Genomic DNA, 124,434 nt, shown 5'->3' on the forward strand with positions numbered 1-124,434 from the left:
TCTGAATTTCAACATCAAAATAACATCAATTATGTTGTTAATAATATCTAAAAAAAACAAATCTTGATAACACTTTACAATAAGGTCCCATTCATCAACATTATTTAATGCATTAGTTAACATGAACTAACAATGAGCAATATATTTTTACTGCATTTATTAATCTTTGTTAATGATAGTTAATGAACAAACAATAATTATTTTATTGTTTATGTAAGATCACAGTGCATTAAATAATGTTAACAGAAACAACTTTTGATTTTAAAAATGTATCAGTGAATGTTAAAATTAACGTGAGGTAGAAGTATTGTTCACTATTCGTTCATGTTTACTAGTGTAGTTAACAAATGGAACCTTATTAAGTTACCAAAATCAACACTCACCATCATCTTCTCTATGATGGTGTTTGTCCCAAGAATGTTGTATTTTCCAGGGTTGGCTTCTGTATGCTTTGTCACCCATTCAGTTTTTCCAGATCCAGGCAGTCCGACCATGACAATGACCTGTGAAGATTTACAGCAGATTTCCATGATGAATTTTAATGATGTTATAGAAGGAAAATGTAATGGCTAAGAAACCAACCTCACAGTCTTCTTTGGTCTCGGGCCCCTTTGGTCCTCTGATGCGATCGCAAACAGGGATCTGCTGCAGGAGAGTAAAGCCGTCAGGTAGAGGGAAGTACGGGGTTTCACGCTGGCCGAAGTTGAACTCAACCGCACAGTTGTGGCAGAGGATGTGAGGGAAGAGCGGCTTCCCCTCAAACTCATCCTTACTGACTTTGAAAGCTGTTCCCAGATCCTGTCCATTCTTGGAGAAGGACATTTCCACTTCTTCTCCATCAAAATTCTGCCAAATAAATACAAGCAATCACTATATATTATGGCCAAAACTAAACAGACACAACACACCCACACTTGCTGAACATTTTATTTCAAAATCTTGAGAACTATTTTTTTTAAAAATTGGAATATATATATATAAATATATTCAGAAATCATTCTATTATGCTATTATTAATTTTCAGCATCATTACTCCAGTCTTCAGTGTCACATGATCCTTCAGAAATAATTATAATATGCTGATTTGCTGCTCAAGAAACATTTATTATTATTATCAATGTTGAAAACAGTTGTGCTTCTTAATTTTTTTGTGTGTGGAAACTGTGATGAATGTTTTTCAGAATTCTTTGATCAATAGAAAGTTAAAAAGAACAGCATTTATTTAAAATAGAAACCTTTACTGTTACTTTTAATTATTTTTAATGCATCCTTGCTGAAAAAAAAAGTATTCATTTAAAAAAAAAATAATCTAACTGATCCCAAACTCTTAAAGTCCTCATGAAATCAAAATTGACTTTTACTTTGTTAGTGCACATTACTAGTCTTGTGGTGAACAATTAATCCATGCAAATTAATATGCAGGAAAAAAAACCCCATCAAAATCTGAAAATTCGCTTCCGTATTGGAATGGCATTCCTTCTCCAATGATATCAGTTTGATGGCTTGGGTAGGATATCCTTAACCACTCCCCTCCAACCGTCAGTCTGCTATAAGTGAGGGATGGAGAGGGGGTGTGCTACAGTAAAACTCTGCCCTCTATTCACTTTTTTTAATTTCACTTGGAAATACGTCACAACACTGAAGAAAAATCAGTTGCTACTTTCGGTTAACAGGGACTTTAAAGGTAGTACTGTATGAACACATGGTGCCACTTAGTGGTCAAGAGTAGTAATTGCACAGTGGTTAAACACTCATTCTAGATAAGCACACGGATACTTACAATAAAGCATCCGACAACATCATTCTCATCAAATGCCTCCCCAAAGTCCTCTGTCACACCGTTGCTGGTTTTCTTGGCCTTAGTTGAAAAGGCGTATGACTGTGCTTCCTCCCCTGTGAATATGTAAGGTAAAGGGACACTCAAACTACATCATGAATTTAATAGTTCAACTATAATATATTCAATGTAAGAAGTCAACACAAAGACCCTCACCTAGCAGAAGAGAGCTGTTTGCCAGTGACCAACCCACCAGGACATCATGAATCTCAGTTCCTTTACTGGAAATGTGTTTTACAGGTATCTTCTCGATAATCTGGTGCAAAGACATGCAAAAGTAAGGCTAAGGTCATGAAAGGACACCTATAAATAGTAAACATGAGGTTAAGACAGTGTTCTCACCTTCATTTCAAAGCAAGCCTTGCCCTTTGCCACACCATAAGACGCTCGCCCCCCTGCCCAAAGGTAGGCAAAGCTCTCCATGGTGAGAGAGGAGGCGCTATACCGATCCCGAGACACCTTGAAGTGCAGGTCACAGTTGTCTGAGGAAAATAAGAGGTGGACAACTGACTTTGTATCACTAAACATTTACACTTTACAGAAATATATTCTGCATGTTGCTCGATGAAATATTAAGTATTCTTTAATTAAATTCATTAAATTCAGTATGTATTTGAGCAGTTTTCGTGAGCTCTTTATACTTACAGGTGTCCAAACATACAGTCGTGTCATCAAACTCTTCATCCTCTTCCTCCAGAGGGGGCTGGGGAGACTTCGCCCTGAGGGAAATTCAATAAAATTCGATAAAAGTCAGAGCCATTATAAGATCCCATTGAACTTCCTTTGGATTTTAAATATGTTCCAACTGAGATAATTTGCAAGTATAAAACATGTGTTAATGCTGTTAAATTAATAAATTGTTAAATTTAACACATAAATGCTGTTAGAATATTTTGAAAATAAACAATTCAATCTAACATTAGTAGTTTTTTAGAAAATGGGATCACAAATATGGTGGGTTTGCACATACATAAAGAAATAAATAAATCTGCTCGGACTATATTTAACAGGTAAAACACTTTAACTTTGAACTTATATTTTGAAAATAAAAATTATTTTTTGTGTGTTTAATGAATATATAAGTGATGTCAAAAATCGATTCATCGCAATTAATCGCATCTAACATAAACGTTTTTGTTTATATAATATATATTTGTTATATATACAGTATATAGATAGATACAGACATATATTATGTAAACAAAAACTTTTATGTTAGATTTGATTATCGCAATTAATCGATTTGACAGCACTAATATATATATATAATTGATAATATACAGTGGTTGCATACAGTTCCTTGGAAAAGACAATACCATCACATTGTATAAATTCAATTAAATGGCATAAACATGAACACATAAGAAATTATACACATGATAAGGAAGAAAACACAATATACATCCGATCACTATAGTAATAATGTCTAAAGATAACATCCGATACGGAATACAAAAATATGAATAGATAGATATGAATAGTTTATTTCCTGGACATGCATCAATACCCCATAGAATATTTTCATTTCTTTTAACAGCCCAAGCTCTGACCTACACAAAAACAAGATTCCTAAGGAGAAAAAAAAAATACCACTTGAGGTGACAGAGATGCCCTTATTATAGGCTGAAAATAATTTCAAAATGGTCAGTAAAAATGTGTGTTTCTTTGCACTGATGAGGAACAGCATGTCAGATTTGGCTCTTTACTGCCAAAACTGCTCATAAATTTTTAAGGTGCAGCGGTACCTCAGGAGTACCAGAGGCCGACTGCACATTTCTTACCGGCTGTATTTGCTTTCTTCAATAAATTCAAAGTAGCCCCTTCCATGTTCATCTCGGCGTCTCTTTACACCCTTCTTATTCTTCTGTTCATCATTCTTGTCTTTGTCCGCATCCCCTTTGGAAATAAAACAATAAAATGTAAGGAGGCGTACCTCCCTGCTGGACCCATCATGAAGTAACATGATGGTCCAAATAATTACTGAAGGATTTATAGTTACTTCGGTTATGCATGAGTTGCAATGACCAGTATTTTAAAAGAAAGGTGTATTTAATTATAAGTTCACATGTTTAAAAGTCAAGGAGCGATAGCGGTACACCGCAGTACTTGAATGGGTAAAGACAGGAGGTTGTTGCCAAAACAACTGCAGTCTGTGCAATTTTGAGCTAAGTAACACACATTTTCATTCACATTGCATGCATCTTGAAGAAAAGTGTTACAGTGTGTGCAAAATTTGAAGGCATATTTGCTGATACTAATGGGCAAATCGCACAAGCACTTCTTTCCCAATGTGTGCAACTTGTGCTTGACAAAACAAAAATTAAACAGAAAATGAAAAACAGGAATGGGCAAACAACCATAGATCATTCAGAAATCCATTGTTTTTGATGCAAAGGACAACTAGTATTTTATAAAATTCCACTGACAAAAGAACGACTCTCATAGATGCCCTTTTTTTGGTAACCCAAAAGTTATTAATGCTGCCTTCACATGCTATCGGAAATTTCCTTCCCACTTCATAAGTTGTGATTACGAGCTCGTCGCATTCACGTGCTTTGTTGTCGGAAAGAACAGGAATCATGTTTACCAGGTTTATTCTTGCCTATTTATTGGGAAAATCTTATTAAAGCCAAAATTATATTCATTCACCACCAAATAAACATTCACAGCACTATCTAGATAGTCAGCTTGCTGACGATTCTGGAATTTCAATCAAATAAAGGCTTTTGCTGTGTATAAAACACACAATATGCTTAAAATGTTTATTCATATATATGTAAATATGCAGTACTTTAACAACAAGACCAGGCAATGTTGCTGTTGTGGATAAAAACTGATAAAGAATATCAGTCATAGCAGCAATCGTTCTCCCCTCCGCCATGTTTAAAGTTTATGGAAACTTGGGTATCAAAATTATCTCAGAGAATCCCAGTGGTAAATACGACTTGAATATTCATATATATGTTCATGTCCAATTTGTTAACTAGAAAACTGGTATTTATGATAATTCCGATAGCATGTGAATGCAGCATAAGTACAAACCCCTAAGCCAGGGGTGTAAAATCAGTTCCTGGAACGCCACAGCCCTGCAGAGTTTAGGAGCCATTTACACGACACCGTTTTCAACTGAAAAATAAATTAAAAAAAGGAAATAATTGTATGCGTTTTGGCCGTTCATTTACACTACAACAGCGTTTTGGGGGCCTGAAAACGCAAACTTTTGAAAACGGGTTTCAAAGTCCAAGTTTTTGAAAACAATACCGTTAGTGTCTCTGCGTAAACTACAAAAACGCAAATTTGTGAAACGTGTGTGCATGCATAATACGTGTTTAGTCTATAGGCATGGGAGTTTGGCGCGAGTGCCCTGTAAAAGAATGCTTACAATATGTGCCAAAACACATAAGTCTTTTCTTTACAAAGTGACATCGCCATCTACTGGCCTGGCATGCATAACACAGCGTTTTTAGTCGTTTTCGTGGATCCGTGTGAAAGGGGTTCATTTTGATAATGTTTTCATCTGTACAAAGAAAAAACTTTTCAGTTTTTAGTATATCGTTGTCGTGTAAACATACCCTTAGTTCCAAACCTGCTTTAACACACATACCTGTAGTTTTCAAATAAGCCTGAAGGACTTCATTAGCCGGATAAGGTGCGTTTAATTAGTGTTGAAGCCAAAGTCTGCAGTTTTGCACCCCTGCCATAACCCCACAGTACCCCTGATTTGCTAAATCAGTGGTTCACAACCCTGTCCCGGAGTAAGACAAGTAAGACATGTTCCTGGATGAACATATTTTATAGACCCTGGAATAATATTCCTGTCTGAAAATTTTGTCCTAACCCTATCCCTACCCCTAAACCTAACCCTACCCATAAGTTATCCCTAAAATCAGAGGCAAATGATAGGTGAATAACACTGATGTAGAAGCACCGAACTTTGGTTGTAAGCCTAAACTTGACATAAACTGTAAGCTTGTTCCTCAAATCTGATTGGTTGATTGAAACGTTGTTGATCTTTATAGATCCAGGAACATGTTTTACTTGGTGAAATCAAGTTCAACGTCCTGGGCTGTGTCCGAAATCGCCTCCATACCCTTAAATAGGGCACTATTTAAGGGAACAGCCATTTGTAGTGGTGTCCGAAACCATAGTGGACGTTATTGAGTGCACTCATTCAATCCCATGATGCACCGTAATAACGAGTACACATTATCTAGGGAATAGTGAATGAGAGTTTAGGGGGCAATTTCGGACACAGAGTACCTCCAACTCTGCACATTTTTCATGTCTCCCTAATCGAACACACCTGATTCAACTCATCAGCTCATTAACAAGATGTGAAATAGCTGTGTAAGATAAGAGAGACATCCAAAATGTGAACTGTTGGGTCTGGGGGGACTCCAGTCCAGGACCAGGGTTGGGAAGCAATGTGCGAAATGAAGACAAAGAATAACAGTGTCCTAAATTAATGAGGTCCTCCTCCTCACTACTCCAGGGCAGGCAGAGTAAAACAAATGAACCGAGATCATTAAGCACAGACTCCATCTGGAGCTTTTGTCCTTCAATATCTCCACTTCAGCATCCTGTTACAGCTCACCGATCCCGAGAGCTACTGCTCAACCAATAAAAACCAACGGATGGACACTATTAAAGGTCATTCTTAGGAAACGGTCCTGTTTATGCCTAAAAATTTCATTTGATTTGATTTGAATCAGTTACTGCTGAACTGAAAAAAGTCAGCAGATTCTATTGTTTAATTTGATATACTAACATCTGACAAGCTTTTCATCTATATGATTAAAAACTAGAAACATTATAGCTGACCATAAATATAAGTCGAGTGTATTTAAATAAATTATTAGTGTATTTAAATAAAAAATACATTACTTAGTAAAACAAAAATTAATAATAATAAATATATATATAAAATAAATGTACAAAATATATTAGTATTCAGTGTCAGTAGTAAGTCAAAGGGACACAAATGGGACACCAGTGGCAGCATCTCATAAAATCCTGTATGCGCTCTGCTGTCAGAATGAATTATCCTGGCATCACACAACACAAATATGCATATAAAAATATGAATTGCACAAGCTTCATCGTGTAATCTCACCCTCGCCAGGACCCATGTCGAGAGCCACATCATCCTCATCAAATTTCTCAATTTCTTCATCATCTTCTTTGAGTAGGACATCTTCATCTTCATCTGATTTATCCATCTCTACCCCGGCATCCTCCTCCTCCTCCTCCATGTCATCATCCTGCTGTTCCTCAGCCTCCGCGTTCTCTCCATCTTCATCCTCATCCTCCTCATCAGCATCCATGCTCTCTCCAGCCAGATCTTCGTCAAGGTCTTGATCGCCCATGAAGCTGAGTCCTTCAGAGCCGTTGGTGTCGGTGGACAGCGCCTCCTGATCCAGAGCGGCCTGCAGCCGGGACATCAGCTCAGCCTTTAGCCCTTTATCTGACAGACTCCTCTTCTTCAGCTCGTCCTTCAGCTCGTTCACTTTCAGCTTCTTCACGTCCATTGCGCTCATCTTGCCGCCTCGATCCTTTATTTTCAGACGTTATACCTCAAATGAGTGAAATATGACGGGGAAGAGCCGGTTATGTGCGGACTGTCCAGAGACGCTTGATGCAGCCGATCGCTCGGTCACTGATGGCAGGAGCAGTCGGAGCAGAACGGGGCCAGTTCAGCTTTATATAATCTACCGTAATGCACACAATAGAGGAGTAGGATACCGTAAATATCACTATATAGGGCTATTGTGAATGATAGTATAAACTGCAAATTATTAGAATATTATTCTAATATTATTAGAAAAGTAGTAAATATTAGTATATAATATCAGTATTCAGTTAATTGCAGTCACTTTTCACATAAATAAATAAATTGCATTTTGTTGTTAAAAATAAAGTAATTAATTAATTAATTAATTAATTAATCTGAATATTGTACCGATAAGAAAAATAATAAATAGACCGTTTTATATAGGGTTTATAGTGACATAATATTAAATATTACTAATTCATTATTGTAGTATCATTTTATTATTCAACGTCACACGAGCTATTAAAAGATTTATACTTAGCCTATAGTATATCAACATTAATATCAGCAATTACTTTTTGTTATTGTTGGTTTTATTTAGTTTTTCCTTGATACTTTTTTTTATTTTATTTTTTGTAAAAAGAGTAATTGCCTCTGCCAAACGGAAATTATTTAAATGGAAATTATTGATTATTTTTAGTTTTCTATGTCTGATTGGTTTGGTGTTGTGACTAATATGGCATTATTCTATTTATTTTTTATTCTAAGTTTAATACTGACTAATAAGAATCAGATCCCAGGTATTTCTGATGTATCAAGCATTTTTTTTAACTGTCACAGACTAGTTTATTATTGTAGTATCATTGTATTATTCAATGCCACAAAAGCACATAAAAGATAATATATCAGTATTTATATCGATATTGGTAGAGAACACCATCTGCAATTACGTTGTTTTCCCGTTCCTAAAGGATATGTATTTTTATTTTTATTTTTTAAACACCAAATGAGTAATGACGTCTCGGGTAATTAAGTTAGTTTTCACGTTACCTAGCAACCAGTGTTTGGGACATGGCCATAGACTGTACAAAAATATGGCGGACAAGTACAACGCAGGTAACAATGTTATAGATTCAAAATGCAAAACTTTTTTTCTCTTTCGGGCTTACGATTTAGTAGCATTTGTACTCTTGTGTGTTGTTTGTAGCTCACTTGGCATTACTACAATTGTCGTCCCCTAAATGGTTAGTGCAAAGTTTCGAATATATAACGTTAGCTAACGCTGAGTAGCAAAGTAAAAGACCCAGTTGTTAACAGACCGCACAATCTTATCCAGTTGCTAAGGAAAAAAATGACAGTAAACGAATACTACATAAGCAAGTTAGGTAGGATGTCTACTCCATTGTTTCGTCATATTTGCTGAAACATAATTTCCTTTTGTCAGAAACTATTATAACAGAAACTCAAAAGAGGATATGTAATGCCTTTGACGTGTTTGACCATGAATCCAACAAGACTGTTGATGTCAGGTAACATTTTAAGGTTTTAAAATTTCTGTTTCCTTGCTTCCTATCGCATTCTAGAGCTTTACTAATTTCAAATTCAAATGATCAAATGACTTGTTTAACACTGATATTTTTAACTTTAAAAAAGAGAAATAGGCACTATTATCCGCTCACTGGGCTGTTTTCCATCAGAAGCTGAATTGCATGATGTCATTGCTGAGGTCAGTGGCTTGTTTTTACAAGACACAAGTGTTAGACATAGGTTAATTTAGATATTGAATCTTGCAAGCTGAATAGATTCGTAATTATGATTTGTGACTTCTTCCACAGCTAGAAGATGAAGAGCCCACTGGGTTTGTACGCTATGAGAAGTTTCTTCCAACTATGACTAAGATCCTGCTGGAGCGCAAGTAAGACTGGCACTGAGAGTGAACGATCAGTTATTATCATCTTGAGCTTTCTGCAGAATTACAAATAAATTAGTTAAAATAAACTTTTTACTGCTACTTTTTAATATTGATATGGTAATATACCAAAATAATTATCAGGTCTAGCAATATGTCCCTGCCAAAAATGTTAATGCAACTGACAGATTGTTTTCTATGTCTGATTGGTTTGATGTTGTGTCTAATATGTTAACGTTACAGTTATACTAAAATGTTTTAAGTTGTACTTATGCTTATATGTTGTTACAGACAGTGTAGTTCCCTTTCAAGGCAGTAATTCAACATTACGTCAGCTGTGATGTATATGGGAACTCCTCCCTTCTCCACTTTCACTGAAATCTTATGGGCTAACGCCAGTTGAGGACAGCTGGCCAATTGACGTGAAGTCTTCGTGGAAGTTGCAATAGAGGAGTACTCACCCCCTGTTTTTTCCTCTCCACATCCGATGGCTGCTACATGCCAGATATGTGCGGGTCCCATTGACCTGCCCGACCTTCACCAATTCTGTCACCTTCTGTGTCACCTGCCTGGGCCTCACCCACGCCGAGGCGGTGTGGTCTTCCTTAACAGGCACCTATGGCTAACCCTAGCTGACCTGAAGGACGCGGACCGCAAGGCACTCCTAAACGCTCCAGTCACTCCCTCTGGCCTCTTTGGTGATGCTGTGGAGTCGGTAACGGAGTGTTTTTCCAAGACACAAAAGCGCGCCAAGGTGATGAGTCACGTGATGCCCCGTCGCTCACTCCAGTCATCTGCGAGGTCCCGCTCTTCTTCGGCACCTCGCCAGGCTCAAGGACCGGCTAGACAGCCCGCCGTGGCGCCCCGCTCCGAACCGGACGCTCGTTTCGGCCAAAACAAGCAGTGGTCGGGGCCTGGGAGGACACGTCAGGGTCAGAGAAGGAGCCCGCGCCACGAGAGAGTCAGCGCACCATCCTCGGCTACCAAGCCATCTTCCTGACGGAGCGATCAAGAGGAAGAGCTGGAGGCCCTGCCCCCAAGTGCCATGTTCTAATGCATCATGTCCCCCATGTTCCTACGGGCGACATTTGCTATGTGTTTTTAAATGCTGTTTGTGTGAGTTCCACAATAAAAACATGTATCCATTCACAAAAAGAGCTTTTTGCACCCAACACTGTGTCATTCGCCCTGCCTCAGAGCAGCGCAGAGCCACAACCCTTGATTATAATGGCCTCTCGATGAGTGCGAGAGTGCCAACACCACACAATGCCCGCCGAGAGCCGCCCTCCCGCCAGTGCTTCTAGCCTCGTGGGGGCGGGGCTCCAGTCAAAACACGCCATCAGTGGCTACGGTGACCGTAGAGCTAACGCGTCCGCTGTGTCACTTCCTGGACGCGTGGAGGGCTATCCCGGTTTCACCGTGGCTACTGGGAATAATTCAGCACGGATATTCTCTCCAGTTCAAACGCAGACCTCCCCGCTTCAATGGCGTGGTCCCGTCACTGACTTTGCACCAAAACGTTCCCGTTCTAAGACAGGAAGTTCTCAGTCTGCTTGAGAAAGGAGCTATAGAGCGTGTCCCTCTGAGCGAGCAGGAGCGCGGATTCTACAGCCGCTACTTCGTGGTGCCAAAGAAGGATGGAGGACTCCGTCCAATTCTGGACCTGAGACCCATCAACCAAGCACTTCACAAGTGCGCGTTCAGAATGACAACACTGAAACAGATCCTGGCCTCAGGCCTGTGGTCGGAGTCACAGAGAGGGTGGCACATAAACCGTTTGGAATTCGAAGCAGTGTCCTTAGCCCTGGAAGCCTTTCAGTCAAAATTGGAGCCGCAACATGTACTGATTCAAACTGACAACACGTCTGTGGTCTCGTACATAAATCGCCAGGGTGGCATGCGCTCCAGAGCTCTGTTCAAACAGGCAGCGAGTCTCCTGTTGTGGGCGGACCGACACTTTCTCTCCATAAGAGCGGCGCACATCCCCGGTATCCTGAACCATGGAGCGGACATGCTTACGAGGAACAGGATTCCTCAAGGAGAGTGGAGGCTTCACCCTGGATCGGTTCAAATGATTTGGGATCGATTCGGGAGGGCGGAAGTGGATCTGTTTGCCACAAGCGAGAACACGCACTGTCAGACATTCTTCTCGCTATCTCACTTCCTGCTGACGGGAGATGCTCTGACGTCTTGTAGGCCGGAAGCCAGGCTTTATGCGTTCCCTCCGGTGAAGATTCTGCCTATGGTGTTGTGCAAAATCAGGGAGGAGAGAGCGTCAGCGATCCTCGTGGCCCCGAACTGGCCGAATCAGCCCTGGTTCGCGGACTTGAGAGAGTTAATGGTGGCTCCCCCATGGCAAATCCCCCTCAGGAAGGACCTGCTGTCTGCAGGCGAACGGTACGATATGGCACCCCAGCCCGAGCTGTGGAACCTTCATGTGTGGCCGCTGCAGGGACCCTAAATGAGCGGGACGCTCTGCATTCACGAGTGCTGAGCACACTCACGGATGCGCGCACGCGCGCCTTCTACCAGGTGCCTCTACGCTCTGAAGTGGGGAGTTTTCACAAAATGGTGCCAGGACATCGATATTGACCCGGGGACTTGTTCTGTGACAGATGTTTTGCACTTTCTACAGCACAGAATGGATTGCGGGAGTTTGCCATCCACGCTGAAGGTATGTGGCCGCTATTGCTGCTTTTCATTCCCCGGTTGACGGGCAATCGATCGGTAAGCACGCTCTGGTAATCAGATTTCTCAGGGGAGCGAGAAGATTGTGTCCTTCATGGCCGCCCTCCGTGCCGCCGTGGGATCTGGCTCCAGTTTTGAGGGCTCTATCTACCACCGTTCGAGCCCCTAGCTTCGATTGCGGTTAAGGAGCTTTCCCTGAAGATGGCCTTGCTTCTTGCTCTCGCCTCGGCGAAGCGCATTGGAGACTTACACGCGTTCTCGGTGAACGATGATGCATCTGTTTCGGACCTTGGTGACTGCAATGTCACTCTTCGGCCGAGACCAGGCTACGTTCCGAAGTCACTCAATACACCGTTTAGAGCACAAGTTGTTTCCCTGCCCGCCTTATCTGCTGAGCCGTCAGCCTCACGTGACGCTGACGCTCAGAGCGCTGTTTGCCCTGTCAGGGCTTTGCAGATGTATGTGGATCGCTCGGCCGCCTTTCGTCAGTCGGACCAGCTGTTCATGTGCTTTGGTGGATGTAATAAGGGACGTGCTGTTTCAAAACAGAGACTTTCTCACTGGATTGTGGACGCTATTGCATTGGCTTACGAATGCCAGGGGGAAGTTTGTCCCCTTAACATCAGAGCTCATTCTACGATGGCGATTGCTTCCTCATGGGCCTGGTCTAGATGTATGTCTATCCAGGATTTATGTCTTGCTGCTGGCTGGTCTTCTCAGAACACATTCACCAAGTTTTACAAGCTGGATGTACCCTCTGTAGCGTCACAAGTACGTTTGGTGAGTTGAGTTTTACTCATGTGTTGTGAACTGTTATAACCAGCTATGCAGTAGTTACCATAGCTGCTAACTCTGTGTTATGGTTAATAAGGTTGATGCAGTTGCCACCTCAAATGCCGTCGACTCTGTTTAACTCTCATGCTTGAATGCTTATTATGTTGTGTCTGCCCTGTTCAGTGCAGCCTTCGCTTTCATTGCGTTAAGATATGCAAATTTTGTTAGGGTCGGAGCAGATGTCTCATTAGTCTAGTTCCGCCTATCAGATGCGAGTACTCTTAGCAACGCGGCTATTGGCTAGAACTGTCTTGCTTACGTGTGGGTGTGGTTGACCCCCTTTCAGGGCTTATCTTCACTGCTCTCACGGCGGGATTTAATACAGTTCCCATATATGTCACAGCTGACGTAATGTTGAGTTTCCACCTTGAAAGCGAACGTCTCCAGTTACTATCGTAACCTCGGTTCCCTGAGAGGCGGGAACGAGACATTACGTTAGCCGCCGTGGTTGCTGTTTGATCAGCTGTGCTAGCATTCAGTCGTGATTCTGACGTAATTGTCGCGCCCATGCAATTTATACTGCCCGTGAACCTGTCAGTATTTGCATGCTTCGTGTCAATTGGCCAGCTGTCCCCGGCTGGCGTTAGCCCATAAGATTTCAGCAAAAGTGGAGAAGGGAGGAGTTCCCATATACATCACAGCTGACATAATGTCTCGTTCCCGCCTCTCAGGGAACCGAGGTTACGATAGTAACCGGAGACGTTTTCTTTACAGTAAAGAATAACAGTGACTGACCATTTGCTCATCAACCTTGTTTACAGAAGTACTTTTCCTATTCACTTTACCCCATAGGGATTTAACAAAAAACTTAAATCAAGTGTTTTAAGCTGTGAAGCAAAGATGAACCAATGCATCGAAAATTCTTGATTAAAAAGCTAAGTATTTAGGGCTTGCACAGACTAGTTGAGTAGTCTGTAAGAGGCCGTTCACATATCGTGTGGAACAAGTGCTTGCGCTCCTATGGCGTACTGTTGTTGCTATGCTACCATAAACTGCGCTCTCCATGATGACGAAGTATCAGCAAAGGATTAATTGATTTCTAGCTCTTGCATTAGCTTTACTACTAGATATATTTATGGAGATGAGAAATAAAAACCCGCCTGTACAGCGATGATCCGCTGTTTGGCCGAGCTTTTGATGTTGTTACGGAAAGGCCGAAACTGATCGGTTGGTTTTTGTCACATGAGCTGTGGTTCGCTTGCAGAATTCTGAAAAGTTGAGATGTTTTCATCTCGTCGTTGTCGCGGCATAGGCGCTTGAAAAAAAAAGCACCACATGCGTGTCGCGACCGCGTCGCTTCCATTATGAGTGTGCTTGCCGCGCAAAAAACGTGATATGTAAACCCCTAAAAGCGGACATTGCGTCTGAAATGACAGACAAGAACGGCTATTAATTTGGCTTTAGTCTGTTACATGAAAATTAAAATAGGTAATGTCATAATTATAATGTTTTTTTGTAATTGTTGCATTAGGCTATGAATTTATATAATTTATTGATAAGAACTATTTCATGTCTTTTCATTTACAGTAGCATGAACCACGAGTAGTCGAGTAACTCGAGTATTGTTGAGAAATCGACTAGCAGAAGTCAGTTGTCGTGCAACCCCATTTTAGCTCTGCTTCCTCTTTATAGAGGGTTTGCACCTACGTCACGGTTTGGTCAGTTACCTGGATGCGCTGCATGGATTGCACTGTTTATGTACTACTGTACAGATTGTTACACTCATTTATGATGTCTAAACCACGGAAAAAATATGTGGAAGCTGCTAAATCATATAGAGAAGGACTTAGTAAGCAGGAAAGAGCGTGCAATTTTGACAAAATAAAGTGGTAAAGATCCGAACAAGCTAGCTTCTTAGTCGTGGACTGTCGACCCGACAATTCTTCCTTATATTTCTTATCCCGACATAGGCTACGTTCAGATTGTCAGTCCAAATCCGATTTTTGTTCATATCCGATTGAAATCTGATCAGAATTAGCTAACATGAACAGTAAAAAAATCACATGAAATCCGTTTCAAGCTACATCCATATGTGGTTTGAAATCCTATTCAAGTCACATAGCAGGAAATCCGCTTCAGTCTGAACGCTCTGATCGGATTTTATGTGGTTTATGTGACCTTCTCACACCATGTAAAATGTAAACGTCAGACGTTGTTATAGGAAACATGCTGAAAGTTGCAAAGTGCCAGACGAGCAGAAAAGTATTATTTTTTAAACATATTTTGAAACCGGCGGAGACGAGCGCGGAAAAAAAGCTGTGCATACCAGCCTCCTACAGTTCTGCAGCAGGCTCAAGACGCAGTAGTCCAGTGCGGCGGCTACACATTTCCATGTTGTAAAATTTAAATAAGACAACATCTCTATTGCAAATGCAAACCCCTCCATCAACGCAACGTCATTGCCATAGAAACCAATGCAGATATTCCAGAAAACGAAAGAGCTTCATGGAGACACAAATTGGATCTGAACAGTTGCGATACACAGCGTGGACATCATTTTAGATCAGATTCCAATCGGATACAAAAATAATCGGTTTTGGACTGACAGTGTGAACATAGCCATAGTGAACTACTTTACGTCAACATTTTAGCCATAGTCAACGCTTCATTTACACATGTGGTTGATGAGCTGATGCTATGCCTCTCTCAACCACAAACGCCTTCTTTCATCAGTTTTTTGCACTCTTCTCTTTAACTTTTGGCAGTCTATAGAAATCCAAATGTTTTTTCCTGGTGCGACCGATTAATACAGACCAAAACACGACCTTTTTTCAGCAGCAATAATCAGCCAAATTTGCGAATCCGTTCAGTTCAGTGGCATTGTTTACGTTCAGTGCCGCCAATATGGCCGACTTCCGGATTGATGACGTGTTGTGAAAACCCTCTATTGCAGGTTCCGTCCTATTCCAGAAGACCTGCTCCTCCAGGCTTTTGAGGTATCTCATTCTCTGACACTTTAACATTTTGTTATTGTTGTTTTGTTGTTTGAATTCACCTTGGTTACACTGCAGAAAAAAAACCTACAGTGCAATTCTCAGCAATTCTATGGAAGCTTGTTTCCACCACTTAATAAAAAATAAAAAAGGTAATTGCGAGTTTATCTTACAATTTTCGAGTTTAAGTCACGCAATTACGAAAAAAGTGAGAATTGAATGATATAAACTCGTAATTATTACTTTTCTATCAGAATTGCGTGAAATTAAGTCGCAATTGCGTGTTATAATATCAGAATTGTGAGATATGAAGTCAGTCTTTTTTTCCCTCCAAGTTTAGAAGTGAGAAGTATAGAGAAGTCAGAAGTGTGAGATATAAACTCAAATTTGCAAGAAAAAAAGTCAGAATTGTAAGATAAAAAGTTGCAATTGTGAGGGAAACAAAAGTAGCAATTATCTTTTTACTTTTTTTTACTTTTTTATTCTGTGGTGGAAACAAGCTTCTATAAATTTCAAAATACATTTCGAATTGTATACATAAAGATGGAGACCTTCGACTAATGGGTTTATTTAAAGGGACGGTGCTGTTGTCTTTTTTTAAAGGTTTTAGATCAACAGAAAAAAGGACACTTGGAACCAGTGGAACTGACCAAATATTTAACACAAGAAGGTATAGTATTTCCAATGAGACTATTCAAAATAGTGGTTTGGGATTTTAGGATGGGCTTCTGATATTTTGAAATCAATGTGCAATGTCACAATTGAACAATTTTAAGCTGTGTCCCAATTCAAAGGCTGCATACTGCTTTCGAAACAGAAGGAGGATCCTTCGTGGCACAGTCTATCCCAAGATACATTGCGCGCCAGTGATGACTGGATTTTTTTTTGAGAGAGAGAGAGAGAGAGAGAGAAAATGCTGAATTACACTTTTAAAGATAAGTATTGGGTTTAAATTTGCTTGAATATCTAATGATATAAATTTAAAACAAACAAACTATAAAGCAGTTCAAATGTTGACATATTGTATCTTACTAAGATGCGATTTTATAGATCGTTTGTACCCTTTACTATCTACATAAATGGACCAAGTTGATTTAGACAGGTTCTGAACCCTGTTTTGTTTTTAGACAGTTAAATATACTATTTATTTTTTGTATAAATCCAGTATAAATGTTACTGCTGCTCATCAATGGCAGCTGTAACAGTTGCTAGGCCTTCTGTCGGAGCCGTAGCCTTGTGGACAACAGCGCTTCGGGTGACCCGAGTTCTAGTCCCGGTTCCTGGTCCTTTCTCCTCCCCTATCGCTTCCTGTCTCTCCTATATCCTGTCCAATAAAGGTAAAAATGGCCAAAAATATAACTTAATGAACCAGTTGGTAGGCCTTCGAATGATGCAGCCTCTGAATTGGGACACAACTAAGGAATCCACAACACAAGGAAGTTTTCAGTTAACAAAATTAATTATTTCTGTTTTGAAGGAGAGCCGTTCACACAAGAAGAGATGGATGAAATGCTGTCTGCGGCTGTTGATCCTGATAAAAATGTAATTCTCTACAAGGACTTTGTGAGCATGATGACCTTTGATGACTCTCGATGATGACTGACTGTATAATTCAAATAAATGAGAATTGTCAAGTCAACATTTTTTTATAAGATTCCATAAAGAACCATGCTTTGAAAGTGCTACATAGGACCTTAATGATGGTGTAATGAATAACCTTTTTAATAATAGTTTATTTTCATTGATATTAGTATTATTAATAATATTTTTAAATCTTTTTATTTATGTAATGAAGACCAAGTTCCAGTAAAATATCTTCACAATCCTCTATTATGTCTTTACGTCCATCATTATGTGTGTGTATTGAGTGGCAGTTTCTCTCTGCAGACGATGGGGACAGCATTTGAAATACACAAAGTTTAGAGTTACATTGTGTCTCTTCCAGTTGTTTATGTGAAAACAATTATATTTATGAAGGCCAAAATTTGTTTATTAGTTTTTTTGTGACTGGGTATATGTTTATGCATAAAGTAATAATAAAAAAAAAAAAAAAATTCAATATCTCTGTTACTTAGTGGAGAAGAGGAGATAAGTATTCTTAGTAGAACAGAGCTGGTCACACTTACATGTTCTGTTAAACTAAAAAGAGAAAAAGACATGATTGGTCGGAAACAAGTTACAAATTGAAAGTTAAAATGTATAGACATTTAAAGAAAGAAATAATTTACCTGTTGACAGTCTAAGCAATTGAATGGCTGAGCTCCAGAAAATCAGTAGTGAGGTGGCTCTGACAGTTACAGATTTGAAAAACAAAAAGCCGGGAATAAAGAACCCCAAACTCTAACAAAAAAGAACCACTTATGCATATAAAGGGTTCTTCTGAATCTGGACAATACGGTTCTATCGTCCATATATATATATATATATATATATATATCAATTAGAGATAAGCTACTATTCTTCTTTTAAGTGTGGTCTTCGGGGTCTTTTTGAATTTTTAAAAATGTTTCTCTTATAGGCTATATATATATATATATATATATATATATATATATATATATATATATATATATATATATATAACCGTATATATATATGTGTACAGTATATATCAAACAGAGATAAGCTACTATTCTTCTTTTAAGTGTAGTCTTCGGGGTCTTTTTGAATTTTTAAAAATGTTTCTCTTTTTCAGGTTTGATTCTAATCATAATGTAACATTATTGAAAAAAAGATTTTCTTTCTGTACAAAAAATGCTAAACCATGACAAAAAGTAAATTTTATTGTTATAATTGTGATTTCATAATATTTAGATATGAATCCAACTGGGAAAACTTGTGAAAAGATATCTTTTAGTTAGTCAAATAGCATATATTTGAGCTCTATAGCCATCTAGTGGCTAAAATTATATATTTTTTTACTTTTAAAAGTGCATTTTCCAAAAGATGGGCAAAAATGTTACACTAAACCATGTCAAATTATCCATGTTATCCCCATAAATGAAATGTAGAATTTTTTTTCTTTTATAAAGTGAATTTTACAGCTGTTTTTGTATAAAAACCTATTTAAAATGTTCTTTTTAATTTATTTATATAAATTTAAAATATAAATCGTCCAAAAACTGCACAAATGTGGAGTAAAAACATTAATAAACAAGTAAAATTACATTTGTTTAAATAAAAACTACAAATGACATTTGTTGCCTGGGGTCTGGAGACCCCAAGATCATGAGTGTATACCACTACAAAGACCGCACAAGGGTTAAATGGCTTACTCTAAGACTCGATTTAGAAGGCGACAAAGCAGCAGACCCAAATGGACAACCATGGCAAAAGAAGCAGGTGACTGACTACATGTAAGCAAAATTTAAGATAAATTATGACACTATTGTCTTTTAGTGCTGCTGAATCTCCATAGTTGAGTTTCCATAATTGATTCTTGCTATTGTTCATCACTGTGAAGCTGCTTTTACACAATTTTATATAAAACGCTATAGAAATAAAAGTGACTTGATATAAGGCAGTTGAAGACCCAAAAAAAGAAAGAAAAATAATCAGATGGCTCCCAAACTCATTGGAGGGTCTCACTGTCAGATTCAGCAGTGACATGTGAATAATTTCATAATGGCTCAGAAAGCACTGATAAAGGAGTAAGTAACTTCAAAAGGACCTTAGATGACCTGTTTAATTTATTTCATTTTTTAACTTCAGTTACAAGTGAAAATGTCACAAAAATTCAGCCATTTTTTCCTGCTAAAGCGTTGTCATGCGTTTAGCAGTCTTTAGATGTTATGGAGTTTACATTTTAAAGAGACATGACAACTAACTTAAAACAGGCTTCAGTCACATGAATCATTGTAAATAATTAATTCATGGAATTTACCGTATCCTAACTGTGTGGATTTAATCAGATTTGTCTTTGTTATCTTTAATAAAATTAAAATATCTTGGCCTTATCTGGGTCCAGGGGGTCCTGGAAAAGCAGAATGTTTCATGAATTTCAAGCTATGCAACAGATTTCATTTAATATGTGCTAGAGATTTGTATTGCAACCAACTACTGTTTTTTTTTTAATCTGTTAATACAAGTTTGATTACAATTTTTAATCTGTCATATATAGTATTTTCATTACTGTACAAAAAAATAAAATAAACTTGACAACTGATTTTGTTTTTAAACAATACCCTGATGTAGAATTGAACCAATTTTCTAGTACACTTACTTAAAAATTAAGTTATAGCAAGTGCACTTTTAATGTGTGATATCCCTGTTTCTTTTTTTACTAAAAAGTATTTTTTATAAACTCATTTTTAATAATTTGTTCAAATATTAAGAATGCATAACTTTTGTCTCTTGCTTTTTTTGTTTGTTTCAAAGACAAAAGAAAATGAAAAAGACCTCATTCAAACATAAACTTGTCTTATGCTTTATTTATTGTGTCCAATTGTGTGACGCAATTTCCTTTGGTATGACAAACAGAAAAGAAATAAGTTACAATAGTACATAGATTACTGAGAAAAATGTTTAGTAACACAATATTATAAAAGTAAAATTTTATAAATAACCTCATGTTTTGTTAAAATGTCTCTACATTTCACATCAGTAAGAGAAATTATACTGTGTTTTTAAACCTTTTGCTGTTTTTGACATAATCAGGACAAATCAATAATGATTCATAATATTTTACATCTTTGTCTTAAAGATTTTACATTATAAATAGATTTAAAGGAATAAAACCTGTTATTTGATATCATGTTCTCTCCATTACTTGATGATATGTGAGCGAGCAGCATCTGGTGGTTCCATCACAATGAGGTACAAATTCAAAAGGCACTCTTACTGTTCCTCACTTTTGCATAAGTTGCATAAGTTGCTTTGGGTTAAAGAGTCTCCAAAATGATGAAATATAAAAATTAATTTCAGATTTGCTTTTACTGGCTGGGTGGACACCTAGAAAAAACTAAATGGAGCTCTGACACCAGGGTGGATGAAATGGGGAGCTCTGATATCTGGACAGATGTGGCAGGAACACCTGGAGCAGTCATGACATGAACCCCTGCCACTGGGGCAGACGAGATCTGGCATTTGAACAGCGTCTGATGCAGCCGTGACAAAAACTTCTAGGACCAGGCAGTCATGACAGGAATCATAACAGGAAACTTGGAGACAAGGATATCTGAGATTGAGGTGACCTTGAGACAACAACAGGAGCCTTTGGAGTGCCAGTGGCAGGAATCACTGGGGCAGCCAAAACTGGGAGTACTGGCGTCGGGGCGGTAGAGACGGAGAGCTCTGAAGCAGCCATGGCAAGAAACCAGGGCTGGCAGTGGCAGGAACCTCTGAGTGACTGGATTGAGCAGACATGAGGTTGCCATCGCAGAAACTTTTCAAGTGGCCATAGCAGGAATCTCTGAGGTTGGACCAACGCAGCAGGGAGCTCTGGGACCGAGGTGACATTGCAGAGAGCTTGGAGATGGGGGCCAGTGAAGGCACCTTCTGTGACAGCCGTAACAGGAACCTTTGGCACTTAGACAGACGAGTTCTTGCTTTCGAATGGCCACGGTACCTCTGAAGTGGCATTAACAGGCACATCTGGCCATGACAGATGTCTGGGAGCTTGTATACGGGAGATTCTGAACTAAAACAGCTTAGGCTGATGACTGAAGGAATTACTGGAAACTCTGAGGCAGTAATGACTCAAACCTCTGGGCCTGGACGGAGATGACTGGGAGCTTTAAAACCAGAGTGGCTGAGATGCCTTTTGGTGCTTGCTTGCTGTTAAAGATTTTACATTATACATAGATTTAAAAGTTATTTGATATCATTTTCTCTCCATTACTTGATGATACGTGAGTGAGCAGCATCTGGTGGTTCCATCACAATGAGGTACAAATTCAAAAGGCACTTACTCTAAATCACTCTTACTATTTCTCGCTTTTACTTACCTGCATAAGTTGCTTTGGGTTATAGAGTCTCTAAAATGATGAAATGTAAACATTAATTTCAGATCTTTTTACTTCAGATATGCTTAGACAGACGGCTCTGGCTTGGGCCTTTGCAGGAACATCTGTGAAGGCAAAGACACCGTTGAGATGCCTGTGGCAGGACTGGCATTGAGGAGGCAGAGACTGACAGGACTGGAGCATCCATAGTGGAAACCTCCAGCTCTAGCATCAAGGTGGTCGAGAAGGAAGCTCTGACATTGTGGAGGTGGAGACAGACAACTCTGGCATCTGGACAGTTGTGGCAGGAACCTCAGGAATGGAGTGGCCATGATGGGAAAAACAAAAAGGTGCAACCAAAAGAAGGTACATATACAGTATGTACATATCCCTCCGGGAGCAGTACCGCCAGACGCAAATACTGCTCCCTCAAACCAAGGTGCAAGACGCTACGCTACACAAGGCTTGCTCTCCCCGCAAGACGCAAAGGTGAGAGGAGGGATGGAAGCGCCTCCCATTGCAGCCCGCAAGACGCTAAGCTACACAAGAGACGCCAACTGGAGTGGCCTTATGCAGTGACCTGAAAAAGAGAACAGATCTGACTAGGCAAATTCTTCCTATGGGAAAATAAACTTTTTTTTTTAGCCGATATTAGGTTCACTACCTTAAACCAGTTGTAGGACAGGATTAGCCCCAGACTAAGTCGCCGACTTGGTTTTTCCCGCAAGAGAGCCCAGAGCAGACGACAGCATTCTTTGCAGGAAGACGGGAGGGATGTCTGATTATTACCTTAAACTTTACATCTACTCTATTTGATCATGTTAAGATGTTTTCTATGATTGTGAATGATTAATTCTAGATCTCACCTTAACAGGCCGGGTTTGCATTAGTGCATAACTCATCACTGGAGTAAAAGTGCCAAACTGCAGCTTTGCGTGACAATACATACCAGAGTATGACCTGTACGCCGAACTCCTCAGCATGTCCCCACATCCGAAGTCAATCAGCTTGACTTCGGATGTCTCGCTGTTAATAAGTAGGTTATCCAGTTTAATGTCACGGTGGAGAACTCCGCGAAGGCAGCACACGTTCGCAGCGTGAACCGCCTGCCTCATGATATGCCGTGCCTTCTCTTCATCGAGTCTTCCACCGTGACGCCTCATGAACTGTGCCAGACTCTCACAGGGAGAGGGACATTCGAGGACCATAACAAAGTGGGCAGGGTGGTCCTGCCAGTCCAGCAGCCTAATGATCTCTGGCACGCTGGGACCTTCATTCACCAGGAGGGTGAGGGCGATCTCTTTTGGAAGGGGGTTTGGATGATCAGGCTAGAATACAAACGTTTTAAGGTGGTTTCCCAAGAAGGGATTTGTCATTAAATGTGTCTGTGATTGAAGTAAATGTGAAATGTTTTATATTGTTTATGTAGTGTAATGTACTTACAATTAATAAACATTTTGTGTCCTTGGTCTTCGTGACATATTTCAAAGCCACCTAATGAAAAAAAATTGAAAAGATACTCTAAGAGGACTTTGAGTAAAAGATGGCGCTAAGACAGGGCAAACATTTGCTGGCTTGATAATGTATTTTGACTTACTTTAAGATCATCATCCAAGCGTCTTCCTTCGTACACCACACCAAAACCACCTTTCCCCAGCTGATCACCAATACTGTAGCGGCTGAAGATGTAGTCTGAGATAAATTCTCATAAAATGTCACAGAAGTGGGAGGACTGTCTTGTGACGTTTGAAATTTCATATGATTATTCATTTGAATTAATTGATAGAGACTATATTGAATATTTAGAGTTTATGCTAAAGATCTCATCATGGCATCGATGTGGATTTTGGTATAATATGTACTGATGTGTATTTGATATTGTGTGTGATAGTGTTGATTGTATGAGTTTTTGCATGGTCAAAGTAGAGATCTAGCCATTTATATTATTAGATAGTCGTGTCATTTACCATCACTACTTCTTCCTGCCCATGCTACCTTCCTCTTCTCTCCCTCATCCTGCAGATGCTTCACCTCTCCCTGACCTGAGCTGCTCTCTGGAGGCTGTTTTTTGGCAGCTCTGAAGAAAGAGGGCAGCCTCCTCCACCACTTCTTCCTCTTTCTTCTCTCCTGCACTCTCCCTGACTCCTTCCTCTCCTCCTCCTCTGCCTTCTTCTCCTTCTCTCTCCATCAACCTCATCAACTCCTCCTCAACTTCCTCCTCCTCACCCCCCCTCCATCACCCTCCTCTCTTGGCTTCCCTCACCAGCATCAACAGGGGTCTCGCGAGGATTATTGATTCCCTTACAGCCCCATCAATAAAATTTAGTATTGAAAATGTATATTTTAAAAATAAAACATGGATAGAATACAAAACATATTTTACAGAATAGATATAGAATTTTTTTTATAAAAAATATTTTTCTAATCATAGTCAAGATTTTTTTTTTTTTGGCTGAATGGAACATTTTATTATTAATAGAAGTTGCTGCTGTTAATATTTTTGTCTGTTTTAAAATGAAAACAATAAATATATATAATTCAAAAGACTAATGAAGGCATATGACTCGTTTTGGTAACTTGTTATCTAACGCAGTGACATTCCTACATGTGGCCAAACTTCTGTAGCCGTCAGTGTATTTGGCACGTTGTTAGTTTCTCCAGTAGAGGGCGTCTATTTAACATGTAGCCTAATATGTTCAGATTTGTATTTTATCGTATATTTGGTTTTACTGTGAAATGTTTATTGGTGTAAATCTCTTCTTTATCATATTAAAATGATTTTACTGTGTGAGTGAAATCGTGGCAGTGCCCTTTACAGTCAACTCTTTGCAAACTGTTCATTCAAACCCACATGCAAATGCAATCACTCTCATTATAAAAATGATAATATATGTATTTATAACTATATACTATTTAAAACAGGCTTGCATAAAAACTGGCCTTTGTGTTGATCAGGAATAAAGAATATATATTACAAAGAGATAAGCTACTATTCTTGCAGACAAAGCAGGAGACCCAAAAAGACAACCATGGCAAAAGAAGCAGGTGACCGACTAAGCAAAATTTCAGAAAAATTATGACACTATTGTCTTCTAGAGCTGCTGAATCTCCATAGTTGAGTTTCCATAATTGATTCCGCTATTTGTCTGGTCATCACTGTGAAGCTGCTTTGACACAATCTGTATTATACAAAGCGCTATAGAAGTAAAGATTACTTGATTTGACTTGATATAAGGCAATTGAAGACCCACAAAAAGCACATGACTTCAAAATACATTGAAATGTCTCAGCAAAAAAAAACAAAACAAATTACCTGTTTAATTTATTTCATTGTTTATCTTCAGTTACAAGTGAAAATGTCACAAATCATCATTAGCCTACTGAGCAATGGTGCTAACTGCAAAAAAACTGGTTTTGCAAATGAGTTTCAAATGCTTAAAATAATTTCATGTATTTTGGCTTATTTTCCACATTTCTGGTCACAACATAAAGGTTTGATGCCATGAGTCAGTTTTAATGACTTTGTAAAAATTATAATTAAATTAAAATCAAATTTAAAATTTTATTAAAAATGAATGGTCATTTACTTATTTCTTACTGTTAGTTAGAGTCTCTTACGAAGCAGTGTGTTGTAGGAGTGGAGGTTCAGAAGGTTTTTAGATGTGAGCAGTAGGTGGCGCTACTTACCCATGCTTACAAAATGTCTCTTCAAATTCAGAAAACAACTAACTCAATACTGGCCATTTCTTTTTCATGCCAATGCAAAACAACATTTGATCAATTAAGAAACACAAATACTGAAAAAATTACTTGCAAATGTTTGTTCTTAGTTTCATAATAAACTTCAGTAGTTCAAATGACATGTTTGCAGTATAAGTAATTGAAGATTTTACAATTATTGACCCGGCACACTTTTCATCACAATATTTTCATTTAGCCTACTACACTGTAAAAAATAAATAAAATAAAAATAAATAATTAAATAAATAAATAAAATTGTACAATCAACTTGGGTGTGTTAAGTCTTAAAAAATTAGTTGATTCTTGTATTACATAAAAAAGTTGAACATTGCTTAACTTATAAGTTAAAGCAATGTAAAAAGATATGATTAACTTATTGATCATATAATTTTTACAATGTAATTATTATATATAATAAATAAACAATTTGTACTGATGTATGAACTATTTTTAAATATATATATATATATATATTACGTTAATAGTGTGCTATATAGCAGTTTTTCTGTTTTTTTTGTTTTTTGTCATTCTTTGTATTGATTGCATCTGCATTTTAAACATTTTTTTAAAAGTCTTGAACCACCATTACAGTGTATGTTTTTTATTATTAATTTTGCACATAAGTTTACATACGTTTCAACAGCGTTTTCAAACAGCGTTTTTAAATAACCACAGAAGTTAGATTAGGCTACAAGTCATGATGCGGTAAATATGTCCACGAGCAATGCGCGTTCACCTGATGAAGTAACCATGACAACTGTTCGCTGCTTGGGCACTTTCGGTTAAGATCGGTGTTGGACATGCATCAACAAAAAGACGTTGTCAAGTGTTGTCATTATTTATTTATGTCTAAAATACATTTTCACGTATGAACCACAAAAATATAGTTCGTGTTTAGTTTAATAAAAAAAATAAAAAAATGTTGCTCGAGCAGAACAGCTCTGCTTAGAATTTCCTTTAAATAAAATAAAAAACCGAACCCCTAAAAGTCATTCAGTAATTAAACTAAAATTGACTCAATAAATTGAATTAATATTTTCCTTAAATCGTTCGCTTTAGTTGTAGTTTAGTTTCTCGTGTGGAAAACAATACACACCCACATGTCAGTCATAAGATCTCGGACACGCTATTCGCTGAGGGGCGCGGAGGGGGCGTGGCCAGTCTACCCAGAGACAGATGTGTGCGCTCCTCTGGAGTGAGAGCAGTGCAGAGATCAGTCCTCAAACAGAGCCTGATCTACTGATCTACAGCCTGCGCCTCACACAAGTCCATGTGCATGGGAAAATGCGCCTGTGCTGGGATGCTGTGAAACCTAACGCACTCCACATGGATTCAGAATATCAGAAAGCATAAAAGAAAGAACTGGATTTATCCACTGTTGGACGTTTCAGATTGGACCATCTGTTATTCATATTCCACTGTGGAAGATGGATAGATGTCTGCATGGTACTAGTCGCTGAGACTGGACTTCAGAAGGACTGCTGAACTGACCAGAGATTGATTTACGGATCTTTTGGTTGTGGATGTAACAGGGAGCACAGTTTGGCTATTTCATCAGTCCCTCTGCAGGCTTAATCATGACCTCTCTAACAGGGAATAAAGACCGATCTGGGACCAGGAGTAGAAAACATGGGGTAAGATGTAGTATTATCATTATCATCATCATTATAATTTATTATTAGACTTGTTTTCTGTATTATGAGCACATTCTTGGCAATAAATTATTTTCAAGTGTGGAAAAGCAGCAACAACAAACTAATTGTAATGTCAAAGTCAATATACAAATTATTTAACCACTTTTTACATTTATCATGTATGTAATCCAGACACATTAATGTTTCAATCACTGTTTTTCATTCTACTATAATTTCTTGCAGATGACCGATTCATCCCCTACGAAGTCAGCATCATTCTCTCCTGAAACCTGGTACCGAAAGGCTTATGAGGAGTCCCGGAGCGCCAGCCGCCCGGTCCCTGAAGGTGCCGGCTCCATGCCTGGGTCCTCTGGAACCCCTTCCCCCGGATCAGGAATATCATCCCCGGGCTCTTTCTCCGGTTCACCTGTTACTGTATCTCCTGGAATCAGTACCGGTTCGCCCGGTTCCTTAGGCGGATCTCCAGGGTTCGGCACTGGTTCTCCAGCCTCGGGGAGCGGGAGCTCACCTGGTTCTGAACGGGGGATCTGGTGCGAGAACTGCAACGCTCGGCTGGTGGAGCTGAAGAGGCAGGCATTAAAACTACTAATTCCCGGACCCTACTCTAGCAAGGTAGGCTGACAGATACCAAATCATGTAAGAATATTCCGAAATCAGTTTTTGACTTAATACATCATGCAGATACAAATTAAATCAGATAGTCTATCCATGCTGACGTGTGATAGTCCTAGATAACTCATTTGTTGCAGTGCGTAATTTTGGACACAGTACTCACAAATCTTGGATATGGCTAGGTATGCACAGAAACCAATACTTAATATTTAAAGCGTGCTTCTATTAGAATAAAATTTGTGTCTTGCATTACAATTAATCGATTTGTTACCTTGTCATATGTTATAAAATATATAAAGAGAAAGAAAACCAGTAGCTTTGCATTAAACTGTGTTTAAGTGTTGCACATGAGGGGTGGAGTGAGACACTGCAGCATGTTGCAGATCCTCTATATTGCAGCGCGAGTCTGAGATCATGATCAGCTTGGCCAAAGGGGTGCATTTATTGCTGACTAACAGTCTTTTTGAATTACGAAGACTGTAAAGTGAAACAGATTGTGTAAAGAAACACGTCATACCATGATGTGGCTTTAGTGGAGAGCGTGAGCGCGGAAAGAAGCGCATTTATGATTAACTATCCATAGCTTTGGACACCTGAGTTAGTACTGCTGCAGTACTAGGTGTGGATTCCACAATAGTTTAAACCATAAGAATAGAGTAGCCTATACGTAAATATGCAGTGCGTAATTGGATGCATGTGTGCGTAATATCAAGTTTTTACCGTGTGCTCAGGCAGCACGGTTCATTTTCAGCAACTAATACCGGGATCTGTGTATAAACAGACCAGATGTATGATTTACACAAATAAATAAATAGTGTACAGACAAACCATACTTTTTTATGTTATTGATCAGTGGTTTTGTTTGCGTCCCATGGAAACCAAAGCAGAGTTGGTCCAATAATGATCCATTAAGAACAGGGGGCGCTGTGCTGTCACAAACAATGTGATATAGAGATTCAGTAACAGCATATTATACCATGTTATCACTTTTGCGTTGTGCGCATTAATATAAATAAATAAATAAATTAATAAATAAATAAATATGTAAAGAGATAGATAGATAGATAGATAGATAGATAGATAGATAGATAGATAGATGCCCCATCTCAAATATTTGGTAATGTTAAGAACTGCATGATCACAGTTGCAATGCTTTCAGTTTAAGCTACAAACATATGGTATCCATTATGTTCATCATTTCGATAATTGCACCGATTATCCTTTCGAGAAAAAAAACTGTCCCTCACAAGTCCAAAACATCACATCTGCATTTACATCTCCTCATCATGCACTTTATAAGTTGATGTCAGACCTAATATAATTGCCATAATCTAAAAGTAGCATTTTGCTGTTTTTAAAGAGCACCATTGATCTGGTGTGGCCGTGGCTCGTGTTTCAGACCTGCTGTTGGTCTCCAGATTTTATGGCCAGTTCTGCCAGCTGCAAGTGACCTGGAGATGCCCATTAAAATAAGCGGGAGGAGGAGGGGGCTGATGGGAAGGATTGGGGATCACGGGAGAGCAGGGTGGTCATGAACACGCTCTTTAAGCCAGAGGCGATTTTTAAGGAGACATGACTGAGTGTTTGGGATTTTCTCTGTAGGATCTTCACCCACATGCTGATTAGTGAGTGTTGAGACATGAACTGAAGGGTAGAGCCTCATTGTGATATATGATCCTTCTGGACAACTTACAATACGCTGCGTTCCATTGCATTATGGAAGTAATAATGTCAAATTTTTTCCTTCAAAGAAAGTGCAATAGCACAGAGGGAGGTGATAAAAATGGACTTTTCAGCAGTCTCACTTAGCCAGACCTTCAGACTAACGGCAGAAGGTCTGGACTAAATAGCAGCTTTCATTTAATCTAAAGCAACCGATCACAGTTCGTTTTGTTCATCGTCATGTTTAGGGTTGGTGTAAAGTTGATGTCCTTACGATAACAGAACGGCGTGCAAATCATTCAAGAATAAAGTGCAGGTTTACTGCAACACTGGTGCTGTGAACTTCACATTGAAAATCCAGCGTTTAGTTGATCCTGATAAGCGCTCATTGTCACAGTTGTAAACACGACAGCTTTCTTCTTCCATGAGGGGGTTTGGCTTTGTTTCCATGTGGACCGTTAAAGAATGCGACACACAAGTCTCCCGGAAATCTTGGAGAATTCAACCAATCAGATGACGGCTTTGAAACATCTAAAGTGTTTCCCATTTTGTGTGCCATATGCATCAGACGTCTAGCCAACGGTCTGTTCCCGTGACAATTGAGGCTGAGACTAAAGCAAACAAAACTCAAAAGTTTGATAGTTAAACTGTTTAACAGTCGGTAAACTCAAGTGTGTAAAACATGGTAAATGATCCTCTGTTGGTAATCTTATACATGCAGAATAAATGTTAGCATAACATAGCATCATCTATCATTTTGGTTGCTAAAAGATTATTTGTTGACATTTGAACACAAAGCTGAAGTGTGAATATCCCGCATCCAACTGTGAGTAGAACACAGCAGTGGTATAGCTCACAGAACTTGTGCTGGGGTTCGTCCCCTGGGGTTCGTCTTTAGATTAAACCTGCTGGACTGAAGCATGTTCACACACAACTCCCGTTTCCAACAGAGCAGTGTTGCCACGGTAGCAACATGTTATGAGTGTGAGCTGCTTCATACATATTTCACATTTAATACTCGTTTTATGCCTCTCAGGTGAGCAAGGCATTATCATATAAAGAGGTCGCTTTTTTCACTTCGGACTAATAGGAATAGGAAAGGGTTGCTGACGTTGGCTCAATTCAGCAGCCGTTGTTACTGGTGGCTGGCTTTGTCTCGGGTGTAATGGTGTCACTAGGGCAAATATGAATACAGCTCAGTGATGAGAGAACAGAATATGCATGGCCCTGCTGGATTTGGTGTGCTCATCACAGGTTACTTCTTGTTGGACGTGAATGTGAATAATATTTTGTGGCTTTGCAGATTGTGACCTGATAGCTGCTTAGAACAATGGAGGACTGTTGACAGTCAATCCAAGTAAAAGCTGTTTATAGGTTGAGATTGCTTGGATTCTCAACAACATAGTCCGTTAATTTCTATTTTTTACACCTGAATGTCTCACAGCAGGTAATGGTTAGCCTTAAAAACCTGCTCTTTTTGTAGGTATGAAATGTTGAAAGGTTTTATTTTCACACAGAGATGTATTACAGCTTGAAGCAGGGCCGCGGGAAGAGGTTTTAGGTTGGGGGTGCTGATTTTTTTTTTTTTTTTTGGGGGGGGGGGGGGCGTCACTACTTTTGAATAAGAAACAATATCAAGACTATAAAACTCTCAAAAAACGCGCACTCAAACCACCTGACTGCACATCACATTTTTGACTTTATTGATTCTGCTTTTATTCGTAATGCAATGGACCGGTCAACGGGACATAAATTAATCCTTAAAGAATGGGACTTTATGGGACATTTGCACAAAAATAATAACTTACTGTAGCCTATTTTATAAGTCGCTCCGGAGTCGCATATCAGTCAAAAAATGCGCCACGAGGAAGAAAAAAACATATACACTGGACTAAGTCGCATTTTTTTTGAAATTTATTTCACACAAAAAAAAATAACGTTACAGACAGTTCTCCGCTACGGACGTGAGCGCTCTAAAGCGGCACTAAAATAATGTTTTAAAACTTTCACAGACACCTCAAACTGAAAGCACAAAGCCTGTCTTTAAATTTAATTTCGTTTTGTATTAATTGTATCTTAATTTTAATCGATTCAAATTGTCTGGATTTAATAAATAAGAAGTAAATATAGGCTATTAGAAAATAGATAATCAGGACACGGAGGCGCTGGCGAACCTGGAGCTCGTCTCATAAATTAACCGAAACTCAGCGTAGGCCTATAAGGTAGCCTATTGCCTCACAGACCTGAGACATAGCTTGAAATGTCTACTTTTAAGCAGAACAATTCAAAACGAAAGAAAACAGACTGCGCTGCTTATGTAATTCGTATGAAATGTGCATTTCTCTCTGATGGCGCTGCGAAGATCGCGAGTCGTCAACTTCATCTTATAGCCGACAGACACTGACATAAAAAATAACTGTTTTATTAGTAAACAATTAAAATGTATCCTGCTATATTTTACATATTTGCCTGTTCCAAACACTGACAGTGGGGTTTTTGACTGGGTTTTTTTTTGTTTTTTTGAGCAGGTGCGGACAAATTCTTTCGACACACACACACACACACACACACACGCGCGCGCACACACACACACACACACGCACACAATATTACATAACACTCTGCGCTTATGTTTTAAAAAGATAATTTAACATATAAATAACAATTTTTAAATAGCCCACTTAAAGTGTTTATTACAAATAAATGACTAAATGCTAAAAATTAATAAATTTTAATGAACAAACATATGCGTTGCATTTACAATTCTGTGAAAACAGGGGGTGCTGCAGCACCCCCAGCACCCCCACTTCCCGCGGCCCTGGCTTGAAGCTTTTGCAAGGCTTTGAATTCAGTGGTTTTTGCCTCTTTTGAACAAGTATTGGACTTTAGGCTTTAAAGTCGTATACCCAGAGGAAACATGTCTCGGTAATACTTTAGTACAGGGTCCAATTCTCACTATTAACTAGTTGCTTATTAGCATGCTTAATGATATTGACTTTTAAAGCACATATTAATGCATTATTCTGCATGACCATATTCTACATCTATAAATCATGCCCAATACCTAAATTTAACAACTACTTTACTAACTATTAATAAGCAGTAATTAGGGGTTTATTGAAGCAAAAGTCCTAGATAACAGTTAGTTAATAGTGAGAATGGGACCCTAATCTAAAGTGTGATCGATGTTTCTTATAAAATGATTCAATTAAAAATCTCAAAACATGAGACATTTATTCACATACAATGAGAGTATAGAGCTATAAAATTAATATGGATAGAATATCTGAGATTATTTGGTCTTGGATTTATTTGGTCTGTTTATATTTTGATAGCAGAAAGCACAGTTTGAGATATTATTGAGCTTTCTTCTTAACTCGTTTTTTTCTCAGGAGAAGCAAAAATAGTTTCTCTATCTATTCTTATTGAATGTGAGAGACACAACCGAAATATTAAAGAGAACTCAATCGGTTACGCCTGCTGCTGAATGCCAACTTGAAGATGCTGTCGAATATTACAGTGATTTTTGTCTGTGCGTAATTCAACACTTTCTCAGATCAGTATGATGTCGAACAGCATCAATGACCCATAAACACTAGTTTTACAGTGCCAAATGCAGCAGATGTTTAAACTGTATTTTTGCAGAGTGGGTGGTTTGTTTTTTAGTGAAACCCAAAACTGTATTTCAAGAGCAACTGTCAACTGTCAACAACTGTCAGGTTGTTGCTGTGCCCCATAATAACTGCCAGCACTTCCTCCAAAGCATGAAGGCCTGTAATCCGACCCAGAACCAAGTCAGAGAAAACATTGTGAACATGGGCAATCGATCTCATAGTGATAAGCTGAACCAAGCCAGATCGAAGTTCTCCATGATCAAAGCAGAACTGCTTTGAAGGAGGATATACCGGCTGGTTCTGCAGATCTGTGGTGCTAGTTCACATTAGTCACTCGTGGCTTTATCACTGTGTGAAAATAGTTTAAGAGATTTCGACAGAATTGTGTAATGTACCTCTGGAGACCGGATGGTTTGATGTGTTGAATGTGTAGGGTTCAGTCCGCAGCTGCAGTTCTGAGGATTGTGTGCTCACCAGGAAAGTATTGCAAGCATGTACACAGTTATCTTAACCGTTATCCAGTAAATCTCACTAGATACCTTTGAAGACTAATTTGCATTGCCAGGGTTAAAATGCATATTGTTTTTTCATGGTGTCCAAATGAATGCATTTTGTGTTTGTTTAGTGGCCTTTTAAAAATTGAATTTCCATTTATTTTTCAAAGCTTTTTGCATACAGTTATTTACTATGACATTTCTGACTAAATGCCATGTAATGTCCTTTGTGCTCTGCTGACTGAAAGGATGATGAAAACTTAATATGAGAAGAAAAGTTCCTTAAGACTCCTAAAGATAAAATTAGAACACCAAACAATTTATGGGATTTGTGTTTCCCAAACTGGGGTTCGAATCATATCATGTTACCATTAAACGAGATCAGAGAACTGTGAATATGTGTTAAAATATTAAAACTGCAGGGTACAAATCTCAAGTAAATAATTTATTCCAAAGGGGTTTGGATGACAAAAAAGTTTGGGAATCCATGTAAGTGTTGTATCAACCTGAAGGGTTAAATCTTACCAGATACTGAATAGCTTAAACTCTATTCGCGTTCTGAGAGTTGTCATGACTGAATGTAAATAAATGGGCATGAAATACTGATTTTATTTCAATTATTTTATTGTGTATTGCATAAAGAAAGCATGACGTGAAGCCTAGTGTTTATTAACACATGTGCCCAAGCTCATTTATAAACAGTTGCAGTAAACCATATGTAAACTATCTCTCATTAGCAGTGCTAGTCAGCATGAACTCCACTTTACCCTTGTTGTCTTACACCGCTGTGATCTCTCATGCGGTCACTGGTTTTACACACATGTGGAGAGGGCCATTCGTTCTGCTTTTAACCTGAGAAGAGGCCTCTGCCCCCCTACCGACTAACTCATTTTTTTTAATTGCCCAACCACAACAGGACTGTTTCCTCCTCGGAGGTAGTAGATGTTGCTTGAGACCTCTTGCTTTGATGCTTTGAAGCCCTCCATCCTGGACTGAAAATTACACTAGAATACTAGATGAAAATGAATATATTTGCACAAAAAAAAAATCTATACAGTAAATGTTCAGGTCAGATTATTTTAGCTAGGCAAGTGTTTTGAAATTACTCAAACCACTTAACAGACTCCATTAAAATGTATTTATTTAATATAAATTTAGGTTATATTTTTATATTTTATATAATACATTATTTATATGTTCAAAATTAAGTTTGAAAATCTTCCATTGACAGCGTTACACTTTGAATTGTAATTGGTCTTCTTTCTTACATTTATTTGCATAATGAATTATGATTGGTCTTTCCTTTCTTCCATCTATTTATTTAACCCCTTAAGTGTCACCGTATATATATACACCGCCCATATATATTTAGAACAATAATATCTTAGTAAAAACCTAAAGTAATATTGACAAACTATATATCATTTGAAAGCTTCCAATGTCTAGTTTTCGTGGCTGTTTTTTAAAATAAATTACAGAGGAGCAGTAATTTTATCAATTTGCAATAAGAATATTTCATATTCATTAGGCGTGTTTAGGCCTTTATTTTGAAATAGAAAAAAACATGAAAAATCATGAAAGATTGGTAGAAACCTCAGTTTGTTTTCATGCCAAGAGTTCAAAAGATAACACCAATTGAATTTTATGAGGAAAAAAAGGTCTGAAAATGTTTTGAATATAAAAAAAAATATTATGGATTCTCAATTTGTGATGCGGCAGCGAGCTATAACGCACATATGTGCTCTTTTTATGTTTATTAGAGGTTGAAATCAAATCAAATACTGCCAAAACACCCATACTATTTCTGAATAGGATGTATACTTCATAAATTGTATGAAATTATGGAAATACATGGTTCAGATCACTCAAAACATATATGAAAATGGAGGCGCCCTTATATGGTCAGTAAGGAAGCTGGCTGTCCATCTAGTGAAAAAGTTTGGTACTGCGCCCAAATAAAATCATACTGAAAGCTCATTTTTTGAGATATCAACCTAAAATTTGGAACACAACTTGTTTAGATTTTTGGCTTTAATTTTCTAGCAGTTTTAGAGTAAAATATATTTTGTAATATATATATTTTATATAAAATATAAATAATTATATTTTTACATTGTACATTTTCATAAACTCAAACTTATATAACTTTTGTTTCACTGTCATAATTTATTTCACTTCTACAATAATCTGGCAAATGTCTTCTTTAAAACAAGACAAACCATATGTCTATATTCCAAAGCATTCTTGAATTACAACCATTTAAGTTTGTATAGTGATTTTTTTGTCTATGCGAAAAAAGGCAGTCAAAAGGTTAACACTATTATTTTGTTGTCGCGTAAGCATTGTTTTTCATTCAGGAAATCTTGTTTTGTCTTTTTGCCTTGTCCATTTGTCTATGTTTAATAAAAAATGACATGGTCTCCTCCATGGCAATAAATAGAGAAGCTTTTCTTTTAATTATTAATGCATGATCTCTATGTTGTTGACGGAAAAAGGCTTAAACCCCATATTTTAAAAGAAAACCTGAGGCACTTTACTTACTAGTGTTTTTGGCATGGCATGTAATCAGCTCAAGGAATTCAGAGAGATGATCAGATAGAGAATTTAGACGGAGGGGCTCCGTCGTTTGGTTGAGTTCAAGGGGAACGCACACCTTCTTGACACAAAGAGATGGGGGAAAAGAAAACAGATGGAGTCATTCATTCTAAAATGCCATGTTTTACAAGAGGTTTAAGTGCATTCCTCTGTAAAATCAACAAGGTTAAGAGGATGAGTGAGACCAGTATAGTGCAGACTGAGAGAAAAGCTGAGTTAATTATGCCGTGAATGACGAGAGAATCGTAAAGGTCAGGAGGACAGGAAGAAACAACCCAAGATGGTGTTAGATCAGCAGAGATGAATTTTACTGGAGCTTTCTTTTGTTTTCTGACATTCCAGCTGATCTAATGGTGGCCAGCTAGGCTGGGGGTGGGGGGGGGGGGTGTCTTGAAAAAGTAAACTGATAAAAACATCCTTTCCAATAAAATACTAAACATTTTTTCAGATAGTAGAGTTTAAAATATGTAAAAATTTGCCACAATAAAATGCATATTAGTTTTCATATTCACAACAGTGAATCACATTTATATTCATTTATCCGTCTCTCTGAGTTTTATCCCATTACTTTTATTTAACTCGAATTGTGCTCTGTCATTTTAAATAGTTTATCAGAGCATCAGAATCAGAATCATCAGAGCAGCCATGTTTAGAAGGTAATAAGTTCATTTAATAGTCAAAATTTGTTGGTTGCATCCGAAATCTCATATTCTCTTGTGTAGGTATTTGTATATAGTATGGATGTGTGTAGTATGAATGTAATCTGAACGTACTACATCCACAATGAAATCATTATCATGTGACCTACCAGCGTCAGTTGCGCTGCTTCACTTCCATTCACAAACCCTCTCCCGTGACCTCATGAGATAGTAGTCAAAGTGTCCATCATATGCACTCTTCAGAATCTTGTTGGGAGTAGTAGGTCATTTTGCCCACTTTTTTATGAGTACTGTAAATTCGGACATACTTCTTTTGTTTGTCACATAGTTTTTTTCGTCTACTATATAAGTATGCAATTTCGGATGCAGCAATTGTTTCTTGAAAAGATTTAAGCATACAATGTCCACACCATCACATAAAATAAAAGTGTTTATAGAAAAGCCATATTGTTGACTCTTAAATGATAATGTTAGGTGGCCATAACCTTGATAACCGGGAGAGTGGCAGCCATTTTGGTTTAAAATGTTACACCCCATTACATACATTACACCCATGACTTGAGGCCGATTAAAGTTGGGCTGCCTGTGCATATGGGTCAGAACACACACACGCACGCACGCACACACACACTGTTTTATGAGTCTTCATGTGTATACAACTGCTTTGTGTATGTGAGATACACTGCCTTTGGTTCTGTGAAATCCAAAATTACACAGCAAATGATCTGATCATCCATGGTTGTCTAAAAAAGATTTGCAAGAGGAAGGGTTAAATGCACACTGTTTTTATTTGCCCTTGATGGGTTTTGACATGTAGACAGGCTTGTGAAAGTTGAAAGTGGTATCATGATTTGCTGGAGGTCATACAGAAGAACAGAGTAGCTCGTTATTATGAATAAAGAACTGAATTAACCTCCAGATGAGCTCTATCACGTGTCCAAATTATGATGTAGCACAGCGCTTTGTGGGATGTCAGGACAATGTCACCTTGCCTATTTCATCTCTATTGCATGCACCAGTGGACCAGTACCTAGCAACACACAGTCAGGTTCATCACACACATATTCACAGGGAAAAAAGACTACCTTCATATCAATAGACTTAGTTATTTCACAACCATGAGGTATTATTTTTCTACTTGCTAATGCTAATCAGAGACAGGTACTGTAGTATAGGCGCAATGACATCTTGGATCTTATTGGATAGATGTTGAACTCAACAATAGATTTGTTGAGTTCAGATTTTTATATTTTGGGTCTGTTTTCCTGGGAAAAAAAACAACAACATTATATATCGTACATACTTTTTTCCCCCCAGAGGTTTGGATTAGACTAGCATGAAGATGAACTTAATGCTAATAGACATAGACTAAAAGCCACTAAACTCCAATTTGGTTTTATTCCAATTATTTGTCAGTCATTTTTTGCATTAAGCTATAACTTGGCAGATTGCTTTTAAGACCTGTTCTTTCGCTCTCTTTTCTCTGTAAATCAAGTTTTCCTCTCCTTTACTCGCTCTCTGTGTTTCCCTGTCCTATCTTTTTACCTCTCAGGTTGAAGTAATTAGTCGCAGGTTTTCTGAACAGCACTGCAGAGCACAGTAACCTTGAGCTGAGGGGAATGTGAGGGAAACGAGAAGCGAGAGCAGAGGCAGAGAACACTCTCAGACCTGAAGATTTGGGTCTGGGGTCTCAGAAGATGGATTACCTGCACAGCACAGAACAATTTATCAATGTCAGAGAGCGAAAAAGAGAGGGAGAGAGAGGGAAATGGGGGTGAGGAAAGAGTGAGTGGAAGCAGAAAACTGGCTCATGGGAGGTCTGGCTCGATTCAAATCTAGATTCTTGAAAATTTACTGCACATACTCTACAGACACGAAAACGTCATTTAGTCACAGCACTACTAGGCTGCACTATTACTCAATGACAGTTTTCTATTGCATTTTAGAAGTCTGCTACCATACTTTGCTGAACATATTGCCCCAGTTTCAAACTCTGAATGTCCAAATCTGTAATTAATAATGGATTTCTGTGTGCAAGCTTGGGTAAATTCAATTTAGTTTGTTAGGAACATCCAAATAGACAACTATTTCCTATGACGTAAATTGAAATTGGATTTCAGTTTCCCAAATTACCAGAAATTAAATTCTCAGCCTATCTATCTATCTATCTATCTATCTATCTATCTATCTATCTATCTATCTATCTATCTATCTATCTATCTATCTATCTATCTATCTATCTATCTATCTATCTATCTATCATCTATCTATCTATCTATCTATCTATCTATCTATCTATCTATCTATCTATCTATCTATCTATCTATCTATCCGTCTGTCTGTCTGTCTGTCTGTTTATTTATGTGATAACTGATGTCAGATGTTTACAACTGTAATACAACTAATGGCATGAGGCAAAGCTTTTTACATGAATATCTGACTAAAACATGTGCCAAAGGTTTATATATCTGTCTATAATCCTTAAAGAAACAGTTCACCAGAAATAAATAAAAAATTGTCAATATTATACTCACCATTTCCTAACTTACCATGTTCCAAACCTGTATTCTGTTATCTTTCCATATTTCTTTAACACATTTATTATGAAATTAAGTAAAGAATGACAATGATAATTTTGGATGAACTACCACTTTAAATAAGAATTGGAATGCAGATTAAAGGAATGACAAGGCAATGTAATGGTTAACTGAAACTGTGTTCTGGTTTATTTTTGTTTCATAGCTGAGCGATCAAAGAATGACCTAATGGCAGCTTTCAGCTTCTGTCCTCTACTCCTGAAATACTTGCCTCTGTTGTGTTTCTCCACATTGTTGTGTTATTTTAAGGGATAGCGCAGCCTCTGACTTCCCAAGTCAGCACTGACAGCCGTAGGCTGAGGAGAAGGGCCACATATTTGTGTGTGGGTTTGTTTTTAGGAAACAGCTCATGTGCGAGCGCTTCACATGCCAATTTGTAATTTTAAACAGAATATGAAAAAAAAAAACAATGCCCACAGGCATAAAAATAGCATAAGCCTTTGATGACAACACAAAGACTCTGTGATTGAGTATGTTGTTCGTTGTGTTCATTTAGCAAATGTGCATGTAAATACACACTGCTGAGAGAGTCAAATTATATATATATTTAATATAAAATAATTAAATTATATAAATATATTTAATCTGTCCAATAATGTCATATCCAGCTTTTCACAATCCAGTCAAATCTTGTTAGGTTTTCTCTGAATATTGTGTTTCATTGTAACGTGTCGGTGTAGGCAACACGAATAGGACTATTCAAAATTGACTTAAATAATGAACACAGGAGATAATCGCATTACAAAAAGACAATAACCGAGGACTGAACTGAACAGAGAATAATATATATGTAGATAACAATGAACTAAGATAATAAGACAGAGCTGATGATTAAAAGTAGTTTAACAGAAACTAGCAGGGACATGATCAGAAACCAAGAAAACTGAAACTAAACAGGCAGGAAAACATGAACTAAAGTAAACAGAACAGAATAAGAGTCCAAGACTGTGACATTCATATTATGGAAGTTAATATGCATTTATAATATTGCAGAAGTCATGAAGTCTCTCCTGGTTGCTCTGTATGGGTTGGCTATTTACCAGCCGGTTTACTAAACTATATAAACTCTTCTCCAGCAGAGTATATTGCAGTTGTGCCGTCAGGGTCAGAATCCGACAGTGGATGAGGCGGTTTGTGGTAAAGAAGCATCAATTTGAGCGGTTGAGTCTCAGTGTGGGTTGTGTATTAAGTAGTGTGTTATCAATAACACTGCAGCTTGTCAGGTATAGAGTCACAGAGAGAGAAAGACACAGAGGAAAATCTCTCGGACAGTGTTATCCTGCCTGTTTACACAGGAAGGGCCATGCAGACCTTGGATCATTTGAAATACTCGTAATAAAATGCAGGGTTAATTGAAATTCACTGATCGGTGAAGGCAATGGAAAAGGAAATTAAAAAACCTACTCTGTCGAGTGATGTTTGACGTGCATCCTTTCCTCAAGCTTTAAATGTGTGGTTGGTAGAACATCAGACCATTTAAAGTCTGATAGAAATAACCCACAGAGCTCTATTGATGTAATATGTGCATGTCAGCTGTGGTTATAATATTGGAAACATGAGACTGTATGCATACTAACACTGTTGGACGTATCAGGCCGCAACCCCCAGGGGTTCATTTGCAGGGTCCGTCTATCATAAATAGCCGGTTTATTCTTCAGTGAATGTGATTGTATTGAGAAATGAACAACAGCTCTTCCCTACTGATCTCACAGTAGGCGTGTGTTTAGAGTCCTAATGAAACCCCACAATCTGCCCAATCAATCAGGGACGTGACAGGAAGACAAGACAAGCCCCCTCTCGCAGTCCCTTTTCTCTGTCTTCCATCTCGCTCTGTCAAAGTCACTTACAAAAACCAGAAAAAAAAAGACATGTCCTCTAGTATTAGGTTGCTGCCCAGGTTTACCTGTTGTATAGAATTTAATGAAATTACTGCATCTACTGTAGTATTGCCAGTACCGGTATATGTAACCATAAAGTAACCAATATGAACTTTGAGTAATGAATTACATTTACATTTAATCATTTAGCAGACGCTTTTATCCAAAGCGACTTACAAATGAAAAGTGCAATAATAGCAATTATTAGCTTGGCAAGCCAGACCTACATCAAGATGTTAGGTCTGGCAACTCACCATAGACACGGCTCAATCCGAGGGGTGGGATAAACGGCTGTCTTTTAAATTCCCTCTGCACGCAATAGGACAGCGCTTCAACCAACCAGAGCGTTTTCCCAACAGCGGAGCTAACGTTAGAGTTGATAGATTCAACTTTTGCCATATCTGGCCGGCAAAACTACGAACACATCTTCCTTATTTTAAGAATGACTTAAGTGCCGTTCTTTGCTCTTTTCTCAAATAAAAACTTAACTCCAAGTCCTCCAGAGTCGCGGCCAAAGCCGATTCGAAAGACTGTTCACCAGCAGCAGCAGCAATTCTTTGTTTTCAAGTAGCAGGAACCGTCACAACTCTGACGTCATTATGTTAAGCCCGCCCCGCCTACTCTATACACGACGTGATTGGCCTGACCTAATTTAGGTTTTTACAGCTCCGAAAGTCAACGGAGAGTTGCTAGACTACCCTGGCAAAATAAATTTTGCTGCCGCTAGGGTGCGTCTAGATTTCTAGGCTAAGCAATTATACTAACAATAGGACAACAATATGCAAGTGCTGTGACCCTTCCCAGTTTAGTCTAATGCAGTATATGTTTACATTTCCAGCATTCAGTTACAATAGCCTCATTAGGTTACAGTGTAATGAAGCAGCATTTTTGAGGTTGGCACCATAAATAGTGTGTAACATCCCCACAATTCCTTATTACTTGTTTACTGAAGGAGACTACGTGGAATTGCATGTCCAAATTCATTCTGGCTGAGGTGAGAGGGAGAAATGAGATGTGAGTTGGCTTCTGTTGTCTGTTGAATTAGTATGTTGAGCCAGAATCTTCCCTGCCTGCCCACCATACGAAGATGACCTTGGCCTGTGCCATAAAAGCACAGATGCATTTGACAATTTACCTTAAGCTTTCAAGAAAGAGTAATTAATCTCTATAGCTGATGTATCATTTCAGGACGCACACGCTTTTCATTTCTAAATGGCGGTTGTTAATCACTCCTGGTGTCTGTTTGGCACTCTCACCCCATCAATGAAAACACTAGAGAGAAGATGATTGACCGTTAACAGTATCTAGTGAGAACACATTCATGACGGATCTCGTATTGACCCTTTCTACTCGGCGCAAAAGGGATTGACAGGCAAGATTATGTCCTCTCCCAAACACTCCAGTGCTGATCCTCGTGTCAGTAAGTGAAATCACTCATCTCTGCCCTGACCCCCGGCCAAACAAACACACATCGTCACGTTATTTGTCGAGGCTTGTTTTCACCGGAGGTCGCCCTGCCGCATCAATCCAGTTGCACTGTTTGTAAATGTATATCCTCACTGGGAAGTCCAGCACTCAGCTGAGATTCATTAATCTATTACTGCAAATTGTGTTAGGAAAGACGAGTCTGTCTCCTATCAATCAGGCCGAGTTAACTCAAACAACTAAAGGAGGGTTTGTTGTTGATAAGACATCTTGTTTGTGTTCCCTCTGATTCAGTTAAGATTATCTGTGTGTGTGGCTTAATTGATGCTATTTTTCAGCATGGACAACCTCCTTCATTCCTGCCAATGAAGAAAAGATCTCATAGTGATCCGAAAGCACTTTGGAAAGCACAAGAACGGAGACAGTCTATAAACTGTGGATGAACTGAAGACCGCTCGGTTTATTCAATTATCTTTAAATTGACTTCAGACAAATTTACTGCCCTGACACCAAACGTGACCCCACCGAGACTCAGTGGGACACACAGTTCAACCACAGAGGAATTTAGCCTCAAAAACGTGGAGGTCTGTTGTTTATTTGGAGTCTGGTAGAACGATAGGCCTATGTCTTGAAATTTTAGCTTTAATCAGTGTTCTCTCTATTGCTTGTATCAATGGGAGCCCTCATTATCTTTACTTAAGTTAAAATAGTTGTGCATTTTCTTAGCTGTGCCAACTTTGGGAAATTACGTTGATATTTCCTTATCCCAAGAAGATTCTTGCTGGACTCCAACAATTGGCTGCCAAAAATAACTTTCATTCAAATTCAACCATTTATTATTCTTGTTTGTCTTCTTGTCTGCATAGTTTTTGTCAGGTGGTGACATTTGTAGTTTGAATGATAGTAGGGCCAGTTTAAAAGAGATTACCTCTCTGCAAAGCTGTTTTAACATGACTGCAAAGCACCTGTGCACAGCACAAAGCCAACTATGTAGTATTTTCTGTTCATTATTTCATCATTTCTTTTACCTGTTCCTAATGTCTTTTCTGTAAAAATGTCTCATTTGTGAGTCGCTTTGGATAAAAGCATCTGCAAATGAATAAATGTAAATGTGATAGCAAAATATTAATTAATATGAAAATGAATATTCAATTGTTTTTGTCCTTAAATATCAGTGTGGTTTGGGCCTCGATAATATTAAATTTGGATATTGGATATTTGGATACTGCGTCGGACTGAAACTAGCAAAAAAACATTTGCGTTGCGTTCGGCGCTGCATTGCGCCGGGTGTAAGATAGGGCCCATTGTCTGTTTTTAGGACTGTACGAATTAATATTGAGATTGTTCAAACGGAGATTACAATTAATTGTCAAATTGTTTGTTTTTACTCATCCCTAATATGTTTGATGGTATCAGTGTTGATTAATATGCATTTTTCAGTGTAAGCACATTGAACACACCTATTACTGAAGCGAAACTGATCTGTGATTGTATTACTGGAGCCCCACTAGGCTATAGAGTGTATTCCATAGTGTGCACTGATCTCGTATACGGCACTGGTGCACCCTCAATGTGCAGCCAGCTGGAACTTATTACAGGACGATAAAAGCAGAACTCTATGACTAGCTCCATTTCCTGTGTCAGATCCCTGGGCTGCTGCAAGCTCTAATTTCCTATTCATCCCTCCTCTGAGGGGTGCAGGGCCAAAAAGAGCTGCTGGCCAAGCGTGGATTTATGGCAGTTTTCTGGCAATGAGATGCAGGTAGATAGCATTTGGTGAAAAGGAGACCTAGGCGATTGTGATCTCAGTTTTTCCCATTCTCCATCTATCTCTCGTTCCATATCTGGATTTTTCAAGCAAGAAAACAAACATCAGGGGTGTCGACATGGATTTGGTTTGAAACGCATTCTTTTTTTCTTTTTTTTGATGAGTCCCAAATCGATGTCTCGTACGAGAGTGGAAAATTTACCTGATGACGAGAAACATCTGCAGCCTGTCCCATCTCATTATAAGATCTTTGGGGTTTTTACTCTTGTCTAGCGTATAAATGACACGCAATTTCTCTTCGCAGGACGCACATCTCACCCATCACTAGTATGGATCGACATGTCAAGACTTCAAATGAGGCATGTGCTGTGTCCTCATGCATACATTAGCATGATCTCAACACCAACCATTTTTCATTGATGGCGTGTGATTGAAAAGGTTTGCTGCAGCAGAAACCATATAAGAAACAGAGGTTGGTTGCACTAGTAAATTACAGCCAAGCCTAGTTGCAACGTAAAGATGTCGAATATTATACAAATATATTTCTGTGTTGGACCATTAAAGTTAGTTGAAACATAACTCTTTCTATTAACCAAATATTTACAGAAGCCTCCGACCAGGAGTAATGGCAGCAAATTGATTGAATTGCATCAATAGCCCTTTTGCTCTACAAACTTCAGTTCTTAAGACATATACGATGATGTTGACATTTATAATCGTTCTATAATCGGCTCTTCAACACGAACCGGATCTAAACATCCACATCCATGTTCATGTCAATAGTAATCATAATAAATAAATGTAACTTCTTATATTTTTCTATCAGTTTTTATTTATTGATATTAGTTTCAAATACAGTTTCAGAATTTTATTTATAAAATACTTTTTCGGCATTTCATGATTAAGTATCGTATTTCAGTGGAAACGTATTTTTTTCGCAAAATAAGTAAGAATCAACCTTAACAGGATCGACTGAAACTTCTGCTCACTAATTTGAAGGCTGCTATTGGATCATTGAAGGTAAACATCATATTATCTGACTATTCGTTACTTTACGGAGAGCTTACAACCTACTAGCTATGTTCTGCTTTAAGAACAAATGGTGCAACCAATTTGGGTAGAGTTAAAACTATGAAACGAGCTAGTAGTTACTAAACCTCTAGTGTGAACTTTATGTTCCAATTTAAGTAAGAACTTACAAACGGCTGGTGCAACCCAACTTTTTGTAGAATAAGGGTTACCATCTAGATTTTAGCTGCACCCAGCACAGTAATGAGAGGAAGTGACATCACTGCTGAATAATGAGCTCAGAGGCTCATATGGATTTAGGATACGGGAAGTGGCTGAAGTGAACCTAAATCGCTCAGATAGAATGGCCAGGCATTAGTGAGCTAACTAAATAAAGTCTGTAAGTTTCTTTCTTTGTGATTGTGCTCTTTCCCATGTGGGCTTAGGCGTAGATTTGTGGAAATGACTCTCAATAGCATGTATGAGCTCTTTGAGGACCTCCATGTCAGCAGCTAGATCCAGATAGGTTTGGATCAACAGTAAAAGTGAGGTGATTTTCTCTAAACCACAATCCTCTTTGCTAAGGCAGCTGGGTTTGTGAAGTATAACCAGAGGTAAAACCACACTTAAGTTTTGTGTTCAATGTAAAACGGTTCAAAAACCTCCTTGTTAAAGCTGCTGTAAGCAGTGTTAGCCATCTTTCTAACTTCCACATGCACTCATTCATTTCAACCACATGCAATCTCTCCAAAACATGCTGAATGATTGGCAGGCTGAGACACACAATTTTGATTATATTGTTTAGATATGTTGGTTTATATTGCTTAGAGGTTTGCCTTTAAAGTTTAATATAGTTCTTGATTTGTTTATTTAAAAAAAAAATGCTTTTTTAATGTAGGTTTAATGTAGTTATTTTATATTAAAGGGGTGGTATAATGCCCTTTTCACAAGATGTAAAATAAGTCTTTGATGTCCCCAGTGTGTATGTGAAGTTTTAGCTCAAAATCCACATATATTTTTATACAGCATGTTAAAATTGTAAATTTTTGAGGGTGAGCAAAAACGCACTGTTTTGTGTCTGTTCCTTTAAATGCAAATGAGATGCTGCTCCTGGCACAGAGGGCGGAGCTTCAACAGCTTGCACTCACACAGACATGCACTGAAAATTTCAAAAACTTTTAGCCTTTTAAGTTCAAATCATTTCAATGATGGAGAGACTCAAGAAGAGGTGACAACATGTAGAATGCAACAGGACGTTTCTGAATGGTTAGTTGATGAATTTATGTAGCTTATGTGTAGTTATCTTCTAGTCATTGATTAGCATATTCTGTCTGGATAATCTATAAATCGTGTTCTGGGGGCGGGGTTTATGTAAATTTTAGGGTTGGTGATGTCACTAACCTGGGAGGAATGTCGTGTAGTCCCTACCAGCCTTTTCTTTAAAAGAAAATATCTCCCTTTGCTTTGAACTTGGAGCGTTGTAACTTTGCAGATGTTTATGCTCAAACAGCAACATTACACACTAACTAAAAAAACTAACAGAAAAGTGAAATCATGATCAACCAGCCCTTTAATTTCACTAATTATTTCCCATGACAATAGCCGCTTTCCGACCACGTAGTTACAGGAACTTAGTTCTAGGACCTGTCCACTTCTAAACAGTTCTAAAAACTACTCTCCCCCAAACTCGGTTTTGCTGTTTGCGTTCGCACTGGCCAAGTGGCCATAGGAACTGGTAGGAGGGGTAAGGGAGTGACGCAAGCACGGTGACTTTTATTTTGACGGCGCGACGGACCTTTATTTTGGCGGCGCTGAGAACGCCAGAGCAAACAATGCTCGCATTCTCTGTGTTTATTAGTTAGCGATCTGTCTAACAGTACTGTTTAATATGTTATTAGATAGAACTGTTATAGAAAGTAGACAGTATATGAAAAAAAGCCTTATTAGCCTATGCCGTGTGGTTGATGTCCAGTGTTGCTAGCTGGGCAGATAAACATAATCATGTTTGACTTGGTCCCCTCAAAGTTGCGTTGGATTTTCTCTTCAGCATAAAGGTTTAGAGACCCATCTATCACTGTTTTCCATGTTTGTATAGTTAGTTTCTGGATTAAATATATAGGCTATAATCTGTGTGTTTACATTCTAGCTGTTTTAAAATCAGCGTACACTAACGTCACGGGTAGTTCCTATAGTGCTGGTTTAGACCCTACTCTGAAGTAGGACCTAAATTAGTTCCTCCAAATGGAGTTCCTAGAACTAAAATCGTTCCTAGTTCCTGCGGTGCGAACACACCGACATCCGGGTACTTTAGCCAATAGTTCTAGGAACTGTGAAAAGGTTCCTCCGGTCGGAAAGCGGCTAATGTGCTGCTACCTTGCACAGTTCTTCAGTTCAGACAGTGTGATGTGAAGCAAGAAAGTTAATGTGTTAATTTGTGAGAGAAAAGTAATTACACTCTTTATATGATGGAATTTAATTATCATTGAAGCATGAAAAATGAAATATCATACATACATTAAAGTCCAACTGAAATCAAAATTGACCCTATTTACTTTGTTAGCGCATATTACTAGTCTTGTGGTGAACAATTAATCCGTGCAAGTTAAAACACAGAAAAAAATAGTTTGCCGTCGTAATCTTTAATCAAAGTCTGAAAAGTTACTTCCGGTCTGGAATGGCGTCCCTTCTCTGATGACGTAGGTTTGAGGACTTGGGTTGGGAAACGCTTAACCACTCCCCTCAAATCGTTAGTCTGTTATGAGCGAGAGATGGAGAGGAGGAGCGCTAGAGTAAAACCCTGCCCTCTGTTCAATATTCCGTTTCACTGGGAAATACGTCACAGCACTGGAGAAAAGTAATTTGCAACTTCCGGTTCACACGGACTTTAACGAAAAGATGATGGCAGTATCTTTTTTTACAGGTTACAGGAATAGGTTTTCTGAGGCTGTTTAATTGTTTACTTAGATTTCAATTTAGGACTGATAATTTCGGTATTGATCCAACCTTAATACATAGTCTTTGTTATTAACATTAAGATGACCTATTATGCTTGTTTTACTTTTTCAAGTTTTTTAAGTGTGTAATGTTGCTGTTTGAGAAAAGACAATAACTGAAGAAACTGAAGGGCTTAAATACACAGGATGATGAACATAATACAACAGGTGAGGTGTGCTCTAATCAATTAAACAATGCCAACCAAGTAAACAGGAACTAAACACACTGGAACTGAACACAGGCAAAATAAAATATCAAAATAAAAGTCCATGGACAAAGATATACAGAGAATTTGTGACAGTATTCATCAGAGAATCCTGAAAAATGTATTATTTTCCACAAAATTTTTAAGCAGCACAACTGGTTTTAACATTGATAATGATAAAAAAATATATATATATATTAAGCAGCAAATCAGTATATTAGAAAGATTTCTGAAGGATCATGTGACACTGAAGATTTTTGTTGTAATAATATTTCCCAATATCACTAGTTTTACTGTATTTTTTATCATAAATGCAACCTTGGTGAACATAAGAGACATATTTAAAAAAATAATAGACCCCAAATATTTAAACAGCATATGGTTGCGTACCCTGCAGGAGGTGTGACTACATGTTCATGTGACTACATGAATCTGAGTCATACAGCTGATGGAAAGACTGAACAGACGTGGAAACATTTCAGTTGTTCAGTGGTAACATTTCATCCACAATAAGTTAGTAACAAATGATTACCAGAAAAAGAAAAAAAAACATGGCACAAAACTCAACTCTTAATGAAGAAAGGTCAGCTTTCAAAAACACAAGACATTTAAGAAAGTTGAAACTAAAAAATGTTCCTTCCTGTTTTTGTGTTTGCATCTGGGCTTGCATCCATTTCTAGCTAATGTTTTGGAAAAGCAAGTTTAATCAAGAACCATGTTGAATTTATGACTCTCTTGGCTGAATCAACTTGAACGGGTGTTGTTGCATCAGTAATTAGCCTCAAATAATGCCTATATTTATTTCTTAAAGAAGTAGCTTGCCTGTTATTTCTTATATTAGCACATTTCAGACAACTCAGAGCTGAGGAGCATGTAAATTTGCCAGTGGATTTAATATTTTAGGATATTTTAGGATGGATTAACATCCCAGCACATGCATATTAAGGGTTCAAGAAGGAAACAAGCATAATGCAGGAGCATTTTGTTATGAAATATGAAAAATGTGTTTTTGCAATTTCAAACCCTATCGTATCCCACAAAACACTTGGAATAAATGGCATGGGATCAATCTGTGATACTTTTGCGTCTTTTAAAAAAAAAACTAGATGATCGCTTTTCACTGCCATTATATGAATGAGTGTGAGTGCGACATATATATATATATATATTTTTTAATCTCCTTTTGTGGCCCATAAACGAAAGAAGGGCATACAGCATTAGAACAACACAAGGGTGAGTAAATTATGGCTTTATTTTATGGTGAACTATCCCTTTAAAAGAGTCATTTTAGTGAATTAATTCATCATATAGTTCATGTAAATGAACAATTCACAGATTTTTTAAGTAATTTATGATGTTTTCCAGTATTTAGTGTAAATTTATGTGCAATTTAATACCGTCATTAATTTAGATCTTTATTATTTTTGTTTCTGAAGAAAACTAATCATAATTTGACTATAGAAAATTTTATTTATAGATATATAGAGATACTGTCCCTTTAAATGGCTACTTTTTTGACGTATGTAGTGTAATTACTATTAAAGAGCAGCTTGAATTTAACTTCTAATTGGTGTTGAGCAGGTTTTGGGTCAGGATGTTCATGTTAAAATGGATCAGGTTTGTTTGGATTGGGTTTTCAAGCTGTGTGCAGTTTCAACCTTCCCTTGTCCATTCAGTTTGACAGTTATTGACAGCACATATGCCTTCATGCCTACACTACTTGCTGTCTGAAGCTCAAATATGCATGTGGGACTGTAAGCGTCCTGTGTGCTCTTATCAATAGCTGTCTGTCTGTCCCTCCTGATTCGCGACCTGGTCCCTGCAGAGAGCTCTTAGTTTGTTGATGTAGGATAATTGTCAAGGCAAAGAGGTGAAGTAGGGATGTCAAACTAAACAGCGTCTTTGTGAGGTTTATGGATATGTTGTGTACACTCACAAGAGCTGCTCAGAGGAAGGTGGAAATGTAATGAATGACCAGTGAAACCTCCACATGAATGAAGCCACTCACAAAACGAACACCACATTAGCCAAAAGCAACATCAGGTAATATGCTGGTACTTCAAAAACTGACTTTGTCCTTACATATCTCTCCAGGTTTTTACATGTTTAGTTTACAGGATCTTGATGAAGGAAATACATCTGCAGAGTTAAGAGGCTTTTTATAAGATTAAGACATATAAACTAGCAATGAGAGCAAGTCTTTGCATTTAGTTTCTAGTGGCATATATAAACATTGAGTTTCTTCTGCAAACACACTCACTAGAGGAAAGCTGGCCAAACAGTTGTTGTTGTCAGGAGTGTGTGTGATACATGGACATTTAGTATTTTTTTAAATACGAATATATTATTTATTAATATTTTGAAATGTACTTTTATTTTCGTATTTTCAGTTTTCATTGTAATTTTAGTTATAGTTTTGTTAAGTTAATTTATTATTATTTCAGTTTAAGTTTTTCATCCAATTCTTATATTTTATTTTATTTATTTATTTTTAATTTTAGCTTTATTTCAGTTTACAAAAAGAACAATTTTGGTTACACTTTATTTCGATTGTCTACTTTGGACATTCTATTAACTATAAAAGTAACTTTGCAACTACACGTCAACTAACTGAGCAACTGTGAGCAAGTAAGACATGCTGCTCCTGTACAATATAGCGTACATGAATTACCCATAACAGATTTATACAGGTGGAGCTGGGGAAGGTGGAGGGTGTCTGAAAGCCCTTGCAACTGCTACAGCAAATGCTGACCAAGTATGTAGGTTGAGCTGCTAGTTCATTGGCTACTGATACAGCAGGAACCAATCAGCTGTGCCCTGTAGAGAATGATGCGATTGCAAGCAGATTGAGCTTAGGACCTATCAGCCTGCGCCATCTAGAGTTTCATGACAGAACTTTGTATTTAACAACACTGACCTGAACACATCATGACCAATATAGTTCGATCTGGAAATGTACTTATTGCTATCCAAAACATCTTATTGCTAGCTGCTATCCATTCATATAGGGGTACGCCAAACTTAGTCATTTTATAATCTTATTTCTATATGTGTATGTATGTTTTTCCGGTTACACTTTATTTTAAGGTGTCATTTTTACAGTGTAATTATATATTTAAGTACTGAGTAATATTAAGCAACTACATGTACTTACTATAGGGTTAGGGTAGAAGTAGGATTTGGTTGAGGGTTAGTTACATGTAATTATGCATAATTTACTGTTATTACTGTGGTTAGTGCATGTAACATATGTAACAAGGACACTGTAAAATAAAGTGTTACCGTTTTCTACAGTATATGTGCATGTATGTGACTTTCTCTTCTGTAAAAGCACTTTGTAAACACAGTTTAAAATTTGCTATATAAATAAAGCTTTATTTACTGAAGTGATTTAAAATGAAGAGAAATGTCTTTATTCAAAGCATTTCTCGCTATCACATCTAACTTTCCCCCGAGTGCAAACATGATGAGGGTTAAATAGGTCATAAAATTTTAATTTGTTTTAGGCATCACCACTGAAGCTCTCCTGGGCTGGTTTATTAAAGGGTTAGTACACCTAAAAATTACATTTCTGTTATCATTTATTAACTCAAATTTTTTATCTGAATGAAATGTTGGTATTGGCGTGCTCATATAGCGGGTAAGCAGCATATTATTAGTCAGATGATGTCATGTAATTGTTGATTGAAAATCAGTGAGCGAACCAGACCATGTTCCATAACAATGACTTTGCAGCGCTGAAATGTTTCTTGGATCCATTTGAATATCTATTGCGTTTTGTACAATGTCTGAGATGTGTGAAGCACAAAATGTCTTTTTATATCAATTTGAGGACTAGTATGTGTTGTTAGTCAGTGTATGAGCTCATTCTGTACCAACCCTGGTGAAAAAAAATATATATGCTAAGTATACCTGCAGCCAGACTAATTATCAGTATACTTCAAGTGTGTTAATGATTAGTTAACTTGAAGTGTGCTATTTTGAAACAACTAATTTTGTACAAAGTATATTTTAGTTGTAATTAAATTGTAGTAAAGCATAACTTTAAGTGTATTTAGTGTATGTTTGTTAACTAAATTGGACCAACTTCAAGAATACTTGAAGAATGCCTGTGTAGCGACTAATTACATGCTTGATTAGTGATATTAAAGTGTACTTTATTTGTGTTACAAGTACATTACAAATTCATTACGAGTGTCTTCGAAAGATACAAACAAAATATCATAAATGTATTTTTATATATTTTTTATTTAAAAAATACATATTTTGGGCATTTTCACCTTTTATTAGGATAGGACAGACAGTAGCTAGACAGAAAGTGAGGTGGGAAGGGATCAAGAAAGGTCCACGAGCAGGGACTCGAACTCAGGTCTCCTGAAGCACATATCGGTGCACTTGCCCGCAAAGCTATTGTGGTTTGATATATTAAAAAGTAAAAAGTATAAGTAAAAGTAAAAAGTATAGTATGATTAATGCCGGCTTATTCCAAATACTACAAATTGCATACTTTGTCTTCAATAACAAATGTACATTATTAGACAAATAAAGCTATCTATACTTTGTACAAAATACTATTGTATACTATAATGTGATTTGAAAGTATACTTTCAATGCATTGTCACAATGATAATTTCCAGCACAGTTAAAATATACCTAAAATATATTTTTAATAAAGTGCAAATAAATACACTTTTAAAAAAAATAAACTGAATTTTCACTTCAAGTATTTGTATAAAATATATTTTTAGAAAACAATTATTTTAAAGTGTGTTAAAAGTTGTATTGTGAAGATAGGTAAAAGCATGATGCTAATATACTTTTAATATATTTAAAGAGTACAATTTTTGTTAGTATATTTGCAATGTACTATTGAAAAAGGGAATATATATTTTTTTCACTAGGGCGTATTGCTGATTGCAACACAATATCAGATGTGTTGAACTGTTTCTAGTTCACAGCCGATGCCAAGACTGCTTAGAAAGCAGGACAGTATATCTTCTGTTCCTGCTCTGTAGCTCATGACTTTTGCCCCTCCTCCTCTATGTTTGTCCCAGCGGGACGGTCCATATAGACGATGGTTAATTGATTCAGTCAGGGCTTCTGCTAGCAGTATTAATGACTTCAATGTTTTCATAACCAGCCTGATAATGGCTGCCGTTCTCTCTGGTTCCTGCTAATGAAATAAGGAATTGACTAGTGAACAGGAAACCAGAGGCTCTGGAAACAGGCCTAACTTTTGCTCATTTGCTTTGTCCTCTAAAGCAAATGTGAATGTGGTTTGAGACTTGTCCGGTGGCAGTGAGTAAACGCTTCCAATGAAGACCTAATAACCATCAAGACTCTAATTCGACAGACACTGAGGAATATAAGCCATTTCTTCAGACTTGGATCCAGTTCCCATCATGATGAATGGTAACTAGCCAATCAACACTTCTGTAAAGCTCTCATCTGAAGTGTCTTTAAAGCAGAGCGCTGGACCGGAGGGCTTCAGTCCATCTGGCAGTCTTAAGAGTCCTCTTTCACCCTCTCTCAGAGTCTCTTTTTGGCTGGAGAATGAATGGCTACATCCATTAGAGCGCTTTAGCCTACATGGTTCTGTTTGTCCTTCCAATGTAATCTCATGCAGTTATAGTGCTCTCGAGAGTGGGTAGGGTTTATTTTTATAAATCTATGTAATGTAGTAGGTATTGATGCAAACACTCCAAAATGTTATAGATGTTGCACGGATGTGTCTTGAATGAATAAAAGTAAAATCTGATTCCTTTGGAAACCCTAGTGGGGGTTATTAATGCTCACCCCTTCCTCAACAATTTTCTGGATAGTTGCTAGGGTCACTGAGGTGGGAAACCTTTAGGAAAAGCTGTTATGTAAACTTTTATTCATGCAAATGTTAAAGAAGTATTTTTCCTTATAACTTAAAAAAAAAAAAAATATATATATATATATATATTTATTTGCAAGAGATTTATGCATTTGCCAGATGTTTCACAGTCTCCAAAATATATTTTTCAGTTTCTTACATTCCTTGGGAATCGAACCCATAACCTTGGAGTTGCTATCACCAAGCTCTATTGTTTGGCTTACAGAAAGTTCAGGTCTGCAGTTTTAATCAATCAATTTAATTACTTTCATCATATTTTAGTCCATAACTATGTAACTACATGTAACTGTAATCAAAAGCAGTAAAACAACAGGTAAAAACAGCACTGAAAATATTTAATGTACAATTTAATATAAATTTTATCACAATATTTGCCTGTTCAATTGCTTCATAAATATTTATTCAGTATGAATATGTAGTACATTCCACTTATACCTAAGCCTTCCATAATTCATGTCCGATCTTTAAATGGCTCAGTGCAATTGGATTTTATGATTTTCTTTGACATTAAACACCTCTGGTTACTGATTATCGCATTTTATTTGGAATATGATAATCAAATTCTCATATTAATAAGTGAAATGCTTGCAAGCAGCACTTTCCATTTAGATTATTTTTCCCTGTAAGGCATTCACTGTGATGGTTTTTGCCAAGCAATGTCTGCTTATTTTCTGGTTATGATTGCTTGTAAAATGTGAGAGAAGTTCAAGTTATTTTTCTTTCAAATTCGATTTGAGTTCACTTTTTTACAGTTAAAGTCTGCTATTTTTGGTTATTTTGGTTAAGTCTTAAAGTGGCACGGCTTAGGATTTGGTATTTGGGTCCTCACCCTAAAAGAAGAAATATCTGCAGTGGCTTTGCATGAATTACAGAAATGCAGGTTTGCTGCCGCAGTCGTAAAAGCTGAACTTCCAGTTTTAAACCAGATTCACCTCCAACCTGATAAATCCACATATGTATTGTTTGTTTGTTTTTTTGTAATATAACAAAGCTTGACATAAATTCAAAGACAACTAGCTGTATGATAAACACTTTGTGTCTATACTAACAGAACTTCCAGTGTGTGACTGATCATTTCCCGTCGGCCAGGGAAGTGGAGGTCAGTGTGTCAGTGGGGTCAGCAGACATATTCCAGATCACTTCGGTCTGCCTTCTACAAATATTTATACATCAATACATCAATATTTCTGTGCAGACTAATACATCACATGCAGCTAGATGTCCTAAGAGAAGTAGGGTGCATATCATATCTAACTAGTTCATATACACTGCCATTCAAAAGTTTGGGGTATGTTTAAAAAAATGTTTATGCTAACCAAGGCTGCATTTATTTGATCCAAAATACAGTGAAAACAGTAATATTGTGATTTTTTTCTTCTATTTAATATATTTTAAAATGTCATTTGTTCCTGTGATGGTAAAGCTGAATTGTCAGCATCATTACTCCAGTCTTCAGTGTCACATGATCCTTCAGAAATCATTCTAATATGATTTGCTGCTCAAGAAACATTTCAATGATGAAAGCAGTTTTGCTGTTTAATATTTTTTGTGGAAACCATTATAATGTAGCTGTGTAATGTAGCTTTTAAGTCTCAATCGAAAACAATACACAGATGGGATGAAGCAGAATGAATGGAGTTCAAAAATGATTTGAAATAGAAATCCTTTGTAACATTATAAATGCCTTTACTGTCACCTCTGATCAGTTTAATGCATACATGATGAATAAAAGTATCACTTTCTTTTTTATATAAATCTCAAATATTGAACAGTAGTGTAAAGTATATCAGTTATTTCTTGCTTTTTTTAGTTTAAAGGCTGGTGGGACATTAAAGATGACAGACACAATGATGTCGTTATTACGTTTCTCAGATGATCAGTTACACATCCCTCTCAAACTATGTTTATGTCAACCCTCAAACAAATGAACTCTGAAGGAAAATGACAAGAAGAGAAATGACAAGACATTAAAACACTACTAGACTGAATTTATTAATCTATTTATGCAATCCATTCAATATTTGAATGTTGAAATACTTAATCCTCATAATAAGCCGGAACTATATATACACTGTGCAAAATGAAGCAAATACTGGGTAGAGTTTGTGCCTTAAGTGGGTTTGCGTTTCCTTTGTATGGACACTGACCATAAACGCATTACAGAACCACCAACGTCTTAGGTCTTACTTTTATAGAGGTACAGTGCTGCCCTGTTAGCTTACGTTTACTCTATGAGAGGAGATCCGCAGAGGTCACCGTGTGCATTGTATGGGGCAGAGGGGATGCTGGGAGAGGAGGGGAGGGATACACAAAGCAGCTTGTGTAAGATGAGAGTCGGTCTCTAGATTTACACTGACAGCAGGAATGTGTGGTTTTAATCAGAACAGACCTTCAGTCTCTCTCCTTCAGTGACTGTGCTCGTGCACGGGGCTTTGATTTGCTGGACCGCTGCCCTGTGCCCACCCGAGGGGGGGGGGGGGGGGGGGGGGGGGTTAGGTAGACCCGACGGGGAGGTACAAGGTGCGGTAAGGACATCGTAAGCGCTGCACTGGGTTTTCACCCCACTGTGGCCCTGACAACTCTGAGTCCATTATGATGACTCACGATGCAGATATATTCAATGCAACCCTAAATCACTTGGTTAACGTTCCCTAACAAATGGGTTAGCTGGAAAAGTATATTATCATGCAGTGGCATCTAAAAAAGCAGCAACTAATTCCCCCCCCCCCCCCCCCCCCAGGATTATTATTAAGTAAAACCATAAAATATTGAAATAAAATAACCATTAACTGATATAAAATAATCTAATAAAAGTGTTTTGTTTCAGCTAGTTGCAAAGGCACCATTTCTAATTTTTGTTTAAGTTGAAGTACTAAAATAACAAACTAAAACTTAATAAAACTATACAGACATATTAGAGACAACAAGTGATGAAAACACAATACAATTACTAAAACTGTAAAAATTAAATATCTAACAAATAATCAAACAAAAACTATAATAGTAAATCTATTCTAAAATAATGTTTTCTTAATACGCATTTTGAGCACATTCAATCTTGTTCTAAAGGAAAAAATGCTTGTCTTATAATTTTTCATCAAAATGGTGTGACTTGCTTTTCCTTGTAAAAGCATTCTTTTAGGCTAACAAAAGTCAAAAAACGGTAACTGCCAAGACATCTAAAACAGTGTAATGCAATATAATGAATATCTCAAAACAAATTTCAATATAGTGATATATAGACTGCCAGGCCAAAAATAAATAAATAAAGTTGCTGTTTGGATTTAAATAGGCAAATGCTTATGAGTCTTTGATTGGATCATTATTGCAGTGATTTTTATGTTTCTAGCATGTTACAGTCTATGTTTGGCAATAGTTCTTCTAACCCTAACTGATGGAGTGTGTAGCTTTTCATTTCTTAAACAACCATGTAGGAAGACACATCATGGTCATATTCCAGAATGACAATGTCAAGATTCATCAGGCTCAAATTGTGAAAGAATGAAGAATCATTTTCACACATGAACTGGCACCTCTGAGACCTTAAATTCATTGAGAGTCTTTGGGATGTGCTGGAGGAGACTTTACAGAATGCTGGATTCTTGCATTGTCAATACAAGATCTTGACCAAAAAGTGATTCTTGATGGAAATAACATCACAACATTTATTTCCATCAAGAGATACTAAGATATTCAAGCTCACTTGCTTTTCAACCACCTACGTAACGGTCACTTTTTTCACAATCCAGCCAATTTGGGATGGATAAAATCATGTTGCATGTTCCGCTTTACTTTGAAATATGTCGGATTATGGAAGAAAACTGGATTGTGAATGCAGCTGACTTTCTTTTTCATTAACTTCCTTCTTGTTTCAACAATTCATTTGAAGTACAGATGTGTTGCCACATTTCATGCACCTGCATCTGTGCTTTAAACAAATGCTACTGTCACTAGCTGCAATGCTAATTCAGCCTCTCTTCATGCATGAGTGCGGCTGCCTGATCCAAAGGTTTATTGTTATACTAGTTGCTTTAATCTTCACACCTTCTCATGACTACTGCAGTTGGAGTCCGAAAGCACCATTATAGCATCGAATAGACACTGTCTATGCTAAAAAGGTCAAGTATCTGTCAAGGCTTTGGGGACGCTAATTAGATTTTTGCTGGGTCTAAAATGAGAGAAGAACCATCTAGCCATTATGATGAGCTTAAGGATGTATGGGTGTAAAATAAGAAATTCCAACTGGGAATGGATTGAGTTGGTGACAAATCTGGTGTGAGATCTCTTAATTCTTTCCTGTGGCAGAACTATTTTGTGTAATGTAGCTTTCAAGTCAATGTCTTAAATCAAAAATAAGACACAGATGGGATGCAACAGAATGAAAGATTAAGTATATTTATTTCTGAGTGTCCACTAAGTCATTGCAAGAGTGCATCTCTTCCCTTGCATGATGAAATAATGATGTTATTTAATTAATCTAACTAGAATCGTTCCTTCGTCTTCACACTGGCCCTCTGAGAATCTGCCAAAACGTAATTATGATCTTCGTCTCACGGAATGCTCAAGCACATGGTGTGATGATGCACCAAAGCCAGATAACTGGCAGCTTTATGCTAATGAGGAATTGGAAGACAGAAAAATAAAGAGCGACCAAATTCAGAGTGACAATGCGTGAGAACAAGGGCAGTGTTCTGCATTTAGTAATGAACCTACTTTACTATATAAAAATAACCATGCACATCTTTTATATTTGGTGAATATGCCATCATCTTTAGATTTCAGTTAGTCATTAATTGGTGTAGTGGTGTATGCTCACGGTTGGTAACCAGGAGGTTGGTGGTATGATCTCTGTAGGAAGTGAGCCATGAGCCAATCAAAACTTGAATAAGGCACTTAACCCCAGGATGCTTCAGGGAGGGACTGTGCCTGTAATAAGTTCATGGCACCGATCTGTGGTGACATCATGTGAATGTCTTTGAAAAAAAATTCCATGGTTGTGTGGCGATAAATTAATGATTCTAATTACTTAGCAGTGCAGAGTCATTTAGTCTGTTTAAGACTGCTTGGGGAAAGACATTGGAGGAACCAAAGGTGTATGTTTGCCCAGAGGAAAGTTGAATTGCTCAGAGGTTTCTTGTTCATAGCACTGTGACTGAATTGATTTGATTCTCAGTTTCATCAATTTTGTCTTAGATGTTTCTCCTAAAACTCCATTGGAGAAATAAAAATGAAACAATAGTTATACATATGCTGTTTAAGTAAAGATCAATAAATAAAATAATGTGGATAGCAGCTTAAATTATTTTGTGTATGACTGTATGCCAACAATTGTCTCATTTGTTTCTATATTTTTGGTTCACCCAGAAATGAATGTTGTCATCATTTACTGACATCTATCGTTCTAAACCTGTATGACTTGCTTTCTTCCATTGAAAACAAAAGAAGATTTTCAAAATTTCTGTTTTTGTTTTGTTTTTAGTTTAGTTTTTTTTTTTGCTGTACAATGGAACAGAATGGTTGGATTATTTAAAGTCACTTCCAGAACATTTGAGCTAACTATGGTCTATTTTCCAGGAGAAAAATCTGAGAATCAGACAGACTTAATAAGTAGACTTAATAAAAAGTCTCAAATTGTTCTCCATTTAATCTCATTGCTGTCTTTGAGAAGCAATTTAGAAAATAAAGAGATTTGTTTTTTAGTTCTTTCATGTGAGTGATTTTACTGTTGGTAGGGTACGTTATATTTACACAATTTGACTGATACACCTGATTTGTTTTTCTTGTTTAAGAGTATTTATGTATTAATCTCTCTTAACTTTTTTATAAGATGCCATGGTTATTTAAACAGCACTTGACTACATTTGTTTAACCGTATGTGCTTCTATATGCAGAAGTAAAACTTATTTATTCCCTTCTCTCTGTAGGATCCCTCCTTCTCCCTGCTTCTCCATGATAAGCTGCAGGTGTCCAACAGCACACGCAAGGCATGGAACGAGCGTGACGGTCGCTGTGAAGTGTGTGCCACCCACCTGAGTCAGCTGAAGCAGGAGGCCGTCCACATGGTGCTGAGCCTGGAGCAGTGTGATGTATCTCCTGGCTCCCCTCCATCCCTGGCCTCCCTGGTGGGTTCCCGAAGCATCCTCCAGGGTCCCTCACCGCCTCGTGACTGGGCGTACCTCCCCGCAGGCTACCATTCCTCAGCCTCCTCCACCTCTGCTACCGTTTCCGCCACCACATCCAGTTCTACGCCGACAACCACCAACGCGAGCAACAGCTCCCACCACCCAGCCTACCCTAAACACGGATCCAAACCCAACAGTCTGGGGGTGAGCAGTGGGGTGGAGAAGAAGAACAATTCGCCCGGCCATGCAGGAAAGTCCACAGGACCTCAACAGCCTCATCTCCCCAGCAGCCCCAACAATGCTAATGGAACTGTGTTGAGTTCTGTCGCACTCCAAGCTCACCAATACTTGGAAGGCACCTGGACATCTGGGCACCAGTCAAGAGCCAACGGTGTCACGCTCTATCCTTATCAGGTAGGCTATGTCACACGTCACACGTCTATCTGTTGATCTACCTATTATGTATGTTATGCGTATTCTATCTATCTATCCATCCATCCATCCATCCATCCATCTATCTATCTATCTATCATGAATTTTTATGCTTATTAGAGTATTGCATCGTTACCTTAGCAACATGCTAATGCACCCCATACAAGTACCTTTGCAGAAGGTTCTAAATCAGTCTTTTATGAGGCTCAGTTAAGATCCTGCCTAAAGGTAGCTGTCGATGTAGGGAGCAGACTTCAAGATAGTTCATTAAGTTTTGGAACAAAACCTTAATATTTTTATTCATGGTTGGAGGGTTGACGTCCCTTTAGGGAGAAGTCCTGCCTGATGTAATGAGATGTTGTTTGCACGTTGTGGTTAATGTTGTAATCTAACGATACAGTCTTTTGGGACACCCTCTGGGCCTAATGTGCATTGGTAATGTATCGGCAGAAGGAATTACATTTTATATAGATTGCATGGGGTCGGGGGAACCCTGCAAGAGAATCAATTTGATTCATTTGTCTGGATAAAAGCCTTTTTCTTTTGTTCTACTGTGTTTGCAGAGACTGAGAAACCATGGAAGGTGAGTTCATTTTGTTTCTCCCCTCTCTGTAATGGGATGTTATCTAGATTATATCACTGAGAGCAAACAATGTAATTCTGACAGGCAGGTGAGTGACGTTCAGCACACTTGAGACCTAATTCCTATTTCACAATGAGATTCAAGGTTAGCTTCTACCAGCTGAAGTCAACATATCATATTTGAACAAGCGTTGGATAAGGTCCAAATTACAGATTTTGTTTTCAGAGGGATAATTTAGTCCTGGCATATGTTGTCAGTCTTCAGGCTTAATAGGAAAATAACTTACTGAATTGAAGCACTCAGGAGTCTTTTTAGTAAAGCCTAAGTGAATTAAGTCACAGCAGGTTGATTAGATCTCATCAGAGAGTTGTCTTCTCTGGAGTCTCGGTGGCTTATCGGCGCGTCAGCTGCTTTAGATTCTATTAAGTACAAAGGAATGTTTTATAGGAGACTTTAGAGAGTGATGCTCAAGAATTGCCATTAGGCATTTTGTACAACCACAGAATCAGCTACTCTGTGGAGATTCAAATCTTATAAAATAAATTCAACCATACACAGGGGCGCATACAGTATTGTTACTTTATACAGAAAACATTAAATGTTTCTTGTATAACAGGGTCCCTTCACTTGACAAAATGTGTTCAATTTGGAATGCCTTGCAACATGTTATTAAATAATGCAATTACAATGCATTAAGGTATTGTATTATCCATTAAAAGATGCATGCAAATTTGCCCCTTAAGAAAGGGGCATCATGTTGCAACCTAGTTCTTTTGGAGACAGCTTTTGCATTTGCATCATGAGAATGACTATGGGCAGCATACTAGTTTTTTTCAGGCACATGCACTTAAATGTTTCTATATGAGCATTCAGAAGAGTTTTATTGTTGATCTCAAAATCATTTTGAATCAACTGTGCATAATGCTGGGTTGTTTCAACCCATGTTTGGATCAATAATGGACAAACCCAACCGTTGGGTTTAAAATTTAATAAAAAAATGTAAACTAAAGGTTGGGTTTGTCCATATTTGACCCAAACATGGGTTGAAACAATCCAGCATTTTTTTAGAGTATAAATGCAATACATAATACAATCCCATAATTTACATGAACATTTTCAGGTTACCATTTATTTAAGTGTTGATAGACAAAACCAGGAATCTCTTAGGGAATGTTCAGTTGGCTATATCTGGAAATCGACGCTTTGATCTGTCTTCATCTAAGTGGTTAAGTGGGTAAATGTTCTTTGATTCAATTCAAATGATCAAGTCTTTAAAATCCCATGTAGATTAAGAGGAATGTTTTGCAAATGTGTCCTTTCAATGAACTTGGGTCTTGACAAAGACGCTTCTGTATGAGAATGATCTAACAAACTAGTTACAGTGACAGGTCATGAGTTTGACCCGTGTATGCTCTCGTAAGAGGTGTGGGATTCATCTGACAACAATTAACTTAAGATCTTTCTAAATGTGTTGGAATATTGAGATGACATCTTATGCATAATGGTATTTCTTTTTAGAAAGAGATACTTTATCTGTCATGCATATTTAATGTAGATTTCAGAGCATGTTATGATAATACTGCTCTGCTTCAGGCAGAGTTGTGAATAATTTTTAAGACTGTATGTCTGTGTCTCAGTGAGACCTTCCACTCACAAACATCTGCAGCATTTGCATCTAACATTTGTTTCTGCTTAGAAAGCAAAGACTCAAGGTGAAGCTTTGTAACAACAGCAGATTTTAATTAGGGAAACCATAAAATGCTCACTGTGTTCTGAAAATAATAGCACATAATGTCATACCATAGGAGACTTCCAGTGATTACATGTGTACCAATGATGTAGTACTAAAACATAAGCATATTCTGAACAGATGTTATTTGTTACATAAACATGTAATTGTTGTCATACATAGGCCTCAACACACTTGATCTTCATATATACCATTCGTCTGGACCAAATGTGGTTTCACATTTTTTTGTCAACCTGGAGGGGATATTTTAGATGTTTTTATGCTGGTTTAAGTGAACAAAGGTGAACAAAGTGGATTGTGGTAGTGTATGTGTTTTTGAGAAAGAATAAGAAATCAAGAATAGGTTGTGATTTTAATTTGACTATTGATACTCTAAAATGTTCATGAGTTTACATATACACACACATAGGTGGAGAGTGAGCCAACTCCAGGGTAAGGCTAGATGTGCTTCCTCCTTAAAAACACATTTAAATAGAATGTCATGAAACCTACTCATCCCAGCATAAACGCTCTAAGTTAAACTTAAACAAGTCTGATTGGCCATTGCGTTTAAGAACTGCATTGCTCAATGCTGCAAAACACATAGTAAATAGAAATCTTTGTTGCTCTCAAGAGTGCAATCACCAAATCTGTTTCGCCAATATGCTATTATTACAGAGAAACCTGATCCAAGACCAGCAGTTATGGGCAGCTTTCCCCCCAATCAGAAGCAGGAGCAGGAGTGAGAAAATTCCATGCTAGTCATAATTCCCTCAAAATAATAAAAATAAATAATTATTATGACATTTGAATATTATTTATGTATTTATTTATGTTCAATGAAAACAGTAACAACATACAATGAGGGAGAGTAAATAACGACAGAACAATTTCCATTTTTGGGGTGAACTGTCCTGGCTATGACTCTATGGGTCTTGAATATGTCTGATTTGTGTGTGTGATTTGTTCCCTGAAGATGCTCATGTGATTTTGGTGGGTCTAATCTTGATTGTGCCAGTTGATAACACCACGGTGGGACTAGGAAGTCATTTAGGCTGTAGAGAGGCACACCCTTCACCTCACTCTAATAACATCTTCCTTTAAACACATTCTCTCTGGATTTGGTTTCTCAGCTGGTCCTTGTTCTGCCTGTTCTTCTCCTCCTTGAGCTCTGTATCTCCCTCTCCATCTCAATGAGTCTTTTGTGACTTCTGTGCTTTTCTCTTCTGTTTACTTTGGCTAAGATCTGCTTTATTTTCCGTATCTCTCCTCCTCTCGCTCTTTCATTGCCCAAGGGACTGGTTTTTGTGCACAGGAAGCCGTTAAGCTTGCGCTGGAGAGTCACTCCGATAGTGACAATTACCCTGGATGCAGGACCTTGTTATAAAAACAGTTTGGATGCCACACACAGAGCTCTGACATTCCATGTGGACTTTGTCTTATCCCTTATAAAATCTCCTCAAGGAGGGCTCTTTTCTGAAACCCACATCCCTTTCTTTGGAGGAGGAATGTGGCTCCCACCCAACGGACACTTATGACTTGTGTCCAGGCCCATTTAAAGGCATGATGAGGCAACTTCAGTCTTGAATATGTTTTTATATAAACTGTTGAATCTATGTTTATTATTTCCTGAAAGAAGTCTCTCGTTAAACTGGTTTCTTTATTTATGAAGTTTATGCTATGGGCAGAGAGCATCTGTACGGCGTAGGGGGTCTCCTTTGCTCTGTCAAGTGTTATTACATTGATTCATTCTAAGGGTCTCTCTACTTTATAGATTGTACACAAACTGAATACAAACCCTATTTTACATTCATCAGGTCAAGTATGGCTGCATGCTCGCCTACTCCTTCATGTCACAATCAATGTAAACCGTGCCAAAATAAGAACAGGAGGATTGCATGAGTCACCATGGACTACAATATGTGTCTTGCTTTAATATTTGGCATATGTTTGCAACAGTCGAAAACATGATTCAGAATTGCAATTTGAATATATGAATGTAGAATGAAAATGTATCAAATTTCAAATAAATTAATGTGACTATTTTTTTAAATAGAAAACTTTACATGTTGACTTGACCAAGCCTTGTTTTTCTTTTGTTTGTTTTTTTACTTTAGGTTTATAGGCCTTACAGATTTACAGACAAATATAACAATAGAATAATAGATAGATAGATAGATAGATAGATAGATAGATAGATAGATAGATAGATAGATAGATAGATAGATAGATAGATAGATAGATAGATAGATAGATAGATAGATAGATAGATAGATAGATCTCAGTGAAAAAAATATTTGTCATCTTTTTTTTTTGTATATCCCATGTTTTCCTTTCTTTCTGCAGGGCATCCCTGGTTTGCTATCCCTATCCAAGTTTCGTTTTCCATTCCATTGAGAAGTGAATCTGAACTGTCACAGATAGATATAGAGAGAGCTCATGGGATGGTGATGAAGAATAGCGCTTAATATATCCAGGGAAGGAGTATCCAGGCTGTGCAGTGTGTTCCGGCTTTAATTATGATGAATGAGGAAGTCTCTCCTTGTGGGACTGCAGGGATCCGCTGGGGAACGGGGTGGAAGGAATCCTCCACTCAAGGGCTTCTTTTAGATCTTTCCAATCCTCTCTTGGGTATTTCTGCTGCATCAGGAAATTTCCATTTTTAGAAATGTTCTTTACCTTCCTCATCCATCACACCTGCACTTGGCCCTGGTGTCATGTAAACCCGGAGCCGATACAGTCATATGAGGGGGACTGTTGAAACACATGAAATGAGACTTCCAAAAAATTACAAGCGCTGGATATTTATTTCACACACGCACAGGGATGAACTTGGCAATCCGTCATCTGCGGTGAAGTTGCTAGAATTGTGCTCACGGCATTCTAATATGCTTGAATAAATCACTAGAAATCACTAGAATTATATTTTTCTGCAGTATTAAAGTTCCTCTCTTTAGTATTTGCAATTTTATAACATACTAAGACATTATACATCACATGTATCTTCTCAAGACTTAAAATTTGTGAAATATGATAATCTCTTGATAATCTGCCTCTGTGTTTCTAAATAAGACTTGATCAGCGTTATCTGACATTTCTTTGTCTGGGCTTGTAGAATCTGCTTTGTTTCTGCAATATTATGGTTGTGTTAACAATTAGATGGCATTATGAAATGGAAAATTTAAAGACTGGCATGTGGCAGGACTTGGCTTTTGTACACAATGCAAGGCATCCATTTAAGGCATCCAAAACATTTTTTTATTTTGTTTTGTTTTGTTTTGTTTTTATTACATTTTATTTAAATTTTTTGTTATTTATTAGTTTATTAATTATTACCCAGTTATATTTATATATATACGTAACCCAAAAGGTAATGGGATTTCTCAATTTATCAAGCATATTAATACTTTTAAAAAGACGGGATAGAGTAATTGTATACCCTTTGTTCATATAAAAAGTATTGAAGAAAATTGTCTTACAGTGCATTATTTGTAACTGGAGAACTTGGACAGAAGACTTGCAATGTGCCCGGCTATCTGCTGATCTTTGATTAACCTTTATCTGGCTGATATCAGTAACGCTAAGACTTTTAATTTAGCTTCACAAAGCCATATGGACCAGCAAAGGGAGTATGAAGGTCAAAGTCAATGTCAAACAGTTGAACATGTATGGATGGATGGATGGATGTGGGCATTACATTTGGACAAACGTAACAAAGGGCTACTATCAGACAGTGGAGAGAGAGGAGAAGTACGGGAAATGAGGGAGAGAATGGAAGGAGGGATGATGGGAGGATGGGCAGAGAGGTGCAATCTGTGCTTTTGGCACTGCTGGTATTTAATGCTCCTTCTCATTCCTGCACAACAGATGGCAAATCAGCCGTGGGTTCCCAAGTGGTCTGACTAACTGTGAGCAGGGCTGGGTCTTTTCACTGCTGCATGAGGATAGGATTGCCATTTAGCTCATGGAAAGCAAACATTCATTAAAGATTCAATGAAGTATTTTTTTAAAGACCATATTGTACATTCACTGCAATCCCCCCACCCCCCACCAAAACCAGTCATAATTTATTTTTATTGACATTTTTTAACATTCTCTTTGACCTGTTGAATTAAACCGGCTGTTTTCTTTCTACTGTACCTTTAAGACTTTCAAATGACCTGTTATGATTGGCTAACCTCTGTGTACCTGTCTAGTTCACACTGTTTCTGAATTCTTATTAAGTATACAGTATGTTAATTTGCTCATGATTCTGATTTCAAAACACCCATTTTTGCAGCTAAATTTCAATAATCGTTCTGGCTTGAGGAAGGAGATTTGCCTGATTAGAATTAGATTATGACTATTATATCATCAGATGTACTGAATGAGCTGGATTTAGCTTTGTAATAAAAAAAAGCCTAATTCAATCATTAATAATGGATAAAAGCTTTTTAATATTTTTCATATTGCCCTCTGTACTAAGCTTCCTATGTAGATTGACCTGTTCTTCTGTTTGATGTACTAGGATGAAATTGTTATATAAATCTGTATTACTGATCTTTTGTTGGCAGATGATCAATATCGTGTCCATTATTAGCTGCTCATTATCAGGTTTATTAATGGTTTATGGTTATTCCCATGACGTTTCATTCCATATGTTTACTCCAGCAGCTCCTGCAGTTGTCAAATACAAACACACCTACTGTTAATCCATTGCCTGGTCACATGGATGTCTGCCCAGACCAATGCAGAGTTAAGGAAGTGTATCGAGTCCAGACGCTACTAAATATACCTGTCAGTCATGTGCTATCATGGAGTATTTTAAGACTGCTGTGCGTTTTGCCACCATACCTGCAGCCAGACCGAAATAACACGTGAGGCTGTGAAGACAGCATGAGCCTTTGGCTTTTGAGCGGCTCAGTTTAGATTCTCTCTTTCTTCGAGGTGTGAAAGTCATTATTGGTACTGTTAGGCCTGTTTGCAGATGCAAAGTGGCAAAGCGTCTTTAATTTGGTGAGAAAGCTGTGCAGAAAAACTGTGGGTTAATTGGGTGTTTCTTCAACTTTTATGTCCCAGGGGTTCATATTTTGTCACTTTTTTTTTTGTGTAAATTTTTTTTTTTTTTATGAAGATCTGTCTTGAAAACTCGTTCCTTTATTACATGCATCATTGCATTATACTGTAAAATAAATTGCAATGTATTATATAATGTATAATATAATAATATAATATATATATAATATATAATACATAATGTATAAAATTAAAATCTAAAAATAATAATAATGTAATTTATAATAAATATGGCTATAATATGTATATAATATGTATTTACATATCTATTATTATACATAATAGATTTTATTATTATTATTAATCATAATAATAAAATGTATACATTTTAATAACACAGTCTTAAAGAGCATACTTGATTGAGATGAAATATGAGACATGATATGTAAAGAAAAAATGTAGAATTTTTTTTTTATTAGCAGATATTTTTATTGTGTGTCATTTCCAATTAAAGCTGTAATTTTGTCAAATCACGCAAAAAGTGTGAAAATATCAGGCTAAAATTAGCCTATTTCAAAATGCTTAAAATGTACTTTCTATCACAGAATGTTATTAAACACAATATATTTGGTGGAAATTACACTTTGTTGGAAATGTTTATCAAAAAAGTCAGAATTGCCTTGTGATGCATATATAATGTCCACTGCTGGACATTTTTAACAACAAATGCACAGATCTGTGTTTTCTCACTATCCTTCCAAGCTTATCTGAGTGATACTTTCCTACATTTGTGAAGCATTCTGGGTAAACAGAGGGCTGCTGGTTCACTGTACAGCAGAGCTCATCCTCCTCAGGGACTCGTGTGTCCTTATTAGGGGTGAAACGACAGACCCGTCCCACAGCAACAGCAGCAGTGCCCTCGCCATCTATTTACAGCTGGGGCAGGGACGGGGGTCCGGATTATTTCCAAATCTTCCTGAGTGGGTCTGGCTGAATGCTTGTTTAAGAAAGCCAGCCGTGCTGTAGGCCCTTCACAGCACACTTATCAGGGCTGTTTCTCATGACTCACGTCTAAGCTGAGTTGTTTATCTGAATGCCTGGCAGAATCTGTGCTAAACTTACTCACTGCCATTGCGTGACCTGGTACACTTTCCAGAGACGTCTGCGCAGAGCTACCGCTGCTGTAGTTTAGACAAAAATAGAGTGTGTTTTCAGCCCTTATCCCATGCACATCGGGGAAAATAAGAGCCATGGGGGGGACATAAAATACCAAATTGAGAACATTACCAAAACTACACTGCATTTGGTTCTTATTTAGTTAGTTGTTTTGCACATTGATTTTATTTTCATGTTTACTTGCATACAGATCTCTCAAATGGTGTCGGAGGGCAACCGGGAGGGTCTAAACGAAGCCGCGCTCAACCGCTACAATGCCGACCGCCCGACTGCATACAGCAACCCTGCTGCTCCACCTCCTGCTCCAGTAACCACAGCACCCTCCAGTGGCACCTCCGCTGCTGCGTCCTTCTTCGCCAGGTAAGACTGTGTGCCCTATCATACATCTGGTGCAATGCGGCGCCAGGCGCGACGCAAGTGTGTTTTGCTAGTTTCAGCCCGACGCAGTTATCATTTTCACGTCCTGTGCCACGTTGTTTAAATAGCAAATGCATTTGCGCCAATTTGTGCGCCCATGGACGTGCTGGTCTGAAAACAAGGTGTTTTCAGGAACATTGTTGGTGCGTTGCTATTTTGAGGCAACAGAAATAGACTGGAAAATGAAACCTGGTCTAAAGTCAATGGCACAATATTTTTTCTTTGTTATTTAAAGAGCGCATTAGTAATATGCGCCCACAGGTGGGTCCACAACGTGCATACACTTTGTCCCGTAGATGGTCTGCTCGGTGCTTTAACCTTGCATAGATCAGATCCGTTTCCTCGCTAGAGAAGTGTTCAGTTTTTCCGCTTGCAAATTCCGCCATGTAAATAGCGAATCCGCCATGGCGCGAGCACAACTGGCTTTTAACATGAACGGGAGATGAGACTCTGATTGGTTTATTGCATGTTACGCCCAAAACACACCCATTGCTCATTAAGAGAATAGGGACAACCATTTTAGACCATACGCCGGGTGCCATTTTTCCCGTCGTTAAACTAGCAAAAGTGGATTCAGACTAAGTGCACTTAGGCTGTGCACTTTAGACCATGCGCTTAGATCATTAAAATAGGGCCCTCTCTGGGTGTGTGTCACATGACCTCACTATGTTGTGTGCTTAGATTAGCAGGTTGCATTTGGCTACAATTCTGCGATACATCCAATTTCTAAATACTGTCAGAATATTTACTGCATTTGATGAAAAACGTATTTGACTGCTAATCATGTATGTTCTGTAAGTATGCAGGTGTGAATTTCCATTTTACCTTTGGTGTCATATTGCTGTTATGGCTTCATGGGATTGTGAACTGTCCATTGGATGCATACTTGAGAATATCAGGTTATCTCACATATTTTAGTCACCATATCCAACCAAGCAATCAGATCATCTGTTTCAAAAACACATCATCCAAATGCACAAGAGATAGATTTATAGAATTTTATCTTCTTTAATGAATGTTTCCTCCTATAAGACAACAATCTTAATTACATGACGGCTTCCCTTGAGCAAGCTCTCAAGTCTGAATATGTGATGAGCTTGATGGCCATCTGCAGTCAGCATAAACACCCTGTCTGTCATTTCTCAGTCATAGAAGGGGTGTAGTGGGACTCGAGGTCTGACACTGAGAGTGGTTGCATGTCCTCTCGTGCTTGATCCTTCACTCGCACTCATCATCACAGCTGTCTGTTGTCAACAGGACATTTCTCACACTTGCAAACATACTTACACAAATGCACAGGCACTGGCAGGTGTTGTCACGTTAATGGTGTCATATGAGATGCTCTGATCACCGGTTGACTTTTTCCCATAGCTGTCTCCCTGTAAAGAATCATTGGATTTAGTGTGGAAGTCCATTTGCCGCTGTTATGATTGTGTGTATTGTCTTTTGAAACAGGCATTATGTCATACTATGGGAAAGACATCCTCTTTCCTGATTCGTGCTCTGGTCTCTGTCGCCCGGTGGGGCCGTGGGAGGGGGCGAGGACATAGATCATGGGGTTTTATCGGAGCTGGAGTCGAGGAGGAGAGCGCCGCAAGATAGTGGGAGACGAATGGCCCATGTGAAACCTCAAAACCTCTCGTTTTCGTGAGAGCTTCTAATAAATCAGGCCTTCTACAGCAGCTGGAGTTCATGTATTTTTCGTATCAGAGGCCTACAGTGGTGGTGGCACCATGATTTTATCTTCTTCTCCCCCATCTTCCTCTTTGTGCCCACTGCTTAGATGCCAGAAGACGGGCCACTTGTTGATAAAATCAAAAGAAGAAATCCCGCCTTTCAATTACAGTAATAGCTCACTCCAAAATGAAAGTCATTAAATAATGAGTAATGAATGAAACTCCATAATGAATTTATTAAAAAAAATTGTCCATGCAATATGTGTTCCAAAAACAAATTATTTGTAAATGATGAAAGAAAATTCATTATGGAGTTGCATTCATTATTAAATATTGACAGCTCTTAAAAATATGTTTGTCATAACAACTGGTTGGCATGGCATGTTTGGCATGATAATGGATATGACAATTTTGATATGTTTGGTCTTGGTGGAATAGATCTGCTACACTGCTGCTGCTGTTGGTTATTGCTGCTGTACGGGACTTGCTACTGCCAATACAAATGCTGCTGTGAGCAAGTTAGACATGCTGCTGCTGTACAATATAGCGTACATGAATTACCCGTAGCAGATCTATACAGGTGGAGCTGGGGAAGATGGATGGTGTCTGAAAGCCCTTGCAACTGCTACAGCAAATGCTGAAAAAGTTTGTAGGTTGAGCAGCGAGTTCATTGGCTAGTGATACAACAGGAACCAATCAGCTGTGGCCTATAGAGAATGATGCGATTGGAAGCAGATTGAGTTAAGGAGTTAAGTTTCATGACAGAACTTTGTATTTTCTTTCTGGTCCAAAGAAGTTAGTCAGTCATACAGGTTTGGAATGACATGAGGGTGAGTAAATGATGACAGAATATCAGAATATTATAGAATTTTAGAATTGATGATGACAGAATTCTAGAATATTATTCTGAAAAAGTGTAATTTTCACTCATTTTTGATATTGAGTTGTTTAACAAACTGTTTTAGATATATGATATTTAACCATTCCAGTTTGATTCGTCTTCGAAATTTCGAAAAGTTCAGGAGGAGCACGTTCAAATAATTGATCCAATTATCACATCATTCCATCCAGCTGTCAACAATCAGTAATCAACAAGTCTATCTTATCAGCATGAGTGGAGACCTATATATACTCATTTGACTCACCAATGTTCCTCGACAGTTTTTCAGCATCCCTCCACCACCTCCATCTCCTCACACTCGCCTGGTTACTTCCCAATATGGGGGAGTACTCTGGGTTCGGGCCCAATATCCGAGCTCGGAGCCCTCTCCCTGGACAGCACGCCAAATATGCATACCATTTATTCTATCTAACTTATTTGTAAGTGTGAACTCGTGAAACACAATTGAAGTGATTACTAATGAAACCTGAGTGGTCTCTGTCACTCCAATGAAAGTCCAGGAAACCAAAATTGAGAAGATGTCAAATTTCAAATGTCACTACATTTATAGTTAATATTCATGAGAGTACTTTCAGTTGGAAAAGGTTTCAGTCTTTCCTCGTTTGCCCATCGTTTTGTTTTTCATATCTCAAAGCTGTCTATCAAACTGTGGCAATGGGCAGAAAACATTTACAGTAGAAACCATTTGGCAGCGCCTCTGTTTCTGAAATGTGGTACTTTGTTTTACATGAGGGATAAACAGTTATGATTGATGGCGTTTAGCCTCATCTGTAGAATGAATTGTTATACTGCTTGTGTGCTGTTAATCCCTATGAGAGATCTTACTGTAGATGTATTGCTCAAACACTCTAAATATTTCTTTAATGTTCAGATCACAGAGAGGTTAAGAGGCTTCCATTGTGATTTACTGGCCTCATATCAACCACGCTGGCGGATACCAGACTGAGAGAATGTACTAGACCAGTGGTTCTCGACTGGTGTGTTGCAGACAGGACAAAACAATATTTAATGCAAATAATGATTTGCAACTTAACTTCTAATCATGCATAGATAGGAAAATAGCAAAAATATATAGGCTTACAACTTTTAAAAGAAAAGATAAAACTATTTGCACATAATCTGTTTTTGACGTCAAAGCTTACTGTATGTTGACAATTTTAATTCTTTTTTTTGCAGCATATTGCATGCCAAGAAAAAAGGCAAGCAAGTAAATAAATAAATGTAATTATTATTAATTGAGTAATATTGAATCATTTAATTAAATTTAATAAAGTATTTTAATTAATAATTCATTATTTTAATTTAATTACTAATAAGAAATCAACTATATGCATTATTATATCAGGAAAATAATGTTTAATTTATGATAAATAATATAGTTTTCAATATAATATTAATAATAATTTTAGGAATATTTCTGTTTTAAACTATTTTGAAATTGTGCAAAGTCGGGTCTTCATGTCCAGAGTAAAATCCTGAAGCAAAACCAGTTAAAAACCACTGTGCTAGATCCCAGATTTGATCATTTATAACATATTAAATGCAAACTCCCACGCTTTATGTTGCTATTGATTCTGCATTTTTCAACATGTGTCTGCTGTTCGTTTTCCTCTTTCACAGCAGTGAAAAGAGCAGGAGAGAGTGTGCCATGTGATTTATGACCACCGTGCCCTCATGTAGCAGACGATGTCAGCCATCCTTCGGCACTAAAAAAAGAAGGCTGTAAATTTCAGAAGAAGGTGCGGGTTTACATGAAGGACAGCCCTCTTTTGTGTATATATGTGTCTCGGCCTGTTGTTTGACAGGTACAGACTATCCTGCCAAAGTGTGTGTATGTGTACACCTGGCACACATTTTTCTCTTTGTTTGAAACAGAACCGTGTCACACCCCTTGCTCTTTTTCCCTGTCCTTACTCTGTGCTCGCACCTGAAAATTTACAGTCGTCGTAACATGCCTTCTTGAGAGAGTGCTGTGCTTTATGGGACAGGTGTCATGACCTGACCATCCGGATGCGTTCAGTTAAAGATGTGGCAGGGCTGTCAAACTCAACCGCACATCTGTAATTTACACGCCTTCTTTCCAGAAACCAAGAAAGACATTCCGTTCTTCTTTTGATAAATGCGCCACATTTAAATGTTCTAAAAGCCATTTGAAAGTTTTACTGTCTATTTTAAAATGCCAGAAAATGAACATTCCTATTATATATATATACACCATTGCGCCTCTCTGAGCAACACATGGCAGTGGGGTTTCGTTCCTGAATGAATCTGTGCTATTAAACGAATATGTTAAGCGAATGATTTCAAAGACTCACTCTTTTTATTAGTGAATAAATCAGTGCTTTGTAACAAATCGGTTGAGAGAAAGATTCCATCAGTGTGTCCGAAACCGCACACTGTCTGAGTAGGTACTACATTTGAATTTGAATTTAGTTCTCAACCGTTAAAAAGCGTGTTGTAGTATGAAAATGGGTAGTATAAATAAAATTCAGACGTACTACTGTTTATCTGCCATGTTGTTACTATCACGTGACCTTGCGTCGCTTCACTGCCGTTCATAAATCCTCTCCCGTGGCCTCAGGTGATAGTAAAGTGTCCATTGAATTCGCACTTCAGAATCTCGGGCGGAAGGTCACCTGTGTACTTTTCGCCTACTGTTTTTTGAATACTATGCTCTGTTGGGTTACTATTTTTCACATACTATATAGTAAGGAAGTAATTGATTTCTGACGCAGCGCGTAACTATTCTCATATACCATCGCTTGTTTAGTTTAGAAAGAATTAGGTTTTTTGAACAAATCGATTGAGCAAATGATTCAGTGATTCCCTCACAGTTTTAGTTCCTGAATTAATCAGTGTTTTGCACGAATCAGTTGAGTGAATGATTCAGTGACTCGCTCATATAGACCATCACTTGTTTTGTTTCAAGTAAATTCGTGTTTTTGACCAAATCGGTTGAGCAAATGACTCAATGATTCACTCACAAAGTACGTTCATTGACGAGTTGGTTGAGTGTCATAAAGTAAAGTGTAACAATGTAACCTGCAGGAAGAGTCATTAATTAATCTCCATGATAATACCCCAAACGTAAATCCATAATCAATTGATATGATTTCCTTGAAACTATAAAAAAAAATATTTTTTTTTAAATTATTTTATTTTAAACTATTTTATTTTAAATAACCATGCTGTTATTTTATTAAAAATGGTATTTTGGTAGAAACTATGGTGAAGTCTCTCAGCTGGCTCTGATCAGGTCATTTTTCATAAGTGGATTTTCTAACCCTGTGTTGGCTCCGTCAGCTCCAGTCTGCGAGTTGCTGTCTGCTGTTGGCACACGATGAATAGCTGATCTGACTGCATGAGAGACTCTATCATCAGCCTTGCTCACCGGAGTCAGGGGGCCAACCGTCACCCCTGTGCAACCATGCCTGACTTTTCAACAGTCCCTCCTCTCTTTTCCTCTGCTTCACTCACCCATGTCACGTTCCTGTGGCTCTCGTTTGTTCTGGCGGGACCCCTGATCCCAGGTCTTGGCCCGCTGCACTTTAAGTAAGGACACACTGACCTAAAATGGTACAGCGGGTTGCCCATAAGGAAGTGTTCTTTTAATGATTTTGTAGTGGAAAAAGCCTTTCAGTGTTATGGTTTCTTATCTACAGTAGAGCTCTGGCTGTGTCTGTTCTGTGTAACAGTCTCCATGCTTTCCCATACGGATATTTATCTGTCACTGTATTAGTAATCATTCTTCTCATTGTTTAAAGTGGGATTCTGTGGGGATGGGAAGTCTATACTCCTAGATTTGCTTGCGGTATCCCAATTTTTCACTCTCCTGAAGGAGGTTCCTGTGCTGTAAGGTGATCTTGGGAGCATTCTAAAGCCCTGTACTCGTATCGTTTAGATCTATTTCTAGATCTGCCCTGGACCAGTCAGTTGTTGTCCCAGGTGTGTTGGCACAGGAATGGGTCTCTGCCGTGCAGAAGGCAAATTGACATCTCAGCCATGGCTTAATTCCAGTAAAGGTCGTTCTCCTCCTCTTTCTCTATCCATCTGCTTCCCATCTACCCTCACGTCGCTGCTGTACCCCACATCTAAACACCCTCCCCCGAGCCCACCGCTGCTGTTTCTGCTGCTGTGGTATGGTTATTTGTAACCTGATTGGTTAGTTAAAAAAAATGACAGTCCATCTTACTGTATATATTTGTGAATGATCTCATATTTTCAAGATTATTAAAGGAATAAAACATAATAAGTGGAATATCATAAATATCATATTGTATATAAAATATGTACAATTTCATGCCAATATTTGCATATATAAATTAATGTACAATTATGTTTTTATAACAGTCTTTTAATTATTTAATAAAAAAATATTATTTTATGAAATTGCTTACAAAGAAAAACATTTAATTATCTGTTTATTTACTAAATAAATAAATAAATAAAATAAATGCCTAAATTTCCCTGCCTGTCTAAAATGCCTGCTTAAATTTGTTCATATTTGCATGCATACAATTTGCATACATAAGTTTTTTTTTTTTTATAAATAAATGTATTTATTTATTTATTTATTTAAATAAATGCCTACATTTCCGTGCCTGCATAAAATGCCTGCTCAAATTTCCTTTTAGAACAGCATTCGATTTATATATTTTGTTTGGAAAACAGAACCCCTTCTGTTCAGTTTTAATACTCTCATTCTCATTCTTTTCTCCTGAAGACTTAATCAGAAACAGATTTCTTGCACTGTATTCCGATCCTTTCACTGTGCTACAGATGGTTTGTGTGTGGACGAATGAAGGTGGGGTGCAGGGTGCGTACCCCAGAGATGATATAATGCGAGCAGCCGTGCATAACCGCGGCCACTGTCAGCATGTACAGCATGTGTCGTTTTGTTCATTAACTCTCCCGTGCCTCTGTCTCTGGGGAGCTACAGTACCGCCCCCCTCTGCACCTCTCAGCGCACCACCTTCTTACTTCACCGTGGCCTTTAAAACAAGCAGGGTCGCCTCACATCAGCACTGACCCCTCCATCACGGGACCAACCCCCTCCTCTGCAACCCTCTCTCCCCCCACACGCTTGAATGATCGATTGAGCTGCCGAACATGCGGGGCAGCGGGGTGTGAGGAGAGTGAGAGGTTTCATTAGTGTCCCTCTAAAGAGCCCAGCCACATTTATTCTATAAATATTCGCCTTAGGGGATGCCTGTCTCTGAAGGCATTTCAGTACAGCAGTGCTTGGCATGTGTGTATATATAGATATGTATATTAATGTCTGACTGACACTTTTGCACTAAATTAGCCTATCCTCATTATTTCCACACAGAGCCGCATTTCAGATGTATTTTGTGGGGAAATTTGGTCTTTTTGAGGGGAGGTGATTAGACTTCCCTCATTGACTATAAAGCTTTCTTTGACTTATAAAAAGCAACCACCTTACCAACTACTTACCAACACCTCAAGAATACCCAAGAAAAGCTAAATAATCATATAGCAACATTGTGATTTTTTTTTGTGTGTGTGTGTTCGCTGTGATATGTAATACATTTTCTAATGAACCTGATTGTGAATGTTACAGGCAAGTGGATACAAGCTTGTATAGAACAGCAGCTCTGAGTTTAAGACAATAACAATGATTTTTTTTTTCAAAGCTAGAATTATGATTCATAAAGACGACGACCCTGAGCTGCAAGCAATGAACTTTACCCCTTTTTCTTTGAAATGTCTCTTTCTGTTCATGTGTCTCTCTCTCTCATTCCCATTCATCTTGTTTGACAGGAATGAGGGGCCACTTAAAATTCAGGGCAATTAACTCCTGATCCAATCCATTTAGCTGTGAGAGGATGTGAGCGATCACTTAAAGTGTGTCACAAAGCAGTGACAAGTGGACATCAGGGCTTATAATGACCCCTACATAAATTATAAATGCAGGCTGAAGCCAGAGATGATTATGAGCTCTTTCTGCGCCATAACAGAAATTGAGTTGAACACGTCCAATGTAATATTCAGAATAATGGTCATTTAGGCTTTTCATTTGGGTGATTTTTAATCTTTTACAGTACATTTGGTCCCAAACTGGAATATTTGTTTCCATTCTACTAAATTTAACGATTAGGTCTTATATTTACAGATAAATTAGCATTGATTCTGCTATAGAGGACAATTAGAGCATGCTCCCATGATTAATTGATACAGTTTGACTCACCAGGCCAGCCGTACGCACATCAGGACCTTTAGGACCCTGTGATTAGTATCTAACTCTTGGAGTTAGTATCTAACAAGCTAAGCCAAATGACATGCTTAAGCATAGAGGTTAATAATATAACAGGCCTGGAGTCAGCCATTGATGAGAGCTGCAATAATTTTGATGATAATCATGGTAATTACTATCAGCATCATCACTCAGAGGCATGAAATTGACCTCTAGAGATCAGTGAAGGCCTTTATTGAAGATAAGAGCCTGCAGCTCCATTTGCTGATCTGATTAAATGTAAATAGAGGGAGAGTATGCCTACAATTCCCACAATTCCATTACACTGCCAGTGGCTACTGTAGCTCAGAATAAAGGGAACCACAGCCAAAACTCTCCACCCACATATTATGGCTTTGTTCCAAAGATTAGTGAGCTGTTCTACATAGACAACTGACTTCTAAGGCAGCATTCTAACTGATATGGAACTTTATAAGACATCATCTACATCTACATGGGCAAAACGTCTGTGCAACTTACTGTGTATATATATGTATGTTAAATTATATATATATATATATATATATATTTTTTTTTTTTTAAATATGGTATCATAGGACAGTCTTTGTGATGGTAATATGCCTATAATGCCTTAAAATTCTATCTATGTAGTCAGCTCTCTAGGTTTTGGCACAAATTTTATGACTATTGAACGTTGAGAAATTTGTTGTTCAATTACAGCAACCCCTCGCCTCCCTGTCCCATGTTTCCTGCCCTGGCTGACATTATTAATTTTGGAGGGCACCCTGGAGCCAGTGAAGCAGAGAATCTTTGGTACTATAAATGGATACACAGACCCTTTGGTCTCAATTGAGTCTGATGTTCTTCTACACTCCAGAACTAGAATATTATGTAGAATATTCTCAACACAAATATTCAGTGACCTGATAAAGCAGTTGTTTTCTGTAATATTTAATGCATGTTAAGTCAATGTAAAGTTCAAATTGACCCTATTTACATCTGAAATGTATGAACACCAAATGGCTATTTAAGCATAATTTTAGGCTACTTTTGTAGGTAATGCAGTTTTTCCAAAAAGTTAAATTGTCAATATTTAACAGTAATTATCACTCTGAAATGTGTCGCTTTATAATAATATTGATCAATATTATACTGACAATATTAACAACATAATATTGATCATTCCAGAATGCTGACACATCTAATAATTTTCCGTATGGTCCTATTCAGAAATATGAGGATTGGGTATCAGAACCATGTTGTTTCATTCCTGCATTTGTCCTTTAACGTCTGAGTCACACAATATGACCATCAGTCAGTCCCTTTTTCAGCTGTTAACTAGCGTCACCATAGTAACAGCAGGTTCTACACTGGCGTGTTCTTCAGTCTTCAGTTAGCAGTAACAGATCTGGCCTTCAGGAGGCTTAGCTCACCTCAGCACCACTTGGTTATGCGTTTTATGTCTTGTTTTAAGGCCAAAAACCATTCAGATTTCCTTGTAGGCTTTTTAGCTCAACAGGAACAGCCTGTTTTACTTTCAAGTGACATATTTCACTGTGAAATGAGTGAAACAGACATTTTATTACCTCTACAGAGGCAGCAAGTCTGTGCACCTCCTCTGATTGGGCTTAGAATTTTATTTTATAATGAATTTTAAATGATACGCTTTTTTATTATTTAAATATTTTATTATTATTTTTGATATTATTATATTAAATAATTAATTATAAATTGTTTATGTTTTATTAAAGTTAATCATTTTATTTTTTATATTAGGCCTATATATTACACTACTGTATATTTTATAAGATTTTGAATAATTTTTATTTATTTATATATTGCCGCATTTTAGACAAATAATGAGTTTTCTTTCACGTCTTCTTGCTCTTGAACGGAGAAATTCACACAAAACTGTCAACATTTTAAAAATGTAAAATAGCATTCCCCGTCATCACAATGAATGGAAAATGCGATCGACTCATTTTGAGGCACTGGTTATGATTTATGGGGAATATACTTTTTTTTTTTTTTACCATTATAGGGTGGTTGTGCACACACACTACCGACACACATTTATGTTCCAACACTATGTAAAAGTGAATTTTGCATAATAGGTCCCCTTTTAAAGTGACAGCAGCCTAATATTCCTGCTGCTGCCTGTGTTTTTAATCTCAATCAAACAACAAAAGACAAAGAAAAAATCCCTCACTGCTCTTGACTGAATATCTTTTGTAACCTACAGTAATTAAGGATTAGGTTGTTTGTTGTTGTTGTTTTTAATTTTTTTTTATAAAAGATGGCCATGCATAAGACCAGCATGTTCTAAAAAAGTAAATAGATTGGTACATCATTCTATTCTATTCTATTCTATTCTATTCTATTCTATTCTATTCTATTCTATTCTATTCTATTCTATTCTAGTATGCACAGTATTCTATTCTATTCTATTCTATTCTATTCTATTCTATTCTATTCTATTATGCACAGTATTCTATTCTATTCTATTCTATTCTATTCTATTCTATTCTATTCTATTCTATTCTATTCTATTCTAGTATGCACAGTATTCTATTCTATTCTATTCTATTCTATTCTATTCTATTCTATTCTATTCTATTCTATTCTAGTCTAGTATGCGCAATAGGTGAAATATGTTGCCCTGCTCAATAAGTATAGACCGATCGGGCTGTTTCTTTGGCCTTCCACTGCCATGGCTTTGCCTATGCTGACTCACTAAGGCAGCATTCCGATTCAAAGCTCCGTTCATTCCGCTCTATTTTTTGCTTGAGCGGTCTCAGCCTCTGTGGTTTGTTTGATGATCCAGTGAAGAAGCAGCTTGACTGTCTGGGAGAACCTTATCTGCAGAAACAGCCTCCGAGCACTGTACAATCTCACAGGTCAGAATTGTGGGGATTTATATGGGTCCAACTCCTCTGGTTATGCTCTATTTTAGCATCTTCATCCTCTTGACAGTGAAATATCTTCACGTAATATAGACTATTTTACATGCAATTTGCTGATTATTTGTCTTTTATATGAGCGTATAAGAATAAGAACTTTAATCATATAGGATATGAACAAATGAATGGCACAGATTTGTAATGAAAGACAAACTTTAAACCATCATGACATACTAGAACTGTTTTACAGCACACTAATGGGTTTATTTTTTAAGTACTACAGCAGCAAAGCCAGCGAGGAGAGAGCTATGGGGGGAAATAAAATCATTTTATAGTTAAAAATATGTTTGGGAGAAGTCATTTCTCATGGGATTGCTCTGATTAACCCTTGGTTTAATCTGAGCAGGCTGACGTTAGACCCCAAAATAAATTCTTCTCAGCCCCGTCAATTAACTCATAATGGCTCATTAGGCATTCCAGATACTAACTAAAGTAAACAGCTTCATTAGCAGCAGATCTGTTGAAATCTGAAAACTGTGGCATCGTTTGGCAAAGGGGCTCTGCGGAAAGATTAATAAATTAGTGATTAATTTTCAAACCAGGCCCAAAACCTAAACCATGTAAGAAGTATGCATACAAAAGAGGCTGAGAGATAGTGCCAGTCAAGCTTTTAATGAGTGAGGCGTTTAATTAGAATCCCGGGGCTATGGAGTTCTGCTAATTTAAATATGAATAACCATTGCGAGTTATGTTAGCTACAGCTTAAGTCTGAAGGAATCAGCAGCATGCTGATTATTTTGCATCTGTTCATGTTTTTGGCTAATTTTGCCCACAACCCCTTGCACTATATGGAAAAGAAAAGTGCAGATTCTGGAATTCTGGAAATGCAATTCTGAATGAATGAATTTAAAGACAATGAATTGCAACCTATAAAAGTCATATTCAACAATTAAAAAACATTTTCAGATATATATATTTTAAATACATTTCAAAATATAAAAAATGGCCCAAAATAAATAGCAAATATATTTACATAAATACATTTTTTAACATTGCTTATATTTTCTAATATACACTACCATTAAAATATTGTGGCTGGTCATTTTTTTAATTGTTTTTTTAAAGAAGTCTCTTATGCTCACCAAGCATTTATTTGATCAACAATAAAGCAAAAATCATATTATATTCTAAAATCTAATTTATTCTTCTGATGGCAAGAATTCCATTGCTATTCCAAATTCAGCCACAGTCTTAAACTCCAAACTCAAAAGTATGAACTTTCCCATTACTAACAAGCCAGACAGCAACATAGTGTCGGCCCAGATCCGGCCCATATCTGGTACGCGTTAAATCCACATGTAGCAGATGTGGCCCGAATCTGGGCCGACACTAAGTCAAACTGTTCATCCACTGAAAACCCATTTTAATTGTTCTACTTAATGAGGCTTATCGGCAAAAACGCCCATATATATGTATCTGCTACCTGTTTATCTCTCCTCCCCGCTCACTCTCATTATGCAAGCGAATCCCCTTTAATCTGCACCATATGGGAAGAAGCTGACTAATTATAAGCGATATGTAACAGACATTTGCGTTGTGTATGATGTTGAAGATTTAGGGTGTGCGATATAGCAGTGGGAACGCTATGGCCTGCCTCTTTCATGCTCTATGTTTGGGGTTGAATCTCTATGCGGCGGCTCTGCAGCTGTGGATCAGAGCAGGATGTATGAAAAGTGACAGGGAAATTAGACAACAGCCCCTCTGACACAAAGCACCGGCAGAACACGACTGCAGGTTGAATCGGGCTGCAGGCTTTTTTTTTTTTTCAGTGCCGCAGCAGTGAAACAGTGTCACCCAGAAATGTCTAAGGATGTTCTGAGTCCTTTGGAGATGAAGGTTGTTTTAAGGACAATAGGGAAGTTCAGCTCGGTATTCAGTGTTTCTGGCTACATAGAGAGCTGATGTTCATACGGACATTATTAGCCTACTGGGTAGGTCTGACCCGGTGGATTACTCACTTTGTGCTTTGGCTTAACATGATCTAAACGTGATCTTTTGTGTCTTCTCAGTCTTCTGTAGAATTTCTGACTTCAGTGTCTTTCTGTAGTATTATTATGAAACAGAGACCTATTAGAATGCTGTTTTTAAAGGAATAACTCATGCCAAAATTAACATTCTGGCCCTGTTTACACCAATGTGTTTTGGTCGATCGGATCACAAGTTGATGAGGGATACGCATTCCCGTTTACACCTGGTGTTTTAATCCATCTTTATTGTCCACTTTCAACAACTTCTGCCCTGATTTCTTCGAGGGGAGGGTCTATGGGCAGGTAAATGTATGGACTTTTTTAGATCTTTCGATCTAATGGACGAAATAAGCTCACACAATTTATAAAAGAACGTGGCTGGAGATGACGGAAAACATACGGAGAGCATCAGCTTTCTTTTCTGCTCTGACAGCCGCAAGACCACGCCAAACGTGGCGAGTGAGTGTTAGAAATCAGGAATGGTGAGAGAATATTGTGCTTGGTACGTTTTTTATCTTCCATCCAAACTTGGGTCTTTAGCCGAAAACGTTTAAATCCCGACTGGCTAGCGCGCTTCCCATAATGTTTAAGCATTTGGTCAATAGGCATAGAGTAGGTGGCCTTTTGTGGCTGTTCGAATGCATTCGACCACATGAACGTTTACACTATGAAAGCAATCCGGTCGGATGTGTTTTCGACTACCTCTGGAAGTGATCGAAAGTGGACAAACTCAAAATGTTTTAGACCCCATTTACACCTGTTTTTAGTGTCATTCACATGTGATCCGAAAAATGCACCTTAATACCAGGTGTAAACAGGGCCTCAGTCATCTCTTACTCACTCTCATGTCATTCAAAACCTTTCGTTCTTCCATGGAACACAAAAGAAGATTTTTGGAGAATGTTTCTGTTTATACAATGAAAGTCCTTGTTTGTGTTATGCAAAAGAAAGAAAGTCATACAGGTTTGGAACCACATGAGATTAGTAAATAATGACAGTATTTTCATTTTTGTCTGAACTATCCCTTTAAATCACAAGGCACGTAGAACCAGTGACATTACTGGCATTAAATCCAATGTAATGCATCTTGAGGTGGCAAGTCTGAATATGTGCAAGCGTGAATTCATTTTAGAGTACAATACAATTTAGAGGGATCTGTTATCAGAGGTAACTGTCTAAGTTATGCATTTCAGAAATGTACATATACAAAATCACAGTTAGCTAAAAATGTATTTAAACAATGTTACAGTATAATTTAAGGCAGAAACAATGAGCTCATTGAAGTAATGAATACTTGTTTGTTAACAAATTATTATGACATTTAGAAAAATGTAGCACTGGTGCATGTTGATTAAGAGTATAGGATAAATATAGGACAAAAGTCATATTGACTGTTTTTATGGTCCTTTTTGGTCCTTTTTGAAGAACTATAGAACTTCAACAAATGTATTGACCTGAATGCACTGACACTATTGGATGAAAACTGAACTGAGCTGGATGATGACATCACTGTTTTCTGCAGAGCTGCTGTATAGATGAAAGGAACCAATTTAATTATTTATGATCTTTACAACAAGTCAAGTGACCTTTATTTATATATCGCTTTTTACAATACAGATTGTTTCAAAGCAGCTTTACAGTGATAACAGGAAAATAATGCAACAAAGTGTGTTTCGGCCGTACAGCAGATCTAGATACATACAACAGTGGATGATTATAATTCAGGCAGTATTACAGGTCAGAAGTCAGATTGGATTGGAACATTCAGAATATTATCCAGTTCCATGTGCTTGAAGATCGGAGTCACTGGTAGTCAGTCAGATTCTGACTGTATTATCCCCTCTAAGAACATTGGACACGTATTCTGGTGTCATTTAGTTTGCGGCCACTGCTGTCTGATTTTCTGCAACAGTATAGAAAGTGAGTGCAGAGGTGCCAGAGCTCTGGGTCCAACTTTACTGTTGCCTGTGGTGTTGAAAAGAAATCCTTGGAGAAGTGTGAGGTATGTTACAGATGGAGAGAGTGAGAGAGAGTGAGAGAGAGAGAGAGAGAGAGAGAGAGAGAGAGAACAAGACTGTTGCAGAGATTGAATAGAAGACATTATCAGCTGAGCACAGGGGCTGAGAGGCGGCAATGTGATGTTGTTCCTGTCGGTGTCTTTCCTGCATCCTGTTTGGATGTTCTTAGCTGGTCTCGCTTCATCTGGAGCCTGGACATTATTTCCTGGTCAATGTAATCAGAGGAATAAGCCAAACAGAGACATGGAGGAGAGAAACTGAGAAAGAAGTGTGAGGGAGAGGAAGAGAAGGGCAATGAACGAGAGAGAGAGAGACATGGGATTGGAGAGACGGAGCGTAGGCAGTCGGGAGTGCTCAGGTGTGGGAATTAAGCTATCTGCTCGCTGCCGAGGAATCGCTTCGATCTGCTGCGGATACATTAAAGGAGGGACTCTTAACATTATCTACCAACCACATAAACCACAACATGGAGAACTAATGGATTCATGATGAGCTGTCAAACTCCACATTCAATCTGGTGGATACTTGTTTAAGAGGGAAACAAAACTGGACAATTAGGGGTCCTCGGCCTCCTAAATGATGGACAGGTGAGAAACAAGTCATCTTTTTCTCTAGCCTCACTGGACATAAATGTCCTACTAGTGCTGTCTGCCAATGTGAGCATTACTATGCAGTTTGCTCAAATAATACAATCAGATAATACAATTCTCTTACATTTTTGTCTCAACAATCTCATTGCATTCAATCCATTGTTGTGTTGTTTAACATGCTATTGGTAGATAAATAGTTAATTTTAAAGAGATTTGTTTGGAGCTAGTTTGGTGTATAGATTTATAAGGACTTACTTCAGTTAGGTTTCGACTACTCAATGTATCTTTATGTAAGTCTATATAGTAGAGTTATGTAAAAACAAAACTCAAGGTTAAGGTTTAAAACGGACATAAGGCCCGTTCACACCAAGGTCGGTAACTATAACTATTCTAATTATTCTAACAATATCATTGGAATCACTTTCATTATGATTTTTTTTTTTCCAGCTGTATAAATAAAAGCATCAGCAGCCAATCAGAATCCATCTGACTTTAAAGAGCTTGATAAAAGTGGCTTATAATAAACAGAACGTTATTGTGCGTTTGTGTGGATGCTAATATACTTATTGTTATAGTTTTTCTTCTTGGTGTGAGCAAGCCTTTAATTAAGTAAAATGTACATTAGCAACCATATAGCAATGCCTCCGTAACCACCCTGAAAGCCTCAGCAATGCCATAGCAATGTGTGGACAACCAGAAGACCATGGCAGCTGTATGGCAATGCCCTGGCAACCACCCAGAACATTCTAGAAACACCATAGCAACATGCTGACTACCAGAAGACCTTAGCAGCTGTATGACAATACCCTGGCAACCACACAGAACACCCTTGCAACACCCTAGCAACACCATAGCAATGTGCTGACAACCAGAAGACTGTAGCAGCTGAATGGCAATGCCCTGGCAACCATCCAGAACATGCTAGCAACACCATAGCAACATGCTGACTACCAGAAGACCATAGCAGCTGTATGGCAATACCCTGGCAACCACACAAAACACCCTAGCAACACCCTAGCAACATCATTGCAACGTGCTGACTACCAGAAGACAACAGCAGCTGTACAGTATGGCAATGCCCGGCAACCACCCAGAACCCTGAAAACCTTAGCAATGCCACAACAACATGCTGACAACCAGAAGACCAAAGCAACTGTTTGGCAATTACCTGGCAACCACCCAGTACACCCTAGCAACACTATAGCAATGTGATGACAACCAGAAGCATAGCGATGTGCTGACAACCAGAAGACAACTATACGACAATACCCTAGCAACCACCCAGAACATCATAGAAGACCATAGTAACGTGCTGACAAACAGAAGACCATAGCAGCTGAATGGCAATACCCTGGCAACCACCCAGAACACCCTAGCAACACCATAGTAACATGCTGACAACCAGAAGACCATAGCAAATGTATGGTAATGCCCTGAAAACAACTAGAACACCCTAGCATCATGGCAGCATATTTTGTTCATTTTATGTAGTTATATTTTTGACTAAGCTTTAATTTAATGGCTAGGTCATTTTATTTTGTGTTTATATATTACGTTATGTGCTTATATGCCAGTTAAGATGGCTTAAGGTGTATGTATGTTGTACTTTTGTGGAGATGATGATGATGAGGAGAGATGTTGTCTGTTTCCTAAATTGGAATGTTCCTCTAAGAAGCTATTTAAAGAAATCTCATTAACGCCTCTGCAAAATAACACAATCTCGGCTACGTTCGGTTCAAGCCAATTCAAGCAAAGTGTCCACTTCATTTTCATCCAGTTTCTCTGTTTACATGTTTTGGCTTTTAACAAGAATAATTTCCATCTATTCTCTTCAGGCCTTTCTCAGGCAGGTAACAACGAACTGTACACTGTTTATTTCTGTAGGACAAGAGGGCTCAAATTAGAAGCATATGGCAGAGACAACAGTTTGCATCAGACTTTATGAGACCATGATTGTCAGCTCATTAAGGTTTTGGTCAGTATGTTCGTTAAAAGTGTGTGTGAGAGAGAAAACTGTTTTCCTGACATTAATGAGTGTCACAATAATTACCTCGCTTTGCACTTCACACAACGCCTTGGAGCTCAGCCATGTACTTCGTCACAACCCTTTAGGGGCTACACACAAGTTTTACACACAAACAAACATTCCCCTGACAATGCATCCAGGTGATAATCTGTCTCATTTCTGAGGAAGTTTCCTCTTTCTGTTGGCATCCAAAGTGCTGATGATTTCATAGCTAGCACAGTAACTGTATCTCCAGACCTGATTTATACACAAACACTGAGTGTTATTATTACTTCCAGCTATATTTTCACCATCTCTTATCTGCCAGGATGTTTATTATTTTTACCTCATTTTTTCCCCTTACAGTAACCACTTCGCTCCACTCCTCTCAACAGAAATTTGATCAGGTCGCAAAATATTTTCTTTGCTTTATCAAATACTGCAGCACGTCTAAACCACAGCGCTCAATTTCTTCTACGATAGCCAAAGGCTGAAGGTGTATTTTTTTTTATATGATGTGAAGTGATTTTAGTGCTGGGAGACCTTAAAACGTGAGCTATTTTTCTCTTCTGCCTGTATCTTTGACTTTGAATAGATTTGCACAGTTTTGCAAAGGTGGAGAACTTCAAAATGAATGATTGTGCCTCAAGGTACTATAACACAAAGTGAACAAACTGGCATTTTCCTTTTGCTAATCTGAGAAAATAAGACTCACACATCTTCTGGATCCTTTGGGAGAGAGTTTGCAATGCCTTTGGACGTCTGCGTTGAAGTTTGGGGAGCAGAACTGTCCTTTCGTTTTGTGTGCAATGTCTATTACCTTACTTGCTCTGTACAGTTGATTAACGCATCACTGCCAGACGAACCACCAAGACCTTTAAAACATGCACCCAAACACAAGAGACCAGCCTAATTGTCTTCCCTGCTGAAAAAAACTGCTTGGACCAGCATGAATTTCAAGGCGAATTTACAACCCCATTATGAAAATATTTGTACCCTGAGGAGACTCTGAACCATTTGGAGTTGGGAACACATTTGTCTATATATCTATAAATTCTTTAGAGGCAAGCAAACATAAATCATGAGATATCTTACCTAAACATGGCCTCTCAGATAAGATATATTTGGCCTGGAACAAATGAATACATTAGGGGCTGAAAAACCTTTTTTTTAAACCTTTTTTAGGTCCCCAACTACAGTTTTTTCACATGCCATATTTTCAGATCACCACTCTCTTCATCCCTGCGGCAAAACCCTCATGTGTTTTCATGTTTGACCACTTGAGGTTATTTTAGTTTTGTAAACTGCAATTTCAGCCTCCATCATCTGAACCCAGATCCAGTGGGAGTCTAAATGAGGCTGTGATAAGCTTCTGCACAGATATGTTTGGTCAGGTGAAAATGCTGAACTGATCGATACTCTTCTAAGAGCCAATTGAAACGGTCTCTAACAGGCTGCGAGACCACGGTTAGAATCAATCGACCCTCACTTCTCCTGATCTCAATATCTCTTCAAACACTAATACACAAGAATTTCACCTGATGTCCACAGGTTTGGACATCAGGTACAATCATTGTGGATCAACATATTTACTTTGGTTGCCACTGTGCATGTGATTTCTTGATGCACTGAGAACTGAGTTACAATTTGGACCCCATTTGTAAATACAGTGTTGAGGTTAATAGGTGGCCAGTTTTATGGCCAAACAGATATAATTCTGAAATGTCTTACTCATCCACAACTTAAAAGCAATTAAAATCCCATTTGCCTATACCAGGAGTAAGGAGACCATTCCCGACTTTGGGAGCTTTGCCCCACATTCTGCAAGACGTAGTGTCCCGCATTTCAATTAGGCTCTGTATTTTTTTCTTCCCTGAAATTACAATAACACAAATAAGAAATATAATACTAAAATTTGATTGGCGGTTAAAAATTAATTTGCGCAGCCATCATGTTTTAGACATGCATAGAGAGGGATATTTCACTGATGACAACTGGACGTGGCAAAGTATCTATCTATCTATCTATCTATCTATCTATCTATCTATCTATCTATCTATCTATCTATCTATCTATCTATCTATCTATCTATCTATCTATCTATCTATCTATCTATCTATCTATCTATCTATCTATCTATCTATCTATCTATCTATCTGTCTATCTGTCTGTCTGTCTGTCTGTCTGTCTGTCTCTGTCTGTCTATCAGTTTATTTTAGAACAACAACTTAACTTTTACTTGAATACATAAAAATACACTCCTGTACTGTACTTTTCATTTTTTTCTCATTCTCTCTCTCTGTTGTTCTCTCCTGAGGAAGTAAGGTCAGATCCTGCATGCTATCCGTGAGCACTCAGCAGTAAAAGAATGCTGGAAATGCTGTTGTAATGGCATTGAAGACCTTGCAGATGTCTCTTTTCTCTTCTGATTGGCTGTGACTTGCATGTATTGAGCAGTTAATAATTCACAAATCTTCATCAGAGTGTTCTGAGATAGACACTAGAAATGTACTGAAAAACATAAACTGTACCGCTTTGCTTGATTGCTCACAAAATCAATTTAGGTCTGCATTGTTACATCTGAACGTTCCAAGCTGTATTTTATTTGAAATACAAAACACTTCTTTGAGCAAACAAAAACTTGGAATCAATGTAAACAGTCGAGAGATCGCAGTGTTTGTACATGCATACACATCTGCTCTAGTTTTAACTCGGCTTGTGTTTATTTATCCACAGGGCTGCCCAGAAATTGAATCTGTCTTCCAAGAAGAAGAAGCAGCGTCCTGCGCCCCCAGTGGCATGTGATCCACCCCTCTTTCCCACCAACTTCAGTGGCATCCTGCAGGTGTCTCCACCCCCCGCTCCCCCCTGCCTCTTACGGGCAGTCAACAAAGTCAAAGACACTCCCGGCATGGGCAAGGTAGGATCTGTAATAATATATCAAAAAGGTCTGCATTTAGCTCTAGTTATTTTATTAGTCTTTTCTCTTGTTGGTTAAGTGTGTTTTTCACCAACATATGAATGCGTTTGCAAGATAAACAGATTCATTTCAACACCTTATCAGTGCTTAGAGAAACTTGTTTTTAATCTTTAACATTAGGCTACCAATGCCTCACAATTGTATATCAACATCTCATCCTTTGGACCAACTATAGTTTGCCATAAATTTTCACTTCATTGTCCGGTTTTAAAATTGCTGTCCTGCTACCAGGAGTGGGGTTCAAACCCACAAGGACATTTGTTCATTGGATCTTAAAACCAACACCTTCACCACTCAGTCATCCTGGTTGTTTAGATGTAATATTTCCAGACTCAGAGCATTCATTTGTCTCCTTAACTGCTGTTTAAGTTCTGATGAGATGGGTAGGACTGGAGTGTTCATGGTGTGTGATGGTATGTAGTTTCAAGGTGCATTTAAAGCATTCAAGGTGAGCCCGTTAACTAAAAAAAAAACCCCCACCAAGGACATAATCAAATGAGCAACAGAAGTGAGGCAAAACAGGCACATTTTAATATTACTAAATGCGAAAATGTTCCTTTTTGTGTGAACTATATCTTTTCTCTGAACAAACTAAAAGTGCCTTCAGTCTAAATTTTGTGACACAGGCATCAGAAAACAGAGATGGCTGAGAAATGTAAGCATCAGATGTGTGCTTTGGCAGCACATGAGAACATACTGGGCGGATGCGAAAGATTTTTGCCTGCAGAATGCATGCAGAGATCACAGGTGAAAGTGTTCTGTTCAGGAGAGATGCAGTTGAGGAGCAGTTTAACATTCATGAACGTAGGCCTTTGATCTTACATTCTACATTATTGCACTGACTTCTCACCTGGCTGGTTCACAAGTCACTTTGTAATACTAAAAAACCCTTTGTTCTTCAGAATCACTTTGAGAAACTGGCTTGTTGGTAACGCAACCACATACAGCAGGATTACTATGATGTAATTTAAAATTTACAATCTACCAGGAGTGGGGCTCAAACCCACGAGGACATTTGTCCATTGGCTCTTAAGTCCAACACCTTAACCTCTCGGCCATCCTGGTTGCTTTGTGATGCTAACACTTTAAGAAACCAGTTTGTTAATTCTTGCTAGAATAGATCATTGTTACCAGGAGTGGGGTTTGAACCCACGAGGACATTTGTCCATTGAATCTTAAGCCCAACGCCTTTACCACTCGGCCATCCTGGTCGCTTTGAGGTTGTTGTAGATGCCGAAAATGCTCCTTTGATATACATTCAAATTTATCTCATTTTCATAATATTAAGCAACACTCTTCAACTAATTCTTGCTAGAATAGATGATTGTTACCAGGAGTGGGGTTTGAACCCACGAGGACATTTGTCCATTGGATCTTAAGTCCAACGCCTTAACCACTCGGCCATCCTGGTCGCTTTGAGATTGTTGTAGATGGCAAAAATGCTCCTTTGATATACATTCAAATTTATCTCATCTTCATAATATTAAGCAACACTCTTCAACTAATTCTTGCTAGAATAGATGATTGTTACCAGGAGTGGGGTTTGAACCCACGAGGACATTTGTCCATTGGATCTTAAGTCCAACGCCTTAACCACTCGGCCATCCTGGTCGCTTTGAGGTTGTTGTAGATGCCGAAAATGCTCCTTTGATATACATTCAAATTTATCTCATCTTCATAATATTAAGCAACAGTCTTCAACTAATTCTTGCTAGAATAGATCATTGTTACCAGGAGTGGGGTTTGAACCCACGAGGACATTTGTCCATTGGATCTTAAGTCCAACGCCTTAACCACTCGGCCATCCTGGTCGCTTTGAAGTTGTTGTAGATGCCGAAAATGCTCCTTTGATATACATTCAAATTTATCTCATTTTCATAATATTAAGCAACATTCTTCAACTAATTCTTGCTAGAATAGATGATTGTTACCAGGAGTGGGGTTTGAACCCACGAGGACATTTGTCCATTGGATCTTAAGTCCAACGCCTTAACCACTCGGCCATCCTGGTCGCTTTGAGGTTGTTGTAGATGCCGAAAATGCTCCTTTGATATACATTCAAATTTATCTCATCTTCATAATATTAAACAACATTCTTGAACTAATTCTTGCTAGAATAGATGATTGTTACCAGGAGTGGGGTTTGAACCCACAAGGACATTTGTCCATTGGATCTTAAGTCCAACGCCTTAACCACTCGGCCATCCTGGTCGCTTTGAGGTTGTTGTAGATGCCGAAAATGCTCCTTTGATATACATTCAAATTTATCTCATCTTCATAATATTAAGCAACATTCTTGAACTAATTCTTGCTAGAATAGATGATTGTTACCAGGAGTGGGGTTTGAACCCACAAGGACATTTGTCCATTGGATCTTAAGTCCAACGCCTTAACCACTCGGCCATCCTGGTCGCTTTGAGATTGTTGTAGATGCCAAAAATGCTCCTTTGATATACATTCAAATTTATCTCATCTTCATAATATTAAGCAACACTCTTCAACTAATTCTTGCTAGAATAGATGATTGTTACCAGGAGTGGGGTTTGAACCCACGAGGACATTTGTCCATTGGATCTTAAGTCCAACGCCTTAACCACTCGGCCATCCTGGTCGCTTTGAGATTGTTGTAGATGCCGAAAATGCTCCTTTGATATACATTAAAATTTATCTCATCTTCATAATATTAAGCAACAGTCTTCAACTAATTCTTGCTAGAATAGATGATTGTTACCAGGAGTGGGGTTTGAACCCACGAGGACATTTGTCCATTAGATCTTAAGTCCAACGCCTTAACTACTCGGCCATCCTGGTCGCTTTGAAGTTGTTGTAGATGCCGAAAATGCTCCTTTGATATACATTCAAATTTATCTCATTTTCATAATATTAAGCAACATTCTTCAACTAATTCTTGCTAGAATAGATGATTGTTACCAGGAGTGGGGTTTGAACCCACGAGGACATTTGTCCATTGGATCTTAAGTCCAACGCCTTAACCACTCGGCCATCCTGGTCGCTTTGATGTTGTTGTAGATGCCTAAAATGCTCCTTTGATATACATTCAAATTTATCTCATCTTCATAATATTAAGCAACAGTCTTCAACTAATTCTTGCTAGAATAGATCATTGTTACCAGGAGTGGGGTTTGAACCCACGAGGACATTTGTCCATTGGATCTTAAGTCCAACGCCTTAACCACTCGGCCATCCTGGTCACTTTTTGCGGTTGTTGTAGATACCGAAAATGCTCCTTTGAGATACATTCAAATTTATCTCATTTTCATAATATTAAGCAACATTCTTCAGCTAATTCTTGCTAGAATAGATGATTGTTACCAGGAGTGGGGTTTGAACCCACGAGGACATTTGTCCATTGGATCTTAAGTCCAACGCCTTAACCACTCGGCCATCCTGGTCGCTTTGAGGTTGTTGTAGATGCCGAAAATGCTCCTTTGAGATACATTCAAATTTATCTCATTTTCATAATATTAAGCAACATTCTTCAGCTAATTCTTGCTAGAATAGATGATTGTTACCAGGAGTGGGGTTTGAACCCACGAGGACATTTGTCCATTGGATCTTAAGTCCAACGCCTTAACCACTCGGCCATCCTGGTCGCTTTGAGGTTGTTGTAGATGCCGAAAATGCTCCTTTGATATACATTCAAATTTATCTCATCTTCATAATATTAAGCAACAGTCTTCAACTAATTCTTGCTAGAATAGATGATTGTTACCAGGAGTGGGGTTTGAACCCACGAGGACATTTGTCCATTGGATCTTAAGTCCAACGCCTTAACCACTCGGCCATCCTGGTCGCTTTGAGGTTGTTGTAGATGCCGAAAATGCTCCTTTGATATACATTCAAATTTATCTCATCTTCATAATATTAAGCAACAGTCTTCAACTAATTCTTGCTAGAATAGATTATTGTTACCAGGAGTGGGGTTTGAACCCACGAGGACATTTGTCCATTGGATCTCTCGGCCATCCTGGTCGCACTGCAATGCTTGAACCCCCTTTATTCTTTCTACAGGTGCTTCACAGCCAGTTTGAGAAAATGGTTTGTTGGTAAATGCAACCACAAATTCATAATGATCTACCAGGAGTGGGGTTTGAACCCACGAGGACATTTGTCCATTGTAATACTAAAAATACACAAGTCACTTTGTAATACTAAAAAAACCCTTGTTCACTCAACCCCTCAAATCACTTTGAGAAACTGGTTTGTTGGTAACGCAGCCACATACAGCAGGATTACTATGATGTAATTCAAAGTTTACAAGCTACTAGGAGTGGGGAGCATTCAAATTTATCTCATCTTCATAATATTAAGCAACATTCTTGAACTAATTCTTGCTAGAATAGATCATTGTTACCAGGAGTGGGGTTTGAACCCACGAAGACATTTGTCCATTGGATCTTAAGTCCAACGCCTTAACCACTCGGCCATCCTGGTCCTTCTGTGATGCTAACAACCACTTTGAAATAATACAACCACTTTGTTTTTAGTAACACAACCACATACAGCTGCATTACTATAATGTAATTTAAAATTCACAGTGATCTACCAGGAGTGGAGTTTGTCCATTGGATCTTAAGTCCAACACCTTAACCACTCGGCCATCCTGGTTACAACATTGGGTTCTTTGTTTCGAGCCATGTTTCAAGTGGCTGATTTTGCTAGTCTCATATGTACATTTCAGATCAGTAAACCATTCAGTTGAATCACTAGTAAACCAGCATCATTATACAGTGCAAAAGCAATTTCAGTACCCTCAACCAAACATAATGGAAAGTCTTCAGCCCCCTGTCACTCTGTCCTGTCTTTACCGCCGCCTTCCTTTATTAATTTACATGCTCAGTCAGCACACTGTTCGCATCACTGATTTCTCTGACAGTTTGTTGTTTTTCTATTTGAAACCACCCTAGTAAGCTCTTGCGCGGAAAGAATCTGTCAAACGCATGCATTGGTACGAGCGCTGACAGTGGAGAAGCCCCTCATGGTGAAAGTTGATCCTGATCTTCAGCGCATCGCAGGGAAACCAGCATATCTGGCATTCCTCTCAGACACAAGAGGATGGGGGACATTCATCTGTGTTTGGACTCAGTCTGTGCCGATTTGGGTCACGATATCTAGTGCTGGCCCCTCCCAAAAAAATCTCAGAGGCAATCATATGGCTGTGGGTTTGTCGAATGTGGATGTTTCTGTTAAGCAAAATTATGAATTTTGGAAGCAGATTTTGAGAGACGAATAATTAACCACTAGGTGGGTTGTTATTGAGAACTTTCGGTGAGTCCACACAGTCATCTCGCATTGGAACAGCTTGAGTTCATCTGTAAACAACACCCACATTTAGGCTGCATGTTGTGCGGTGTGCTGGCGAACTAAAAATGAACCATTCTCCAGCCGACCGGAACATAAGCAGGATGGTGGGCAATGCAAATTCTGGCATTTACAGCAGAGAAATGTCACCTTTCTCAAGGGACAGGGCTGCAACAGTGGCCTTTGGATAGAAGAACATTGTGAGATAAGATATTGATGGATGTAGCTGCTCTATACTGCTGCTTTTGTGACACCCACAAGTGATCGACTTTGAGATAGAGATGAAAGACACAGATATATCATTCATATTTGCTCTGAATAGAACTAATTAAGTAAAAACACTATCTAAAAATGTGCTTTGCACTCATGCAAATTTACATGTGACATTATTCTACTACGATGATGTGAATATATAGGAATTCATTAAAAAATTCAGTTTGTGTATGAATGATGTCATCACCCCTTCATCTCTAGCCCAGCAGTTTTGCCCCAATTCACACAGTGATCATGATTTGCACCATCAGGCATGTGGCTCCCAGAGTGAGTTTTATGACAATGTGATGAGATTAAATACCAAAGGCATCTCCATCATCTGCATAATGATAAAGCAATTAGTGGTGACTTTCAAACACTTCTAGGAGCTCCTGAGTAAATTTGTACGTGTATCCATCAAATAGAACAGACTAAAGCTGTCCATTGTAAGTCTCCCTTTTCCTATCTCCTGTTTCTTCATCACTGAGACTCTCTCCATCTTCCGTCTACTCTAGAACGTTGGTGGTTTATAGGAACACTTTAAAGTTTAAACCCTAACGCACAAAATAATTAATTGGTTTGTGTAGAGCCAACTGAAATGAAACGAATATATGAATAATATAAATATTTAGAACTTTCTTTTTCTTTTGAGTTCACAAAACAGGCATATTTTAAGTAATCTGACTTGTTTATTTGTTTTGAGTTTTATGAACTTGTTTCTTTTAATTTAACTTAATCAAACTTAAATTTAACTGAAACTGGGCTGGGATTTCTATTTCCTAGCATGCTTTGCCATGACACTCAAAAGGCAGAGTAAATGCTAAAATTAAGTATTATATAATGTTTTTTTTTTGTTTGTTTGTTTTGCAAGATTAATGTTAAGTGGTGTTTAATGTTTTGTTATTCTAGTTTAGACGAGTTAATTATATTGTTTTTTTGTAGGGTTACCATCATGGTGACGAGTGGACCTTGAGCTTAGTTTGAGAACCGATAAATGTTAAATGTTTTATGTTGCTGTCCTCATTCAGAAAGTGCCATGCTATGCTAATTTTATCAAATCATTGTGTAACCAATTAACAAGGTATCATTTACTGAATTAGCTAGTTAAATCTGACCAGGTTTCCACTACTAAACATATTTAAGTTGAGACTACATGATCATTTTAAGTTAAATATTTGAATTAGCTTACTCAATCAGTTAAGAGCAATTAAAAGGTATGTGTACAAAATAAAAATATGCAAGATCTGCTTACTTAAACTTTACTTAACTTAAAAAAGTTTTTGTATATGATTACCTCAAATTTTTTGAGCTCTGCCAACTTATTCGGGTTTACAGTGAATTCTGCGAGTTTGGCAGATTCATCAATCACCCTTTTTCCAAAGTGTATCTGACTTTGGAAAAAAATGACATTCAGTAGCTAATTAAATTTTTAACAGCCCTTTTCTAAAATTAAGGTGTTAAAGAAAACATCTTACGGGCATTATGGAGTGAGCAGAGCACATGGGAATTCAATAGTCTGAAATATTCATCCCGGTATGCCTGTGATCATTTAACACATCAGTTTACACTGCAAGAAGATATATCTAAGAAGAAATGTCTTTTTAATTAAGCTTTGTAGACCCTGCCTGGAAGACAGCAGATTAAAGAGTGATATAAAGACTTGTTCTGCTATTATCTATCTATTGTAATGGACATATCAACTTCAGGCTTATTGATTCCATATAGTAATCCGAGGGGATCTCAGCCCACTATAAAATATGAAACTTGCTTTCTCTGTACAGCTACAAGCACATATAAGCTGGATAAGATCTGTGCATCACAGGTCCATACTTCAAATGCCATGATATAAATCACATCAGTCGTTGAAATGAAAAGTGTTCAAATGAAATTTCATCGTGGCATTTTTTCAAACCTCTCCTGTAAATATCAGGGAATAAAGCATAGCATATGTAGAAACAAAATCAATTTAATAAGCAACTCTAGCCTAAGTAAGGACTAGGCTCATAAGTATGCAGCCTTCCGTTTGAGAACTGATAAGGCACCCATTAACCGCTCTGATTTAGTTCAATGCATTCATCAGACTGATTCAAAGATGTAACTCGTCTTTTAGAACTATGCTCACTCTGTATATTTATAATTTACTCATACGAATCTGTTGTGCGTGATTCTGACTGCTCTGATCGTGCAGTATGCTTTTGATTCACTAAAAAGAACCGGCTCATAATTTGTTCATCAATCTGACTACACTGGTTGCACCTAATGTTTTTGATTCACTAAAAAGAACCAACTCATAAGAGTCATTTGTTTGTGAATCAAATAGACTTGATTGCATTGTTTGTTTGTGCACTTGTGCCGCACCATGTGCAACTGAAGAACATGCAAGCATGCTCTTCAAGCAAAAACAAGTTCACATATGCACTAAAATCACATTGGGATCCTCTGCTTAAAGGTAATAGTAAAGATTTCCAGACAGCAACATAGTGTCGGCCCAGGTACACGCATTTGTTACACGTGGATTCCACACGGCCCAGATGTAGGCCGGATCTATGCCGACACTATGTTGCTGTCGGGGTTGTCAATGAAAGTGAAAAAAAAAAAACTCTTGCATTATTTGTTTGCCTAGGTTATGTCACTATGATTTGGTAGTTTGTCATCTAATGCCATGTCCAATACTTTTTGGGCCATAAAATACGGTCTGAATCAATTGACATGAATTAATTTGTGTGCAATGCAAAATAACTATATGTATTATTTATTTATTTTTATATACAAACGCAACTATTCTACAAAATCTATGGGGTTTCAGAAATATTATAAAATGCAAAATACAAAATAAATGTGATGTTTTGATGTAATGATGAGAACTAGTGAGCACCACTGAGTGAGTATGTGGGCTTGGCTCCTGTTCCAGTGTTCTTAAAGACCTTTAAGAACCCAGAATAGAGCATCTCCTTTCATTAGTCCTGCTGCTCTATCCAAACTGCTCTCACCCACAAAAGCTGTGAGAGCTCATAGGGAGACCACCTCCTCCGTCGCCATCCTGCCGCATATGCTGGCTAATGATCCCCCCTACTGTGATCTTATCCCTGCTTCTGAAAATCAGAGGCTCAATGCATCCAATGGGTTGCAAATCACCAAACAGAAGAAATTCTATTTGTGGTAATGGGCTTAAGAGATGCTAGACGTACAGTAAGTAAACAAACCTGGAAGGATTGGTTATACGGAACAGAAAGAGACATGACTCTTTGTAGCGCAGGGACTGGGTGTAGAATAGGGTTTCATTAAATTCTGTCTGCCAGCACGTTATTAGATCTGAGCCAGTTTGAAGCTATTGGTTGAGACTTATCACTGTGGCTCAGAGAGGAGCTTTACCTCAAATGTAGACTCTATAAACTTGTATAGATAAGTCGTACTGTATACAACTCCTGATGTACCATTGCTAGAAATGCTGCCACATCTCTGGTGGATTAAAGAAATGACATATGAAATGACAGTATCATTACGGCGTCAATGGTCAGCTGCATTCCTTTTTTCCCAGAGCTGTCCTGATTTGTGTGCACATATTCAGCAGGAGAGAAGTGTTGTGTGTGATGTGTTCTCAACAATGCACCTCATGCATAATTCAGGTGGAATATGCAAAAACTGTAGGCAGGGTTCTTTTTGCTATTAAATGACACCAGGATGAAATATTTAACGCACTGTAATGACATTTCTGGAAGGCTGTTCCCAGGAAAGGCAAAGTTTCCTGCTTCTCCAATATTTCCTTGGAGAAATGACCTAGCAATCTCATGTGTCTTCTTTATGCCCAATACACATTTTTCTTCCCGAAGAAAGATGATCAATCGTGACAGTTTCTGTGGTCGTGGCTCCTAAACAGTGGTCCTATGTCATACAGTGAGAGAGGTTCAAAGACGCCCATTGCGACCAAAGATAGCCTGCGATAATTTTCTAACAGTGTCAGAAATTTAACATGATCATCTCACAGTGTGTTTGCTGCTACGACCTACGTATACCAACTAACCAATAAAACATGAAATGGTGTATTGATCAAAAATGGTGTATTGATCAACTTGACATGGCGTTAGAACTTAAAACTACTTATCTCAAGCTCCATTTGCAAAATAGCCATGATGACATTTCATTCTTCTATACTAACTTTCTACAGTCTACATACATGTACCCAAGTTTATTAGATCCATGTCGAACAGTGTGATTTGTATTATCAGATTGTATAGGATTGCCGAAATCACAGTCAATAGCAGGCATTAGAGTTTCAGAAGATATCTCAACTGTGCTCAGATTTTCCAAAATACCAAAGTTTACAATCAAAAGGAAAAAAAAATCAGTATTAACTATTTCATAATTTTTTTTTCAAAATCATTTTTTTTATTTTTTATTAATTAAATACATTTATTTTCAGTTGTATTCTGTTTTTGCATGTCAAAATGAATCTTATTTTTTCAGTTTATTTCTACTATGGAATTTTAGGATGTTTAAAATAAATAGTTGATATTTAAATGACAATCCATGATAATCGCACATTAGTAGACTCGTAGCTTCTGTCATAAAAGTCTCATCTGCATTGTTTTGTTGTTTTTCTTAAAAAGGCATATTTCTAAAAAGTTATTTTGTTGCATCAATATACATTAATTATTGTGCAATGCAAAAAAAAATTGTGCAATTCAAAATAATTATACACATTATTTAGTGTATTATTATTAATATAATTTCTATACAGAATCAACTATTATACACATCATCTGTGAGGTTTCAAATAATGTGAAATGAAAAATACAAAATAAATGTAAATTGAAATCTTCTTTTCAGTAAGGAAATGAAAGAGCAACTAAATTTATCTTTTGTTCTGATTTAAGAATTGGAAATTGTCATTTAATGTATTGATCTCAGTGGAATCCACTTGAACAAATATAGGATTATTTCTCCTTTCCAGAGGCAATATCAAGGAAATCTCCTTATGATGGCTCTCAGATCTATTATTGATCCTTAAATTAGAAAAAATAAGTCTTGAGAGATGCTGGTTTTTATTATCTTAGTGTACTTAAACATTCATCTAAAGACGCACCAATAAATACAATGCCTAAAACAAATAGATGCCGGAATGACTGATACTCTAGAGAAGCAATTTTCTCCTGCGTTATCAAAATGTCTATCAATGTAGTGATGATGGTATTACAGTTGCTAATCCATATGGCGTCGAGATTGGATTTCTACGGTAATTATGTCTGCAGCTTTGAATTCGGCTTTGCATTGAGAACACAAAATGAGCTGCTGTACTGTTCTAGGGTCAGACAAATCTGTTGTTTGAATATGTGCTTAACCTGATATTTAATCTTGAATGCTTTGATTTCACTAATTACGTTTCACAGCATGACAGATGTTATAACTGCCCCTTGGGCTGCTGCATGACCACAATTCCATAACAGGCAAGGGCTCAGAAAGAAAGCGTATTAGTCACAGTTTATAGAGTACCAGAGAGCGTTTCCTTTGGGAGGCATTTATAAATGGGATGATGCATTCAATAGGTCAGCTGTTTGTTTAGCATAGTGAATATGTGTAGTCCAGTTATTTGAAGGCATTTCATAATGAACTGTTCAGCCTAGAAGGAAGCAAGGATGCGTTAAATTGATCAAAAGTGACAGTAAAGACATAACAACAGATTTCTGTTTCAAATTAATCTTCTTTTGAACGTCCTGTTTATCAAAGAGTCCTAAAAATATCAAGCAGGACAACTGTTTTCAACTTTGATGATGCAGTCTTGGTGTCCACGTATAACCATTGTGTCTAGACTTTAGATGGGCTTTCAGTGTCACTGAGTTTGAGTTGGAAAGGAAGACAATATTTATCTCCTGTCTTTCTGCATGCCTCCAACAATCCCTTGTGTGTTCTACTCCACTAATCTGTAATTACATTCAGTCAATGATGGTTTCACTGAGCACACTTGCAAACGGGACATTAGGTGTTTATCATATACATGTATGTGATACATGAAGGGAACATACATTACAGGCTATATTAGATGGTGCATTGAATCATTTAAACCACATTTTTTCAAAGAACAAGTTAAAAAGTAACTAGTAAATGTTCAGCTATTAGATTCATATAACATTTGGTGGACGTGCAATCCGTTCGTTCAGATAGGGGTGAATTCAGGTTGACTGGGACACATTTTCCCAGTCATCTCTATGGCAAAAAGTGTCCTGAATTCACCCCTATATAATTTCACTGGATATACCACTTTTTTTGTAGACTGTGCACACTCTCATTGGATTCATATTCAATCTCTATAATTTAGAGAAACTTAGAGTAAATTTAATTTTCCTAAACGAAACTTCAGCTGAAGTTACTTGGCGTACCTTTTCCTTAGTCTTGCTACTGCATTTCGTAGCATTACTGAGATTTCATGTTTGCCTGCTGTCTCCACACATTTGACTGTGAAATATTAAAGAGCTATGAATAACTCTAAGTATCACACTGCACACGCTTCTGTCAAAAACACGAGTAATGGTATGTTAAAGTTTGAGGGTTTTTCGTCACAAAAAGTTGTTCAAAACCACTTGAAAAAGCAAGGAGTAGTGTTCGGAAATGAGGTGCGAACTTTCCTCAATATTTAAACCTTTAACAGAGCTGTAAACCTACACAAATAGCTTGTTCTCCCTCAAGCAGAATGTTTTGTTCTCAAAAACATTGGTTGAGTTGTTATTCACAGATAGGTTGGTGCTTTGAAACATGACAATCTTAGTTGCATTACTGAGTAGATGCTGTTGTATTTCTGTGCAGGTTAAAGTGATGGTACGCGTTTGTCCTTCATCGCCCGCCAGCGCGGCAGAGTCCAGCTCTTTCCTGAAGGTCGATTCTCGTAAGAAGCAAGTGACCATCATGGACCCAGCGGCTAATTCTCAGCAGAATCAAACTCAGAAACGCGGCAGCTCCAACCAGGCTCCTCCAAAGATGTTCGCATTTGATGCAGCCTTCTCCCATGATGCCTCTCAGGTGAGGGATTGGTGCTAACCATTAAACATGCAGTGTGTCATTTCAGCCACTAGTGGCAGAAATAATTGCTTCCTAATACAAAGCAGCAGTATGTTCTTAATACAGGGAAAATCCCACTGGAGAAACCTGTCTTAATGTGCCTACATTGGTGGTTCCATGAAGAACCTTTAACATCCATAGAACATTTCCATTGCACAGAAGGTTCTTTATAGTGGGAAAAAGGGCCCTGAAAGGGTCTTTGGGGAACTAAAAATGGTTCTTCTATGGCACTGCTGCAAAAACACCCTTTTAGAACCATTATTTTAAATAGTGATTAAGGTTAAAGACAAAAATGGCAGTTTATATGTCACGCCTCTTGGGATTTTTAACCTATAAGGTTACCAACCCATATCTTTAACCTCATAGCTCAATAATGAAGAAAAGTAATTGCTGCCATCTAGAAGATCTCTTCCACACATCAAGTGTTTTTTGCCTTATTGTCAAGTTAAAATATCTAAAAATTCTTAAAACGACTTTTAGTTATTTTAACATTTGTTATATTATATACATTTACACTTTTATCTAAAGTGACTAATAGTTTAATTGAGAAGGAAAAAAATAGATCTGCCAGTGCTGTAAGACAAAATACACTTTCATCAAATATACTGTACATTCTCTGAAAACAAGTCCTAATATCTTATGCCATGCTGCTTTTCAATTAAATTTGTCTTGTTTAAATATTTTTTTAGTTTTTTATTGATGTTGAAAACAAGTGAAAAAAGACATTAAAAATACCTTAATTTAATTTAATATTTGAGTTATTTTTGCAGAGCATGAATTTGATTGGCTGTTCACTGTTTCCTGGCAGGCAGAGGTTTGTGCTGGAACTGTGGCTGAAGTCATCCAGTCAGTGGTCAATGGAGCAGATGGCTGTGTATTTTGCTTTGGACACTCCAAACTAGGTAAGAGACAAATTACATACATTACATGATACCAACGTCTCTCTAATATATGAGCCTATCACAAAGTGCTTCCATTGCCCCTTTCTAATATCTTGTAAGTGCCTTTTTAGGCAGACATCTTTCTTGTCTTTGTAATGAACGTCAGAGCCTTAATACATCCTGTAATGTTTCCATCTCTCATATGTGTTTTATATTCCATAAATCCATAAATAACCATCCCCCGGCGTTCCCAACACCTCAACCGCTTACATCCTGTAAATTAGATGGAATTAGTTTCATAGCATGCATGGCAGACTACAAGATGATCTCACCCTGTTTAGCTGTCATTGTCCATTGTTGTTTCTGGAAGATTAGTGTAAAAATGTAATCAGCCATTTGCTTGGAAAACAATGAGAAAATGCTACTGTGGTTGCTGGTCAGTGATTTGATGACAGCGTGTAATTCCTCAGATTCCTCGTTTCCATTAACCTTTACTCTGAAACCAAAGACCGGCTCATACATCATTGGAAAAGCATTCCACAGTGATTTCACTGGTCAGCCGCCCAAAGCTAATTAACTAGCTGTAATAACCCAGACACTAGCCTGTTAGTGCTTTGAAAGTAATCACCTTAGACATTTGGCTTTACAATGTGGCTGTATAAACACGAAACAAAAGAATCATGGTGAACTTGAGCTGTGCAACGCGCCGACCCCTGGTCACCATTGGTGCTTTAACGCATGCATACATGAGATAGGATCTTTTAAGATGTATCTGGCTTGAACACGCAGATTTGTTTTTGTTTTAAACCTTAAAATCAACCGGAGAGTGAATTAATAATCGTACATAATACTCCCTGACCTCTAGATCATGTATGTTATGCTGGCTGTGAGGATGCAAAGGCCATATGGTGACTATTAAAATACTAGCAGTGTTCTGGATGAAGCTTCTTCTGAAACTGCTTGATCAGCCTGGAGGCTTATATATGCTTTTTTTGCTGTCAGAATCCATTAAACTGAAGGACAAGTTGAAGCCTATAATGCGTTTGTGTGTGTAAAATGTTTAAGAGAGATGCTGTAGTAATTGAATCTCTATCCAGTCTGATTGAATTACTGACTTTCAGTTCACCTGCTACAGAGCATCCATCTTATTTTCCGCCTGTAAGTAAAAGCCCGGTGACTTTAATTGATGTGAAATACCATTTTCGAGGGAACAGGTTTGATATGCTTCAATCAGAACATAAAATGTACAATGTATTAAAACAAATAATAAAAATAAAGTACATACATTATAAATAAATGTAATTGAACTTATTCATGTTTTTTAATTTAAATATTTATTTTTTTACATCTTCAATGTAATGTATGCTCTTCTAACTATTCTTTTTCTATTATCTGTTTTGATGGATTTTAATGCAGTATAATCATGATGACAAGTAATCTAGGTGAACAGGTATATAACATCATTGTCACATGTATGTTCTGTTTTGGATTAGTTCTAGTTCCCATTTTCCCGCCACTAGTTTGTTTCCTTGGTTACTGATTGTTACGCACCTGTTTCAGTTTCTGTTGATTAACCTCCCTTGTATATTTTAGCCTTCAGTTCTCTTCTCCGCAGTTCTTTGTTCGGTGTTGATTGTCATTTGAGTTTATGTGTTTTTTTTTATTTACTTCTTGTGTTTCCTGAGTGGTCTAAAGTGGTGTTACTAAAGACTGTTCTTGCTGGATTCTCCTATGTCATGTGATTTCCTACAACCACCTGCCAGAACGTCAGTAATAGCATGTCAAACTAAAATGTATTTTACAAGTCAGCATCCAGAACTGGATTTTTTGCTCTTGATATATACCATCTGCAACTAAATGATTACTATATTCCTGCATCATAGTATTTGCATGGTAATCATGGAATTACTATGGTATTAATAAAATATAAATATTGGATAAACACTTAAACTTAAAACACTTAAATGTAATTTGACAAGTTGCCTTGGCAACTAAGGGACTGTTTACATGACACTTTTTTTCTAAAAATTTAAAACCTTTTCTGTGTTTTGATCGTTCATTAACAAGAGAACGGTGTTGCAGAGTTATTGCCTCTGTGTAAACTACAAAAAAGTGAATTTGTGAAAACGGTGATGTCATGCATATTAGGTGTTCAGTCTATAGGCGTGTAGTTTTTCTTCGATTAAGATTTAATTGTAATATAGTGAAGTAAACGTAGGCGTCCCGTATACGGGACGGTGACAGTTACCATGAATTAATCTATACTCTGCTGCATCTGCACCATTGCAGGATTGGCTTGTATTTATGAACTGTTGTGATGTTTGGAATCACTGTGAACCGTGCAAATGAGCCTATTTCAGCAGACACTGTATCATCTCTGTTTCTGTTTCTGTTTCTCTTTCTCACTCTCATACCCACCCAAACTAGAGGAATCCGTCTTTTGAAGTTAAATCTGGTCTGAATGTGTGCTGTGACACATGGCTTTGTTTAGTGGCCCCTTTCATGTCAACAGCAGGGGTATTTATGCATATGACCGTTTGGAGGGCAATGTCCAGAAATGAATCCAGGGAGTGCCAATCAACAGGCTATTGTTCCGGTTCTGGTCCTGCGGGTGAACCTGCTTTTAATGCCCAGTGCTGCCCACATGGCATATGTGCTTACTCAACCACACTACGACATATGGCAAATGTCAGCGTACTTTCAAACAAAGGGCTTTTCTGGAAATAAGAACCCATTAAGGCAGACAAAACATTCATGTGATTAGGCATGGTACATTTTCAGACTATATTTATAAGCACGATTTCATTAATCTTGTCAATTTTCCAGCTGTAATGGATTTTTAATTGTATTGGAATGTGTTGGAGTAGCGTGTATGTGACATCTGTCACTGTGGTTTATGCCAGAGTGCTGGTCTGGAAGCTAAATATCACATTAGAAAGTGTGAAATAGACCACACATATTGGTGTAATGCTCTTGAGGCCAAACAGACACCATGGCTTTAACACCTGACCTATTTCTACTGTACCGTTCCACTCTACGCTTGCCAATCATTCATTATGCAAGGAATGTGAATGTATTCAAACCAATCCATCGTCAACTTGGTTCTTGGTCTTGTTGCAGGCAAATCCTACACTATGATTGGCAAGGATGATTCCATGCAGAGTTTCGGGATTATCCCGTGTGCCATCTCCTGGCTATTTAAATTGATCAACGAGTGCAAGGAAAAGACGGGTGCACGTTTCTCCGTACGAGTGTCGGCTGTGGAGGTCTGGGGAAAAGACGAGAACCTGAAAGATCTGTTGTCAGAGGTGGCGACAGGCAGTCTGCAGGACGGCCAGTCTCCAGGAGTCTACCTCTGCGAGGACCCCATCTGCGGGATGCAGGTAAATGTTGTTCACATTTCTTTAATTATACAGTATATTGTTCATGTAAGGGATTGTTCATATAATCACTGATTGATGCTAAAATACTGTGAAAAATGTATGTCAATTTTATTCAAAATTCATTATTATGTAAATAACATAAGTCAAATGAAAGGTGAAGTGTGTCATTTTTTACAATGTTAAAATTTCTATTCCATTTTAATATGATTTCCCTAAAAATGTAAACACTGTGGCACTATTTGTTTTGGGGCCAGAGTTATTTTAGTATTATTCAGATACTATTATAGCATTCATACATATTTTGAATTAGCTTTTTTTTTTAATTTTTTTTTTAATTAGGTTTCAGGTTTTATTTTAATTTTAAAGTTAACATTTTAAAGAGAGGATTAGTCGAGCAGAGACAACCCCTGTCTCTGTAATCCTCAGACATCTGCACTAATCTCATCTTGGACTGATACCTCACAGCAATGGATTGTAATGCCCTCACTTCTCCTGTTCCTATGACAGTCAGCCGTATCACACAGAGCACGCTTCAGACGTGATACCCAAGGCAGTGCTGACATGAAGATACTTTTTTTGCCCAATAACAAACCTTTTTTTTTTTTTTTTGACATTAAGACTTAACTGAGCTGACAGTGTCTCAATACTTTCTTTTATTTTCTCTAGTACTGTTAATAGAGGTTAACAGATTTTTTGACTGATTGTTTTCTTCAAGAGCAGGTTGGCTGATATAGAGCCTATACACATACAGGGGTTGGACAATGAAACTGAAACATTGGCCAAATATATTGTTGGAGGTTTCACTGATTATACATTCCATCAGTAAGAGCAGAGTGTGACGGTTGAATTAGCAGAGCAATAGCACATGCTGTACATTAAATAGTGCAATCCACACAACTAAAATGGGAGACATATCAGAGTTCAAAAGAAGACAAACTGTTGGTTGCACATCTCGCTGGCTCATCTGTGACCAGGACAGAAAGTCTTTGTGCTGTATCGTGAGTCAGGGCAATGTCTGCATACCTCTACTTAGGGGACGAACCACATCCAACAGGAGTAACTGTGGGCTGTAGACAATGTGAAGCATGTATTGTTCTCTGATGAGTCTACCATCACTGTCTTTCCCACATCTGTGAGAGTTACAGTGTGGAGAAGAACTAAGACTGTTGCTGCCCAGAGTGAAGCACAGGAGTGATGGTTTGGGCTGCAATATCATGACATTCCCTACTGTGCTTACTGAACCATTCTGGAGGACCATGTGAACCTAATGGTTCAAACATTGTACCCTGAAGGGGGTGCCGTGCATCAGCGTGATAATGCACCAATACACACAGCAAGACTTGTGACAGAATGGTTTGATGAACATGAAAGTGAAGTTGAACATCTCCCATGGCCTGCACAGTCACCAGAGCTAAATATTTTTTAGGCTTTTTGAGGTGTTTTTGAGGACCGAGTCCGAAAACCTTTTCCTCCACCAGCATCACAGTGACCTGACCGCTGTTCTGGAAGAGGAATGGCCACTGTGAAGGAATTCTATCAGTCATTCCCAAGATGAACTGATGCTGTTTAGCTGCAAAAGGAGATGCTGATGCTGTTTAGCTGCATACTAATAAATTATTAAACCAGGTGTTTTAGTTTTGTTATATACAGGTGTCCAAACCCTGTATATATGTCGATACACACTATTCATCAAATGCTGCAAATAAATTTACATTTATTTTACATATTTACTAAATTAACTGGAAAATGAATACATTTCTAAAAATAGAGAGATCTCTTAAAATAGAGAGATTTATAGTTTAGATAGCAGCTTCTTGATTCTGTAATTCTATTATGGTATTTTTCACAAATAAAGTCAAAATAAATGTCGCTTCTGGCAGTTATCGGCCAAACTGAACAACTTAGCTACTGATGCTGATAATAATGTTTAGAGAACAAAGTCAGTACTGTTTCTCAACCAAAACTTTTTACACAGTTACAGAATCAGAGCGAGTTGCGCGCCCCTACGGCTGAGAAGGCCGCTTTCTTCTTGGACGCTGCCATTGCTTCGCGCTACAGCAGTAAGCCGGATTATGATGAAGAGGAGCACCGTAACTCTCACATGCTCTTCACCCTACACATCTACCAGTATCGAATGGAAAAGACCGGCAAGGGTGGAAGTGAGTATCATTATAAGCAAGATATAGTTTCAGTAGAGACTCAACAGGGGTTCTCAACTGGTTTTTGGTCTGTGACCTATTTTCTAGGTTTCAAAAATGTTGGTTATTGCTGGTTAAGGTTGGTAAGATACTTTTATGATGGATAACAACAGCATCTAAAACACAAAATAAGTTGCTGATCGGCTGTGCTAGACTTATCAGCAATAATCTGCTCCATTCCACGGTTGATTTCAAACTTTCTCATTATACTTCCAAATGTTGCCAGCATGGTTTATAAATAGTCTGTTGCTGATAATCTTGGAGAGGGGTGTGATAACAGGAAAAAAGTGCCATTGTTAATGTGAGATGTAGGATCTGATCTAAAAGCTGTCATGCTAAAGCTCGCTATTTCTGGAGAACATGCTAATTTCTCTTATCACAAAAAAATGTTCTGCCTCCTTCCAAGAGTGAACAGAAAGTAAAACCAGATGTGTTAGCTTGGGCTTTTAGAGTATTTGGGTAAGTTGAATTAACTGTGTATAATGAAGCTAATGTAAGCAGAGTCATGAAATCCACTCTAGATGTTTCCATGATGAAGGTTAACTTACATAATAGAAACACATAGAGATATAATGTTGCCTTTTGAAATAGAAAGTCATTATCCTCAATTTTATCCTAATAATACTTCATTAACCTAATAGGTTCCAATAACACTTCATAATGGAATTAGATGGTCATCATGAGGTTTTTGACAGTTTATACTGTCCTTTATATTTAAAGTTTCTTTACATTCTATTGCTTTTCCAGTTTCTTTGCAAGCTTGATATTTTCTTACTTTAACTAAGTAGCTATATAAATGTTTTAAAAATGTAATATTGTGAAATATTATTACTTTAAAATAATATTATTCATTTAAAATCTATTCTATTTTAATGCATTTTAAAATGTAATTTATCCCTGTGATGGCAAGAACTCCCGTCTTCAGTGTCACATGATCCATTTCTGCTCAAGAAACATTTCTTATTATTATCAATGTTGACAACAGTTGTGCTGCCTAATATTTTTGTAGAAAATGTGATGAATAGAAAGTTCAAAAGAACAGCATCTTAAATGTTTTTAATGTCACCTTTGATCAATTTGATTAATTTATTTTAAAAATCAATCTTGGTTATGGTTGTGTAACACATCAATTACTTCAATTGAGTCACTTAAAATTGTCACTATGGTGTCTGAACCATTGGCCTAGGCATAAAGTAGAATGTTATTAATATCAGAGTTAAGAGATTGATGAATGAAGAACATGTTAGAAACTCCAGTCAGAGTTTTCCTGTTCAGGCAATCTGACCGTGTGGCTCTTTTGTTAGTGTCGGGAGGCAGGAGCCGACTGCATCTCATCGACCTGGGCAGCTGTGTGAAGGTTTTGAGCAAGACCCGTGACAGCACTACGGGACTCTGCCTCTCTCTTTCGGCCCTGGGGAACGTCATATTGGCCTTGGTCAATGGCAGCAAGCACATCCCTTACAAGTGAGACCTTTTCTTTTCACTTTTTATCTCACATTATATGATCTCAACAAAAACACATTGAGTTAAACTTTTCAGACGGATACTGTATGTTGTAACCTCAACGACAAGATTACGACTATACTGTGATGGGTGAAGTCATTCGGCAGTCGCTCGACTCATTAAAGATGCAACATGTTTAGTCTTAATATCTCTGCTGCATGCCGTTAATTCTTCATGAAGACACCTCATATGAATAATATATACAAACTGACATTTTCCAAGCTTTGATGTGAGCAGTTATTAGTGGATTATAATGCTACGTTGAATCTGTAGAGAGAATGTAACCTTTATCGTTCCTCAGGGGTAATAGCTAAGTGAATTAGCTTGTGCCAAGCAGCCATAGAGACAGATGCAGTTTCACATTCACTGGGATTCATCGAACATTCTTAACACAGACCATTTCTCTGCAACTGCTGTTTTGTTTCTTTTAAGCAGCATGTTAATTTCAGTTAAACAGACAACTTTAGAAGGTGCCATGCATTTTCCAGCAGCTTTGTTTCCTAAAAATTTGCAGCACTTCCATTTAGCTCCCTCAAGGCACGTTTGCATTTTATGCTATGGCTCCCTAATTTAATCATGGCGAATTTACATTGCAAAGCATCATGGGGTTTAAGGCTGGCAACGCATCTGCTCTGGAGAGCCCAGATATAATTAGGGTTTACAGCCTTTTGGGAGGAATGCAAAATTTGCACAAGATAAATTGAATTAATATGCGTGTATCATAAATGAATATAAAGTCACTAATTTTAGATAGTGATTTAATAAGAGCTAAATAGTATATTAACTGCCTATGATCTTTGTAATTGGCTGTTTTAACCTTAATGTCAAATCTAGAATATTGTTTTGAATTCTGAATTTTTTATCAATTCGGAATATATTAATTATTGATTTTACACTACAATGCATACAGTATATGGCACAATATTAGAAGTAATTACCAGAAACACTTTACTTGTGTTTCGTAATACATTTTTACAGTACATATTTTGCCAAGCGGTGAATGTTATCTTGATGGCATATCTCTGATAAATGCATGTTTGCTACGTCATGGTTAGTAAATTATGCTTGTATAATTTATGCTTAGTGAAATAATTGAATATTTTTTATCATTTATAGCTCAGCCATGTGTTCACTGTCTTAATAACCACTCAAGATTGACTACACAGTTCACTAACCATATTTAACATTACTGTACACGCTGTTGCTGTAGTCTGTTTATTTTTCTTCAAATTATTGTATAGGTCATTGATTTCTGAGAACTGAACTTGCATGTGCATATCGTAATGCTAGCTGACTCATCCTTGAAAAGCAGTTTTATATGGCACCTCTAATGGTTGCCATAGGGAAGGCAGACAGAACAGGAAATGCCAATCCAAGTCTCTCTTTCTCTCTCTCTCTAAATTGAATCAAGAACACTTCAGCAAATCAAAATGACCAAAAAGGTTCTATCCATTGTTATTAATAAGGATAATTTTAGAAGATTAGACTAATTGTTAAACGTGGTGCAGGTATTCAGTATAAAGTTGTTAAAAAGCCTTGGATGTTCTACCATTTTACAAATACATTTTGTTCTCAAAAGGGTTAACTCATCTTACAGTTTATGCATCTTCACTGTTATTCATCAGGTTACACAATTGGCATTCTGCACAAATAAACTAATGACATTTTTGTTTACAGAGATAGTAAGCTAACCATGCTATTACGAGAGTCCCTGGGAAACATGAATTGTCGCACCACCATGATAGCCCACATTTCCTCGTCACCCAACAACTTCTCAGAGACACTTTCCACTCTTCAAATTGCCTCTCGTGTTCTTAGGCTGAAGAAGAAGAAGGCTAAAGTAAGCGTGGTATGACCCTTTCCTTTATTTTATTGAACTTTCTTTTAGCTTAAATAGATTCACCATTGTATTTTATGTTTAGTTGTTTAAAATGCAGTAAAATGTTTTCTTTTGTAGCAATACACATCCAGTTCCTCTGGTGGTGAGAGCTCATGTGAGGAAGGAAGAATGCGTCGCCCAACACAGCTGAGGACCATCCATTCTAGAAATGTTGTTGATTCAGAGATGCCTCTGCTACACCTCTCCAGTGACCCTGAAGACTATTCCAGCAGCGAGCAGTCATGTGACACAGTTATCTACGTGGGGCCAAATGGTTCAGCTCTTTCGGACAAAGAGCTAACAGACAACGAAGGTCCTCCAGAGTTTGTTCCTATCATTCCATCCCTGCATAAAAATAAAGCAGATCTTGGCCAGGCACCTTTGACATCACAACCATCTCAACAAGTTGTAGACCCACTAGCTCAGGCCTCACAGTCTGTCCAACCCTTGCAGACCATTCATCCTCAGCCACTTCCACCTTTGCCAGAGGAAGGTGCCGAGTCGGGTAAAAAGGAGAAGGACTGTCTTAAGTGTAACACTTTTGCGGAGCTACAAGAGAGGCTGGAATGTATTGATGGAAGAGAAGAGGTTACAAAATTTCCTTTTGAAGAAGTCCCTGACAACAGAGCTGCCAAATTTGAGTCTGGCCATGGTCAAGTCGTTAAAGGGTGTAATCAATCCAGTTCTCCAAAGAGGATATCTGACCAGCAACTGGCGGAGATCCGTGAGGTGGTTGAAGAAGCAGAGATCGCTCAGTCAATAATTGAAAGCCTGACACAGTGTTCAACAGGCAGTTGTGGACTCTCCAGCAGCAGAAGTGTGACTGGTAGCAGTGGTATTGGGCAACTAACCCCTCTTCAGAGAGCCAAGAGCTCCAGTTTGCATGACAGCAGAGAATCCATCAGTGGTGGAAGCAGCAGTGAGAGTAAGCCTCGTCCTATGGGCTCCCCTCGATTGGGAATTGCCAGTCTTACTAAAACCTCAGAGTACAAACCACCATCCTCTCCCTCTCAACGCTGCAAAGTGTACACCCAGAAAGGAGTTATGCCTGGTACACCTCCTCACTCCTCACACAATCTTAATTTAGACTATAGAAAGTCATCTACAGAGTCTTTGCTTAATCCAGAGTCTAGAACCTCTCCAGTGGGGATGAGCCCACAGGTCCTAAAGAGATCTTCATCCACCAATAGCCTTGGATCAGCTGAGACACTGTGTGACGATGTTCCCCAGCTGCCTTTGGACAATAAGAAAGATGTGAAGGACACCACAACCACAGTTATGCTGGAGCATCCTTTGGAACCCAATGGAGAGGATGAGCTGGTGTTCACCCTAGTAGAAAAGCTGACAATTAGTGGGATGATGGAAAACGGCAGACCAACCAGTATTATCAGCTTTAACAGTGACTGTTCATTGCAGGCCATGGCATCTGGATCAAGGCCTGTTAGTATCATTAGCAGCATAAGTGAAGACTTAGAACATTATGCCACTGCTCCCTGCACTTCCACCGCCACTATCTCACAAGTCAACATTAATAAATTCCTGCCTCTCAGCAGGATAGAAGGGGACGTCCAGGCTAGTCGTCGATCCTCAATCAGCTCATGGCTGAGTGAAATGAGTGCTGGCAGTGATGGCGACCAGTCATGTCATAGCTTTGTTGCTCAGCAATGCTTTGGACAAGGTGAGGCACTAGCTGAAGACAGGCTTTTGGAAATTCAAGAAGAAGGTGACATTGAAGGTCTCCCTGAGTCAAATGGCCAAAGCAACTCAGAAAAAGAGATTGATTCCAATACAACTGAAGTTAATGACAAAAACACAACTACTAAACACAAACTAGACAAACTGTCCTCAACCTTAGGTGTCTATGTTCCTTTTAAGACCAATATAACAACTCACCCATGTGCTGCTGTTAAGCCAATAGTTGTGCAGGACTTACTTACCAAAAAGCTTCCAGTTAATGATCTCAAATCCCCACCTGTTCCAATCTCAAGTGAGATAAATTTTGATGACCCATGGATGAAAAGAGAGGGCAATGAAGAGACCAAGCCTTTGAACATGGTCTGTGATGTCAAATCAGAGAAGAGAACCTCTGAATCAGTGAAAAGGAAATGTCAATTCGACAAGCATAGCTCAAGTAATGAAGCAGCATGTTCCCCTGATTCCATGAACCGGGTGGTGGACGGCTGCGAGATGGTTTTCAATGCACCCGAAAGCATAACTCAAGTGTACTCTGCAGACATCCTCAGGACAGGTAGTCTCCCTCGTGCATGGCATCGCTTAAATAAGCAAGATGATCTGGAAGACCCTACATACCGGTACATGAGTGGAGAGTATAAAAGCCTTGGGGTTACCACCTCTACTCCCTGCAGTCCAAGAGCCACACTCGAAAGAAGAAGTTCCATCGGAAGGCAAGGTATCTTTGCCCGTCAGAAAGGAATCCCGCCATTGCCACCTGTAAGGAAGTCTAGCCTTGACCAGAGGAATCGAGCAAGCCCACAGCATAATCCAGGAAATGCTCAAACCCCACACCAGCATCTATCTTTCCTTGGTGGCACACCTGAAGACTTGGGTGGTAAACATAAAGGACCAAATGTAGAGAGCAGCAGACTTTTCAGTGCCAAACTTGAGCAGTTAGCAAACAGAACCAATTCCTTAGGGAGGTCCCATGTTGCACATTATGACTGTCATTCCTTGGAGAGAGCCGAGAGTTTGACCTCTCTGGGCTCTAAAGGAGGAATCACAAAAGACAGTACAATGCCAAGGACAGGTAGGAGCATCACCCGTGGTTTGCTCTCATCACCCACCAACGGACCAAATGGCAACAACAATGTACTGCAGTCACCCAAAGCAAGTCAATCCAAAATCTCTGCAGTTAGCAAACTCCTTATGGCAAGCCCCAAAGCTCGAAGCTTATCAACCTCTAGCACTAAGATCCTAAGTTTCTCCACCAAGTCCCTCCCACAGTCAGTAAACCGGAGCTCAAGTTTGCCCCCCAACGGAAAGAACCAGAACCAAAGTTCATGGTCAACTCAGTCTCTAAGTCGCAACAGGGGGACAGGGCTTGTATCTAAGCTACCTTTAAGAGCAGTGAATGGACGAATCTCTGAGCTTCTACAAGGTAGCGCCAGCTCTCGCACTACCCAAGGACGAGGAGCTTCAGACACCGAAGAGAGAGGAGCAGCAGTCCAAGGAGAGGAAAGGCCAGTGGTCCATACTTTACCCTCACCTTACAGTAAGATCACTGCCCCAAGAAGGCCTCACCGTTGCAGTAGTGGGCACGCCAGTGACAACAGCAGCGTGCTAAGCGGAGAGCTTCCTCCTGCCATGGGAAAGACTGCCTTGTTTTACCACAGTGGTGGCAGCAGTGGTTATGAGAGTATGATACGAGACAGTGAGGCCACAGGAAGCACATCATCTGCTCAGGACTCGATGAGTGAAAACAGCGGTTCTGTCAGCAGTCGCAGGAGCCTAAAGAATTCCAAAAAAAGAAGTAATACAGGTAAGCAAATATAACATGATTCAAATTATGCTTCTTTATACTTAAAATCCTGAATATCAACATAAAAAATTATTTGATGGCTCATCATGGCATTCATCTTTCTACATTTCAACAATACAAATATCTATTAACAGCATTATTAATGAACTGTGCTCAACAAAAATTATTGTACTACAAAGCTTGAAGGGCTCATTCCAGATTATAGTTGGAAGTAACATAACTATTTAAACAGATTTACTCCCTCGAATATGCTTGGATGATCTGTTATGATACAGACTGATAGCAGTTGCCAAACTTAGCTGTAGGTGGTCGTTGAATATTTAGTGCTGCCTAAATTCCTGAATACACACCTCCTCTCCCGTTTCCTCAGGCAAAGAATTTTACCCTATTTCTCTGCATCTAAACATTTGCATGGTGGGAAGTTCTGGGAACACTGAAAATTTAAATCCTGGCTATGGAACAACAGACACAAAAACTGGAACCTGCAAAGAAAATCAGTATTGTAAAAGGCTTTGCAAGGTGAAGGATATAAAAGCACAACTGCCATTCTTAACGTTCTCCTGAACTCTCTCTCTCTCTCTCTGAAATGAGGGAAGACTGAAAGTTTGACCTTTTCTGTGCTGTTTTCAGACTAACTGACAAGCTGAAACACATTAATATTACCTTGTTCATTGGTTCCAAATCAGATAGCATATCAGTAGACCTGGAACTGTCAATTTCTATGCAAATAGGGGAACCACTTCTGGCAAATTCCTCAGTGTAGACTTCGTTCTCCCAGACTGGTCAGATAAGATACTGTCCTGTCATTATCTCAGTGGTATTTTTCATTACACGGCTGCTCTGAATTGGTAGCAGTGCTGCTCCGTGTACTGTAGGTTAAACTTTGGCTCAGCACTGTGACACTTTTACACTTTTTTTTGTCTGACTTACTTACAAAGCAAAATGTGTTTACATAGTGGTCATAACATGACATTGTTTCATATCCAGGGTCCCAGAGACGCCGTCTAATCCCTAACCTCACCTTGGACACCTCCTCTCCCGTGAGAAAGCCAGTCATCAGTCCAGGGGTACGCTGGGTGGATGGTCCCCTCCGGCCCACACAGAGGGTTTTAGCTGAACCTTTTGAGATTAAGGTTTATGAGATTGATGATGTTGAACGTTTACAGAGGAGGCGAACCGTAGGCAATAAGGTAAGAAGAGTGAGCAGCAGGGTGTTTTAACAGCAGTTCTTTTGAACATGGTATAGATGTATCACTTATTGTTGTTGTGTCCCCAGGAAGTAATATACTTTAGTGCCAAACTGAAGATCTTGGAACATCGGCAACAGAGAATCTCAGAGGTACGGGCCAAGTACGATTGGCTGAAGAAAGAACTGGAGCAAACCAAACAATATCTGATGCTGGAGCCAGAGAAATGGACCACTGAATGTAAGTGATTTGAACACTTTGGGTTACAGTCAATGGTATTTTATTGAACTGTTTCTAGTCCAAGAAATTATAGCCATATACTGTATGAATTAGGGGTTGCATAGGCAAGTCAGCTTTAATGCTCTGCAATGACGCTTTAAGCTTGACATCGACTAGTCACTGATCATGGCCTATAGAGGGCGCAACAGGATAAGAAGTCTTTGAAGTCCACTTTTACGCTCTGTTTTCAACAGTTTGCCAGCAGCCATATCACCCTGTAGCCCAAGGCTGGTTGCCTACTGAAGCTAAACAGGGCTGAGCCTGGTTAGTACCTGGACGGGAGACCTCCTGGGAAAACTAGGTTGCTGCTGGTGGAGGTGTTAGTGAGGCCACTAGGAGGTGCTCACCTTGTGGTCTGTGTGGTGGGCGTCCAGGTGGATGCTGCACATTGCAGGTGGTGGTTTAGGAAATTCCCCCTATGTAAAGCGCTTTGAGTGCTAAGAAAAGCGCTATATAAATGTAAATGACAAATAAATGCTTACTCCGAGAGCGCTCCACAAGATATGTTTGATTATACCATCTGGATGCTCAAAATTGATCGGGTGAATGCACATTTGTTCATTAATGATGTCATCAGCCACAGGTCGGTGTCGACTCGCCTTTAATCACATAAATGTTGACTTAAAAAAAATCGTCGTTCAACCCCCTAGTATAAATATATCAATAAATAGTTGTGCAACCTGCAGGCATTGTAAAATGTTGATTATGACAAAAATACTAGTGTGGTGGTCAGTTAACATCTGTCAGTTAACATCCTTTTCCTTCACTTTTGCAGTTGACCTTCAGCAGACATTTGAAGTGGACTCTCTGGAGTACTTGGAAGCTCTGGAGTTTGTCACGGAACGACTGGAGAACCGGGTCAACTTCTGCAAAGCTCATCTGATGATGATCACGTGCTTTGACATCACATGCCGGCGACGGTAAAAGATTTGCCAAGTATTATGGACAATTGGAAGTGGAAAAGGCTCAGCAGAGTGTATGTGAGCAAGTTACAAAGTTCATCACAACAATGATGGCTGAAATTAATGGGAAAATATAAAGGCTTAATATTTTTCTAAAATGGATTTTGGTGGGGAACAGAAAACGCTGGACTTGGAGAGTTGACGAAAAGAAAGAAAAAATCTTTGTCCCACAAAGCTGGATGAGCACTTTGGAACTTTGGAGTCAATGTTTGCGAAAATGGCTTGCTCGCTTGCTGTGAACAAACAAATTATATTACCATATGTGGATAAAAGAACAAGTCTTTAAAGAAGATGAATGAAAAACAGAACAAAAAGGACGACAAGTGCCTTGTGAACACTTCAATATCTTGGAAATCTATGGGGAAAAAAAATCCATATTTGTGTACAGATGGTGCTAGCCTAAAAAAAAAAAAAAACATGCATACAAACAAAAAAAAAAAGTTTAAAAAGTAAAGAGAAAAAGAAAAAGAAAACACTGCTTGTGAAATTATGTGTTTAATCTCTTTGATTCTGTCTCGGTATTTGTATTGTCAGACACTAGTCACATTCAACATGAACTGTTACGTGTGTTTTATATTATTTTTTGTATTCTTGGACACACTGAGATCACATAGAGTGTTTCATATTCAATGAAATAGCACAGCACGATTTCTAGGAGAATGATTCTGGCATTGGCTCATTGATTTTTCATGTCCCCTGCGGTTATGTTGGCATTTTCAGCAATGTGACGCCTCGGGGCTGGGCAACTTCAGCGTGTCACGGTTGAGAGGCGAGAAGAATCCTCAGTCTGGCAGGACCAACAAGGATCTTTAATATCGGTAACAAAAATAAAGGCTTTTTGCTGCATGCCAACTTCTTGGACATTTTTAATTAGCTTCTGCAAACGAAAAACTTCCCTAAATGATGGTTTTCATCAAATACAACTCATTGAATTTAGTCTGTTGTATTGCATTCTAGATCAGATTGGTGCATATGTCTGGTCATTGGCCTTCTCTCTATGTGGTCTCATTGTCTGCTGACACTTTGGTACAGTATAAATCTGTTTATATATATACAGTATATATATGGTGCTTGAGACAGTTTCAGCTCTAAACGTTTATAGATGACTACATAGCCTGTTTCTGGTACTAACTAAAGACTTCATACGCTTTTCCATTCCCGCTTCACTCCTCTTCCCTGACCCCCTGCCAAAGCAAAGGGGAGCGACATTCCTGCTGCCCTTTTGTGCTTTTGGCAATGTAATGAATGAAGGATATTATTTATTTTTTACCTCAGGAGGCCTGTATGACAGAGATGCTTATATTCTATAATTTATTTAGCCTGCAAAAGCACTATGCATTAAACTTGTACAGTTGCTAAATTCATGCCATATATATAAAATATACTATATTTCACTTTTGTTCTTCTTTATATATTATATAGTTGTTGTTTTTTTAAACACCTATCGCCAAATCATGGGAGATGAGAGAACCCGGCATTTCCATGTTTATTCATGAAATGTTTCATTACAACCCGTCACATCCTTCGGCATCTGTGGATTGTTCAACTGATACATTGTGTGATATGCAGTACAATGTTAAACGAATATCGTCTTTAATGCGCTTTAATGTTCAAGAACACGGTTGCGAAACTAAGATCTCGCCTCCTTTCAGTAGGTCATGTGAATAGAAAGGAAAAACAAAAAAGACTGAGAGATGTATGACTGAAGAAGTTAAAAGTTGTCAACATATTGCTTGATGTTAACACTGCGACAGTCGGCATGATTTCTTATGCTATGGAGAAAAGCAGAGCTTGAATGAGAGTTTGATCGACATACAGACTGATGTAAATAAAGGACGTTTTGGAATCTGCATTCTTTTTCTGCTTTATTCTGCACAACTAATTTTCAGTTTAATCTTCTCTTAGTTGTTTTCTCAGCTACTATAAAGTTTTTTTTTCACCACGTTTTTGTACAGGTGCAATCTGCAGCATGAAACTTCTGCTTTTTGATGGAATTGCTTATAAAAAGGAATGAAAGCAACCTTTAGTCTGTCTGTTTTTATTCAGTTATTATTTTAATTCAATATACGCAGTTTCATTTTAGACACCTCTTCAAACAGATATGCCTGATCCTCGACGCTTGCAGACAAGATGGATCTTTATCAGCTTTAATGAACAGGCATCATCCAGAGATGCAGTTTGATAGAAAATCATATCAGACGTCAGAGAAACACAGGAGAGTTTATCAGCTTTACAAGTGTATGATAATTCACCCAACACCTGACAGGACTAATACAGAAAATAACACATCTTATCAGTGATCCTGATGTTTAATGAAAGACCTCATTGCAATAATAAAAGTAAACTGATTTCTGTTACTTACCTGTGATATTCTCCTGTGTGTATGTAATAATTTGCATATTCACAGAACCTCCGGCTCATATACATAATGAGGTTACATTCCAGCTATTTTAGGGCGTGAAATATTTTCAAGGAAAAAACGTTTAAATATGTCATTTTGGTGATCAAAGATGAGTTTTAAGGGATAAAATTATTGACTACAGGGGGACTTTAAGTAAAATTCTAATGACCCTACAAGTTCAAATAAACATAAATGAGGGAAGAACAAAACTTAAGCACATTACCTATATTTGACCAAAAATGGCAAACTACAGCTACGTTTTATTTTGGTTAGATAAAAAAACGATTACAAATTATGTCTGCACAATTTGGCATGGTTTATTGCGTTATGACTCCAAGCACATGCAATATTAAAAAAAATTTTTTAATATATTTTTTAATAATGGGTGATGTAAATTTTCCTAGGCCAGACATCACTGTTGGCCACTACAGTATATGTAGTGATTGTAAAACCTTACTTTATTTAAGTAAAAGTATGCAAGATTTTTGGTCAAATCGGACTCAGAAGGTTCATGGTTGGACTTGTTCACATTTTGTGAGAAATGATGTCATTGGCTCAACAAAGGATAGGACTGCTGACAACTCGCTGCTCTATACCAACTTCCTCTATTTCCTCTTAAGCCCCATTCTATCCAACAGAAAGATGTTATCTCCATCTCAGAGAAGTGCACCTCCTAAAGCTGTTTGCTTTAGTTGACAGAGTTATGAGAAGCGAGGATGGTGGTATGAGAACGTGTAATCCCCATCTATCTGTATCCAGACACTCATGAGGGTTAGAGAGATTTAGCAAAAATAACATGCTGAAAAAATGTCCGGATAAACAGGCTACTGACAAGCAAAAGTGTCATCCGTGCTGATCCAGACTGTTATTAATACATACTAGAAACTTCCAGGCTGGTGTGTTGAGTGTTGAGATTTTTAGTAATAAGCTCTGGTCAAGCTCAGACACAAACTTAATTGTGTTTTATTAATGGTGTTTTACCGCCAAAATGACATCACTTCCTGAGGATGATGTCATTAACAAAAGCCAGTCCTTTAAATAGATGTGTTCGACTTGAAGCGGAGCAGCGCAGGCATACTTTTTATACTTTCAAAACACTTTTTGAATCTTTTTGATCAGTGAAACACCTGGAATATTTCTTAATAAAATGCCAGTTTTTCTTGTTAGCATGGAAATGGAAACATCTGTTCAAACCAAAGTACTGAAATTATTCAAATTATCCCTTAACTGTGATGATTGTGAAAACTAATATGATTGATTTCATATTTTATACAATATATCAAGTCATATGATGGGGACATGGACATTTACTGAACAGTAGGAATGACCCACATTACATATCAAGGATTGAACTGTAATAACACATTCCAGATGGTAAAAGAAGAGCTTAAAAACACAAAGCTGCTGCTGAAATATGTTTATGAAATCTGAGCGAATGGGACTGTTTGGTCAGAGTGACTGAAGTTAATGATGAGAAACTGAAGCACTGAAGCATTATAGTATGTGTGTGTGTGTGTGTGTGTGTGTGTGTGTGTTGTTCGGAGCGGTTCTTGAAGCACAAGTTATTCCTGAAAAGGTGTTGATTTTCATAACAGTTGATCAGCATTGTGAATGTAGCCCGGCACATAGATCTTAAAACGGCAGTCTGAAATGTCATATTTCAATCAATGCTGTTAACTAAATCTAAAAATACTCAATATCATTGCCGGTAACTGAAAAGAAGATATTTAATATTAGATGAAAAACCCTTAAAAGATGATTAGAAAATCAGAAATGTTGCCTGGGCAATGATTAATTGCATCCAAAATAAAAGTTTGTGTTATATATGTGTGTGTGCTGTGTATAATTATTTTGTATGTTTAAATACACACATATGCATGTATATATTTAGGAAAAATTTGTTATTTGTTATTTTTATATTTATATATAATATAAATTATGCATATGTGTGTATTTATATATACAAAATAATTATACACAGTACACATATTATGTAAACACAAACTTTTATTTTGGATAAATAAAAACTAAAAACACTAAGAACAACCTAATTAAAATGGCAAAAGCACATAACAAAATTATTAAAACTTAAACTAAAATTAAAAATACTATAATAGTATATAAATAATACTAAAATAACACTTATTTTAATCATTTTATTTAAAAAAGTGACCAGAACAACATGAAACATATTAATGTGACAATTCACTGAATACTCCATCAGATGCATTTAGATACTAATATGATATCAAACTTATCTCTTTGAGAAACTAAAAATATGCAGCTACTGTACAAATCAAAAATGCAGTGATCCAAATTGTTCAGATTTTGCAATAGATGCATATACTGCACATTTACTATCTATCTATCGGCACATTTGAAAGCTGACACTTTA

General features: G+C 38.0%; 4 protein-coding genes across 10 annotated transcripts in view; 2 read left to right on the forward strand and 2 right to left on the reverse strand.

Annotated features, from left to right (window-relative positions):
• hnrnpua (heterogeneous nuclear ribonucleoprotein Ua) overlaps positions 1 to 7,546 on the reverse strand; it is an 18,959-nt gene extending 11,413 nt beyond the window's left edge. Inside the window, exons 1-9 of one of the 2 annotated variants that reach the window (XM_084097340.1) lie at positions 6,951 to 7,546; positions 3,619 to 3,733; positions 2,483 to 2,556; positions 2,180 to 2,319; positions 1,994 to 2,093; positions 1,781 to 1,893; positions 583 to 846; positions 384 to 503; position 1 (exon numbers count right to left, since the gene is read on the reverse strand). The exon at position 1 is cut by the window's left edge and continues 128 nt beyond it. In XM_084097340.1, the coding sequence (XP_083953466.1) occupies position 1; positions 384 to 503; positions 583 to 846; positions 1,781 to 1,893; positions 1,994 to 2,093; positions 2,180 to 2,319; positions 2,483 to 2,556; positions 3,619 to 3,733; positions 6,951 to 7,374 (1,351 nt within the window). In that variant the 5' untranslated portion in view covers positions 7,375 to 7,546. The remainder of the gene's footprint in view (positions 2 to 383; positions 504 to 582; positions 847 to 1,780; positions 1,894 to 1,993; positions 2,094 to 2,179; positions 2,320 to 2,482; positions 2,557 to 3,618; positions 3,734 to 6,950) is intronic. The other variant, XM_084097339.1, reaches the window with a different exon arrangement.
• A 519-nt stretch (positions 7,547 to 8,065) lies between these two features.
• Positions 8,066 to 17,599, forward strand: drc8 (dynein regulatory complex subunit 8). 3 transcript variants are annotated; one of them, XM_084097341.1, is made up of 8 exons: positions 8,066 to 8,504; positions 8,596 to 8,632; positions 8,833 to 8,917; positions 9,042 to 9,114; positions 9,224 to 9,303; positions 15,713 to 15,755; positions 16,356 to 16,422; positions 17,230 to 17,599. In XM_084097341.1, the coding sequence occupies exons 1-8, from the start codon at positions 8,460 to 8,462 to the stop codon at positions 17,346 to 17,348; spliced, it is 549 nt and encodes a 182-aa protein (XP_083953467.1). In that variant the 5' UTR covers positions 8,066 to 8,459; the 3' UTR covers positions 17,349 to 17,599. The 3 variants fall into 3 exon arrangements, with proteins under 3 accessions (XP_083953467.1, XP_083953469.1, XP_083953468.1); XM_084097343.1 differs by lacking the exon at positions 8,596 to 8,632 and having other exon boundaries at positions 8,461 to 8,504; positions 8,833 to 8,930; XM_084097342.1 differs by lacking the exon at positions 8,596 to 8,632 and having other exon boundaries at positions 8,467 to 8,504; positions 17,230 to 17,598.
• Positions 17,600 to 26,632: 9,033 nt separating this feature from the next.
• kif26ba (kinesin family member 26Ba) lies at positions 26,633 to 121,658 on the forward strand. 4 transcript variants are annotated; one of them, XM_084097508.1, is made up of 15 exons: positions 26,633 to 27,069; positions 27,313 to 27,702; positions 60,406 to 61,017; positions 69,709 to 69,878; positions 91,003 to 91,186; positions 103,619 to 103,831; positions 104,679 to 104,772; positions 107,872 to 108,134; positions 110,110 to 110,293; positions 111,637 to 111,796; positions 113,513 to 113,684; positions 113,793 to 117,210; positions 118,198 to 118,400; positions 118,487 to 118,637; positions 119,452 to 121,658. In XM_084097508.1, exons 1-15 carry the CDS (start codon positions 27,013 to 27,015, stop codon positions 119,598 to 119,600), a joined length of 6,420 nt encoding a protein of 2,139 aa, XP_083953634.1. In that variant the 5' UTR covers positions 26,633 to 27,012; the 3' UTR covers positions 119,601 to 121,658. The 4 variants fall into 4 exon arrangements, with proteins under 4 accessions (XP_083953634.1, XP_083953635.1, XP_083953636.1 ...); XM_084097509.1 differs by having other exon boundaries at positions 113,513 to 113,675; XM_084097510.1 differs by lacking the exons at positions 26,633 to 27,069; positions 27,313 to 27,702; positions 60,406 to 61,017 and adding an exon at positions 61,487 to 61,618.
• Positions 121,659 to 124,188: 2,530 nt separating this feature from the next.
• smyd3 (SET and MYND domain containing 3) overlaps positions 124,189 to 124,434 on the reverse strand; it is a 194,872-nt gene continuing 194,626 nt past the window's right edge. Inside the window, exon 12 of the mRNA XM_084096189.1 lies at positions 124,189 to 124,434. This exon is cut by the window's right edge and continues 500 nt beyond it. The gene's annotated coding sequence lies outside the window, so the exon portion shown is untranslated.

This window comes from Abramis brama, assembly GCF_963993115.1.
Source record: "Abramis brama genome assembly, chromosome: 21".
Taxonomy (NCBI): domain Eukaryota; kingdom Metazoa; phylum Chordata; class Actinopteri; order Cypriniformes; family Leuciscidae; genus Abramis; species Abramis brama.

Bases quoted from the DNA above. Each gene is read 5' to 3' on its own strand.
- drc8 (XM_084097341.1), top strand. From the start codon at position 8,460: ATGGCCATAGACTGTACAAAAATATGGCGGACAAGTACAACGCAG. The intron at 9,115-9,223 runs GTCAGTGGCTTG...CTTCTTCCACAG, and splicing joins TGCATGATGTCATTGCTGAG to CTAGAAGATGAAGAGCCCAC. The intron at 9,304-15,712 runs GTAAGACTGGCA...CCTCTATTGCAG, and splicing joins AAGATCCTGCTGGAGCGCAA to GTTCCGTCCTATTCCAGAAG.
- kif26ba (XM_084097508.1), top strand. From the start codon at position 27,013: ATGACCTCTCTAACAGGGAATAAAGACCGATCTGGGACCAGGAGTAGA. The intron at 61,018-69,708 runs GTAGGCTATGTC...ACTTGCATACAG, and splicing joins TCACGCTCTATCCTTATCAG to ATCTCTCAAATGGTGTCGGA. The intron at 117,211-118,197 runs GTAAGCAAATAT...TTTCATATCCAG, and splicing joins CAAAAAAAGAAGTAATACAG to GGTCCCAGAGACGCCGTCTA.